Here is a 124,670-nt window from a genome sequence, read left to right as displayed (position 1 = left end):
GAATTCGATTGGATATGCATGCCATGCAGCTGGGTGGCGCTGTGATAAAACTCTGCCATGTCTACGCGCATGCGTACTGGGTCATTCCGTGTGGTTTCACCAGATGATGGTTGCCGCACCATTTTCAAATTAGTCCTAAATTTGCATGCCATTAGATAGTCACAAAAGTACTTTCTATGCAAAATTGTAGGCCTGTAGCTCAAATAGTTTCTGTGTTGTGGGGGTTTGAAATTTTCAGAATTTGGGCTATAAAAAGCCTTGCCAGCGTTTTTTTCATCTTTAAGTGGTTATTTCTCAGCCTCTAGACATACCAGAGAGCTGTGAGTTAGTAAACAAGGTCTAAGTTATACCATTACACTTTTTGAAGGTAGTCGCCTTTAACAACTAATATTTCGAAAAGAACAAAACATACATAATACTACCATTGGAATGACTACTAATACTTGTATCCCAATTTAAAGTACTGAAAAGCAAAAAACGATTTTGACATTACCCATGCCATTTTGAGTAAGAATATCTCAGTAACTACAAATATAACCCTGCTGCTTTTTTGTACAGTGATAGAAGACAGATAGAACTGTCTTGTAGAAAAATTTGGGGTCTCTGGTACCTGTCCCACACTGAGATTTTTGCCACCAAAAATAGCCAATTTAAAATTTCATCCAACTTTGGGAGCTCGTATTTCCCAAACTGAGGTACCTAGAAAGCTCCAGTTTGCTAAGTTATCACACAAGTTTGTGTAGAATGGAACCCAGGGGTGTTAGAACACTTCTGTGCAGTATTTCTAGTACTTTTAAGGTCCCAAACTTCACTCGTGAGTAGGTGTCTCTTAATTTTTTAGCATTTTTAGCAAGCCCCACAGCCTGCAGAGTGTAGGGAAACACCTGGGGATGTTTGTGGGGCACTAGCTACATGCAGAGGCCTTGTTTACCAACTCACAGCTCTCTGGTATGTCTAGAGGCTGAGAAATAACCACTTAAAGATGCAAAAAATGCTGGTGAGGCTTTTTATAGCCCAAATTCTGAAAATTTCAGATCCCCACAACTCAGAAACTATTTGAGCTACAGGCCTACAATTTTGCATAGAAAGTACTTTTGTGACTATCTAATTACATGCAAATTCAGGACTAATTTGAAGATGGTGCAGCAACACCCCCAAGGAATATCAGGTCATTTCACCTGGAATGACTCTACTATCTCCCTTTTCAGATCTCCGCCGCGGTAAATGTCCATGAATGGAATCTGTACAGATTCTGTACGTTTGTTGGTACGACTCCTGTAGTGTACATAGAGCTGCCAGAGTTGCTTGAAGGTACGAAGGATGGAAATAATCACACATCTTTGTTTACGTCCTTGTACCGGCCGGCAAACCAAAGCACCGGCGCATGTATGTGACGTAATCGCGTACGCGACGTGGTCAGATCTCGGCAAAGTTTTGCGTTTTGCTGTTTAGACGGAAACGTAACGGCGGAGCATTTTCTACTTTTCCACTCTGGAGGCCGGTTTCAAATTTTTGCGTTTTCAAGCCCCCAAAACGCCGTCCTCGTATAAACGGTAGGGCGTTTTGTTGAAATATTTTGCCGTTTTTACCTGCAAGCGTCCTCGTGTAAACGGCCCCTCAGACAGAGCATCTTGGCTTAGAAAGTTCAACAGTATCAAGAGGTGAAGCTGCACTTGTCACATAGACAAAAGGCACAGAAATCTATTGAATCATTAATGTCAAACAATAAAAGAATATATATATTTTCAGATAGAAAAACAGCTTTGGAATAATAACGCTTCAAATAATAAAATTTCCATTACATTGCGTTTATATTTTTGTTGAGTGTAAAACAACCACAAAAAGATGCAAAAAATCCACAGAAAGACATAAAACAGCTATAAAAAAGATGCAAAAGAACCACAAAAAGATGTAGAATTACCACAAAAGACACAAAACAACTGCAAAAAGATGCAAAACAAATGACCACAAAAAAATAATAAAAACTGTGGGGTTGAATCTTAAATTTCGTGACTGCATGTCTACAGCTTCTGAGATGTGTTTTTTCAGGGTGGATCATGTGTAAAATTGTTGATTTCGATCGTTGTGCGTGCGATTCAGAAATGTCACATCATCTGATTACTGAGTAACTGATGAAATAAAGAGGAAACTATTTCCAAATCGTGTCTGGTCATGAAAAATGTTGCAACAGAACTTCCACAATCTTCTTGTTTTGAAAACGAAACATGCAGACGAGTTGCATCAAAACAGAAAGATGTTATCTTTGTTTGAACGCTGAAGGGTTTGTGGCTCAATATTTTGCTTTTTTTTTAGGGAGCCGGTGCATTTTATACTAAATTTATCCATTAAAACAATAAATTACTCTGCTGACTCCTATACAAGGGAACACTGATTCTAGTTCAGGCTGTTCTGACCAAGGATTTAAAGTGTGGAGGGAAAAGGGCATCTCTACACTGGGAGATCTATTTGACAAGGGGGTAATGCTAACATTTGAACTGTTGCGCCAAAAATATGGTCTCCCCCAAACCCTTTTTTTTTAGATTCTTACAAATTTGCAGTTATGTTCAGAATCAAAGTAGTTATATTATGAGCTGCCAAAAGTCACAGATAGAAACTCTTCTTCTCCATCCATCTGAGGCCTTGTTTTTGCAAGTACCGGGTCTTCTGAATACCTGCGCGAGTTATGGAATAAGGACTTTAACCTCACAATGGATGAAATAAGATGGGCTGAAGTATGGAAGGTTGCTAAAGATATTTCCATATGTAATAGGACAAAGGAGAATCAGTTCAGAATATTCCATCGCTTACAAATCACCCCCCAGTTAAGACATAAAATGAATCCAAAACTAACAGAATTGTGCTCCAAATGTAATATAAAGGTTGGAAATTATAAACACTGTGTGTGGTCTTGCATCCATATTGAAGATTATTGGGATAAAACTGTTGCAAAACTAAATCTCATTTTTAATGTTGATCTTGACATCGAGCCCCAGACTCTGCTGCTTGGCTTACCAAGTCCTCAAATTAAAGGTTTTTACCAGAAAAGGCTTTTCGGTATTCTCACATTTGCTGCTCGAAAGAACATCTTACTTAAATGGATTGATAATACACCTCCCACGACTGCAGGATGGCACAGATTAATCTTTAACATTATTCCTATGGAATACCTAACTTACAGGATCAAATGTAAAACTGGGGATTTTTTAAATATTTGGACTCCCTTATTTAGGTATGCTGGTAAAAGACTTACAAAGGTCATCTTAAAGGGAACTATTGATTGCAACCCCCAAGAGGGGCAAAATGTCCATCCTGGGTTATGAATCTCTGAGGAGTTTGGAGTTGGAAGTTTCCGTTTTTTTCTTGTTTTTAATTTCTCTAATTGATTTTTATTTTTATTATTTATTTCAAATGTATTTCAGTTGGTTTATTTTACCAATCTAGTTTTTATTCATTTATTTTAAATTGTTTATGAATCCTTAGGTTCTCATTTTTGCCCCTTGGTATGATCTTGTTGCAGGCAGCTACTGAGGTATTGAACTGAGTGTAACCAGTACATGCACATATTTAAGATGTATAACATTGCTATGGACATTCAAGATTATATTTTGGAAAACAGAATGCATTGGTGTGACATGTATGAGGTATCTAGGTGAAGATGTTTTTGTTGTGGCCAAAGTTTACTCGTTTTTTGGTTGCATGTTGTAATGTTTGTGTTTCTTTGTTAAAAACTAAAAAGTTAATAAAAAAATACTGTACCAAAAACAATAAATTAAGTGAAATTAAAGCTTTTTCCCCACTGTTGTCTGATATATATTTCAATGACATTTCTCTGTTTTTTTCCTGTGAGGAAGAATTTCCTCCCATGTTTGTGTTTTTCTTTTAATTTTGCAATGAAAAAAGTTCTGATCCCAGATGCTGAGTAATGTTTCTACAGATTTATGTCATTGTAAATGCAGCTGTTGGTCAGTTTGAGTTGAAACCTGAGCATGTAGTTCCTACGTTTGACCACCAGAGGGCGACTATAAAGCCAGACACGATCGATCACATTCCTACTTCCGGTGAGGACTAAAATAAAAGATTCAAAACATAGCTTCCAGTCAATGTTGGTATATTCGCGTAAAAAAAAAATCACCAAGATTATCAGAAAATAACACATAAAATACAGAGGATTTTTTCTTAATGTAAGAAAAAGTTTTAATTGACAAAATCTGACTATTTTAGTGATTTATATTATTTATATGTTTCATTATGGATGTAGATTGCAGTAAATCTATCACTTGGAGGGAATTTGTTGGTAAAACACACAACAGTAACAATAAAACAGCAGATGAACCTGATGTGAAATAAATATCTTTTATTGTTTTCATCATAGTCATAATTGTTGTAATTATGAACACCGAGCTGTCGCAATACTCCGGAATTTTGCCAAAAAACAGCAACGATTCGACGGCACCGCTGCGTCTCTCAGGACCCAACCATGCATAAAATCTCCCATTTAAAAAAAAGTAAAATAAAAATATATATTAAAAAATTATGCGTACCACTGATATACAGATCTGATATAAACAGGCGTATTGGTCACAAACCAATTAGAATTATAAACATGGCTTCTTTTACAATACACAGAACAAACATGTGGGATATAAGTGTACTTTTCTTTAAAAAAAAAAAGGGTACAATTTCATTTTATACATCTGTACATGATTTTTTTAAATTCATTTTATTTTTTGTTAAATTCATTTGTTATTTTTAATGTTCTCATCCCCTACAGTCGGAACGCTCGAGGCATTTCGGGCGCAGTGAGCACAATCTGCAGTAAAATGCACATGTACAAACTCACACAATCACATACAAATATCACGATCGCACACACACGGGAGTGGCAGCAGTGGCTTCAAACACTAAAGAGAGAACTACGGGTGTATCTTGGCATTTGCAGGTGACAAATACTGGTACCGGAGAGTTAATCCACTGTGGTGAACGAGGCCACCTGATGGCAAAAATGACATTCATGTAAAGGTTGAACCGAACCGTCGACACACACTCTCACACATACACTCACCTGCTTTCACACACACACACAGCAGAAACAAAACAAACCAAAACAAAAACAGTCTTTAAAATGTGCAAAGAAAAGGTCGCTGAACCGAGCTGCACGAGCGACGAGGAGCCGTGAAGAAGCATCAGTGAATAGTGCATAATGGTATCGAGGTTCACCAGTGCTGGCGCCGTCCGGAAAGCTAATCGTCCGGACGGTGCCTCAAACTCAATACGGCCACGAAACGCTTTCATGACGACATCCAAATTACCGCTTCTTCTTCTTGTGTGAAAATGCATAATGTGAGGATTCCACCACCTGTGTGGACGTACCGGCATTTGTTTTTTTTGTTTGTTTTTACCACAGAACAAGAGTTTAAGTGCCTTCAGAGATGTGAAGGAATCCGTTTCCACCTGCCTTTAAAAGGTGCAATCAGTCGACTCTTTAGCAGCACCTAGTGGCCACCGGGGGAAATGCAACAACAACAACGGGTCGTACCGAAGTCGGCTCCTTTTAAGGCTAATTTATGGGAGCAGTCAGCGCCGAAAAACAAATTTTACGTACCATTAAAATCCTAACGTGTTTAATTTCATCCCAGCAAGAAATGGAAGAAGTGGCGTCGCTCAAGCTCGCAGCGATTTATTTGTTATATTTCAACTTCAGTGTGCATTGCATTCTTCTACCATGAAAGATTTTGGAGCAAAGAGCAAAACTAATGGGGAAAAAAAAACAGGAAAGTTTTGCCGATTGCACCTTTAAAAAGCAAAAATATTCCCATCACCTGCTCGGTCAAGATGTTCAAAGTAGATATGGTCTGTTTATTAATCTGACTTTTAATAACCATACAGCGACACTTCAATGATTTTAGATTTTTACGGACGAAACTGCTTAAAATTATAACTCCGAAACCTGAACAAGTTGCAAATGTGAGACTTGTAAAAGTTTAAGTGCCTTCAGAGACGTGAAGGAATCCGTTTCCACCTGCCTGTAAAAGGTGCAATCAGTCGACTCCTTAGCAGCCGCTAGTGGCCATCGGGGGAACTGCAACAACAATGGGTCATACCAAAGTCGGTTCATTTTAAGGGTTACTATGTGTTTCAGCATGAGCTGCCAGCACCAAAAAATTAATTTTAAGTAGCTTTAGAATCGCCGTTTAATTTCATCCTGGCAACAAATGGAAGAAGTGGCGTCGCTCAAGCAAGCAGCGATTTATTTGTTTTATTTTGACTTCAGTTTGTGTCACCTTCTTCTACCATGTAAGATTTTGGAGAAGAGTAAAACTAAAAAAAAAACAAAAGGAAAATATTGCAGATTGCACATTTAAAAAGCAGAAATATTCCCATCACCTGCTCTGCAAAGATGCTCAACGGAGATATACTCTGTTTTTTAATCTGACTTTTAATAACCGTGCATTGTTTAGCCGACAAAGTTGCTTCAAATTATTCCTCGAAAAACCATAACAAGTGGCGAATATAAGACTTAGAAGTCTAAGTGCCTTCAGAGATGTGAAGGAATCCGTTTCCACCTGCCTTTAAAAGGTGCAATCAGTCGACTCTTTAGCAGCACCTAGTGACCACCGGGGGAACTACAACAACAACGGGTCATTTTTAAGGCTAATTTATGCGTTTCGGCGCAAGCAGGGAGCGCATAACTATTATTACGTACCGTTAGAATTTCCGTTTAATTTCATCCTGGCAAGAAACAGAGCAGTAATTGGTGTCGCTCAAGCTAGCAGCAATTTATTTTAACTTCAGTTCGTGGTTTTTTGCCATGAAAGATTCTACAGAAGGGCAGAATTTTGTGGATTGCACCTTTAAAAAGCAAAACTATTCCCATCACCTGCTCTACAAAGATGTCTAACATATATACGACCTGTTTTTAATCTAGCTTTTAATAACCGTGCAGCGACATTTCAATGACTTTATATTTCGAGTTCATGTGATAAATAATGTCGCCTTCAGTGTGGGACAGTTTAGTCGACAGTTGTTTGCCGACGAAGCTGCTTCAAACTATTCCTTTAAGAACCAGAAGAACGCAAGACTGAAAAACTGAATCCTGCCGTCCGGTGTGTGCATAGAGTCGATGCTGTAGTTTGGCTAAAGTGACAAGTTAAAAATGGATGATTTGGCAAGAAGAGCGACCGCGGTGCTGACTGTTGACGGGAACGAAGCTCTGCGAGGCTGTAAACATGTTCGAGTGCGGGCGAGCCGAAAACACGACACGCCACCGCGATGGAGAACGCGAAGCAGAGACGGGCTAATGGTAGCGGCCGGCTAAACGACGAGCAGCTCTTCGTATTTGGTTTGAAATTAAACGGACAACAGAGAACAAGTCAAAGTGGTTTGTCGCGTCCGGAGACGGAAAAATTCAAGTACTTGGTCTGCTTGAGGACACATTTTCACTGTCGATCTATCAGCTGTTTAGATTACAGCAGGTCCTCGGTTTATGACGTCCTCGACCTACGGCGTTTCATGGTTGCCTCACTATCTCTGGTTCCATCATACGGCGATTGCGACATTAAAACAAATTTTGTGCGGAACTAGTTGGCGAGCGGACAAATATGCCATCATGCAGCACTATACGAGGAAGACGACTTTGTTTACATCCACTGGTTGCACGCCACATACATCACAGTATGTGAGTTCCAACATTGGGTGACAACTGAGTCACGTCACGCCGTACGAAGGGAATTCCAACATAATTCGAGGATCCCCAGTAATCGTTTAGTCTGATCGTATGTTTCATGTTTTCACCTTCAACAGTAGATGTTCGCAATAGCAAAAATGCAACTTTTACTGTTGTTATCAAGTCCTCGATCTCTTGACCAAATGTTAAACTCGTGTTTCAGGATGCGGTTGAAATGAAACGCTCTGCTGGAATCTGAGCGACATGAGGACCTACAAGCGACATTCACCTACTTTCTGACTCAATCCACCGAGACAAGAATTGAACCGAGCAAACACTGAGAAGAACAACCGATCGTCCTCCTTCACTCTGACGCCGGCAGGTCTGAGGGATATTTGGTACAGCAGGCAAACAAACCGGATGAGCGGCTCAATGTCTCGAGTCCCTGTTGCAGAAAAAAGGCAGAAAACTGACGTTACGGCTGAACTGAGATCAGCTGCTTTTGGGCTAAACGGTGCAAAGGCAGTTTGTCCGGGAGGTGAAACAACTCAAGACTCGTTCCTACACTTGCGTTTAAAAACAGAAAAGGCACACGGCAAAGAACGGAGATGGGGGTTGAAGAGGAGGGAGGGTGGACACGACAGCAGAGCTTTATCAGAAGAACCGAGCGGACAAAGACGAGGAATGAGGGCAGGCGAGTGGAAATTTTTCGGGGAGTGTTCTCTGCATCTGGGGTTTCGTTTCGTCTATAGCAGCGGGCCCAGGTCATCGCCGTCGCTCTGGGTTTTGGCAGGAGACTACATTCTGGGGTCGGGTCAGCGAGATGGGGGGGTGGGGCCACTCCAGAGTCAGGCATCACTTCCTGTAGGTCCACAACACCAACACACTCCGAGAGAGAAATCGTACAAACATAAAAAAAGGAGACGTTTCCAAAGAGTCGCTTTTTTCCAGGAGGAAGTGCTCAAAAACCTCCGTGTCCGAGAAATTAAGGTGCAACTTGCGGAGAAAAATAAAATAAAAATTAATGTCCTCTACGGCCGTCTCATACAAACAGAGACAGGAGGAGCGTCCAACCGCCTGAACGCCCCAGCATGGAGGAGGAGGGGGCGGGGCCAGAGGCAGGACCGCCACATCAGGTAAGGCCGTGTTTGGCAGTTCGGCAGGCGGTTGAACTTAATGTACAAAGATGTGCCTCAGTAGCTCATCTGCAGACGGCCGCTGCTTTTTTTCCACAAAAATCCGCTTGAGAAACTCTCGGCAGTGGTCCGACACGTGGGCGGGCAGAACCGGGTTCGTTGGCTGGGTGGCAATTTTAAAAATGGCCGCCATGGCCTCAAACTCTGCCCACGGGGGTCGCTGCGTTAGCATCTCCACAACGGTGCAGCCGACGCTCCTGTGGAGGAAAATACCAAGAGTTAAAAATCAGTACAAGCAGAGAAGGAAGATTTACGCTACACAAAGTTCTGAGAGCCCAGTTATGTACATGACTGTTCAAAAGTTTGGGGCCACCCAGGTAATTCCATGTTTCCCATGAAAACTCACACTTTCATTCATGTGCTAACATAACTTGCACAAGGGTTTTCTAATCATCAATGAGGCTTTCAGCACCATTAGCTAACACAATGTAGCATTAGAACACAGGAGTGATGGTTGCTGGAAATGTTCCTCTGTACCCCTATGGAGATATTCCATTAAAAATCAGCTGTTTCCAGTTATAATAGTCATTTACCACATTAACCATGTCTTGACCGGATTTATGATTCGTTTAATGTTATCTTGATTGGAAAGAAATGCTTTTCTGTCAAAAATGAGGACATTTCAAAGTGATCTAAGGCTGGACCGGAATATCTGAATATTCGGTCGTTACGGTAGTATCCGAATATTTATTTTGAGATCCCAATATTTGGACCTCCCCCACCACCACGATCTCACACGATCGGTATTTAACTCGTCCCTTCGTCCTTCCCGTCGGACATTACGATTTGATCCTAATATTCAGATATTCGTCATTAATCAGGGCCAAATATCCAGAGACAAGTAATTGCTATTCGGGACAGCCCTAAAGTGAACCCAAACTTTTGAACGGTTACGTATGTGCAGCTGTTCTAAGTCAGAAGTAATCATTCTTGTTTTCAGAGGCTGCGTCCTTCGAAGGCCAGCTGTGTCACAGCGGCGTTACAAAGGCCGTCCCATTGAATTAAGACTTGAAGACTCCTTCAAATGTGTCCTCCTTGGTGGCCAACATATCCCAAGAATCACTGAGTGTCGCTGACGATTCGATCAACAGCCGGAGTTTTAACTGCTCACAACTTTACTGAAAAGACGACAACGAATGAGCAGCCTTGGCGAAGTACTGCCCTCTCTGAGTGCTTTTTTTGTTTGTGCTGTGAAAAGCGGATGTTCCAGTAATAGTTTATTTCCCCCCCCCCATTCTGACATCAGTTCCACATTAACAGACTTCATTTTTAAAAAAGTCTTCTCTCATTCAGAAAATGGACCAAACTACATATGCAGGTTGTCTTGTTGAGGTTTTCAAGTGTCCTTCAAATTATGATACAAATCTATGACAAAAAAAAAGTTCAGAACCTTTAAACTGTTGAAAAGTAACTATAAAGAGATTTAAGATGGAATTCAGAAGGTTACAGATTCAAGGCAATGCTGTGCCACAACAAGTCTTTTGTTGTCCAGTGAAAGAAAAACCAGATGAATAAATACGTCATACAGTGAAACAACAGCCTTTATACTACAGTTTACAAACTGATATAATATAAAAAAGTTTAACTAGAACTAGTGTTGGAGCTGTTTGGATGCCGTCAATCTTTAGTAAAGTTCAAACTGTAAAGACAAACAGTCTATTTTCTAGCTAATCCGAGTTAATGCCACTTTTAAATTACATCTTAATACATTCATTTTCCAGACATAAATCAAGCTGAGAGGTGCGAGGTGGGATAAACGGAGACGACTGAGTGCTCTCACCAGACGTCGGCCTTCCTGCCATAACCTTCTCCGCTGATCACCTCCGGGCTCATCCAATAAGGAGTCCCGGTCACCGACTTGATGCCTGTTCCTGACAGACAGATGGTCTGCAGCCACCGACTCGCCCCAAAGTCTCCGAGCTTCACGTTCCCCACAGAGTCACGGAGGATGTTGGCCCCTGAACGAAGGACAAACACTCAATCTCCTAGACCGTTCTACACCTTCAGAAGGCGATATGCTTTCTGTATCCTAGAAAATAAGCTATTATTTCGTATTAGTTTGGAGATACATGAAGGTAAATAAAGAGTCACCTTTGATGTCCCTGTGGACGATCATGTTGCTGTGCAGGTAGGAAACCCCCTCCAGGATCTGCCTGGTGTAGCGCCGCGTCACGTTTTCCGTCAGCGCTCCGTACGACTTCAGCTGGTCCTTAATGGAGCCCTGAGCAACACGAGATTCATCGAAATATATCAATACTAGCAGCAGTGAGCCGGAGTAACTCCGAACAGAAATTTCTGTTCAACAAGAAGCTCATTTACTCTCTTAAATATCAACATGGGCTTAAAAACGCTTCAGAAACGTACATATCCACACAAAGTTTGCAATTATAAACAATGACAACAGAAATATTTAATATTAGTCTTTTGCTTTAGCAGAAGTAATAATTCAAAATTAAGATTAATCATGGTGATGATTCGGCGCTGCACAAAGAAAACAGATAAAAATCACTTTCTTTGAACTCAGATGAATCTGACACTTATTTCTCAGCCACCCAGCTAGCGTTTACGACCAGCTGATGTTCAGACAGGGAGCTGTTTTGGGTGGAGTTGTGTTTTGGCTCCAGGAAAAGAAGAAGAACGGTATTTCTGGTCTCATTCCAATGCAAAGATTTGAAGAGCAGCACTCACCCCGGGCATGTACTCCATAAAGATGGACAGCGTTCGCTCCATGGAGTCTCGCAGACAGCCGTAGTACTGGACGATCCGCTCGTGGCACAAGTTCTTCAGCAGCTGGATTTCACACTCTAACGCGCTCACCTCCTGCAGGAGTGAATAAAGGAACCGTCACTTTCACCTCTTCCTGCCGAGCTGCCGTTCTAACACACAATCATTGCATGTAAACGCTTGGGAAGCCGACACATACCTTGCTGGTCTCGGGACTCTCCGGGTCGAACTGGACCTGTTTCACTGCCAGTTCCCGTCCGGTGTCGGCGTCGTAACACAGGAAAACCCGACCGAACGCACCCTGACCCAGAAGCTTCCCCAGCCGCCAGTTGGTTGGAGCACGAGGAGCTAAACACAAACAGACATCAGAGACCAGGAGAAACATCCTGTGTAGTCTGTTGATGAACAGTTGATGCCATCTCAGTTCAGTGGAGCATTTTGTTGTCTTAAAGCTCATTGTTTTTCATCTACCCTCTTAGAATGATCAAACTGTCTTGGTAGCTCAGGTGTACTCACAGCGGCTGGGTGGGCTGATGTCCATGACTGACAGGGTGGGAGCGGTGGTTGGGTTGGGGTTCGGCTCGATGTCACTGCCCCTCCGCGGCCTCCTGGCGGGCCCCGGGGCCTCCTCCAGGTCGGGGGTGAAGACGCTGCTGCCGCTGCTGGTGCTGGGTGACTGCTCGGTCGGGCTGAAGCTGACCGGTGAGCGGAAGCCGTGAACCTGCGTCCGCCGAGCGCGAGGGAAAGTCTTCCGTCCTACAGGGGTGGCCACAAACAATCATGTCCGTGTGGATTTTCAATCATTTGCGTCATAGTAATAATTCAGGAGAAAGCAACTGAACAAAGAAAGTCAAACATCTTGAAGAACCTTAAGGCCACTACACACTGTGATTTTCGGACATCCCAGACCAAAGATAACAATCATGGGAGAATCGTGGTGATATCTTTGGTTGTGGCTCTAAATCGGTGGTTTTACAGTGGGAACGGGAAGTATTCAGACCCCTTGAAATTTTTCACTCTGTGTCATTGCAGCCATTTGCCAAAATCGAAAAAGTTCATTTTATTTCTCATTAATGTACACTCAGCACCCCATATTGACAGAAAAAAACTGATATGTAGAAATTTTTGCAAATGTATTAAAAAAGAAAAACTGAAATATCACATGGTCAGAAGTATTCAGACCCTGTGCTCAGTATTGAGTAGAAGCTCCTTTTCAGCTCGTACAGCCATGAGTCTTCTTGGGAATGACGCAACAAGTTTTTCACACCTGGATTTGGGGATCCTCTGACATTCTTCCTTGCAGATCCTCTCCAGTTCTGTCAGGTTGGATGGTGAACATTGGTGGACAGACATTTTGAGGTCTCTCCAGAGATGCTCAATTGGGTTTAGGTCAGGGCTATGGCTGGGCCAGTCAAGAACGGTCACAGAGTTGTTGTGAAGCCACTCCTTTGTTATTTTAGCTGTGTGCTTAGGGTCATTGTCCTGTTGAAAGGTGAACCTTTGGCCCAGTCTGAGGTCCTGAGCACTCTGGAAGAGGTTTTCCTCCAGGATATCTCTGTACTTTGCCGCATTCATCCTTCCTTCAATTGCAACCAGTCGTCCTGTCCCTGCAGCTGAAAAACACCCCCACAACATGATGCTCCCACCACCATGTTTCACTGTAGGGATTGTATTGGGCAGGTGATGAGCAGTGCCTGCTTTTCCCTACACATACCGTCGTCCCAAACTTCTTCCATTTGAGGATTACGGAGGCCACTTGAGTGCTGCAGAAATTCTTTTGTAACCTTGTCCAGATCTGTGCCTTGCCACAATTCTGTCTCTGAGCTCCTTGGGCAGTTCATTCGACCTCATGATTCTCATTTGCTCTGACATGCACTGTGAGCTGTAAGGTCTTATATAGACAGGTGTGTGCCTTTCCTAATCAAGTCCAATCAGTTTAATTAAACACAGCTGGACTCCAATAAAGAAGCAGAACCATCTCGAGGAGGATCAGAAGAAATGGACAGCATGTGAGTTAAATATGAATGTCGCTGCAAAGACTCTGAATACTTCTGACCATGTGATATTTCTGTTTTTATTTTTTAATAAATTTGCAAAAATTTCTACATTTCTGTTTTTTTCTGTCAAGATGGGGTGCTGAGTGTACATTAATGAGAAATAAAATGAACTTTTTTTATTTTGGCAAATGGCTGCAATGACACAGAGAGTGAAAAATTTCAAGGGGTCTGAATACTTTCTGTACCTACTGTATGTCGTACTGTGAGACAGGTTCAAGGACGGCAGTTGTCATGGTCTTGCGCCCAAAGACAAGCTGCGATAAAACTCAAACTGACAGTGTCAGAAATTTGGGGTGATCGTCTCACAGTGTGACTGCTGCTATGACCTAAGGCAACTAATTAACCAATAGAAATGCAGTATGGAATGATGCACTGATCAGCGTCACACTGGAGCTAAACCCAAATAGAGGATTTGCGGCGACAAAACGCATCAAAACAAGCATGTGGGACTTAAACAAAGAAGACAGCCTAGTAGAGTTGTGGCAGCAGAAGCCTTTTTGACGTGTCCTCCAGTTTGTACCACAACCTGACAATAAAAAGCGAAGCATGGAAGGATGTAGCGGCGGAATTGCAGCTCTCAGGTTAGTAAGCTAACATTAGCGGCTAGCAAACACACGCACACACTGCTGTAAATAGTCACCACAGCACTGAGTTTATGTTATAAAATACATAAAAATTAAATCTGTTCACGTTTCGCTAGTTTCCCTGTGACTGAAGGAGCTCCATGTATGTTTCGGTTGTTTATTTTTCATGGATGGACAGTGCACGCTTACTGCACATTCACGTCGACTCACGTTTTGTTTTTGTTTATTGTCTGTTGAAAAAAATGCAACAAAGAAAAAGTCTAAAAAACAAAACAAAACAAAAAAAAGAATAATGACTCACCATCACTATAATCTTGAAGGCCAAAGGGAATCCCGTAGCGGCGAGGATACGTCCCTCCTTTCCCCGACTTCTCGAACACTGGGATGTCGTATTCTGCAGAAAAAAGGATTGAAAAGATAAATTCAAGGTGAGACAAATAAAAAGAAGCGTGACATGAAGCAGCTGCAGGTGGGTGGCTGGAATGGGAAGAGTTTTTACTAGGGCTGGGTTAGGGTTAGGAAAATATAAGAACACATGTAACTGCACCTCCCTCAGTTCTTAAAATTCTGTAACACTGATGAACAGCCCAGTAGGTGGCGGTAATGAACCTAAAATCTGTTTTCCAGCTGTGTAGAAGAAACACAGGATGCATTGACTGATGTCAAGAAAGTTTGGTGAACAGTGAAGGAGACAAGACCGCATTGAGCGGGAGGAAAGTTTTCTTTTAAGTAGACCATGTGAGCGCTTCCCGATGTCAACGCTCACAGGGTCTAAGAATCGGACTAATTCCTGGGTAGGTTTTCTGTGGGTTGGACTAGGAAGAATCTGGGGTGCCAATCAAATCACAATGTGAGGGGAAACCTTCAACGGTTTTTATTTTAACAGTTTGGTCAATATTTGTGCAATACTTCTGTCACTGAAATAGGAAATGCTCTTTTATGATGCATTTTTACATTGAATTTTTTTTGCACAAAGTTACTTTTTTAATGTTGAATACAATCTTTTTAATTTTCCCCCTCATGGTGGTTGTATTGCACACGACCGCACTGGATAAAAGCCTGATTGTGTGCTAATAGTCCAACAAAGAGTTTTCTGATTACCGCAGCACTTCAAGCCAACGGTATTACTTCAATGTAAAACATGTTGCTGTTAGCATCAGAGCTAATGCTAGCTACGACAGTCCTGGTACCAACGGTGTAGCCATCCCATAATAATAATAACAATAATAATATTACATTGTATTTGCATAGCACTGTTCTGGGCACTCAAAGACACTTTACAGCTCAAAGGTAAATAATAAAGCATAAAATAAAGACTGTTGCCGATGCAGAAACGATAAAACCTGCAGCCCCAGTGCATCGTTTCTGCTCTAAAAATGATTAAAAATGTATTTTCTCCACCAAAATCCGTTTTTCATGAAACTCTGAATATTTCTGATCATCTTGAGTAAATTATGTTTCTTGTAGTTTGAGAATATTTCTAATCAAAATAGAAAACAGTATAAATTCTGTGATTTCAGCTCCTCAAATGTGAACATTTCCTGGTCTCCTTCCTCCTCTGTGACAGCAAACCGAAGATCCCTGGACCAAACGAGACATTTTTAAAAAAAACTACATTTACAATTAAATTTAAATAAATTTGAAAACTAACAGCAGACTGCTGGTCCAATAAGTTTGAAAGCTGATAAAAAGGAACACTTAAGTTCAGTTTTTTAATTCACAAATAATCAAAATTATGCAACCTGCAGTATAAATGATTACACAATTAGTTGTTAACTCTTTAAATTAATCGCCTCATCAGTTTGACAATACTTTTAATTAAAAAATGGTCTAAATTCTGTCTTTGAGGTAATAAAAGAGTAAAAGTTTCAGAGAAGTTGGTCCGGATCACCTTATGTAGATGAACTATGAAGGAACTAGAAGAACAGCTAACAGCAGACTGCAGGTCCAAACAATTTAAAAACTGATTAAAATTAACAATTAAATCAGTTTTTGCATTAATAAAATAATAATGGACCACTTTCCAAGATGTTGAAAGTGTTTGAGTTTACACAAAGTCTTAAAATGTTGAATATCATCACCATAATTGTACTTTGAGTTTGCAGTAATCTGTGAATGTAGCAGACAGATGAAAAATGAACACAAATATAAATGAAACAAACACTTTTGTTGTTTAACTTCACATATTTGTCTATTCATCGATTCAGTCGTCAATCATAATTTAGTTGAACTGAAAAACTTTGCTTATTGTGTCAAATATTGTGATAATTAATTACAAGGCCTCTCATTAATTACATGATTTTTTCCAGCCCACCACTAGTTTTTACATGTTGAAGCTACAGGTAGTCTGTTTAGAAACATACAAGGACTAATTAGCTACGTAGCGTTACCTGTAAAGTCCTGGTGGTTGTCTGGGTAACTCTGAGCTCTGGGCATCCTGGACTTGGGGTAGTCGCTGCAAAACATAAACACAAAATCAACACTGAGTATTCGAGTATCTTTAACAGAATATTAAATGGATGGCATGGGTCCAATTATTCTAAAAAATGGGTCTGACCTGTCCAGAGGGCTGTCTAAAGAGGGACAACTTCCAGATGCTGAGTTCTCTGGACTGCTCATAGACAGCGGATCCAGCATCTGAAGAAAAGAAAGAATTCAGAGACACGTAACTTTACAATCCTCCCTCTGGATGAATCTGATGTAAAGAGCAGTGACAGGATCAGATCTATTCTCTAAAATAACAAATGTTGCCGCCTTCCCTGACTTCTCTGTAACCTTCTTGCAATTTAGGACCTTCTAGAAGCTACTGTACATCGGCACATGGCGGTTCTTCCTCGCTGTGATAAACTACCTGGTCCATGCTCTCTGGGATGAACTCCCCCTCGCTGTTGATGCTGGTGAAGGAGCCGTTCCTCGCCACCTGCTGGAGAGCATCGGGAATGTATCCTGGAGGAGGGGAGCTGCGGTCGGTCGAATGGGATCCTGAAGTTGGTCGGAAAACGGCAACGGAAGAAGCGATTAATTTGTGATGGATGAACTTGTGTGAGGGGTTAATAGAAGATCCTAAACTCAGACGCTGTTCACCTATCAAAGCCAGCATGCTCTTCTTGTCTGCCGCTCTGAACCCCGTGTTGTCCAGCTCCTCGTGGGATGGCAAGAGGTCCATGTTGGAGGAAGAGTTCTGGAGGGAGAATGAAGCAAACACTTTAAGATGTAAAAATAAAATGTTAGCATGCTAAAAGAAACATTCCTATTACGTCATACAGTAGATCCTCGGTTTACGACGTCCTCGATCTACAGTGTTTCATGGTTATGTCATCATCGTCCATAAATTTATTAAGACAGTCTTGTTCCATCATTCTGACGTACGCCGTTTGCGACGTTAAACAAATTTCACACGGGGAACCAGTTGGCGAGCGGAGCGGACGAATACGTCGTCACGCGGCGCCATGCGAGGAAGACAGCTTTGTTTACATTCGCCAGTTGTGCCACATTTGGAAACTTTTCGCCCTTCATTATGGCTCCCAAGCATAAGTCAGACTCCTCTGATGGCAGAACCGTGGCAGTTACCACTGTGTTGGCGTAGGTAAGTGACAGTGACACTACATACTTGAGTTCTGACTTGTGGCGAAAATCACATTATGTCGCACTGTAGGAATGGAATTCCAACATAAGTCAAGTCCCCAATGTAATGATAAAAAGGTGATAAACACCACATTCTCTCAGTTTTATCATATCTAATTTCACTTATGTGGAGATGGCTTTTCTTTTCTTCGAAGCACTGCCATCAGAAGAGTCTGACTTATGCTTGGGGGCCATAATGAAGGAAAAAAGGTTTCCAATAGAACAACACAAAGGAAAGAAAGCGAATGTAGCACAATCCAATGTGGCATACAACTGGTCGTGTCGCGTGACGACACATTCGTCCGCTCAGCTCGTCAACTAGTTCCCGTGTGAAGTTAGTTGTAACATCGCAAACGCCATATGTCAGAATGATGGAACAAGACTTTCCTAATAAATCTATGAGAGATGGCGACGTAATCATGAAACGTCGTAGGTCAAGGATGTCCTAAACCGAGGACCTGCTGTATTCTGTGGCCTGTAAGTTGTAATGTGTAAATGATAAAGTGAGGCATAACACTGTTGAAACTGAACTTATATTTCTTAAGAAATTTCAGGTTGTTCATGATGTTTTATAAGAAGATCGCTCATTAAATGTGAATACTTTCAGAATGTACTTTTTTTGCACTAAAACAAAGGGAAAAATTAGTTCTTTACAGGTTATTATGGTCCGATTTTACTAGAAACTTGAACTCAAACTGAGCTGAACGGGCCCCCCTGAGGGTTTTCTAGTGTTTAGGTGCTGTTCCACTAGCACCTACTCGACTCTGCTTGGCTTGACATGGTTTAGGTCGTTTTCCATTGCAACTGAGTACCACCTCATCATGGCTGGAGTCGTCATAGCATAGCGACATTTGAGCCAGAAGTCCATTAACGTTGTGTGTGCGACAAATGCAACACAACAATCGAGGACATGGAGGCGATGGTATACCTGCGGCTCGGTCTGTGGCTTTTTGTCAGATTCTAAGTAAAAGAAGAGAGTCAGAGAAAGCTGAGGGTGGCAAGTTGAAACACTCATGAGAACAGGAGAGTTTGGGAGGCGATACAGCAGCATTGAGCCGAAGACAAGAGGATAAAACTAGAGGACGTATGAGGGTAAGCTAATGCTAGTTCGCTACAGTTATCGTTTATCAGTCCCTGTAATGGCTGCAACTAATCGCTATTAGATATTAAAACATGTATGCTGTATAGTGTCATCACTCCCTGTCCAATCAGTGGCCTGCGCTCTGTAGACTTCACATTATCGGCTCGACTCAGCTCGCTTTTAACCCCGGAGAGTAGGTGCTAAAATAGCAGCTGGTACCAGGTACTATGTCCTAATGGAAAGCCTCAAAAACCGAGTAGTCGAGCCGAGTCGGTGCTAGTGGTAAAGCGCCACGTCTTACCTGAGAAGACATCTGTAGAACCAGGAGGATCTTCAAGCTCTTCATGTGAACACTGCGATCCAGCAGCTCTACAGCCTTGTCCAGGTCGTCCTGAGTGGTCAACGGAATCACCAGCTACAAGAGGACAACAAAACCACGGTGTAGATATCAGTCTTTTCAGGATTTCATTCAATATGCGTCGTTTTTTAGGACCAGTGAGCTTCATACCTCATTGTTAGTGTAGTGAAGGTCCATAGTCTGGCCGAAAGCCACTTTAGCTTTCGTGTTCAGGTCTTCCAGCTTGACAGGTCGAGGGAACTGCAAGATCCTGCAGAGAAGAAAAGCCAGAGTTCAGGAAGCCGCCGGTCTGCACTGAAAGCTTTAACGTGATGAACCTGAACACAACCTCACCTCTTCTCCCCTTTGAACTCGAACTTCACTCTCACATCGTTCTGTCGGACAGAGAATCAAGTTCAGCAACAAAACAACAAACAAAAATGTTTAAAAAAAGCTCCCTGTTGTTCACCTCCTCAGGATTTCGAGCGGTTACCTGATTCTTGGGCGAGGAGGCTTTGGGTTTGCCCAGGTCCGACAGGAACATGGCAGGACGGCTGGAGCGGTGCAGTTCGGCCAAGTCCTGCATGATCGAGTTTAGCGCCTCCTGCTCATCTGTGAGGCAGGATTTTGTTTTTTTTTAACAGATTTTACTCTTAAAGCTGAAAAGAAGATTACTTAACGAAAACAATAAAATCCAGACAGTCAAAAAAAAAGCTTGACTTTAATCTAAAATACACTTCATACAGTTTTAACGTCAAGGTAAATAGTCTAATTTCTCAGACTGGGAGAAGCATGAGGATCTAAATTAGTGCCACTGCCTTAGAACTTGCTTTAGCACTTCTCTTGTAAATGTATAACTTTTAAAGAGCTGAACACACACGACAGAAATACTTTCATTATCTGCAGCAGCGACACATTACATGCCCAGAACACAAAGGATTACTGTGAGGCAAAGATGTCAAAGAACCATTGTTAGAGGAGAGAGGGAAAAAAAAAACATTCCTTGAGTTGTAGGTTCGACAAAAGATAAGGCTGGCCCGCTGCCAAACAGAAACACCGCCTCAAAGCACACACACATACGTACCCATCATCATGGCACGGCGATTGACCCAGGAGGCCAGGAAAGAGGACTCTCCCATCAAAGGGATTCCTTTCTCCTGCAGCAGCAGAAAGACAACGTAAATCCTGACATGCAGTTGACTGGGACACAAGTTGAAAAGGCCTGAAGTTGCCGCTGACTGATGAGCAAATAAATGGTGATCTCAGCAACCGGAGATCTTTCTTCCAACATCCTTTTAATCACAGTGACTGCAGCAAGAAGTGGTTTGATGGGTGTCATTACAGTGACCTGCAGGACTGCAGAAAGGGGAATTGTTGCTGAATTAAATGAAGTATCTATCTGCCTACCATATCTCTCTATCTACCTACCAACCCTGTCTTTCCTAATTATAAACCTACCTACCTCATCTACTTCCATATCTACCTACCTAATAACTTATATGAGTCCTCCATCAGCGAACCCTGAAAGAAAAGTGGAAGCTGCTGATGACGCCAAGGAGCTGAAGGAGAATCTTTACTCTCGAGTCTGGTTTCCGGCATCATGGAGGCTCTATCTAGCTATCTGACAAATTTGCACGGTAATAACTTTGCTAAACAAGCGTCAGAACAGACGTCTGAATTTGGTGCTGAACTTCTGAGCTGATTAGTTTACAGTAAATACAAAGGTTGTTGGAGGGTCCTTGAACTACTCATCTGTGAAGTGCTGTGGAGAACACCTATTTAGCAAAAATCATTTTATTCTAGATGTCTTATTCAAAAATTTGACGAAAAATAAACAATTCGCAATGACTAGATTGTGTAAAAAATGAAAAATTCTGCGATTTTTTTAATGCAACTGTGAAAACATTGGTGATTTATGTGCAAATAAAAGTCACATGACAAAAATTCTGAACTCTTCCATGGAAGTACAGGTTGCATTTACACAGAACAGAGAGCAGATCATTTAAAATATACATATATAGCATGTAGAGTCAGTATTTTTGTTTCCAGTGTTGGTGATACTTGTGGGCACTTGGGAAAATGTTATACATGCTGATTTTATGATACTTTGGTTAATTTTTGTCGAATAAAGAAATTAAACTTTTGATTATAATATTTATGATTATTGGTATTTTAAATTTTATTGATCCCACAGCAGGAAAATCTGAATAGCTACAAAAAAGAGCAGCGCACAGTGCACGGATATAAAGAGATGTTTTCCCCTTTAAGTGAAGTAATATAAACGTTTAGAGCTCACTGTTCTTTTGTCACTTTGTGTCCGGTTTTTGTAATATTCCGTCTTGTTTTTTTTGCCTGATTTTCATCGTTTATCTCACGTTTTTGTTGTTTTGCGCTTCCTTTTTGTCTCGCTTGTGTTTTTGTCTCATTTTTGCCATTTTGTGTTTGCTTTATTTATTGTTCTGTGTATCGTTTGTCATTTTGTTTCACGCTTTTGTCATTTTTACGTCTCGTTTGTCCATTTTTTGTCTAATTTTTGTCTCTTTTTTGTTTCGTTTCCTGTCGTTTGTCTCATTCTTTGTCATTTTGCGCCTCATCTCTTTAATATTTTGTCTCGTTTTTGTTGTTTATGTTTTATTTGTCTTTTTTAAAGTAAAATACCATACCATTCAGATACCTGTAACTAAATGTCATTTCTCTGTAGACACTCTGCAATCTGGAAGCTGTAATGTGTAAATGATAAACTGAGGCTGAATATTGCTGAAATTTAATTTATTTTTCTTAAGAAATTTCAGATTGTTCATAGTGTTTTGTAAAAAGATTATTCCTTAAATGTGAACATTTTCAGAATGTACTTTTTTGCACTAAAACAAAGGGAAAATTTGGGGTTATTTCTAGGTTATTATGCTGTGTTTTTACTGGTCACTGGAGATCAAACTGAGCTGAATGTGGAACCTGAACTAAAATGAGTTTGACACCCTGGTTTACAGTATCAGATATATAAAATAAAAATAAGATTATGGCCATGATATTACACATATCAGGTAGCAGGATGGACCTATAGATACAGAGGGTTTTATTAAGTGTGTGATGACTTGGCAGGTATTTAGTAGCAAAAAATAGCAGACATTACTTTTCTGTGTTTCATACAGTTTCGCAGCTCATTTTCCAGAAAAATACACGTATCATAAAACCTGGTGCTGCTTGAGTGTGTTATACTGCCGGGCGTTTCTCACACGTTATCTGATATCAGAATCAGAAAGTCTTTATTGTCATTGTATAAGAACAACGTAACTGAAAGTGCAGTCCCCTTAAAAAGCATAAACAAATTCAAACATGTAAGACCACCAATATAAAAACATTCATTAAAAAAGCAGTCAGAAAACCATCCAATAAAAAAGTATTAAACACTAGAATTACTTAATGTGTCCTGAGTTTAGAGCACAATATACATTTGCATAGAAACTGATTGAGTCCATTTTGTCAAGCCTGTAAATAAAAATTAGGAGCCTAAAACTCTGTCCGCTGCTATGTTTACACCTATGATGTAACATTAGATTACATACTTTTATGTATTAAATCACATTCTTTAATGGGAAAGCAGCGAACAAATCTGTAAAAAAAACACTAAGTCAGAAAAATGTCAAAAGTAAAAGATGTCAAACCAAGTCATTCAGTGTACTACTAGATTACTATTTTTTGTGCAGTAACGTGCAATCAAAATAATACTGCAGCTGAACCAAACAAACTCTTAACATGCAGAGTGATTTAAAGCTCTCAGATAAAAAGAAAAACAACCATTTTATAAACTAGGATCTGGAATTAACATATTTCATTAGATGTCTCCCAATTAAAAACAAATGGCCGCCATTTCTACAACACAATCCTGACTGGCTGTCATTATATTAGTGCTATATGTTAGTTACTAGTGCTGGTACTGAGCAGTCAATCTTGGGATTTAAGTCTGTTGATTCAGAGTCTATTGGATATTGATGATGAGAGGTATTGATAACCACTTATTGATCACTGTCTGTTGATATCACCAGACAGTGTTTAATATTTTCCTGACAGATAATCTCCCTGTCTGTGTTGTCTGGCTACACATCCACTGTTCACAACAAAGTTGACACCAACAATACTGACAGTGTTGTGGCCTCCTTTGGTCGATAATTAGCTAGCTTTAAATTAACCTGCTAGCGTTAGCGGAGTAGCCCCTGCAAGCTAACAACTGTTGCTAGCATGTTTGACATTTGAGACGGTGCCAAAATGTGCTCAATGAATGACCTTTCGTCTTGAATTGTAAACCAGAACACACTTATCGATACGTACAGGGGTGACAAGGGAAGCTAACTGGCTAGTGTTTGCCGAGAGTTGCGTTTCCAGCGAGCTGTCAGAGCAGGGAAGTTGACAAGCTAAGCTAATGCTAAGTTACCTGCTAGCAGCATAGCTATTCAAAGCTCGCCTGCTGAGCACGATCGTAAGAAAAAACAAGAAAAAATGCAATCAAACGGACAAATGCCGCGTTTGAAACCCAGCATTCCGTGTTTATCCTCCTACCTGGGGGCTGATTGGGTTCGCGGTCACTTCCTCATCCACAGGGCCGGTGACAGGAGCCCCGGGCCCCGCGGAGAGCCGCTGGAGGAAGCAGAAGTTTGGCAGTCCGCTCCCAACTTCACTCGAGTCCTGCTGGGCCACGACGACGAGGCCCGATGTGTGTCAGGTTAGCCCGCTAGAAGCTTCCGGGGAGAAAACCCACACGACAGCGACTCGTCCACCAGAGTATCTCCGTGTTTGAGCGGCGACAAAAGAGCGCATTTAATCCACGGCCCTCATTTTGTACTACTTTACGGGCAGGTTAACGGTAGCTCCGCTCGCTGTTGACCCCCCAACTGCGTCAAGCTAACAAATGTCGCATGAATCACTACCGGATGTGTTGCGATTTTGCTGACAAAATAAAAGAACCAAATGTCCCACTCTAAGAAAATGCACATCGGGCATTTTATGTCGACGGGTGTTAACCGGAAGTACTCTTTTCTATTTTGGTGGTAGCGGCAGGTCTTAACCCCCTGCCGACGGAAGAGTCCAACAAAAACACAGCCTGTGATGTCAGAGAAATGTTTCCTGGATTACGACTGTCAAATAAACAAAAATGTTACATTTTTATATTTCACATCCTAACCTTTGCTCCCAAAACTGTCGTGTTGTCATGACTGAGTTTGTCCAAGTTGATAATTTAGTGCACACTTATATGTCAAATAAACTTTACCTACCAATTACATAGCTGGAAACGTTAAATGGTGACCAGAGGACAAGGGAACAACTATAAAAAGAGGCTAAAATTAAAATTACATCAAATTATTGTTTATATGTTCTAATAAATTATCTAATGAATGTGTATTGTCACGAAATGTACAGTTTCTAAGTTTAGTTTTTTCATGAGCTAGTACTAAATAATTTGTGGAAAAAGCACCATTATATTAACATTTACACTGGATTTAATTACTGGGTACTTACTGTGCATTAAAAAGCATCTCTTATAGCTTCAAAGCATTGAAAAAAACACAGGTTTTTTTTTTTTTAACAAAAGCTACACTATACATAAATAAAATAAAAACAATTGTTGGGTATGTATTTGTGCAAGATACTTGATAAACATCTTTACAAGTGTCATAGACCAGTGAAATACAAAATAAAATGTTTATCAAATTAAAATTAATCCTTGAATTTCTTGGATTTCCATGCATATTTCCATGGGGCAAGAACTTCAGTTCTAAAATTAGTAAAGGTAAGCTTCATAATTAATAATGTGGTATGGTTTTAACCTTAATACTAGAATTATTCAGGGTAACATTCTTAACTTAGAATAATGCAGGGTGGTGGGTTTTTATCAGTAATATCGATGGTCTCAACCTAAATATTTTGACTTGTTAGGCTAATTCCAATCTAGCATCCATTTTATGAACAACAATAAATTAAACTAACTCATTCGAAAGTCAAATTTAATACTTGAAAATGACTATGTGATAAAAACATAAAATTTTTTTAAACAAAAGTTCCTCCTTACGACAATAAAACAAAACAATAGTTGGGTATATGCTGTGCAACATATTAATTAACACCCTGGCTGAGAAACATTTAAAATAAAACGTTCAAAACACAAAATAATAGGTTGAAAAAATTAAAATGAGAGCAAAGCTAGTTCACAGGGTTTCTGTGTATACTTTTTGAGCATCTCAACTTTAGTTTTAAATAAGTTAATATCCTTAATTATTTGGTTTTAATGTTAATATTTGAATTAGTTATCTAATCAGGATTCAAAGATTCAAGGATATGTATTGTCACTGTATTTCTGCAACCAATCTTTGTTGGCACTTCCCCAAAAGACAAACACAACATAGTATAACAAACATTAATACATAATACTGTTATTATGTCCTTCATATATGTCACCGTCAGGTATAGATGTATTTTATATAATTTATTGTTTACATTTGTTATGTTCATTTTTCTTATGTAAAAAAAATTAAATATGCTGTGAAAGTAACAGAAAATTCAATTTACTGATCACAAACTAACGTGATTTGGAATTTGATTTCGATTATTACTGGTTTGAAATCAGTGTATGGTATTATCTAGACAATAATTTGTGGTTAGGATCTTTTGGATTTTTATCCTCAAGATGATCGATTAAAATATTATCTGAGATAATATTACAAGTCATGATTCACTAAATATGTGTTATAAATAATTTAACTTTAATACTTTACTAAATAGCGTCTTTAGCCTTGATTGCATACTGTGAAGTTGTGGTTTTTCGAGCTTTAACGTGGTTTACAAATTTCCACGTCCGGAACACTTCTCTTGCGTCACTTCCGGCTGCTGTCGAGCCCTCATAACATCCACTGGAGCCGCGGCTGAGAGCTAAACGGTGCATCTATTGTCAGGACGTTCTCTACCGCGCACAGAAAACAGCAGCATGTCAGACACGGTAAGGACGACAGCTGCGGAGAGTCGGAGTCAATTACTATAAGCGGGAAACAGAGTTCAAACATCTGAGGGCTGCGGTGGTCGATGCCTCGTATCTGGTTATCTAACATGCTAACTGTTAGCTCGTGTTGTTAGCCTCAGGCCCACAACTCCCAGCTTATTTAGCCGCTAGCAGCTAACAGCTAACAGTTACCTTCGGTTTCTAGTTTACTTGTGACGTTCTGCCTTTGAATATCAAGCCCCGTCGGCATTTTAAAACCGGCTCAGTCAGGATTTAGTGTGAGAAATGTGTGAAGTGTAGCTTTCGGGCCTTTATTATTTAAAAACAAAATAAAGTGTGTTGCGTTCAGGTGCTGCTTCAGTGTTTTGTGTTTGTTGTTGTTTAGGAGACAAAACCATCCAGCCAAGACGGGGGGGACAAGAAGGATGGAGACTACATCAAGTTAAAAGTGATTGGTCAGGTGTGTGAGCATGCTTTGGAGTATTCACAACTGATTTTTGACGTGTTACTCATCTGTCAGACTCAAACGTTTCTGTTTCCAAAACACCTTCAGTTGACTGATCCAGTGAATACGTTAGATGTAAATGTTAAAGTTCACCTGCACTTAATGGAATAGAACATCTTTTATTGGTAAGACAAAGGGAAATCTGCAACCTGACAGTAATAAAAGCAAGAAAAGACAACCATAAATTAAAGAGGAATGATGTAAGTAAGAAAAACAGAAGAACACAAAGATACTAAGAACACAAATTGGAAGAATATTTCCAGCCGGGCTTTTAAACATGCAGCTTGATTTTGTAAAGTGTAAAAATTCCAGAGAAGACATTAACTGTAGATTGTAAATTAGTAAAACTATCAATTTAAAATAATTTCTAGACCATGACAAGTTGCTTTGATCATAAAGTAAAATACTAGATTGTTCATTTGGCATTTTGTTGTTTTGTCTGATTTTTAAAATATATTTTTGTCTGTTTTTTTGTCTGACTTTTGTACTTTGTCTCATGTTTTTGTTTTGTGTTTTTTTTGTCCCACTTGTGTTGTTTGTCTATTTTTTTATTTGTTTTTGTAATATTTTGTTTAGTTTTGTCTTTTTTTGTCTGACTTTTGTCGTTTTGTTCTCGCTTTTGTCACCTTTTTGTCTCGTTTGTCTATTTCTTTGTCGCTTTGTAACTTTTTTGTCTCTTTTTTGTTTTGTTTCGTGCCATTTGTCGCTTTGTGTCTCATTTTTGTTTTATTTTTCTTGTTTTTTGTCAGACTTTTGTCATTTGTCTAATGTTTTTGTTGTTTGGTGTTTCCTTTTTTTTGTCTCGCATATGGTTTTTTGTCTCATTTTGTGTTTTGCTTTATTCGCTGTTTTGTGCATCGTTTTGAGCTCTTGAGTGTTTTCCAGCTGATTGTCTGTTTCATGTAGTTTTGTTTCTCTGCAGTCATTTAAATGCCTCGTGCTGCTCCTTATCACTTCTTCTTTCGGCCCACAGGACAGCAGCGAAATCCACTTTAAGGTGAAAATGACGACACATCTAAAGAAGCTGAAAGAGTCTTACAGCCAGAGACAGGTACAGGAGGAAGTGACACTGAGACATTATCTCCTTTTTAAGAAGCAGGAAACACTTTCCTCACTCTGTTGTGTTTTTCTTCCAGGGCGTCCCGGCCAGCACGCTAAGGTTTCTCTTTGAAGGACAGAGAATTGCAGACAACCAAACCCCAAAAGAGGTAAACTTGTCTTTTCTGACTTTACCGACATCCGTGTTGATCCAAAGAGCCTTTTGTGTTCCTGTTCTGCTCTTCATTAACCTGATTAGACTGACTGTTGGCTAGAAGTTCTGACGATTTAGGCATTTTCAGCGTCATTACCGATTCATATCAGGGTTTGTTTTCCTGAATAATGAATCTTATCTGTGGAAAAGTAGCAGAAAATGCAGGTTAGAGCGTAAGGAGATGTTTACAGACATCTGTTTTATTGGAAAAAGTCAAAACCTAAGTAGATTCAGCTTGGAGCCAAAATGAGTGAAAGGGTTCATCAGTTATCGATCACCAGATAAATGTTCCTTCTGCAGTCATTTTCTCACTCATATGCTACTGTTTAAAGGTTTGAGATCATCCAGACAATTCCATGTTTTCCATGAAAGCTCCCACTTTTATCCATGTGCTAACATAACCGCACAAGGGTTTTCTGATCATCAGGTAGCCTTTCAACACCATTAGCTAACACAATGTAGCATTCAGTTAATTCAGAACAGTCACAGATTTGGTTGTTTTTCAGAGTGTTAAACTGGTCTCAAAAGTCTGAGCTTTTGCCGACTGATCCGAGTCATTCTTTGACAAATATGGAGATTATTAAAGGAGGATTTTAATGGAAAATGTTACTATCGACACACATCCACGTGACAGTAAATGACATCGTGAGAGCAGCTTTTGGACGCCTCTTTTTTTCTGATTAATGGAAAAGTTCCCACACATGACGACACTGCAGAGGAGTACAGAGTAGGGCTGCAGTTATTATTTTAGTAATCAAGTGTTCTATCGATTATTCTGGTGATTAATCGGGTTCCACGCTTGGTGTCGCAGCATCAAAAGAGGAAGTGAGCGCAACAGAAATAACCTTCCTGGTGCAACACGGACTGACATCTGTGTCGTCTAGTACAGGGGTATTTAACTAAGACTCAAAGCCATAGAAACCTGACATTTATATTCTTTACCGTCATACATGTTTTAATTCCTCGTTCTCCATTAAAACAACCTGTTCACCGTCGGTTCATTTTGTGCGGAAACGTGTCAAATGATGGTTTAACACTTCTGTTTGTGTGATGAGTTTGAAGCAGAAAGTCTGAGTTTTCAAAGGAAGTTGAAAACCTCCTTCATACCTGTTAACTCTGACTGTGGGTTTAGTTTTTGTCGACTCGCACAAAGAAAGTCTGACTGTACTGAATGGTCTTCGTAGCTCAGCCTCTGATCTGCTAAATGCTGTAAACACTAGAGAAGTTGTACCGGTTGAAATAGAAGTGTCCCGTCAAATGTAAATCCCCTCATGGTTTATTGGTTATAAGTCCATATACGATAAAGTCTGGGTCCAGTTAGTGACCTGGGGTCTAGTTTGTAGTGGATTAAACGAAGCCTCCATTCAGAGAATTCTGCCTTGAGGAATTTTAGTCTTCGAATAACTCTAGGACTCATTTCAGACCTAGTTCAGGGTGACTAAAATCAGGAGGAATTCTTCGAACTGCGTCACTAAAAGCATCTCTGCTGTTTTGCAGCTGGGCATGGAGGACGAGGACGTCATCGAGGTGTATCAAGAACAGACTGGCGGACTTTGGAATGATTAAGCCTCCTGCGTTTTTAAATCTTTTTTTTCTTTTATTTTGTATTTTATTTTGTATGTATGTACGTATTTTTTTCGTTTGGTTTCAAACCATCTGGATCAAAAACGGACTCAACCAGGGCTTCCATGTTGTTGTGAGGGCGGCGAGGTGAACGGGCCGAGGCCGAGGACGCTCACGGTGCCGAGCGGAGAGATGAAATTCACAGACGGGCATCTTTTTCTGTTTGTTGGTGTTTGAAAACCACGCCGTGTTGTTCCGAACTGAAGGAACAGTTCAGCCACAGCTGAAAATGTGCAGCTTGTTTCAGCTCCCCGATAAAAATCCAAGTGGCCGTGCTTTTAAGGTCCGCAGAGTTCAACTGTTGATCTTTTAGATCTTCAGCTGTGGAAGCCGTTCTTGCAGCAAACGGACGATAGTAAAAATGCGGTTTGGAAAGAGACGTCCAAAGTACTTATCGTGTGGATTCTTTACAGCAGGGATGTCAAACTTATTGTATTCAGGTTAGTTCCACATTCAGCCTGATTTGATCTCAAGTTTCCAGTTAAATCACAAAATAATAACCCAAATATAACAGCAAGTCCTAATGTTTTCTTTGGTTTACTGCAGAAATGTTCATTTAAGGAATAAACTTTTTACAAAACATTATAAACATCCTGAAATTTCTTAAGAAAAATAAATGTAATTTCAACAACATTCAGCCTCAGTTTATCATTTCCACATTACAACTTCCAGATTAGAGTGTCTATAAAAAACATTTAGTCACAGGTGTCTGGAACTGAACCACACAGGATTTTACTTTAACAATAAAAATGGTAAATGAGACAAACGACAAGAAACAAACCAAAAAAGAAAAGACAAAATGTTGGTGACCAAGAAATGGATAAAAATTAGAAAAAAATTGCATAAGTGACACAAGCAAGACCAAAAAATGAGAAAAAAATAGACAAAAAGGAAACACAAAATGACAAAAATATGAGACAATCTGAGAAAATATTACAAAAATGAAATGCAAAAAATGAGATGAACAACTAAAATGAGACAGTTACACAGATGACGAGACAAAAAAAGCAAAACGACAAAAATGATACAATGAAACAAAATGACAAAAATGAGAAGAATGACAAGTTAGACAAAAAATGGGACAAACAACATGAAACGAATCAAAAAAAGCTAAAAAATTACAAAGCGACCAAAAAAACGGACAAATGACAAAAAATGAGGAACGGAACAATAATAAAAAGACAACACAAACATCTTTGTAATGTTTACACAGGGCCAGATTGGACCCTCTGAAGGGCCGGTTTTGGTCCGCCAGCCGCGTGTTTGACACCCCTGCTGTCGAGCCTCTAAATATCAGGAAGCTGAAACGAAGCTCATCAGCTGATCTGGAGTTAACCTGCTGTCTGATCTGTGGGTCTTTATGCTTTTTTTCACTGCCGAGTTAAAGTCAAACTGTCCCGTCTCAGTGCACGGACGTCAAACCGACAAGAAACGAAAATATCTTTTATGTTTTTGTTAAACGGGATTTCATTTCCTCAAAGATGGCCGACATTTTTGATGATCAAATGCTCAAAAATGGCAGGAAGAAGCATCGATTTATGTCACGCTGATGGATGAACTGCTCCCAGACCCAGATTTCTAGATGCACTCTTCCTTCCCTCCTGGTCTTTTTCCATTATATTTCGTAAACCAAGTTAGACGTCGGAGCTGCAGTTGTTTGTGTTTTGTGTTTGGTCCGGGGCATTGAACGGCTGTGGGCTCTTTAAACAGCCGGATCGACGTCTTTGGAACCCGAAACCACGGCAGGAAAAGCAGCGCGTCCACATTCGTGTCCGTAGATTTGAATAATTAGTGTTTTCTGCGCCCTCATGAAAGTGTAAATCCTGATGATAACTGACCATCTTTGGTGACGTTTGAGGCATTTTTTTAAAGGTAATAATTGTGCTTTACTTGTATATGTTGTATTCAGTATTAGAGTGTTTGAATGATATGCCATGTATCTCTCCAGTGTCGTCTTTTATTTATACTCGAGGGTTTCATTCTGTAACGGTATATCAAAGTGTAAAACCCCTCCTCGGAACCCTTTGCTCTCTGACTCTCGCGCGGTGTTTTTAAACCCGTCTGAAGTCTTTCAGATCGCTCGTTTTTTTAAAAAACTTTTGTTTTTGGAATGAAACTCTCGATGTGTGTCCTGTACGAAGTTCCTCGAGGAGGTTGGGATCAACACGCTTTTGTCTAGAAATCGATTCCTGAAGGGGGAAATAACCGCTGAAAGGGAAAACAGGAAGCAGACGGTTATTTCTCTCTTCACAAACGTCAGGTTTAAGTGGATTGTGATCGAATCGCACCTCTGGGACTGGAAAAACAGCCCCTAAAGCAAACTTACATGGTGACAGATAACAACTGTCACTTCCCAGAGGTGCACGCCATAAAATGAGATATTGGGAGACGTCTTTTGAAACGTTGCCTCAATTGGATTTCCTCAACCCGACCTCAGTGCGTCAGCGAGCAGCTCAGGTGGACGACTGTTCATCACTGGAGGAACGTTGATACAGATGGTTTGAAATTCTGGAGATGAGCTTTTTTTGAATAAAATATTTAAGAAAAAAAATGATTGTGGTGCTTCTTATGGGAACGAATGACACCTAAATATGTTCAGATCAGACTAATGGAAGGAATATACGGTCATTTCCAAATCCGAATTTTAATTTTGAGATCCGAGTACCCGATATATTTGTTTTTATATCGATATAAATTGCTATTCGGACCAGCCTTAGATCCAACACGAGTTCACTTTGAATACTGTACAATTATTAAAATTCTAATTATTAAGTTACACATCTTAATATTTACACTAGCGATCAATAGTTTTACAACGCCCCAGTTTTTTTTTCACTTTTTTTATTGAAATTTAAGTAGTTCAAGTCCAATGAGTAGCTTGAAGTGGGACAAAGGTGAACTGTCAGAGGTTAAAAAAAAAGGTAAGGTTACTCAAAACCACTGTTCCGTCTAAGCTGCGCACTGCTTACACGGTCTCAGCGCACAGAAAAAAAAAATCCAGCCTAAATTGAAAATAAAACACATAATTAATTCTGTGCTATTTTTCAGTGTGCGTGAGTAACCGGTGACTGGCTGCTCCAGCCAATGATGTGATTCACATACGTATTTACGCAGCTAATCAACGTCATTGACAGACGTCCTTATCAGGGGCGGAAACAGAATAACCTTAGTAGGGGGGCAGAGGGGGGTACAACACATATTTTGGGGGGCCGCCGAAAAGTTGTAAGAAAAACTGAAAGCTCTGTGGGCGGCGTCACCCGCTCCACTCAGCGCTCTTTGACAGCGCATTTAATCCGTCTTAACTCTGAATATCAAACTGATTTTCACGCATTTTTTATTTTTATTTTTTTTCTGCAAACGTCATACATGTAGCCATGATACAGGACAAATGGTTCGGCGTATTTTAATATTCATAGCGGGATTAATAGTAATAGAATATTCTGATATTAAGCTCGACTGTAGACAGGTATTTTGCAAACACTGTAAACACACACACACACACTAATATATGTTAGAGGAGCAGATAATGGCAGTAAAGTCAATTATTTTAATAATTTGAAGAGACAATATATGATTACACTATATATACATAAATAAACAAAATACTGACTAATGAACACATATTTCTATATAAAACCGTATCCGTATTTCTCGCTGCGCAGCACCCCGAGCGGCGTCTACTCTTTATTATGTCTATGGTTCCTAGACCCTTGCGTCTTCAGACCTGGGTCTAGCGCGGCTAGGCTAACAAAATATGACCAAAATGAGACTCAAAAGGAACAGTGAGCAATCTAGTATTTTACTTTATGATCAAAACAACTTGTCATGCTCTAAAAATTATTTTAAAAACACTTTTACAAATGTACAATCTGCAGTTAATGTCTTCTTTACTTTTACTCGGGCCGGATTAGACCCTCTGGAGGGCCGGTTTTGGCCCTCAGGCCGCATGTTTGACACCCCTGCTTTCGACAATGATCCATACAGCTGCTGTTTAACCAGACTTAGCGAGAAGTTTAAGGTTATTCTTTTATTACTGCCGCTTCTCTGTTTATTCCAGCTGATGTTTTCCACGATCAGAAGGCTCCGGGTTTGTCTGCCGTCAGCAGATGAGTCACTCAGTGCATCCTCCCCCAGAGCAGAAAGCCAGATGAGTCACTGGAAGAAGTGAAGGAGCCACAGTAAATAGAAATCAGCGTCCAGCGCTCCTTCTCCTTGGAAAAACATCTCAATCTGCAGCTCACATCATTCAGATGTGCTTCACTCCAAATCCTACCAAGTCTGTTTGTCTTATTTTCAGTCTAAACGTCTCATCCCACTTGATTTGAGTTAAAGTCACTTAACAAGTAATATTTCAGCAAGATGGAGGGACTTGTTTGAAGACAATGCATCTTAAATATCTTGTTAAGTCAAACAATCTTGAAATTATCTTGTTTTGAGTTGAATTTAACAAGAAAACTCTGAATAAGTTTAACCCTCGTGTTGACCTGTGGGTCAAAGTTGACCTGTGGGTTTTAAAGTTTGAAAAAGTGGAAAAAAACATATTTTCACAGTGAAACTTCTGATGTCCACGAATTTCGCTGGATTTTGGTTGATTTTTATGTGAACGTTCTTAAAGGAAACATCAGAAGTTGTTCTGACATATTTATAATCACTTTAGATATTTTTAGGATTTTTTTTTGTAAGATTTTTACCGATTTCTTGAAAATATTTCCAAGAATTTTCTTGCCGAAATTTGCGGAATTTTTAAAAATAAAACATTTGAGGAATTACTGGAGTTATTGTTGGTTAAAACATCTGAAATAAGGAGGTTACATGAAAGCGGAAATCTATTTTTGAGTGGAAAACTGCTTTTTTTTAGCATGTCTGGCTTATTTTCAGACACCTACGCTTGACAATCCTGGTAAAACAGAGCTTAAAATAAGTTTTCCAGCTAATTTTAAGATTTCAATATTCTGAATATCATATCTTATTTCAAGATTTCACATTTTTCACTTTTTCTATTGGCAGATTTTTCACTTATTTCACGATAAAAGTTGCTTGAAATAAGTTTTCTTCTTGTTTTGAGAGGAGCTTTTTTTCCAGTGTGCCTCTGCTGGTGTCCAGGGATGAAAACGTCCAGACGAACCCATCACGAGTGTTCGTGGGGCTCAAACGCCAGGTTATCTGTCCCCTGGGGGCTTCTGGGTAATAATCTGCTCACTGGTAACCTGTAGGTGCAGAAGACAATCCCAGACAGCACCATCAGGACGGCGCCCGCCAGTCCCACGCTCACGCCGGCACCCACGTGTTGGGAATCAGGCGCCGCGGGCATTTTGAACTCAGGAGGGAAAAGGATCGTCTGATTGGTCACCACGGAGCTCAGATTCCAAATTAACGGCACCGACGACATCCCGGCAGCCAGGAGACAGAGCGCCCCGGTGAGGACGAAGCACAGCCGGATGGGCGGGTTCCTGTCCAGTCCAAAGTAGGCGTTCCTCATGGAGTAGACGCCCCCAGCGTTCCCACAGAGCCCCACCAGCAGCGACAGCAGCATCAGCACCTGAGCGGCCGCGATCTCCGGCGGCGTGAACTCCTCCGTCAGCCCGATGGGGCTGCAGTGCATCACGGTGAAGCTGGGACTCACCACCGTGCGGCTGTGGAAGCACGTCCTCCACACGCCCACCCAGGCCACGCCGGAGCTGACGGCCTCGCTGTGGGACACCAGCCACACCCTCCACTCAACGAGGCCCAGAGCCACGGCGGTGAGTGTCCAGCCCATGCTGGCCAGCCAGAGGGCACAGAGCTGGGCGTGGGCGGAGTGCACCAGGTAGGTCATGGCAGCAGCAGGAGGAGGAGCATGAAGGAAGTCCTGGTGAGGAGGTCAGAGCCTGGAGGGGGGCGTCATGGCGATGGAACTGCAGCTTGTTTACTTCCTCTTTGGCGTCTCTTTGGTCACCTGGAGAACACACCTGCAGCTCCTCTGAGAGGACAGAAACACACATCTGTTTGTGAGCGACAACCAAACACTTCCCTCTCACAGACAGCTCAGGTTCCTCTTGTGTGATAAAAGCACAAACACTCCCTTTTACATAACATGGCCGTAAGCAGTCGTGTAAAACTGACGCATGTTCAGTTTTACATGCTGCTGTTGCCGTGACCGAAGTTTTCGTACTGTAGCGTGTTTGTTTTGTGCAAATGATGTTATGTAATCCAGCTACAGTGCCATTTATCGTGCATTTTACTGCTGCATTTTATTACCTAGGTGTGAGAGAAACAGAACAATACCCCTCAGTACATGCAGTTTGTGCTTGAAAAAAATGAATTCACCTTAAAATATGAGCGGTAGACAATCTGAGTCGACAATTTTGTGAACGGGTTCCTGAAAAAGCATCACTGGGACTAACCAAACAGGTCATCAACGAGAACCAGAGGACCTAAAGTGACCACAGACAGATTCTACCGACTGCCAAGTGACTCAAAATGACCAAAGAGGGAAATAAAAGCTACAACAAACAGACAAACCAAGCAAAAGATGTTAAAAAAAAAGGACCCAAAATGAGCACGGAGAAACTCAAGACAACCAAAAACAATCACAAACGACAACGATGGGGACTTATACCGAACAAAAACCGAGTAATAACAAACACCAAGGGACACAATGATCAAAGAGTGATGGAAAGCAACCACAAAGAGACATAAAATGCCTGCTTTGAAACGAAAAACAAACTAAAAGTGATGAAAAACAAGAATGAAGAAAAAAATGACCACAAACAGATGCAAACATCCACAGAATGACTCGAACTGACCAAAAACCTACAAAAAGTAACCCAAAGTGAGACAAAAAGACCAAAAAGTGATGGAAAACAACGAAACTATCCATGAAGAGAACCAGTGAAACCACAGTGGTGTAAAACAACCAGAAAAAGACCAACAGTGGCTCTGATTATCTACAAACATAAGAAGGACAAAGGGAGACCAAAAAGATGGAGAGTGACCATTAAAACTTTATGAAGCACACGTCCAAAAACACATTTCTACATTAAATTATCCAAAGATGAAAACTACTAAACAAATGCAGAATATTCAGTGTAAGTTTGATAACATGGTGGAAAAATCAGTTCTGATCCTACATGATGGAAAACAGCTCGGTAGACTCCAGATGCTGTTTGATGTCATGTTTGGACAGAGTTTAGATTTATGACAACTGCTTTATATATTAATAATATTCTGGAAGAAAGTCCACATGAGTTCATTAGCTTCAGCTGTTTGACTTTCATTAAAGTGTGAAGAATTAAACAGGCTACAAAGTGTGAGCCACATCTCTTTATACATATTACATTAAACATGAATTATATATATATCTTACATTAAATTGTACATTGTATTATGTTCTATTATGTTATTTTATATATGTAATTTTACACAATTTTATATTGTTAGATGATGTATACTTCATACATCATATATATATACACACACACACACACACACATATATATATATTATACACACATATATAACATATTTTTATATTATGTGATATATATATATCTTACATTATAATATATATTATTTTACATGAATATATTATATCATATTATACATGATATCTAAAAGGTTTATTTTATACAGGAGTGCAAAATTATTTTGGTTTTTTAGCCTGAGCATAAAACACAAACGAGAACAACCCGTGTTCTTCGAAACTAAAAGATTTCAAAATAACTATTTTATAAAACACAATATTCATCATTTTTTAAATAACTTTTTAAATTAATATCTTATCATTTATCCGAAGCAGAAAACAAGATGGAGCATGACTGACATCCAAAAACAAAAAAACTCTTCTTATCATTATTTCAACCCAGTGATGACTTCAGGTGTGAAATGATCACAAAGAAAAACTGGACTAAAAACACAGGTTAGCAAAGACTTCAGATGAAAGATAATGTTCCTAAATCAGCTCCAGACTTTACCTGAGAGCGCTCCTGGTTGAGCCCCTTGTGAGTCGAGACAATGAGCAGGAAGTTGTTTTTTTATTATTATTCAGCGACACGCCTCCACATCGCTTCCTCGTGATGCCACCAGTAACCGAGACACAGTTTCCTGTCATCTGTCAATGATTGACGGGATACAACCTCGTCACATGCACTTTTTATACACATTCAGCTCACTCTTCTTCAGTTCCTGTCTTATCAAGTAACAGATGATGTTTAAATGCAAATTAAATCTCTAATTTGTGTCCAGAAATGTTTGCTTTATGCAGAAAGATTTTCTGAAATCCACTAATGTAGCTCCTAAAAAAGGGAAAACTCGATGTTTTGGTGATTCAGTACAGCTGGTCTATTGTTTATTCACTGTTGTTTACACTTGTTGTTTAGTTGACCCTTTTTTATGTAAACACTGTTCACCATTTATTTACACTTTAAATATTATTGTTTATGGTTTGATTGTGCCTTATTTACTGTTGTTTGGAGTTTGTTTGCACTTTGCAGTTACTTCATGTTGTACAACTGCTCCAATAATAAAAGAATCAATAATAACAGTTGTTTACACTTTGTTTTGTTTGCTGTGCTTTGTTTACTATCGTTTACTGTACATTTATTGTTACTACCGTCATTTCTTCACTGTTTTGTTTGCTGTTGTTTACATTTGTTTGGTTTACTATTGTTTTGTTTATGCTTGTTTGTTTACAATTGTGTACAGTTAATTTACTGTTTTTGTTTAGCAGTTTTTACAGCTGTGTTGTTTATTGTTGCATGTTTACTGTGGCCTACTGTTGTTTGTTTACTGTTGTTTTGTTTGCTGTTGTTTACATTTGTTTGGTTTACTGTTGTTTTGTTTATGCTTGTTTGTTTACAATTGTGTACAGTTAATTTACTGTTTTTGTTTAGCAGTTTTTACAGCTGTGTTGTTTATTGTTGCATGTTTACTGTGGCCTACTGTTGTTTGTTTACTGTTGTTTTGTTTGCTGTTGCCTATTGTTTTTATTTACTTACGTTTATAGTTGTTTTTTCATTGTTGTGTACTGTTTGTTTACAGTTGTCTATTGTTTTTATTTAGATGTGTCTGCAGTTGTTTTGTTTATTGTTGCCAACCATTGTTTGTTTACCATTGTTTTGTTTGCTGTTACTGTTTTTGTTTACTAGTGCTTGTGGCTGCACTGTTCATTGTTGTTTACTGTTCTTTTGTTGACTTTTGTTTACAGTTATTGGTTAACAGTTGTCTACTGTTTATATTCAGAAGTGTTTGCAGTTGTGTTGTTTATTGTTGCTTATTGTTGTATGTTTATCTTTGCCTACCATTGTTTGTTCACTGTTTTGTTTGCTGTTGCCAACTGTTTTTGTTTACTCATGTTTACAGTTGTTTTGTTCATTGTTATTGACTGTTGTTTAGTTATTTGTTTACAGTTGCCTACTGTTTATATTTAGAAATGTTTACAGTTGTTTTGTTTATTGTCATTTCATCGAGCTCAAAAACTCTAAAGTATCATATTATGAGTCAAATTTGACAATTTAACATCACTGCAGCTGTGAAAAATACTATTAGATTTGGTTTCTGTAAACCGTGGGTCAAAAATAAATGAAAAGCAGATTAAAAGACGATTTTAAGCAGAACATTTGGGCGCTACTTTGGCGAATGAATGAATGAATGAATGAATGAATGAATGAATTTACATAAATGGTTGCGTTAAGTTGGCAAGATTTCTTCTTTTAGGGGCAGATAAACTATAACATGCCAAACTAAAATAATTCAGTCTGTTGTTAAATCTGATTTTAATGATGTTTTTTGCTATTTACTGTTATTTTACAACTTCAGTCTCCATCTGTGACAGCTTAACTTTAAAATCTCGTCTCAGGAAGCAGAAGAAACTTTAAAAATGATTAAAATTCCCACTATGAATGTGGCCGAACATACCGTTAGGGTTACTGAATGTGATGCTGGAACTGGTTTGCAAGAGGAAAAACACCCCATAAACTAAATATGGGATGAAGTTCAAGGCTGTAAAATTGTTCCACTCGGAGCTGTAAAATCATTAAAAATTTAGTTTCAGGAGCTTGAGTGGGACGAAAATACGTAATCAGTTTGTTAACAGCAGGAAACTGAAGGGTGACTGATTTTACGTGATTGCGAAACACCCGTGGAAATCTCGATACTGAAACCAACAGGAATCCGCCACCAACACCGACCTCTTTCTGCTCCAGCTCAACCCAACCAAAGCAAACAACGACCACAATCGGCCATTTCAAAGGTCAAGATCAAAGATAACTCCGTTTTCCCCAACAACGGTTGTGAAGACGTCATGTGTTGATCTTCAGTGTCATTTTATGCCAATGAGTGGATGGATTTCACTGAAAATAGCACCCACATGGTGCTCTAAAACCTTTAACAGAAGCTAGAAATGCTACCTTATCAATGAAAAGAGCAATTTAATGATCTAACCAGTTTTATTAATTGGGGTTTCATCAACAAAAAGATGTTAAAAAGCAAAGATTAGCGCCTTGTTGTCCCTCTAAGATCCATTGTGAGCAGTGAAAAACTCCACAGAAGAATCTAAAACACGGTCGTTTTGCTGTTATGCCAGAAAATAGGTGAAATTTAAGACATTTCTACCTCATTAATATGTTTTACCGCAGCTACTTTAAAGTAGAAACATGTTGCAGTTATCTTGCATTGATCATTTTCATACTTTTCAGAGGTGACACCGACAGAGCATCAGTTCTCTCTGATCTTTGAGTTTATATTGTAGTTGGGAGGTCAGATTTAGATTACAGACCAGTATGGAGACAACTAGTCTGCTTAGTTACATCAGAATAAACAACATCTAATCTCCTGCAGCGCCTGCCTGTCTAAAGGCCATTATGACGTTAGAAAAGGGACAGTAATTTTTCCATCTTTTCCCCCACTGTCTCACTTGTACTCAGCGAGTGCATCAATCTTTAGTGATATTTACAGTGTACTCGCACTTCGTTAGCATTTACAAGCCGTATATAACAATAACTCTTTGGAAACAGTAATACTGAGCAAAAATATGACATAATTGTCCAACTTCCTGCTGTCTGTCAGAGCTGTACGCAGAGCAGCTCCAGCGGAAAGTGAGCTCCATTCTCCAGGACTGTACCCCCCCCCCTGCATGGAGAGTTCCTGCTTCATCGTTCAGGTCGACGCTATGTGGTTCCAAAGGGGAGAACCAAGCGGTACAGAGGCAGTTTTGTGCCTGCAGCTGTTGCACACTTGAACAAAAGGGGGATGGGGTCTGAATAGTAACCTCATCACCTTTTGAGGCCTCTGTAGGCCTCCATGTATCATGACTTTTTATGAAGACTGTAGATATCGTGCACCAGGTAGACGATGTTTGTGTTTTTATTTTTTATTCTTGTGGTTGTTTGGGATTGCTGCTTTCCCCTTTTGTAAACAAATTTACCCACGGGTACGAATAAAGAAACCTTGAACCTTGAAAAGGGGTTAAATTTAGTCAAATGTGCACAGAAAGTGCGACAGATTCTTGTCCGGTGTGTCTTTAAAGATCAGACATCGACCATGACTAAAAATGCCGCTTTGTTCAGACGACACAATACCAGAGTTTCCATTCAACTGCACCACCTTTCGTATACGAAATAATTTCTGACAACTCCGATGTCCGTCAACGTGACTCGCCCCCCCAAAAAAATTTCCACCAACGTCACAGAGTCCTTCGGAAAGACAACCTTCCACAGACAGCGCCACAGATATGCTACTCATTAGTAAGTCATTGGGATTTCTGGCCTAAGATAAGACACAACTTTATTAATCCTCTAATCAAAAGCTCACCTGCTTGTTTTATGATGTCCGTTCGGTTGTTGAGATGCCGTGTGTTGCAGCAGAAACCATTTATACCCCTATATTAAAAAATAAAAGTATAGAATTTAATAAATGATTGCATATTGCACCTTGTTTTTGTTCAGTATACATGAAAAGATGGATGGAATCATCAATTTACAATTCTTCTTGAAAAGCTAAGATATTACTATGAGCAATACATGACTGAAGCTAACGGCTACCCTTAAAGAAATGGAGTTAGCTTTAGCGTCGCTAATAAATATCACTTGGGCAAGTTACAATGAGGAGGATGTTAAAGATACAAACTCACCTTTTAAAGGAAAGTCTTCTTACAAACGAGGAAACATCGGTGTTGGACGATGCGCAAAGCCACAAAAGACAAGAATTAAATAGAAGATTGCGGCTAAAATCATCCTGAAGTGCCGTCAAAATGGCGCTAACTTTAAAAACAAGTAAATCTACATGCATAAAGCAAATATATTTATTATTTTATGCTCATTTAAGTTGTTTATGAATTTTTCAGGATTTTAAAGGGGTTTTTTCTTTGCAGAGAGATTTTTTAAATACCTTTTTAAACACCAAAAACGATGTAATTTAATACTTTTTTTATTGTTAAACTGGCAAAAGTATGAAAGCATAAAGGAAAACCAATCTACAATTATGAATTAGTCATATTTGCACAGCTGGATGCAACAATAATTTGTCATTTCTAGTGATGCATTTATCACATTTAAAAGTCACTAAATAAACCGATTAATTTTTTGCAGTATCTCGACAGACACGTGCTTCATTGACAAGCTTCTACGGCATTTTGCGAAAGAAGTTTTAGTAGTTTTCTAGTAGCCAGTGAGGCAAGATTTAAGTTTACCCAGTTCAATACTTTTAGGACTTTTAAAGAACACCCAACACCACAATGCTCAGCTTCATCCTTTTATTGCCTTCAAGTTGGCGAAAGAGCGCACTGCATTCATGAAGCGTGGGCGGCACACCGGTCCACGGAGATCACAGCGGTGGGAGGCTACAGTAGGCACGTCTTCAGATAAATATATATGCAGAGAGTCTCCTGAAAGGACCAAACCAGAGAGTAAAGTGCTAACTTTCCCATCAGCCTCCACTGAAACACCGGCTGTGTCTCAGTCTTCCACTCCAGTAGCAGAAAACGTATATTATTCAGTGTTTTTGGATCGGAGCACCACGTATGAATCATCCGTCGTGTCTTATTGTCCGTAAAAGCAACGTCTGAACTGCTGGAAGAAGTCAGCTTTGTCTTCATGACAGTAAAGTCCGGTTACTGTAAAATTTGCTTCTTATTCTAGCAAAAAAAAAAAAACTCGAAGTCGCACTCCAAAATTAGATATTTATCATATGCCAAAGTGACACCTGCTCTTGTAGAATAATTCACTACACAAAGGAAGTCTGTCGTATAAGAAGGAACCTCATGTCTAGTTTGAGAAGATCGTAACAGCATCATAACCTAAAACAGATTTATACCGTGTTCGTTTAACTTCATTAGAAAACAAAAGGTACGTCACGAGTGAGAATAAATTACTTCTTTCTCCATGTAAAGTTTCAAAAAGGCTACAATAAATTACTAGAAAATATTACTTTAAAATACACGTGTTGATGGTTGATAATTAATCACAAGCTCAGCCACATTCAGCGAGGGAGTGAGATCGTGACACAACATAAATAATAAAAGAGACTAAAAACACTGAAGTGAAGGGACGACCAAAGTCAGAATCTCCAACAGTCGATTTACTTTGTGCTGTATTCCATGAAACAGACGCAGGACGTTGTTTTTCCAGCTGTTTGAGAGTTTCTGGTGAAGCAAAATTACTGCCTTGATCCCCTCCAGTGCGGATAAAGATTAAAAAGTTCTGGGACTATTAGCTTTTTCTTATTTTTTTTTTACCAGAAACTTTGAGGATCTTCACCCGCAGATCTAAAGGATAAAAGGTTGCTCAGTTCTGTTAAGCTGCACAAAACAAAACACTCTCTTGGACACTCTGGACAAATCACATCAGTTAAATACAAATGACAACACAGCATCTGTGTTCGTGTCTAGTTATGATTAAAAAAAAAAAATCGGGCCTCAAAGACGCCATCGTTTTTTAAAATTATTGCCGGTCTAAATCCTCTGACTTAGTTCCTCGCTTCTATTTGGTTGAAAAGCCACACATTAACTGGTGACAAACGACAGCAATACCACCAGCATTACAAATACACAACTTAACAAGACGATTTAGGTTAAAAATGCTACATGTCTCGGCTCTCCTCCAGCCTTCTGGTGTCCAAAGCTTTACCCATCATGTGGATGCGTTTTCAGGTGAACTCATCAGAGCGGTGGCCTCTGCTCCAGGGGCAGACTGTCCACCAGGCACTTCAGCTGCTCCTCGCCCAGTTTGATCTTGTCCTCCAGTTTGCGCTGCTCGATGATGAGGGCCGACTTCATCTTGACGAAGTGTCTGTAGTCGTCCAGGCTCTCGGCGTCCAGGTGAGCCTCCATGACGCCGGAAACCAGATGCTCGCGGCGGTCCAGATTCTCCTTCAGCTCCTTGGCGTCTTCGTGCTGCCGCATCAGCAGCTTCCGCTTTTCTGTCAGGGTTCGCTGATGGAGGACACACATTAGTTATTAGGTAGATAGGTAGGTAGGTAGACATGGTTGGTAGGTATATGGAGGTAGGCAGAAAAGATAATTATAATTATATTAGGATAGAAAGGGTTGTTAGAGTAGGTAGGTAGATATGGTAGGTAGGTATCTATACGTATATAGATAGGTTAGGTAGGTAGGTAAATAGATAGATATGGTTGGTAAACAGAGAAGGCAAGTAGGTAAGTATATAGATAGATGTGGTTGGTAAGTAGGTAAGTAGATATAGTAGTTCGTTAAATAAGGTAGATCGATAGACTGGTAGGTAGATCACTAGGTAGGTATAGTAGGTAGGCAGATATGGAGATATGGTAGGTAGATAGATAGATAGATAGATAGATAGATAGATAGATAGATAGATAGATAGATAGATAGATAGATAGATAGATAGATAGATAGATAGATAGATAGATAGATAGATAGATAGATATGGTTGGTAGGTAGGTAAATAAATAGATAGATATGGTAGGTAGGTCACACAAACTTTCAAAAACTACAAAATTTGTTTGGCTGCTTGCAGGCAGCAGAAACAATGGCCCTCACTTCATTTATTTCCCTTTAAGTAAGAATTGTCAACATGGTTGCAAACAGATGAATCCAAGAGAAAACAGCCAATATTATTTTTCATATGGAGTCCAGTATCGACTATAGAGCTCCGGGAGATGACGTCACACAATCCCGGCATGCAACAGTCGAAATCAAAACACCGCCATATTGGCAGGAAGGCGCGTAGTTTAAACTACTGCCAGCTAACTCCTAAACGTTCTTCAGCGTCGACATCAGAGATATGGTGGACAGTTGTTGCGCCCCGGGATGCCAGAACAGCCGAGGACGAGCAAAAGGGAGAGCATTTTATCGGATTCCCAAAGATCCTGAAAGACGACAGAGGTGGATCACTGCCATAAAACGCGCAAGAAGCGAGCAGAAGAAAACGGAGCGGTGGGAACCCGCAGGCAACGGATTCCGCTTATGCAGCGACCACTTTGTATCAGGTACAGAATCCGTTTCTTAAGCTTTATATCTGATCAGATCTGAATCCCGGTGACAAAGTTAGCCTGTGTCCATTTATACCCCTCAAGGCTTTTATACGCTTTAAGAGATTCACCGGAGTAGGATGAAGGGAAATTTATCAGGTAATTGTAGATGTCAGGGTACCGCAGGTCCGGTAAAAGGTCCGCTCCGACCGCCTCAAGATTCTTAAATAAGATACCGGGGGCATGATATGGATCGGATATGTTTAGTTTATCCAGTTTGTTTGTATATTTTATAATATCGTCCGATTTAAAATGAAAAGTAAACTCAGACGGTGTAAATTTTCTACCAGCGCCATTCATTTTGAAGCGGAGTTTTCTGCCAACATGGCGGCGTAAACAAACGGAGTCACGTGACGTCCGGAGCTCTATTGGAAATATCTAGCTCTTTAGCCGCTAAATGCTGAGTCTCCAACTGAGCATTTTGACTGAAAACAGCCTCTTGTTTGTGCTAAAAATAGATATTAAAATAGTGAGATGCACAGTTTTGGTTGGGGCTGCACAGTGCCGTAGTGGTTAGCACTTTCGCCTTGCAGCAAGAAGATCCCCGGTTCAAATCCCGGGGTGGGCCTGGGATCTTTCTGCATGGAGTCTGCATGTTCTCCCTGTGCATGCGTGGGTTTTCTCCGGGTACTCCGGCTTCCTCCCACAGTCCAAAAATATGCTGAGGTTAATTGATTACTCTAAATTACCCGTAGGTGTGAATGTGAGTGTGATTGTGTGTCTGTAAATGTAGCCCTGTGACAGACTGGTGACCTGTCCAGGGTGTCCCCTGCCTTCACCCGAGTCAGCTGGGATAGACTCCAGTGACCCCAGTGAGGATAAAGCGGTGTATAGAGAATGGATGGATGGATGGACAGTTTGGTTGGTTTGTGTTAAAATAAATATCTTTTTAGTCGCCACGCACTTTGCTGTCTCCCTGTTTTTGTTGCAGACCAAAGCATTACATTTACAAATAGTACAGCTAAACAGTGAGTTAACTTTCTGTGAGTTCATCACTCGCAGAGACACCGTTTAAGAAAAAACTGATGCGTTTTTTCCTTCTCCTTAATGTGACCAGTGCTGTTACCTTCTCCTCCGGCGGTGCCTCGTCCTCCAGGCTGTTGAGGGCGTTCTCCACCCGGGCGAGCCGCCCTGACAGCGACAGCAGCAGGCTCACCACCTTGTCCAGGTCGCCCACAAACATGCGGAACTTATCGAGCTGGTTGGGCTGACAGAGTCGCTGCACGGTGGCCTCCACCTCCCGGCCCAGAGCCTCGTTGTCCTCCACGTCCTCCTGCAGGCTCTGTCTTGCCTCCCGCAGCACCTCCAGCTTCCTCGCCAGGCTGGAGATCAGCTCTTGCTGCAGACGGATGAAGAAGACATAAAAGTTGAAAAACGTGCAGAAAGGAATACCATTTTTCTTGCTTTTCAACGTATGCTTTGCACAGCACCACGTCCAATAAGCCAAGATCTTTCACGAGTTCTACCTTTTTACTGGCCAGGTCGACATCCAGCTCATCCTCGGAGTCCTGGTCCTCCAGCTGCTCCTGCATGTCCTTCATCTTGATGAGGAGCTCAGCTTTGGGAGCTGATGTGTTGTAGTAGGAGGAGCTGGGAACCAGAGAGGCAGCCGCTGATGCAGACACCTCCTCCTCCTCCCTCCTGACACAAACAAACACAAGGTCAAACCGTCCAGAACATGAGGCTGCTTATAGCGCTCTAAAGGTCTAAAATCCTGATTTAAACATGGCGTTGTTTCTCTAAAAGACTAACAAGTGATGTCTTAATCCTTACATACTGCTCATATTTTAGAAGAATTCCCTCACAGTAAGCATCTACATCTAATTTTAGACTACAGATCTATTTAGAATGTGTGAATAGCCCAATGTCACATTAATAAATATATGACCAATCCTGAATAAATGTTTCAGAGAGCAGGGAGAGTGTATTTTTTTAAGTTTGACAACACTCACAGCATCACACCCTTTTATACATAAAACCAAAAATCCATGATGATTTAAATATACTTTACTAAATTCTAAAATGGCACGAACATTTTAGAACTGTTGGAATTCATAATATAACCAGTGTTTACCCACTGCAACCATTAAACACTGTCCCCACTACTGTATCATAAGAAATCATGATTATGAATATTAATTCAACATTTACGCATTAGTACACAAAACATTAAATAATAAAATGCTTATTTCACAGTTTCAAGATTCCCTAAAACCAACATTTTTCTTGATTTGATGCACACTGTTCAAAAAACTTGGAGCACAATTTTTAATTTTTGTGTATTTTGGGTCATTTTAGGAAAAGTCATCAGATTTCAGGCTAAAAGAACGACGTTGAGGGTATTTTCACTGCTGTCTAATGTCAAAACATTGGCATGTAAGAGTTAAAGTCCTTTATTCAATAATAATTACATCGAACACCAAAACAAATGGACAGTAGGCGGACTTATTTTAGCCCGAATTCCCAAATATTCAGATCTGTTCTGAAAATCATTACGATGATAAACTAATTCAGGAGTATAACTGACAAGAAAAAAAGATTTACAATTGTTGTTCTTGACCTCAAAATATGTCAGAAATTGTGCGAAGTGTTCAAACTATTGTCTGCATCCACCAAATGAGAACGTCTGAAGAGGTAGCTGCAACATTTGTCCAGCAGAGGGCAGACTAGACTGAACTGTAAACCGACCTCAAACCTTCATTCACTCATGACTAGCTTCATAGAAAAGATAAAGCTCCCTATTTGGTTCCGAAAATCCAACCGACTGTAAAAAAACTGAAATCAGACGAAGAATTCTCAGCTGTGAGATAATGAACTGCATGATGGAGGTGAGCTGGTTGATGTCTGGCTCTAAGAAATAGCTTTATTATTTGAATTTCAGCCACCAGCAGTGAGCTTTAGATAAACCCATCAGGCATGACATTATGAACACCTGCCTAATATTGTGTTGTGTGGCCCCTATGTGGTCAGAAATGCTCTGAACCATTGGGCCTGGACCAGAGGTTCCTTCAGGGCGTCCTATGGGGTCTGGACCAGGACCTTGGTAGTGGATCCTTTGGGTGCTCTGGGTTGTGCAGTGGGGCCTCTGGGAATCAAACTGGTTCCACTGCATCCTGTTGATGCTTGATCAGAATGAAGTCCAGGAGGTTTGAAGGTCAAACCAACATCTTGGGTGATTGTCATGTTCCTCAAGATGTTCCTGATTGTTTGGTATTTTTGTGATGTGTTGGGGTGTATTTTCCTGCAGCGGTAGGGCAGTGACGTTTGGGATTGTTATTTTCATAAGGGAGTGTGTTTGTTCTGGGACAATGTTTATTTTGGTCTCTACATCTCTTCACTATAGACGCCAAAATCCAAGGTTTTCCAGCAGAACATCACATAGAACCAATATGATCGATATTATTCACTTCTCCTGCCAGTGGTCCTAATGTTGTGGCTGATTGGTGTATTTTTCTGTGGTTTCCTACCTGGGGGATGAGGTGGGCAGCCTGGAGCCAGCAGAGGCCCTCCTGCGCTGCTGGGCCCCCTCCAGGATCTGCTCCTCTGTAGGGAAGAGTCCCTCCATCAGGTCCATGGTGGTCTTCCTGCCACTCTGGTCCAGGATGTCCACCAGGGACTTGTCTTTGCCCATGATGTCCCTCGCTAGCTCCTCCCTCTTGGCGTCTTCCTCTGAGCGTTGGGCCCCTGGTGAGCCGGGTTCCTGGGCCGGTGCCGGAGCCTGGCGGGTGTAAGCGCTGAACAGGGATGAGGCCGGGCGCTCGGAGATGCTCAGGGAGGGGATTTGTGACGGAGGCTGGAAGATGCTGCCGGTGTCGCTGCTCTGAGGCAGGTAGGCCCGACCTTCCCGCTCAGAGCTGCTCTCGGCGTGGACGATCTTCACCGGGACTTTCCTCACCGGACTGCTCACCTCCATCACCGGTTCATTTTCTGACCTGGATAAGGAACAAAGCTCAGGATCGATCGTAGACATAGCAATTTTCTCTACAGATTCAGACAGTTTGGTGTCACGGTGACATTCCTAAATGCTCCAAAGTCTCATGGTATAGCACCTTGGTAGAGTTCCCTCACTTTTTAGTTAACGTCTAAAATAAACAGTTGGGTATCAACGGCAACGAAAGTGACCGTGTATGAAAAAACTGTTTTAAAACATGAACAGAGGATCCTGAAGCAGCTCTCAGACATTATAGTTCCTGACTATTACCTTTATGAAGATGCTACAGAGCAGGCAAACACAAAAAACATCACTTTAAACTCTCCTCTATTCCCACTCACTGCTTAATAAACAAACAGTTCAGTCTAAACTCTTAATATGTCCAGCCACATATTCCATCTAATAAATCTGTGGATTTCAGTTTTTCCAGCATTGTGTAGCTGTCTACACAACATGCAATACGGTGCTGCTACTAGTTAAATATATACATAGGTTTGTTTTTATCCTATTTTATCAAATTGTACTATACTATTTATGAAGCAAACACGTGCTTCATTTCTTTCTCATCTTCATAATGGTCAACATTTTCAATTCCCCACATAGTTTATTCTCTTTAAATGATGCCATTATATTCTTTTAAGTGAATAAATTTTGAAAGGCTTGTATTAAATCACTGAAACTATTAATGGAATGGATGTGAGGACACCGGGACACTACGTTTTTCAGCATCCTATACTTGTAATTTCACTTATTTTCAAAACCTGCAAAAGCAGTAGTTGTAAAATTAATGCCAAAATCTCTTCGATTATTTCCGCTTGGGACAGAAATCCTTCCAAAGACGAAAAAAACTCCCTTTAAGATGAGCTACATTCGTAAATAAAAATGCATTGCTTTAAAAAAAAAAAAAAAAAAGTCAAATTTTTCATTTTTGTGGATAAAATAGGTCAAAAAATGAAACCGCAAACTCCAACACAGGGGAAAAAAAGGTACAGGTTTGATGTTAGAAAACACATACAGCAGTCAGGAATCTAAAGGACGAATCGCAAAGTTGAACTGCAGTGGGAGTCAGAGGTTTTAACAAAATTACAGCCTCCAGTTTGAACACAAACTCATCTGGCTCATTCGTACGACTTAAATCCTCTCACAAATTTGTAATCTTTATCTTTTCTTTCTGCACTGTCACTATACTTTTTCTTTTCTCTTTCTTGAACTTGTTTACCCAAAACCATGACTCAAAGCTCCTTCCACTGGAGCAGAAGCTTTCCATAACCGGGGGCAGACTTGAAGCTCTGTGGCTAAGCTGCTTACCTGAGCGCTGACTCGTCCTGCACGGACACGGTGGGTGGTTTGTCGGTCAGCCTCAGTGGCGCGAACTGTGGCGACGGAGACCGAACTCCATCCGCCGAGGGAAGCGTCAGAGCGGCCGTGCAGGTAGGAAATGGGGATGAGGAACAGGAAGGTGGCGGCTCCTTCTCCTTCTCCTCCTCATTGCCTCCTTTACTCATGTCTGGTCCGGGCGTCCCGCTGAGGTGAGGAGAGCTGGCCGGGGTGGGGCCGGAGGAGGAGGCCCGGGCAGCACCATGGTGCTGGGCGTCGGAGGCAGAGCCGGACGGAGGCTGGAGAGCCGCCGGGTTTGCCTGGGCGCCAGCGAGGAATTCCTGGGACAAGGATGTGGTTTCTGGGCCTAAATGGGGCCTGGGTGGCGGCAGCAGGCTCTTGGTTTGCGGAGGCTGGGCCGGGAGCTCGGAGCCAGGGCTGGGGCTGAGGCTGCGAGGCCCAGAGGAGAGTGTGGGGTGGGAGGGACTGGCTGCGTCCGGTTTGGTCCTGTGGTCGGAGAGGCCTGGGACGAGGCCATCGTTTCTGGGGAGCGACGGGAGCAACTGTGGGCTGTGGTCGGGATCACACCACAGCCGGCTCTCCGCCTTCCCTCTGGAGGTCAAAAAAGACAAACCTCGTCAGTACCTGATGTCAAAAAGTCATCAAAGCAGTAAATAGGAGGAATCAGAGAATGAAAGAAACTAAGTCCTCGCTGTTTACTGATTCTAGATCATTTGACATGGACATTCACTGGATATTATTTTATAGAACACGTTAAAAAAGTCACTCCTCTTACTTTAAAATTTATGTGACTGTAACAAAAAGGCAGCTTTGTCACAAGTCTTCTGGAAATATGGCAAAATCTGTCAAAAATATACATACAGTGAGTGTTTGGTTAAATGTACCATTTTCACCTCAACTAGGTGCTTTTGGTTTCCGTCCACATTTGTCTGGTGTATCTTTGAATTGGTGAAGTTCAACTAATTTTGTTGAATTGTTTCTTCATCAGTCCACAGGTTCTTGATGGGTTTAAGTCAGGACTTTGGGGAGACCAGTCTAAAACCTTCATTATAGCCTGACTGAACCATTTCTTTACCACATCTGATGTGTGTTTGGGCTCATTGTTTTGTTGAAACATCCAGCTGCTGATGGTTTTAGGTTTTCCTGAAGAATGTGTAGGCAATCTTTCTTCTTCATTATTCCATTTACTTTTTGTAAAGATTGACAAAACACAGAATGATACTCCCACCACCATGCTTGGCAGTAAGTTCGGTGTTCTTGGGGTTAAAGGTCTGACCTTCTCTCTGAAGAACATATTTCTGGTCATTGTGGTCAAACAGCTTAATTTTTGTTTCATTTTACCACAGAATTTTCCTACAGAAGTTATAGGAGTCATTCGAAACTCAATCCATGATGTTCATGATCTTTACAAGTGGATGTAAACTTTGGCTCATGACTGGATAGATAGGTAGATAGAGTTGGTTGCTTGGTAGGTAGGTAGGTAGTTAGATTTGATAGGTGGGTAGTTATGGTAGATAGGTAGATCAATCCATGATGTACATGGTCTTTAGAAGTGGATGTAAACTTTTGTTCATGACTGGATAGATAGGTAGATAGAGTTGGTTGGTTGGTTGGTAGGTAGGCAGTTAGATTTGATAGGTAGGTAGTTATGGTAGGTAGATCAATCCATGATGTACATGGTCTTTAGAAGTGGATGTAAACTTTTGTTCATGACTGGATAGATAGGTAGATAGAGTTGGTTGGTTGATTGGTTGGTTGGTAGGTAGGTAGTTAGATTTGATAGGTGGGTAGTTATGGTAGATAGGTAGATCAATCCATGATGTACATGGTCTTTAGAAGTGGATGTAAACTTTTGTTCATGACTGGATAGATAGGTAGATAGAGTTGGTTGCTTGGTTGGTAGGTAGGTAGGTAGTTAGATTTGATAGGTGGGTAGTTATGGTAGATAGGTAGATCAATCCATGATGTACATGGTCTTTAGAAGTGGATGTAAACTTTTGTTCATGACTGGATAGATAGGTAGATAGAGTTGGTTGCTTGGTTGGTTGGTAGGTAGGCAGTTAGATTTGATAGGTAGGTAGTTATGGTAGGTAGATCAATCCATGATGTACATGGTCTTTAGAAGTGGATGTAAACTTTTGTTCATGACTGGATAGATAGGTAGATAGAGTTGGTTGGTTGATTGGTTGGTTGGTAGGTAGGTAGTTAGATTTGATAGGTGGGTAGTTATGGTAGATAGGTAGATCAATCCATGATGTACATGGTCTTTAGAAGTGGATGTAAACTTTTGTTCATGACTGGATAGATAGGTAGATAGAGTTGGTTGCTTGGTTGGTTGGTAGGTAGGTAGTTAGATTTGATAGGTGGGTAGTTATGGTAGATAGGTAGATCAATCCATGATGTACATGGTCTTTAGAAGTGGATGTAAACTTTTGTTCATGACTGGATAGATAGGTAGATAGAGTTGGTTGCTTGGTTGGTTGGTAGGTAGGTAGTTAGATTTGATAGGTGGGTAGTTATGGTAGATAGGTAGATCAATCCATGATGTACATGGTCTTTAGAAGTGGATGTAAACTTTTGTTCATGACTGGATAGATAGGTAGATAGAGTTGGTTGCTTGGTTGGTAGGTAGGTAGGTAGTTAGATTTGATAGGTGGGTAGTTATGGTAGATAGGTAGATCAATCCATGATGTACATGGTCTTTAGAAGTGGATGTAAACTTTTGTTCATGACTGGATAGATAGGTAGATAGAGTTGGTTGCTTGGTTGGTTGGTAGGTAGGCAGTTAGATTTGATAGGTAGGTAGTTATGGTAGGTAGATCAATCCATGATGTACATGGTCTTTAGAAGTGGATGTAAACTTTTGTTCATGACTGGATAGATAGGTAGATAGAGTTGGTTGGTTGATTGGTTGGTTGGTAGGTAGGTAGTTAGATTTGATAGGTGGGTAGTTATGGTAGATAGGTAGATCAATCCATGATGTACATGGTCTTTAGAAGTGGATGTAAACTTTTGTTCATGACTGGATAGATAGGTAGATAGAGTTGGTTGCTTGGTTGGTTGGTAGGTAGGTAGTTAGATTTGATAGGTGGGTAGTTATGGTAGATAGGTAGATCAATCCATGATGTACATGGTCTTTAGAAGTGGATGTAAACTTTTGTTCATGACTGGATAGATAGGTAGATAGAGTTGGTTGCTTGGTTGGTTGGTAGGTAGGTAGTTAGATTTGATAGGTGGGTAGTTATGGTAGATAGGTAGATCAATCCATGATGTACATGGTCTTTAGAAGTGGATGTAAACTTTTGTTCATGACTGGATAGATAGGTAGATAGAGTTGGTTGCTTGGTTGGTTGGTAGGTAGGTAGTTAGATTTGATAGGTAGGTAGTTATGGTAGGTAGGTAGGTAGAACAATCCATGATGTACATGGTCTTTAGAAGTGGATGTAAACTTTTGTTCATGGCTGTATGTGCTTTTTTGTAGTGATCCAGGGAAGAAATGACATGAGTCAGAGGTTATTCGGGGTTTTTTTGTGTCAAACCACATCTCTGACGAGGAAAAACAAGTCTGTAATTCTGGTGATTTTAGTACATCTAGTGCATACATTATGAAGAGAATACTGTGAAGGAAAAATTACATTCTTTCCCCTTATTGAGGTATTTCATCATAGCTGTTAGCTGAAGACATCCCAGAATATCATGCAGGTTTCATCTGTCAACTACAGTCATCTTAAATCAAATTGTAGAACCTATAAATCACCTTGAATTATCCTACAGGTCACCACCTTTGACCTCTGTTCTTATTTGTTTCTCCCAAACTGAGGCTGGGAGCACATTCAGGCCCTCTCTGTCTCTAATATGACCCTGAGAAAGGCAGATGCTGCAAAAGAAGGTACGTGAGATAGAGATAAATGCTGTAAGAACAGCATGACTTGGGTAAGATTAGATATTGTCTAGTTGACGTTTTTGAGTAGACAAGTTGTCTCTATATTGAGCCGTAATCTGAATGTAGCATTCCTCCCAACTCCTTATATACCTAAAGTTGAAGAGAATCCTCAGAATTGATGCTGCCAGCGCTCACATCACTTCTTCTGATATCAGTAAACCTTATTCTCAACATAAGCCATCTGAGTCTCCACAGTGTCTCTGAATCTGCCTCCTCGTTCGTCTCTCAACATCGCAGAATTCCCTAACAAATACATATAATGTTCTGATGGGAAACCCTGAATCCTGACATTCATGTGGTTGTTTGACATTGACCACCCACCTAAACATTGCAGGTCAACCTACCCCCCGACCCCCCATGACAACAGTAGTACTTGATGCCAGTTTCCACCTTCAGCAGGACAAATTACCCCAATACACCACAAAAAACTGCTCAGGAGTGGCCCGGGGAACACGACTGAGCTAAGGTGGTCCCAGATCCAAATCTTACTGAGCATCTGTGGGATGTGCCAGGATCAGCCTAATCTAGACAAATCCAACTCTGCAACCCACAGAATCCACTGAACATCCCCAGAGGTCCTGTATCCATGCCCTACTGGGTCAGAAGACTTTTAGCAGCATAAAGGAGACCAGCACAATATTAGGCAGGTGGTCATAATGCTATGGCTGATCAGTGTGTAGAGTATCAATACGACGATTTTTCCTCAGCTTATTTTGCAAACTAAGGATCAAGATAAACACTGACGTGCATAGAGTACAAGAGGATGTTCATCTGTAAAAGCACAGACATGTTGACTCCACAAACATGCTGACTGATGGGTTTATCTGAGCTACATTGATGGACCCTCTGCCTGTTGAGTCGTAGGTTTAGAGGATTTAGTGATGGTCAGAGCGAGCGTGATACAGTTCAGGAAACCTGAGCCATGAGTGTGAAAACCTAAACACTGAGGTTGGATTAGATGTGAGCCGAGACAGAGACAGCAGCAGACGCTTCTTATGTAAAAGATGATTTTCCAGTTAATATTGCCAGTATTTAGCCTTTTTGTAAACATCATCATTACAATTATTGCTTTTAGGTTTTGCAAAAAGGTCAAAACTTGTTCTTTTACCGTCTTCGGCAATCAGACACCACTCTCTGGTGTACGGTTTATATTTTCAGATATATTTCAACTGTCGACAATTAAAGTATGATAATGCAGAGATGACATCATCTATGTAAAATATCTTTAGCGGAAATGCTGCAGACTTTAGGCTTAGTCTCCGAGCCTTTTCATACTTGTAAGTTTTCTGTCAGTTTTGGTTCCAAATTCCAAAAACTTTCAGCATTCTCTCTGTGTGCCGAGTCTCCATGTACTTGACATTGACTGATTTGCAACTAGATGCCCAGAAGTCTATCCAGATCATCATAAAAAGGAAATTTGTCCTCCTCCGTGGTCGATGCACCACTTTTTCTAATCTTTCTGCACACTCTTGCTGTAGTTTCTTTACCTTCAAGTGGCTTTGCTCTCCCATCCCTGGAGTTTCTAACTTATTAATTTCTTAAAACATCACCAGACCATATTTTAAAGAAACAGTAAGCCTCCTCCTCTCCTGATGTGCTCATTCTTCTTGTTCCGATTCTGGAAAACCTGCTGTAGTTTTCTATAATTAATCTGAAAGTCAGAACCATCCGAAAAACGTGTTTATGCTAGAAACTAATCAAGCCATGGTTCAGTTTTATCCACCTCTTCATCGGACCGAGGTTGAGCTGTTTGGAGTGGACTGTGGTAGAAGGAGGAAAAAATTCAACTGAAAAGTCCAAACCAAACGAGTTAGATGTGAAAGAGTTCCGAAATATTTAAAAGCTTGAAATATTCCCTCAGTAACTGTTTAAAACAACTAATCATTATTACTGGCACACTGATTAACAGAAGGCACAGTACAGGTTTATATTTTGAAGTTTTAGGATTAAACTAATTTCTCAAAACCATCTTCGAGTTCAGTTTATAAAATAATATTCTGGATAATGCTGCCCATTAAAAAGGTTCATGGTGTAACACTAGAAAGAACGAATTTGAGAAGCACTTAAGCTGACGCCTCTTAGTGAAAGGTATGTGGGAAAATGAGGCTGAATTTAGTTTTTCCTGAAAGGTGTTTATGTTGCACCAACAAAAGGAGCAACTACTTCGACATTTACCAAAGACACTGATCACATATGCAGCAGATAAGTGTTCTTTGTCAACAGCGGCTTAAGGATGAACTGATACACTCCCGACCGGCCGTAAATCTCCTCAAACTGGACAGACACTTTTGTAAATCTGGGTGTTGCTGATGACTGGATTCCAGGAGATACTGTTCACCTCAACATGAGCCCCAATAGCAGAAGATAAAGTTGTAAAAGGATCTAGTGTGTTGGAAAATGATCACTTCCTTTCAGCTCAGGAAACCTGAAGGGAGAAACTGAGACCTGTTCTCTTTCTGCATGAAGATCTCACAGACCAACCACATTCCACATTTACATGAAAATTTTCTTTTTGCCGGATGTTCCAGAGAAATTGACAAGTTGGAATGAGCCAGGAGGCGTCTGGCATCTGTTTCCATCCCACATAGAAAGTGCTGTGATCCCCTGTTTGACTTTTCCTTGACCTCGGTCATTTGGGTATTTACACACGTGGACAAAATTGTTGGTACCCCTCAGTTAAAGAAGGAAAAACCCACAATTCTCACTGAAATCACTTGAAACTCACAAAAGTAACAATAAATAAAAATTTATTGAAAATTAAATAATCAAAAACAGTCATTACTTTTGAATTGTTGATTAACATAATTATTTAAAAAAACAAACTAATGAAACAGGCCTGGACAAAAATGATGGTACCTCTATAAAAGATTGAAAACTATTTGACCAGAGTGACATGATTAACTCAGGTGTGTCATTTAATTGACATCACAGGTGTTTCCAAACTCATAATCAGTCAGTCTGCCTATTTAAAGGGAGACAAGTAGTCACCCTGCTGTTTGGTGAAAAGGTGTGTACCACACTGAACATGGACAACAGAAAGCGAAGGAGAGAATTGTCCCAGGACATCCGAAAAAAAAAATTATAGACAAGCATCTTAAAGGTAAAGGCTATAAGACCATCTCTAAACAGCTTGAAGTTCCTGTGACAACAGTGGCTCATATTATTCAGAAGTTCAAGACCCACGGGACAGTAGCCAACCTCCCTGGACGTGGCCGCAAGAGGAAAATTGATGACAAATTGAAGAGACAGATCGTTGGAATTGTATCCAAAGAGCCCAGAGCAACCTCCAAAGAAATTAAAGGTGAACTCCAAGGCCAAGGTACATCAGTGTCAGATGGCACCATTCGTCGTTGTTTGAGCCAAAGTGGACTTCATGGGAGACGACCAAGGAGGACACCACTGCTGAAAAAAACTCATAAAAAAGCCAGACTGGAATTTGCAAAAATGCATGTTGACAAGCCACAAAGCTTCTTGGAGAATGTCCTTTGGACAGATGAGACCAAACTGGAGCTTTTTGGTAAGGCACATCAACTCTATGTTCATAGACTCAAAAACCAAGCGTACGAAGAAAAGAACACTGTCCCTACGGTGAAACATGGAGGAGGCTCAGTAATGTTTTGGGGCTGCTTTGCTGCATCTGGCACAGGGTGTCTTGAAAGTGTGCAAGGTACGATGAAATCTGAAGACTATCAAGGCATTCTGGAGAGAAATGTGCTGCCTAGTGTCAGAAAGCTTGGTCTCAGTCGCAGGTCATGGGTCTTCCAACAGGACAACCATCCAAAACACACAGCCAAAAACACCCAAGAATGGCTGAGAGAAAAGCGTTGGACTATTCTAAAGTGGCCTTCTATGAGCCCAGATCTGAATCCCATTGAACATATGTGGAAGGAGCTGAAACATGCCATTTGGAGAAGACACCCATCAAACCTGAGACAACTGGAGCTGTTTGCTCATGAGGAGTGGGCCAAAATACCTGTTGACAGCTGCAGAACGCTCATTGACAAATACAGAAAGCGTTTAATTGCAGTGATTGCCTCAAAAGGTTGTGCAACAAAATATTAAGTTATGGGTACCATCATTTTTGTCCAGCCCTATTTCATTAGTTTGTTTTTTTAAATAATTATGTTAATCAACAATTCAAAAGTGATGGCTGATTTTGATTATTTAATTTTCAATACATTTTTATTTATTGTTACTTTTGTGAGTTTCAAGTGATTTCAGTGAGAATTGTGGGTTTTTCCTTCTTTAACTGAGGGGTACCAACAATTTTGTCCACGTGTGTATTTCATTGAACTCTTAGGAGCAATAAACTCAATATAATCAAAGTCAGAATGAAGAAAACTCCATATTTAGTTTTTTAGTTTCATTATTTTCATGCAATTTTAAGTGCTAAATCTTAGAATCACCTGGAGGTTAAACTGCTCTGCTGGGCCTGAGGGTCCCTCCATGGAGAAGGAATATTCTGAAAGAGAAAACCAAAGTTAAGGGTTTCATTGCTAAATATAAGTGTGTCAGTGTTCAAACAACGAAACAACTAGCATTTAAACTTTGACCTTGATGTTATCTAAATGAAATGAATTCCAAATTTTACCTGAAAATAAAGAGTAAGTTTTCGTTGCCCAGACCTGTCAGAATTTCAACTAAAGGCAGCAGATTACACAACAGCCACAAACATTGTGATTTAAGTTCATGCCTTAACCCTTAGGATTATGTATAATGCAGAAACCCACATACCTGTGTACAGAAGTCAGCAGAAGGAGAAGATCTGGATCTCTCATGGATGCAGATGGCCTTCTCTTCAGCACCTGCATCTAAGATGTTCTCCGCTGAGTGATATCTCCCTTGCGTCTTGGCTTCCAATGACTTCTTCTGCTTGTTCCATGTGGCCTGATACTCAGCGAAGGTCCCGAGCCTCTGCTGCTCCAGTAACACATGTCCAGGACTGAGGTGGTTGGGGTCTGTGGATGGGTTAGTCTCCTCTGGCTCTCTGGGAGGAGAGCTCTCTTTGGGTTTGCCTGTCTCATCGAGATCTGTGTTCAAGTTCTGACCCAACTTCAGCACAGGCCTCGAGAAGGCCGGTTTGGCCTCAAACAACTTCCTTCGTTCACCAAATGAGCCTGTCTGGGACTCCCCCTCCACTCCCACTTTGTCTATCTTGTCAGGCTCTGAAAAGGAGTGCGTCCTCTTTGCCAGGTGGAACCGCTTACGTCCTCTGATGCGTCCGTTGGTTTTAAGTACCGGTGCCTCTGGTCCCAGAGGCTCCAAGTCCCGTCTCTGGAAGGAGGTGGCCTGGAGCACCCTGGCTTGTGCTTCTTTTAAGTGGTCCTTGTAGGTATTTGAGAAGGAGACACCAGAAGATGTAGATGTCTCCATTGATCTCCACTCCTCTGCTTCTTCATCTTCTGCATCACAAGTCAGGGTTGCAGCACTGCGGCTCTTTTGCAGCTGGGCTCGCTTCTGTTGGATCTCCTTGCGGAGGGTGGTGGCATAGCGGTCACTGCGGCGATTTGCTTTTCCATTGCTGGCAGCCATGGTGTCACCGGGGTCCTGGGTGGGCATCACACTTGTGGTGGAGGCTGATGGTTGCCTCTCTGACAGACCCCTACTTTCTTGGGCCAGGGAGTGAAGAAGGGGCGTCTTCAGGGGGGATATTCTGTTATCTTCTTGAGGTACCCAGGGGTCCTGGTGCCTTGAAATATTAATCTTATGATCACTACTTTGATGTGTTGAGTAGTGTCTTTTCATGTCATTAGAATGTCCTTCGCCTCTTTTTGCAGTGTCCTCTGGGCTTCGGCTTTGAACAGAACATTCAGAAGCCTGGTGGTCGTAGTATAGACCATTCCCCAAATGAGAATGACCATTGCGCTCCTTATTTTCGCAGTAAGGCATCTGGGACTGAGGTAGAGAGTACTTTCCCTTAACGTTTGTCTTCATGGAACTTGAAAAGCCTGCTTCGTTGCTGTTTACCCAAAGGGGTTTCTCTGTTTCCCCCCTCCAGCCCTCTGATTTGCCCTGCCAGGCTTTGTGCTCAGCAGTCTGAACCGAATGCTTACTTAGGCCTTGCCAGTATCTGTTGTGCCTCCCACTCTCCAGGTTTGGGTTTGCAACAAAACTCGTCATGGATGCTGTAGAGTTTCGTATCTGTTTGCGACTGAAAGCGTTTGTGGGCAGATCCTGGAGGCTGCGGTAGTAGCTTCCTACGCTTTGAGTCTTAGTGGGAGGAGCTGTTCTTGTCTGCAAGTAGAAGGGGCTTTCGTCACTGTACTGCCTCTGGTGGGCAGGAAGTTGGCTGTAATGAGACTGTCTGACGTCGTTGCTGGATAAAGAGAAGAGTTTGTTGGGGTGCAGCTGGTTATGGTTGTGGTCAGCTGCCGTGCTGGGATGGTGAAAGTCTTTGGTGGGCAAAGGGTTGAAGCTACGTCTGACCTCTGAGGGTTTATCCTGGTGAGACCTGAGGCCATTGTGGTTGTTGGTTTCTGTCAGTTTTTCACTTGATCTGCCATGGCTCTTTGCTGGACCACTGGGCCCTTCAGAGTAAGGAAACACCTTTGTGGCTGCAAAACTGTCACTGCGTAGGGGAGGAGGTGGAGGAGGAGGTGACTGGGACTTTTTCTTCTCTGGTACCTGCCACACTGGACCAATGCTTGGCCTCCCTGGAAAGGAAACCCGAGAAGCAGGCTGATCCTCTGCCCTTGACCCCTCCCAGCCTCCGTTCCCCAGTGCTGGCTGCAGGTACCTGGGACGCTCAGTCTGCTGAGGTCCTTCACTCTGAAGGCCTTTGAAGAAAATGTTCTCGGTGCTGGTTCCCTTCCGACCAGGTGTGCTGGGGTCAAGAACAGGAGGGCTGGAACCGCTGGAGAAGCAGCTGACCCCAGTGTCTCTTTTGCCTCCTGGTCCAGAGAGCGGCTCAGCACTGCTGATGTATTTAGTTGGGGAAAGACGAGCTGGTGAGTAGGGATGGGAGGGACGCTCCAGTCTCTCCATGTTTTTCACTGAGCTGAACTGACTGGTTAGCTGATGCTGGGTGTTCTGGTCCCCTTGAGCGGCTGACTCTTTGGGCCTGGAGTGGATCATCAGAGAAACTAAATTAATGCTTGAGTTTGATGACTGTTTCCCCACTCTGTTTAATGCAGAGTAAGAAGCTCACCTTGCTTCATGTTTTGGCTGCCAGACTGGTGCTGGGGCGGCCTCTCTCCCGGCCGGCTCGGAGTCCTCTTCTGTCAGCTTGGAGGAGTGCCAGGAATGGGGCCGCAAGCCTGGATCATTCTTCCTGCAAGGCAGAGAGGCAACAGAGCACTTTACACAACGAGTATTTGACATCTCTGCTTCTTTGGCATTTTCCAAATCCTTTCAGGAAAAGACAGATGACTGGATTTTGCAGAGTTTAACAGTACCAAGCACCAATATCCTGGTCCTCTAGGAGCACATTGTGCACTTTATCACTTGAGGATGTCACTTCAAATACAATAAATAGTCTCATTACATCCACAAACACTTTACCAGTAAAAAACCAAAGCCTTCATTCTTATTCATTAGTTGACTGGGTTTGTCCTGGAGGTTTCAGTCCTTCTGAAAATTCTGACTAAATATATCAAACAAGAATATTCCTGCATTTTGATGCCAATATTAATAAATAATAAGACTCCATTGATAAGTACTGTTGCAGTTATGTACACGCTGAGACCTAATAAGCATTTTTTATAGATGTTTCTTCTGGTCACATTTGATAAGAACCTTACAAAGGTACACTAATAACATTTCTGTATAATTGTGTCTGCATCAAACTTGCACATACCCCTTGAAGCGGTTCTTCCTGGACAGCGTGTTGAAAAGGAAAAGAATAACACATGTTCAACAGAATATACACCACACTGCTTCTGCACAACATATTAAGACCGGAGAAATAAATCACATATTGGGTGAACTTCACAACACGTGACACAACCAATCAACAGAACATCACAGGACTCATTACAGCAACACAAAAAGTGCAAAACACTGAAGAATATTCAGCTTGGATCACGAACACCACACACACCGCAAAATACGACAAAGAAACACAAATCACTTGGGTTTGCCATGAACTACCAGGAACGATGAGTAGACGAAGCAAACTGGCGTGACGGTACCTCATGGAGCTTCGCAAAATCTTGGTGAGAAAGCTCCTCGCCACATCGGTTTCTGACGGCATTGTACGTGGTGACACAACGTCAACCATTTTAGCTCTAATAGGCAGCGATTGAAGGATGAAAAAAAGGGAAAAGGAGCAGGAGAACAGGTTGGTATTAAATTATAACAATCAAAGAACTACACAAATCAGGTTTAGCTGTTGAATAAGAAGCAGAAACCAAAGAAGTTGGGCACTAAATAAAAACAATCAGTGTGCTTCCAGATGACGTTTGAATTTTAACTTTACAACCAGAGTGTAGGTGTTTGGTTCACTCACACCTGCTTTGTTAGGATGGCCAACCAAAACGCCTAACGGGTCAAGCAGACAGGCGTTTAGTGATGAAGGAACACATTTCACTTGCTGCTGGATGTGATGCCTCTGACTGTGAAGGGCTTTCACAACAGGACAGGGAGGCAGCTCTGTCACCACCATATGGCCCCGAGCAGAGCTGAGCTGCTTACCTGCTGGATGCCCGGAGTGAAGCAAAATCTCACCCCCAAATACCAAAACGCTGCTCGATGTCCGGCTGATTCATTTATTCTCCTCAAAGACAAAGAAGCTTTCAGTGCTGAAATTATTCCTTGAGGTTTTTCATTACTAAAATTCCGAGTCCAGACTCAGACTTCATCCTGTATGGACCCTGACCTAAAATATAATAAATTATAAGTGGATATAAAATTTGACGGGAAGCTTCTATTTAAGTTTGGAGCAGCTTTTCTAGTGTACAATACCCCTGTACTATACTATATATGTACAATGCCCATGTACTATACTATGTACAGTATGTACTATACTCATGAGTGAAAGTAAGCCAGTACGGTCAGGTACTGCGTACCGGAAAAAGACCCAGTGGTGGTACGCTGCTCTTTCACCGGTACGCCGCCAGGCTGCCTGCTATCAACCGTTCACTTAGCAGTACGTGAGTGCGCATGTGTGTCTACTTTCCATAACACACCGACTGCTATGGCCAGTTGCAGCCAAATAGCACTCCTCATCAATGGCTGTGCGAAGTTGCTGGATATTGGCGGGAACTGGTACACGCTGTTGTATACGCCGATCCAGAGCATCCCAAACATGCTCAATGGGTGACATGTCTGGTGAGTATGCTGGTCATGCAAGAACTGGGACGTTTTCAGCTTCCAAGAATTCTGTACAGATAAATGGTTGTATTTATATAGCGCTTTTATCCAAAGCGCTTTACATGATACGTCACATTCACCCATTCACACACACACTGATGGCGGGAGCTGCCATGCAAGGCACTAACCACGACTCACCAGGAGCATTTAGGGGATCGGTGTCTTGCTCAGGGACACCTCGACATGAGTTCGACGGGCCAAGGATCGAACCAGCAACCTTCCAGTTACAAGACGGCCACTCTACCCACTGAGCCATGCCGCCACAGACCAACAGATCCTTGCAACATGGGGCCGTGCATTATCCTGCTGCAACATGAGGTGATGTTCTTGGATGTATGGCACAACAATGGGCCTCAGGATCTCGTTATGGTATCTCTGTGCATTCAAAATGCCATCAATAAAATGCACCTGTGTTCTTCTTCCATAACAGACGCCTGCCTGCCCACACCATAACCCCACTACCCCCATGGACCACTCCATCCACAGTATTAACATCAGAAAACCGCTCACCCACACGACGCCACACACGCTGTCTGCCATCTGCCCTGAACAGTGTAAACCGGGATTCATCCGTGAAGAGAACACCTCTCCAACGTGCCAGACGCCATCCAATGTGAGCATTTGCCCACTCAAGTCGGTTACAACGACGAACTGCAGTCAGGGCCAGATCCCGATGAGGACGACGAGCAGCAGATGAGCTTCCCTGACACGGTTTCTAACAGTTTGTGCAGAAATTCTTTGGTTATGCAAACCGATTGTTTCAGCAGCTGTCCGAGTGGCTGGTCTCAGACGATCTTGGAGGTGAACATGCTGGTGTGGTTACAAGTGGTCTGCGGCTGTGAGGTTGGTTGGATGTACTGACAAATTCTCTGAAACGCCTTTGGAGACTGCTTATGGTAGAGAAACGAACATTCAATACACGAGCAACAGCTCTGGTTGACATTCCTGCTGTCAGCATGCCAACTGCACACTCCCTCAAATCTTGCCACATCTGTGGCATTGTGCTGTGATAAAACTGCACCTTTCAGAGTGTCCTTTTATTGTGGGCAGTCTAAGGCACACCTGTGCACTAATCATGGTGTCTAATCAGCATCTTGATATGGCACACCTGTGAGGTGGGATGGATTATCTCAGCAAAGGAGAAGTGCTCACTATCACAGATTTAGACAGATGTGTGAACAATATTGGAGAGAAATGGTGATATTGTGTATTGTGTATACTATACCATATATGTACAATGCACTTGTACTATATAATACATCACAGATGTTCATCCGTGTTCCACCACGACATATTTCTTTTACACTCACTTCCTCTTTTGATGCTGCGACAGCAAGCGCAGAATCCAATTACTGGATTAATCACCAGACTAAGTGATAGAACACTTGATTACCAAAGTAATCGATAGCTGCAGCCCCAGAAGCTTCAACGTTTGACAAACTAGACGGAAGTTGCCCAAGTTCAAATGTCAGTGAGAAGTGAAATACCTCGCCCAGATGAGAGTTCACCTGCCCTAATTGAAACTTTAACCCTGCCAGGCCACGGTGGAGACGCTGCATTCTTTCAGCCAAGGAATGCAGGGAGGTATTTCCCCTCCTTGCCGTACCCTCGCTTCAACTGGGACATCTTTATTTGGCCATCTCCCAGCAGTCTGAGCGTCTCCAGTGGCTGCGATGGAATAAAGAAAGTCTGACGCCTTCTGTCATCTGCTGTCAACGGTAGAAATACGTGGCTCCTCTTTACCAGCTGGTTTCTCATGTTAACAGAGTGTTAATCTCATTGTCTTTAACCTTTACATACTGCTCATATTTTAGAAAAATTCCCTCGTAGTAAGTGTCTACACCCAGTTTTAGACCACAGATCTATTTAGAATGTGCAAACAGCCCAATGCCACATTAATAAATATACGACTAATCCTTAATGTTTCACAAGTTGTACAATCAATCTACAATCTACTATCACGTCCTGTTTTACATAAAATCATGAAAGCCATGAAGATTTAAATATATTTTAATAAATTCAAAAATGGCATGAACATTTTGGAACTGTTGAAATTTATAATACAACCATGTTTATTTATTGCCACCATAAAACAAAACGCTGCTAAATCATAAGAAATCATAGTTATGAATACTGGGGGTCTTGACTTACGTTGGAATTCTGATCCTAAACCGAGACGTAATGCGATGTTTGCCGTAAATCAAACTCAGGTAAGTACCTGTGTCACTCACCTACGCTAACACAGCGGTAAAATCATTATCGAGGACACCAGGTCAGCTCCGCGCGTCAGCTAGTTCTCGTGCATAATTTGTTTTAACGTTGCAAACGCCGTACGTCGGAATGATGGAACAGGACTTTCTTAATGACTTTATGGGAGATGGCGACATAACCACGAAACAAGTCGAGGACGTCATAAGCCGAGGACCTGTTGTATTAATTCAACATTTACCATTTAGAACACAAAACAATAAATAAAAAACACTTACTTCACAGTTGGAAGATTCCCTAAAACCACTGTTTTCAGCCTCAAAAACTTCGTAGTTTTCAATTTTTGCATATTTTAGGTCAGCGTAGGAAAAGCCATCAGACTTCAGGCTAAAAGAACGACGTTTAGGGTGTTTTTACTGCTGTCTAACGTCAAAACTGGTCAACTGTATGTCAGGGTTAATTACGAGGACAAAGGAAGGCATGCAGCTAAGAAATAACAAAGGAAAGGAAGATATTCTAATATAAACAGTGTCTAGATGTTACAATGTTTGTTTCTGAGCTGCAGAAATAAGAAAAGAAAGCCAAGGAGCTAAAAATGTAACACATTTATTTAAGGTTTGCTCTTATTCTTTGGTGCTCTTGGGGCTTTTTGATGCTTTCTAAGTCAGCAGAGTTTAGACAAGAACTTTGGACTTGGAAATGAACCACTGGAAACCAATTAAACCTGAATTGCATGGATTGTTTTTGTTTGCCTGCACTAAAAAAAAAAAAAAAAAATCCAGATTTTGCACTATTTTACTTTAAAGTTAGTGTCAAGGCAGGCAGTGCTTTCTGGGATTTGTTTTTCCATGAACTCACAGCTCCCCATTACCTCTTCTTTTGGTCTTTAAAGGAAACTACAACCTTTCCCACTAATCCTAAATACAGCGTCAATGTCAATCCAGGATTTCCTAATAGTAAAGCATTTAACCCTCCTGGTTTGTTGTGGCCCAAACTGACCCATTTTAAAGTGAAAAAATCTTTAAAAACTGGCCAATTTTAGTTACTTTGTGGCTGTTTTTAGTCTATATATAGTCATTCTCAGTCTCTTCACAGTCATTTTTCGTCTATTTCTAGTAATTCCTCATCTTTCTATGGCTATTTTTAGTTTCTGTTGCCAATTCTAGTTACTTTGTGGACATTTTTAATTTATCTGTGGTGATTTTTGGTCTGTTCGTGGCTGTTTTTAGTCTATATATAGCCATTCTCAGTCTCTTTATAGTCATTTTTAGTCTATTTGTAGTAACGCCTCGCCTGTCTACGACAATTTTTGGTTTCTTTGGCCATTTTTAGTCTATTTGTGGTCATTTTCATACTATTTGTAGTCGTTTTCAGTCTATTTGTGATAGTTTTTAGTCTATATATATTCACTCTCAGCCTGTTTATAGTCATCTTTAACCTATTGGCAGTAATTAGTCATCTGTCTATGGTAATTTTTGGTTTCTGTAGCCAATTTTACTCTATTTGTGGTCATTTTTAGACTATTTGTCGCCATTTTCAGTCTATTTGTGGTCATTTTTAATACTACTTGAAGTCATTTTCAGTCTATTTGTGGTCATTTTTAGTCAATTTGTGGTCATTTTCAGTCTGTTTGGGGTCATTTTAGTCAAATTTTAGTCGCTTTCAGTCTGTTTGTGGTCATTTTTAGTCAAATTGTGGTCGTTTTCAGTCCGTTTGTGGTCATTTTTAGTCAAATTGTGGTCGTTTTCAGTCCGTTTGTGGTCATTTTTAGTCAATCTGTGGTTGTTTTCAGTCTGTTTGTGGCAGTTTTTAGTGTATATATATATAGTCATTCTCAGTGTCTTTATAGTAATTTCTAGTCTATTCATAGCAACGTCTCACATTTTTTTTAGTTTCTTTGGCCAGTTCTAGTTCCTTTAAAAGTTTTTTTTTTTTATGGCAAGACCTCATTTATGCATGCAGTCAAAGAGTAGTTTCAACTATTGAACTTGGAGATTCGGTTGAAGTCTCTGCTCTTTGTTTTCAGCCCACTGAGAAGCTTTCCTCAGTAGATATTCCCGTCTTTGAAGCTGAAATCCACCTTGGATTTCCCACACCATCCCTCAAATCCATCATATTTGTCCTAAATGAGCTAAAAAAGACAGCACGGCGCAGCACAAAGTGGTCGTCGGGTGTTTGTACCAACCTCCTTCCCCTCCCGCTGTTCAACCACGACACAAAAAGTGAGAGTTGCATCGCCTCAAAACACAATGGAAATGCAAATATGTGTTTTTCTAAAGCGCCGAGGGGTCTATTGTCAGGGGATACAGCTGGTCTGTCACAGATATTCCACAGGGGAGGAGACGCCACCGTTTGCTCTCAGGAAACGTGAGCCGGACGCATGAAACTGAACACACAGCTAACCCAGTTGGCGTCCGTCATGCAGTAAAACAAGAAACACACACTTATCCTAGGACTGATTACTAAATGTTACCGTGTACATGACAAAGTAAGTGCACCGGATTCACAAAATAAATGTAAACAATGATGAAATTCAACATAGTATTAATATTATAGCGTAATATAAATTAGAATTATTCTTCTTGTGGTCGTATTTGGTCTGTTTGTAGTTATTTACAATCACTTTCAATCGCTTATAGTCTATTTGTGGCTGTTTTTAGTCAATATATAGTCATTGTAGGTCTTTTTAGTCTATCTGTGGTCATTTTTGGTCAATTTGTGGTCCTTTCTAGTAAATTTATTGTCATTTCAGTCTCGTTGCAATCATTTCTAGTCTGTTTACAGTAATTTCTCATCTCTTGGCAATTTTTTACAGTTTCTTTGGCCAGTTCTAGTTCCTTTGTGGTCATTTTTGGTCTATTTTTGGTCAGTTTGTGGTCATTTCTAGTCTATTTATCGTAATTCCTCGCCTGTCCATGCCAATTTTTTGTTCCGTTGGCCAATTTTAATTATTTTGTTGCAATTATTAGTCAATTTACAGTCATTTTTGGTGAAATTGTGGTTGTTTCAAATATATTTGTTGTCATTTCTCATCCATCTGTTGTCATTTTCGTCTCTTTGCGATTATTTCTACTCACTCTGTTGTCATTTCTAGTTCATTTCTAGTGATTCTTCACCTGTCTATGACTATTTTTTGTTTCTTTGACCATTTTTATTCTATTTTTATTCTATTTTTAGTCTATATATAGTTATTGTCAGTCTCTTTGTAGTCATTTTTAGCAATTCCTTGTCTGTTGGCGGTAATTAGTTACTTTCTTTGGTCAGTTGTGGTTACTTTGTGACCATTTTTAGTTCATTTATAGTCATACTCAGTCTGTTTGTTGTCATTTCAGTCTCTTTGCAATCATTTCAACTCACTTTCTGGTTGTTTCTAATCTCTTTGTCGTCATTTTAAATCCCTTTCTGGCATTTTAAGTGTTTTAATATTTACTGCTTGCTATTTTTCCCTGATGTTTGTCAATTTATCAGCATTCTCAATCTCTTTGTGATCTTTTTTTTTTTCTATTTGTAGTCACGTCTAGTCTTTTTGTAGTTGCAACTAATCAAGAAATGCACATTTGCCAAAGAGGACTCTTTCTGAAGCTCTTACACAGCACACAAAAAAAAAAACAACCTCAACATCGTTACGTGCTTTCTAATGCAGAAACAAAGAATTAGATATAAAGAAACTCCTACTGTGCTCCATGTGGACACTATTAATAAAGAGGTAAACTTAAAGCAGCCCCTGAGGAGATTTCTGTGCCAAACACACACTCTTTACTTGACTAAAACAGAAAAAGAAATGTAGCATTTACAACAACTTAAACCTCTTTTCATTGCAAATCAACATTACTCAGTCTAGTTTTGGTTCCAGAAAGGACAGGTTGCTGCACTGGTGGATTTCGTCAAAGAAAATTCAAGGCTAAACGAGCAAAGTGTGCTAACTTACCAACTATCTGAAACAGTTTCCTGCTTCTCCCCAGCAGCCTCCTTCAAGAACAAACAAAAAGAAAAGGAAATCTGCAGTGTGACACCGGTACTCCCATCAGTCTGACAGCAGAGAAAACTCTGAGGAATCTAGTAATTCCTCCTCCTCCTCCTCGTCCACCCAGGACGAACAAACACTCCACCTTGTGCTGCAGCAGATTTCTTCAGGGATTATAAAGGGGGATTTGAATCGAGGGGGAGGAGTTATTGTCCTGTCCTTGCTGTAATCTAGAGTTTGGGCTGTAAGTGGCTGCTGCGTAAACACCGTCACGAGAGGGAAAAGAGATTAAAAGATTCAGGTCATTACATGCAACAAGAACTTTATTTTGGTTGCCAAAATATTATTTAGAATGGTTTCTAATAGCACGTTTGCAAGCTCCTATGTCCACTCTGTCCCACAACAGGACTCTTTAGAAGTTTTACTCGTGTAGATTTTAGTTTATTTTCATTTGAAATGTTTGCATCGTCATCTATGAGCTAGAAATTTCCCCACTGTGGGATTAATAAAGGCTTAACTTATAAATATATAAACACCATTTGACCAACAAGCGGTTCAAGTTTTTGACTGAGGTTCTTAGTTTGTACGTCTGACACCTGATACAAATAAAAAGATTGAAAATGACCAAAAAAACAGATAAAAACAACCAAAAGTGATTGAAAATGAAAAAAAAATTGACAAAACACAACAAAAACATTGAAAATGACAAAAAGACAAAAAATAACAAAAAAGATTGAAAATGACAAAAATAAGACAAAAAACAACAAAGAGATGAGATCGAAATTGACAAGCTGAGGCAAAACACAACAAAAAGGCAAAACACAACCAAAAATGACAAAAACATTGAGACAAAAACAACCAAAAGTGATTGAAAATGACAAAAAATTAGACAAAAAACAAAAAAGATTGAAAATCACAAAAAACTGAAAGAAAAGCAACAGACTGAATATGATAACAAAGACAAAATAACTAAAAAAAAGAGACTGAAAATGACAAAAATTTAGAAAAAATTACAAAAAGAGATTGAAAATGACAAAAATAAGACAAAAAATAACCAAAGGTGACTGAAAAAAAATCACAAAAAATGAGACAAAAAAACAACAAAAAAGATTGAAAATTACCAAAAACCCAACATGGCAACGCCACACATACAGTGTGTGATACTGTAACTACACGACTTCATCCAGTGGTTTTAGTCAGATAAAGCTCAACATGTTTACAGAAGCAATTTTTTCCTCAGCTGAGAATCTGCATCACTCAGAAATACTGGCGAGGAAACGATTCGGTTAAAGGGAGACGCTTCTTCCAGCCCATTTCCATCTGAACTGAGATCTTATCCTGCAGCACCAGTTACACACGTGGACAAAATTGTTGGTACCCCTCAGTTAAAGAAGGAAAAACCCACAATTCTCACTGAAATCACTTGAAACTCACAAAAGTAACAATAAATAAAAATTTATTGAAAATTAAATAATCAAAATCAGCCATTACTTTTGAATTGTTGATTAACATAATTATTTAAAAAAACAAACTAATGAAATAGGGCTGGACAAAAATGATGGTACCTCTATAAAAGATTGAAAACTATTTGACCAGAGTGACATGATTAACTCAGGTGTGTCATTTAATTGACATCACAGGTGTTTCCAAACTCATAATCAGTCAGTCTGCCTATTTAAAGGGAGACAAGTAGTCACCCTGCTGTTTGGTGAAAAGGTGTGTACCACACTGAACATGGACAACAGAAAGCGAAGGAGAGAATTGTCCCAGGACATCCGAAAAAAAATGATAGACAAACATCTTAAAGGTAAAGGCTATAAGACCATCTCTAAACAGCTTGAAGTTCCTGTGACAACAGTGGCTCATATTATTCAGAAGTTCAAGACCCACGGGACAGTAGCCAACCTCCCTGGACGTGGCCGCAAGAGGAAAATTGATGACAAATTGAAGAGACGGATCGTTGGAATTGTATCCAAAGAGCCCAGAGCAACCTCCAAAGAAATTAAAGGTGAACTCCAAGGCCAAGGTACATCAGTGTCAGATCGCACCATTCGTCGTTGTTTGAGCCAAAGTGGACTTCATGGGAGACGACCAAGGAGGACACCACTGCTGAAAAAAACTCATAAAAAAGCCAGACTGGAATTTGCAAAAATGCATGTTGACAAGCCACAAAGCTTCTGGGAGAATGTCCTTTGGACAGATGAGACCAAACTGGAGCTTTTTGGTAAGGCACATCAACTCTATGTTCATAGACTCAAAAACCAAGCATACGAAGAAAAGAACACTGTCCCTACGGTGAAACATGGAGGAGGCTCAGTAATGTTTTGGGGCTGCTTTGCTGCATCTGGCACAGGGTGTCTTGAAAGTGTGCAAGGTACGATGAAATCTGAAGACTATCAAGGCATTCTGGAGAGAAATGTGCTGCCTAGTGTCAGAAAGCTTGGTCTCAGTCGCAGGTCATGGGTCTTCCAACAGGACAACCATCCAAAACACACAGCCAAAAACACCCAAGAATGGCTGAGAGAAAAGCGTTGGACTATTCTAAAGTGGCCTTCTATGAGCCCAGATCTGAATCCCATTGAACATATGTGGAAGGAGCTGAAACATGCCATTAGGAGAAGACACCCATCAAACCTGAGACAACTGGAGCTGTTTGCTCATGAGGAGTGGGCCAAAATACCTGTTGACAGCTGCAGAACGCTCATTGACAAATACAGAAATTGTTTAATTGCAGTGATTGCCTCAAAAGGTTGTGCAACAAAATATTAAGTTATGGGTACCATCATTTTTGTCCAGCCCTATTTCATTAGTTTGTTTTTTTAAATAATTATGTTAATCAACAATTCAAAAGTGATGGCTGATTTTGATTATTTAATTTTCAATAAATTTTTATTTATTGTTACTTTTGTGAGTTTCAAGTGATTTCAGTGAGAATTGTGGGTTTTTCCTTCTTTAACTGAGGGGTACCAACAATTTTGTCCACGTGTGTACCATAGAGATCTAGCACCACGGCATCAGTTACCATGGAGATCTAGCACCATCAGTTACCATGGAGATCTAGCACCACGGCATCAGTTACCATGGAGATCTAGCTCCACAGCATCAGTTACCATGAGATCTAGCTGTGCAGCATCAGTTACCATGGAGATCTAGCTGTGCAGCATCAGTTACCATGGAGATCTAGCTGTGCAGCATCAGTTACCACGGAGATCTAGCACCACGGCATCAGTTACCAAGGAGATCTAGCACCACGGCATCAGTTACCATGAGATCTAGCTGTGCAGCATCAGTTACCATGGAGATCTAGCTGTGCAGCATCAGTTACCACGGAGATCTAGCACCACGGCATCAGTTACCATGGAGATCTAGCACCACGGCATCAGTTACCATGAGATCTAGCTGTGCAGCATCAGTTACCATGGAGATCTAGCTGTGCAGCATCAGTTACCACGGAGATCTAGCTGTGCAGCATCAGTTACCACGGAGATCTAGCACCACGGCATCAGTTACCAAGGAGATCTAGCACCACGGCATCAGTTACCATGAGATCTAGCTGTGCAGCATCAGTTACCATGGAGATCTAGCACCACGGCATCAGTTACCATGGAGATCTAGCACCACGGCATCAGTTACCATGAGATCTAGCTGTGCAGCATCAGTTACCATGGAGATCTAGCTGTGCAGCATCAGTTACCATGGAGATCTTCAAATTCAAATTCAAATTCAAATTCAAAAAACTTTATTTGTCCCCAAGGGGCAATTCAAAGGCACGTAGAGCAGTCAGTGCAATGGAATAATAATAAAGGCAAAATACTATGTACAGAAATAAAAACTAAAAAATTAAAATGACAATACGGTAAACAATTTACTAGTGCAAATATACAAGTGTATGTCAGTAGTACAAGTAGAATAGTTGCAATGGCAATGAGGTAGGTACAGTAATAAGTCAGTACAGATGTAAAATGCAGAGTGCAAAATGCAAATGGAAAAGTTCACGAGGTCCGTGTTAAAGTCCGTGGGAGGTGGTGGCAGTGGGTGGGGGGTGTTGTGGTTATGAGTTGAGTAGTTGGACCGCCCTGGGTACAAAGGTGGCCCTTCTCCTCTGTGTCCTACATGCGGGGCAGCGAAGCCGTCGACCAGAAGGAAGCCACTCAAATGCAGAGAAGAGAGCATGTGAGGGGTCACTGATGATCCGGTTCGCCAGTCTGCATGTTAAGTGCTCATACACTGCAGATAGAGTTCTCAGAGGAAGTCCTATGATCTTGGAACAGACAGTGACAGTCCTCTGCAGGCGGTTTCTGTTCTGGAGGCTGATAGAATAGAACCAGCAGATGATGGAGAATGTAATGGTGCTCTCTATGAAGGAGTAGTAGAATGTCTGGAGAATGTTCTTATTTACTCCAAATGAGTTGAGTTTCCTTAGGAGATACTGCCTCTGGTGACATTTCCTGATTATCTCCTCTGTGTTAGAGGAGAATTTCAGCTGGCTGTCAAAGATGGTGCCCAGATATTTGTACTCCTCCACAAGCTCAACAGGCAGTCCATGGATGGTGGTGGTGACGGCTGTAGCCAGCGCCATCTGCTTGTTGGAGAAGGTCACCACCATCTCCTTGGTTTTTTTAACATTCAGCTCCAAACAAGAGTCATCACACCAGTCCACAAACTCCTGGAGGACTGAGCTGTGAGACCAAGAAGGTCCTGACAGCAGAGACAGGAGGACTGTGTCGTCTGCATACTTGACCAGGTGGGAGTTGGGCTGTGTGGATCTGCAGTCATCAGTGTAGAGGATGAAGAGAAGCGGAGAGAGGACACAGCCCTGAGGAGAACCAGTGGAGGTGTGAAGTACATCAGAGAAGGTGTTGTTGACCCGCACCCTCTGTGATCTGTGGGTTAAAAAGTCCAGAATCCACAGGATGAGCTGATTATCCAGGTGGAAGCGGGAGGAGAGTTTATGAGCCAGGATGTGAGGCTGGAGGGTGTTAAATGCAGAGGAGAAGTCAGCAAACAGAAGTCTTGCTGAAGTGTTTGGGTGTTCCAGGTGACGGTGTACAGTGTCCAGAATGAATGTTTTGGCATCATCAACACCTCTGCTCGTACGATAAGCGAATTGGAGAGGGTCAATCTGTGAGTTAGTTACTCTGATGACATGTTGTTTCACGATTCTCTCCATTGCCTTCATCACGAGAGAGGTGAGGGCCACAGGTCTTAAGTCATTGAGTACTTTGGTTGTACTCTTCTTGGGGATGGGGATGACTGTGGAATGTTTCCACAACTGAGGAACTCTATTACTGTCCAGGGAGTTTTGGAAGACGGTTTGAAACACACCTCCCAGCTGTTCTGCACAGTGTCTGAGCACACGACCGCAGATGTTGTCCGGGCCGGGGGAGCTGGTCTCTTTAGTCCTCCTCAGGGCTCTGGTCACCTCCTCTCTGTTGAAGGTCAGTGTGCAGTCAGTGGGTTGGAGTGTGGTCCTGATCTCCTCCAGCTGTGCGGTGTTGTCTCTTTCAAACCTGGTGTAAAAAGAGTTGAGGTCGTTGGGAAGAGATGTAGGGCTGCTACCGTCCACATGGATGGTGTTTCTGCAGTTGGTGGTGGTGTTCACAGCAGCCATGTTCTTCAAGCCCTGCCAAGCTGAGCGGAGGTTCCCCTGTGTGAAGTTTTCCTCAACTTTGTTTTTATACTTCAGCTTGGCTGCTTTTATGGCACGCTTAACTTCCCTGTTGACCTCTTTTTTCTCTAATTCAGAGCCAGTGAAAAAGACCCTTTTCTTCTTGTTGATGGTTTCTTTGAGCTCCTTGGTGATCCATGGTTTATTGTTGGGAAATATTGTGACAGTTTTGGAGGGGATAATGCTATCCACACAGAAAGAGATGTAGGAAGAGATGGTGTCGACCTGTTCGCTGATGTTATTGGAGGGGATTAAAAAGTTATCCCAGTCTGTGGACTCAAAGCATCCTTGTAGGGCAAGAATGCTGTCTTTGGTCCACTGCTTGATGTTGCAGATGATTTTATTGGCTTTCCGTATAATGGGGATGTATGCTGGAATGAGTAGAACAGTACTGTGGTCAGCAGAGCCTAGAGGGGGGAGAGCAACAGACCTGTATGCATCTGGAACTGACCCATAGCATTTGTCCAACGTCTTCCCCAGGCGTGTGGTGCATGTTATATACTGCTGAAAACCTTTCAGGGCTTTCCCAGGGGAGCAGTGATTGAAATCACCGAGGATAAACTTAGGTGAGTCGGGGGAGATGCGTTCCAGGTTGTCCAGTGAGTTCATGATATGTTCTGTGGCAGTGGCGGCATTAGCTTTGGGATGGATGTAAACCAGAATAACAAAAAGCTGTGGAAACTCTCTAGGTAGGTAGTAAGGGCGCAGCGAAACAGCCAAGAGTTCAATGTCTGGAGAGCACAGTTTCTCCCTCACAACAACGGTGGAGCACCAACGTGTGTTAACGTACAGACAGACACCTCCGCCATGTTGTTTACCGGTGAGCTCTCTGTCCCTGTCCAGTCTCAGAGTGGGGGCAAAGCCATCGATATGCAGCAGGCTGTTACAGTCGTTGTTGTTTAACCACGTCTCCGTGAAAGCTAGAATCGAAGCCGTCCTGTACTCGTGCAGGTAATTGATGTTAGCCTGTAGCTCGTCTAGCTTGTTACGGAGCGAGCGCACGTTGGCTAGGATAATGGAGGGGAGCGGCCGCTGTTTACATGTCTCCCGCTTTAATCTGGCTCTTACTCCACTTTTTTTCTTGCCTCTTCGTGTTACCTTGTGCTTGTGGTGTGAACGGTGGCGGAGTAATTCCTCTGGAACTGAGTCTGTGATGGTGGCGGGTTGAGGATTGGCTCCGAGCTGCAGCAGGAGATCTAGCTGTGCAGCATCAGTTACCACGGAGATCTAGCACCACGGCATCAGTTACCAAGGAGATCTAGCACCACGGCATCAGTTACCATGAGATCTAGCTGTGCAGCATCAGTTACCATGGAGATCTAGCTGTGCAGCATCAGTTACCATGGAGATCTAGCTGTGCAGCATCAGTTACCACGGAGATCTAGCACCACGGCATCAGTTACCATGGAGATCTAGCACGACAGCATCAGTTACCATGAGATCTAGCTGTGCAGCATCAGTTACCATGGAGATCTAGCTGTGCAGCATCAGTTACCATGGAGATCTAGCTCCACAGCATCAGTTACCATGGAGATCTAGCACCACGGCATCAGTTACCATGAGATCTAGCTGTGCAGCATCAGTTACCATGGAGATCTAGCTGTGCAGCATCAGTTACCATGGAGATCTAGCTGTGCAGCATCAGTTACCATGGAGATCTAGCTCCACAGCATCAGTTACCATGAGATCTAGCTGTGCAGCATCAGTTACCATGGAGATCTAGCTGTGCAGCATCAGTTACCATGGAGATCTAGCTCCACAGCATCAGTTACCATGAGATCTAGCACCACGGCATCAGTTACCATGGAGATCTAGCTGTGCAGCATCAGTTACCATGGAGATCTAGCTCCACAGCATCAGTTACCATGAGATCTGGCTGTGCAGCATCAGTTACCATGGAGATCTAGCTGTGCAGCATCAGTTACCATGGAGATCTAGCTGCAGAGCATCAGTTACCATGGAGATCTAGCTCCACAGCATCAGTTACCATGGAGATCTAGCTCCACAGCATCAGTTACCATGAGATCTAGCTGCAGAGCATCAGTTAGCCTGGAGATCTAGCTGTGCACCATCAGTTACCATGGAGATCTAGCTGTGCAGCATCAGTTACCATGGAGATCTAGCTGTTCAGCATCAGTTACCATGGAGATCTAGCTGTGCAGCATCAGTTACCATGGAGATCTAGCTGCAGAGCATCAGTTACCATGGAGATCTAGCTCCACAGCATCAGTTACCATGGAGATCTAGCTCCACAGCATCAGTTACCATGAGATCTAGCTGCAGAGCATCAGTTACCATAGACATCTAGCTGTGCAGCATCTGTTACCATGGAGATCTAGCTGTGCAGCATCAGTTACTACAGTACTAGAAGTTTAGGCTGAACATAACTTACTAACCAACTAATCTTGCTTCGTAGTTCAGAACTCTGCTGCCTACAATCATGGATTCATCCTGGAAGCAAAAGCACATTTTACATTTATGCTGATACTGTTTCTATTTATGTTTATATTTTAGGAAATAATTTTGTACTTATACTTAGATTTTTAGGACATATTTTTCTACTTATGTTTATATTTTTAGAAGATATTTTTCTACATATATATTTATATTTATAGGACATATATTTGTACCTTTATAGTTTATATTTTTACTACATATTTGGATAATGCTTGATTTTATTCTGGTGGATGTTTAGCTGATTACACATCACTCTGTTCCACTTCCTCCGTCATGTTGCTGATTCACCAGCTTGCAGAAACCCAAACAGCAGCAGCCAGGCGGGCCGATCTCGCCCCACCGAGCTCTAAACACACAATAGAAAGTGCCAGCGTCATCACAGCTGGGCTTATCGGCATGTCACCAACAAAAAAAAGAAAGAAGAGGTGCAGAGAAATGTACAAACTAGCATGAATGTGACCCGCATCTGGAACATCTGGCTTTGCAACGCTACTTGACCACAACATTTTACTTCCTTCTATGATTTTCAACACAAAAATGAATAAAAGTCATCACAATGACAAAAATATTTCTTTCTTAATTTGGGGTTTAGTTTTTCTCAAGCACAAGCAACATTTTTGCTTCTGAAATGGTCCAAAGTCTGTGTTTATGGTCATTTTCAGTTTCTTTCAGGTCATTTTTTTTTGTTTATTTCTAGTCATTCTTTCTGTCTGTTTGTGGTAATTTTTTGTTTTTATTGGTCAGTTCTCATCTCTTCATGGTCATTTTTTGTCAATTTGTAGTTATTTTAAGTCTCTCTGTCATTGTTTCTGGTCTTATTGTGGTTATATGTACTGATTTTTTTTTAGCTCTCAGCCAAGAATAAAATAAAGGTAATTTGCAATATGGAGGATATATCTGTTGTTATTTTTGCTTATCTCTAATGACATTAATGCCAGTTAATGTGTTTATAGTGCAGATTTATGAGTTGTAAAGGATTTATCAAACTTTGTAAGGTTGTGGAAATGTTTAAAAAATAATTATCTGTGCAACCATATTTGACGAGAAGGTGCAAGTCACAATATTTCCTCTGAATATCTTCCAATTAATGTCTTAAATGTCGTTTTCAGGATTTTTGTGGTAATTTTCTCAGTTTCTCTGATATTTTTTGTCATTTCTCATCTATCTGTTGGTATTTCTCAATGTCTCTTTGTGGTCATTTTTAGTCTATTTGTAGTAATTTCTTATTGGTCTTTGGTCATTTTTTAGCTTGTCTGATAAGTTCTAGTCTCTTTGTGGTCATTTTTAGTCTATTTGTAGTAATTTCTTATTTGTCTTTGGTCATTTTTTAGCTTGTCTGATAAGTTCTAGTCTCTTTGTGGTCATTTTTAGTCTATTTGTACACAGTTTCAAACTCATTCTACATTTCTACAATGTCATTTAGCAGACATTTTTATCCAAAGCGACGTACATCTGAGAGTAGATACAACACAAGCAAGGATAGTCAGGAGAAAACAACCAGGATAAGAAACAGAAAATCTGGTCATTTCTAGTCATTTTTTTAATCTCTTTGTGGCTGTTTTTCATCAATTTATAGTCATTCTCTGTCTCTCTGTGGTCAGTTTTGTTTGATTTGTTGTGATGTTAACACTTAACACACATCAAAACACATTATATACACAGATTTAAACTTGAAGCATCAATTGACCAGCACTAATGTCAGCCACTTGAGATAGATCTTTTGGATATTAAAAACAAAACAAAACATTTAAAGTTGAGTTTGCAGCCGATTCTCTGAACATTTAAAACCCTGCCGTTATCTGAACCTCATCCACCGTTTCCTGATCTAATCCCACTTGTCAGGGGACCAAACGACTCCATCGGAGGGTGAGAGATTCAAAGAGAAACACGAGACACGGGAAAAGACGAAGTACCTGGAGGTCTTCTGTGTGAGTCCTAAAAGCCAAACATGTCCAGGGAGAGGGAAGACAAGCAGATAGCGGCGCCCACTCTGAGCTTGTTGGCCAAAGCCCCTGAAAACAATGGGCTCTGCTGATATGGCCTATCCCACTAAGCAGAGTCGACTCACCTAGGCAACATGGACTGTACCACTCCTCCTGCAAGCGGGGGAGGACGCCCGGGCTGTGGCAGCTCTGAGGGCCTCTCAAGGGGACTTTTTAAACTCTTCGTCTTGACTGAAGGCCAATGTTTGCCTCCCAAACCTCCTCAGAACGAGCGTTTTCTCAGCAGAAGCCGTTTGCCGACCGTCGGCCCACCTTTCCCTGTCGTTGACTCGACCCACTCAGCAAAGCCCTGAGCCCACGCCTGTGGCTTTGCAACTAGTAATTGGATTCAGGCCTTAAGACTCTGCTGCCAGTTAGGAGACGAGTATATAATTCTGACAGGACGTCAGTGACACATGTAGTAAAATGTTACTCGGACAGACAGGAGTGCAGAAAACTACAAGAAGAAGAAGAAGAAGAATAGCTGCAAATTTTTCATGTTGGAAGACAGCAAAAGCCTTCATGAACATGACAGCAGACACACACAAGAACCAAAATAAACAACTAATGTCTGTGGCCATTTTTTAAGTCGCTTTGGTCAGTTCTAGTCTCTTTGTCTCTTTGTTTTTCATCAATATGTATTCATTTTCAGTCTGTTTGTGGCCTGCTCTAGTCTCTTTGTGGTAGTTTTTAGTCATTTTATGGTCATTTGCAGTCTTTTTGTGGTTGTTTTTAGTATTTTGGGGGTCATTAATAGTCTTTTTGTGGTCCTTTGTATTTTTTGTGGTAGTTTTTAGTCTTTTTATGGTCATTATTAGTCTTTTTACGATAATTTGTAGTCTTTCTGTGGTTCTTTGTAGTTTTTTTGTGGTCCTTTGTTGTCTTTTTGTGGTCATTAAAAGTCTGTAGTCTTTTTGTGGTCATTTCTAGTCTTTTTTGTTGCTGTTTTTAGTCTTCTTTCCATCATTTGTAGTCATTTTGTGGTCATTTGCAGTCTTTTTGTGGTTGTTTTTAGTATTTTGGGGGTCATTAATAACCTTTTTGTGGTCAGTTGCAGTCTTTTTGAGGCCCTTTTTAGTCTTTTTGTGGTCATTTGTAGTCTTTCTGTAGTCGTTTTTAGTCTTTTTATGGCCATTAATAGTCTTTTTATGATAATTTGTAGTCTTTTTGTTGTTCTTCGTAGTTTTTTTGTGGTCATTTGTTATCTTTTTTTGTGGCTGTTTTTAGTCTTTTTGTGGTCATTTGTAGTCTTTCTGTAGTCGTTTTTAGTCTTTTTATGGCCATTAATAGTCTTTTTATGATAATTTGTAGTCTTTTTGTTGTTCTTCATAGTTTTTTTGTGGTCCTTTGTTGTCTTTTTGTCGTAATTAAACGTCTTTGTAGTCTTTTTGTGGTCATTTGTAGTCTTTTTTTGTGGCTGTTTTTAGTCTTTTTGGGGTCATTTGTAGTCTTTTTGGTCATTAATAGTCATTTTGCTGTCATTTTTAGTCTTTTTGTGGTTCTTTTTAGTATTTCTGTGGTCGTTTATGGTGTGTTTGTAGTAATGTCTACTCTCTTTGTGATCATTTTTAGTTTCTTTGTGGTCCTTTTTAGTCTACTTGCAATCCTTTTCAGTGTATTTGTAATCATTTTCAGGATTTTGTGGTAATATTTGTCCATTTCTAGCATTTTTTTTGTCCTTTCTCATCTATTTATTGTTTTTTTCAGTGTCTTTGTGATTGATTCTAGTTGCTCTGTGGCCAGTTTTAGCCTATTTATAGTCATTTGTAACACCAAATGTTGTTTTTTCCAGCAAAAATCTAAAGATACTTCGATAATGTCATAAAATAGAGGAAAACACAAAGATGTGAGAACATCCACATGCTAAAGGGTAATTGGACTAAATACATCATGTGTAAGCTCCGTCAGGATCCATAAAAGTCGTGAGGATGTGCACCTGCTGGAGGTTACTGGACTCTGCCAGTAGCTGGTCTGAGGTGGGGACTTCTCTCACTCTACTTTATGAGTCTTTATCTGCACTCTGAAATAACGGCATTGGCCTGAGTTCAGCTGCCTTCACAATAAAGCCTTTTGTTTTTGCCTCAGGAGCAAACAAGCAGCAAGAGGCCCATGAGTCAGGCTGTCAGGCTGGGTCTGCTTCAGCCGATACATCGAAGTCATGGTTGGTTCTACTCTGTCTGCTCATTTTTATTCTGTTTGTGGTCATTTTCAGTCTCTTTTTGAATTTCATTTTTGCTTATTTGTACTTTTTTTTCTTGGTTTGATTCTGGTCCATGTGTTTTATCATAGGCAAAGGCGAAAGACTCTTAAAGCTTGAATCCAATACTGACAAACAGACTAAAAATGACCACAAAAAACTAGAAACAACCACAGAGACTAGAAACAACCACACAGAGACGAAAAATGACCACGAAGAGGCTAGAACTGACCAAAGAACCTGAAAACTATCATAAACAGATAAGGAATGGCTTCAAATACATTAAAAATGACCACAAAGAGACTGAAAAGAACCAGAGAGGGATGGAGAATAATTGTAAATTCATGGAAAACAGTCACAAAGACAGACTTGAAATAACCTGTTTGAGGTTAAAATAACACAAATATCATGGATATGGTGGCAGACTCTTAAAGCTTGAATCCAATAATGACAAACGGACTCAAAATGACCACAAATAAACCAGAAATTAGCACAGAGAGACTAGAAACAACCAAAAAGAGACTAAAAATGACCACAAAGAAGTCCAAAGAAACTGAAAACAACCACAAACAGACAAGGAATGCCTTCAAATACATTAGAAAATTACCACAAAGAGACTAAAATTGACCACAAAGAGACTGAAAAAGACTGTACATTGATGGCAAACAGCCTGAAAGAGACCAAAAATGATTAGCAGATTGTAAACAAACTTGAAAAAAGCAGATTTGGACCAAAATAATGGGAAATAGACCAAAAATGATGACATAGTGACGAGAAATTATCATAAAAAGACTGAAAAAACAGCAATAGATGAGAAATGACAACAAAGAGATCAAAAACAACCACAAATAGACTCTTTGTGATCATTTTTGTTCCATACATCATCATTTTTGTTCTTTTTGTGGCTATTTTTTGGTCTATTTATAGTCATGCCTTATATGTCGCTGGTCATTTTCAGTTTCTTTGAGGTCATTTTTAGTCTACTGTTGCCAGTTTCAGTCTGACTGTGGTTGATTTTGTTTATTTGCTGTCATTTTCAGAATCTTTGGGGTGTTGTTTGATTCTTTTTGTGGTCATTTTTAGTCTATTGTTGTCATTGTCAGCCTCATTCTGGTCATGTTCACTCTATTTGTAGTGATTGGTGGAGTCGGCATCTCTCTTTTTTAGAGCACAATGCTTCTTCTCTCTGCAGCTGTTCAGGTTCCTTTCTGTCACTCGTTAGACTTAAGTTAAGAGGACGTGTTGCAGAGTTCTAGGGCTGCAGCTAACGAAGCCTCGAGTAATCGCCTGAGCACGATACGTCCTCAAAAGCAGAAGTGAGCGCGCAATGCAACAGAGATCACCATCCGACCGGAGCGCGGACACGGACGGACATCGGCGCTGCATTGTGCATGTATTATGTATGCACGATACAGCGCGGACATCCGCGATCTATGTCAGCGTTTACTATACAGCTGTATCTAAACGTGGACATCGGCGCTGCATCGTGCATACGTCCCTCCATGTTCCGCGCTCCAGTCGGATGGTGATCTCTTTTGTATTGCGCGCTCAGTTCCGCTTTTGAGGACGTATCGTGCTCTGACGATTACTCGAGGCTTCGTTAGCTGCAGCCCTACAGAGTTCATGGATTTGACCTCTGACCTCCTGACCACTGAGGAGGTTGGTATTTCCTCTGACGCCCAACAAACCATGAAAACGCTGGTTTGCTGATTTTGGACAACATCGGAGAACCGTGACCTATTTTGTGAAACAAGAAGAGAAACGCATCTTTTCTCAAACTAGAGGTATCAGACAAAGTCCAAACCTTCGGACCACCAGCGTCAGGGTCTTGTGGGAGCTCTTCACCAGGCAGATGGCCTCCTGACGAGAGCCGCTGAGGGGAACTGCATTCACGCTCACCATCTCATCACCGGCCTGGAGACGGACCGCCGCTGCCACACTGCCCTCCTCCACCTGGACAAAAGAGATCCTGTTGTTAGCATCATCTCACTAACACATTAAACATGTTAGATCCAACCAAAGAACCTGAAAATGACCATAGACAGACAAGGAATGGCTACAAAAACACAAAAAAAGGCCACAAAGGGTCTGAAAACGACCACACAGAGAGTAGACATGACTACAAATAGACTAAAATGACAACAAAGACATGGAAAATCACTGCAAATCGCCTGAAAATGGCCACAAAGACACTAGAACTGATTAAAGAAACAAAAACAACCACAGACTGATGAGAAATGACTACAGAAGGACTACAAATGGCCACAAAGACACTTAAATAACTACAAAAATAATATAAGCTACCAAAAAGACATCAAAACTTACTACGAATAGACCAAAAGTGACCACAAAGAGACTTGAATCTGACCAAAGAAACTGAAAACAACCGAGGACAGATGAGAAATACTACAAATAGACTATAAATGACAATAAAGAAACTGAAAATGACCACAAAGGGATAAGAATTGGCCACAAACAGACCAGAAACTACCACAAAGAGACTGATGATGACAACAAAGAGGGTAGAAATATCCATGACAAGATTGAAATTATGAAAAGGGAGAGTAGACATGACTACTACTACTCATTAAGAGACTATAAATAGACTATAAATGACAACAAAAAGACGAGAGAAACTAAGACATAGATAAGAAATTGCTACAAATAGACTAAAAATGACCAGAAGCTGACTAGAACTGGCCAACGAAACTGAAAATGACCAAAGACAGACGAGAAATTACTACAAATAGACGACAAATGATCACAACAGACTATAATCAACTAAATAAACTGAAAACAACCATAGACAGATGAGGAAAGACTACAAATAGACCAAAAATGACAACAAAGAAATTAAAATTGACCACAAAGAAACTAGAACTGGCCACAAAGAGACTGAAAATTGCTACAAATAGACTATAAATGACCACAAAGAAACAAGAACTGACCAAAGAAAGTAAGAATTACTGAAGACAGACAAGAAATCACTGTAAATACACTACTAATGACCACAAATAGACCAGAGCTGACCAAAGAAACTGAAGACAACCACAGACAAATGACTACAAATAGACTATAAATGGCCACAAACAGACTAAGAACCACCACAAAGAGACTGACAATGACCACAAAGAGGGTAGAAATGGCCATGACGAGATTAAAATGATCAAACTGGAGAGTAGACATGACTACCAAAAGACCAAAAACTGTCATTAAGAGACGTATAATGTCAACAAATACATTATAAATGACGATATAAGACAAGAACCGACCAAAGAAACCAAGGACTGCTGAAGACAGATGAGAAATCACCACAAATAGATCAAAAATGACCAGAAAGAGACAAGAAGAAACTGAGGACAACCAAAGACAGATGAGAAATTACTACAGAGACTAAATATGATCATATAAACTGAAAATGACAACAAAGAGACTGGAAATAGCCACTAGGCACTGATATAACACCAAATATACTAAAAACTACCACAAAGAGGCTTAAAATCACTACAAGTAGACTGAAAACGACCACAAGCAGACTAGAACCTGCTAGCATAGTTTCACAAACACATCAAACATGTTAGCTGCTATCGCTACTGTTGGTGTTGATGGTGGGTAGAGCTTAGAGCTATAGACGTGCTAAAAAGCCAACATACAGGGGATAAATGGTCATGTAAAGCGGCTGCATCTGCAATTCAAGCCAGCTGATAAAACAGGAAAGTGGTTAGAAACAAAACCAGCACAAACCACACAAAAATGTGTCATTTTTAAGGTGGAAACTCCTGACTACTGTGGTGGCTGCAACCTGAGAGCTCTGATGAATATTTAAACCACCTGTAATCTGAGGTATCTGGAGGTGCACCGCTCTGTGTAAGCCACAGTTCACACCAGCACCGACGGCAGACAGAAAAACCTCTTCAAAAAAATCACCAAGCAAAGAAACGCATCAAAACCATAAGGGTTGGTTCAATTTCTCAAAAAAAAAAATCCCCAAACGCTCATTCACCTTATCAAGTTTTATTTGGCTAAGGTGTGAAATAAAACTCTACCGCGACCACTCATTATTCCGTTAGAGCTCCAAATGTCAGCCTCAGGTGTAACGTCTCGCACTGTGCCGGTGTTTGGTTCAGAAAACATACGTTGCTGTCTGCTGCTATAATTAAAGCTCAATAATTCAAACTCAGAGAAGCTTTAAATTCTGCACTGTGAGTGTGACTGGAATTAAAATGTCTGTGTAGGTTCTCATTCATCCAGGTCATGGTTATCCAAAGTAGTTTCAATCAATCCACTGGAGTTTAAGAAAGTTCCTTGAAGACGTTTCACCTCTCATCCAAGAGGCTTCTTCAGTTCTGGTGGTGGTTGGTGTTGCCTCAGCTTTTAAACCTCTGTGAGGTTGTGTCCAGGGCTATTATTCCAACGACCAATACCAAAACTCGTCAGACTATTTAATGACCTCACAACGACCATCGTAGTAGTCAGTAGTAGTAGTCAGATGAGTTGTGGTATTGGTCGTTGGAATAATAGCCCTGGACACACCTCACAGAGGTTTAAAAGCTGAGGCAACACCAACCACCACCAGAACTGAAGAAGCCTCTTGGATGAGAGGTGAAACGTCTTCAAGGAGCTTTCTTAAAGTCCACTGGACTGATTCAAACAACTTTGGATGACTGGAATTAAACTTTGTGCTTCCCTGCAGGCTTTCCACCATTTGCATTCAGTATCTCCACTAAATGACAAGAAATGATCGCAGAGAGACTGAAATAACCACAAATCGGTGAAAAGTGACAATAATATACTGGACACAACCGCAAAGAGAGTAGAAATGATGACAAATACACCAAAAATGACCACAAAGAGACCAGAGCCAACCAAAGAATTTGAAAATTACCTTAGACATGCGAGGAATGACTACAAATAGACAAAAAAAGGCCACAAAGGGACTGAAAATGACCACAAAGAGAGTAGACATGACTACAAATAGAGTAAAATGACCAAAAAGACACAAAAAAATCACTACAAATATCCTAAAAAATGACCACAAAGAGACTAGAATTGACCAAGGACATTGAAACAACCACAAAAAGGTGGGAAATTACAACTAATAGACTAGAAATTACCACAACAGACTAGAACCAACGAAAGAAACTGGAAATGACCATGCACAGACAAGGAATGACTACAAACAGACTAAAAATGGCCACAAAGACACTAGAAATACCCACAAAGAGGCTGTCGGTCTACTAAAACCTGGCAACAGTAAATAAAAAACTGTAATCCAGTAACTTTGAAAGCATATTTTCTAATACCGAATAAGTCAGGGTCAGCTAAAACAAGATATTTAACTTTTTGCTGAACTTTTACAGGACTAAAACGACAATAATCGGCAGGTTCATCAATAGTAGGATTATGAAATGATGTTTTCTCTCCGGTGTGGGGTGTTACCTTGGTGATGACCAGGGGCTCTCGGTGCTCGGTGCCCCCCCTCAGGGTGAAGCCCCAGGGGGATTTGCCTCTCAGCAGCACCTCCACCAGCTCCTCCTCATCCTCCTGCCCTCTCCACCCGTCCACCTCCATCAACCACCTCATCCTCAGGTCATCGTCCACGGCATCCATGACGCCTCCGGGTCGGCGGGCTCCATCAACATCGGCTCCCTCTGGAAACATGGAGCGTTTCGTACAATTTCTATTCACTGCTGATGAGTTTCAGTACATTCTAGTCCGTTTGTGGACAATTCTAGTCTATTTAAGGCCATTTTTAGTCTATTAGGAGTCATTTCTCACCTGTTTGTCGTCATTTTTATTGTATTTTCCATAATTTCTCATCTGTCTTTGACAATTTTCAGTTTTTTTGGTCAGTTCAAGTCTATTAGTGGTCATTTCTAGTCTTCTTATGGTAATTTGTAGTTTATTTGAAGTAATTTCTCATCTCTCTATGGTTGCTTTCAGTTTCTTTGATCTGTTCTTGCCTCTTTGTGGTTGTTTGTTGTCTATTTGTCATAAGTTTTGTCATATAGTTTCTTTGGTCATTTTAAGACGATTAAGAGTAACTTGTCACCTCTTTGTGGTTGTTTTCTGTTTATTTGGTCAGTTCAAGTCTATTAGTGGTCATGTCTAGTCTCATTTTTGTCAAACGTTTATCTGTTTCTGCCCCTGAAATGTGCATATTTGCTTGTCAACTGTGATACTGAATGAGTAAATCTGGGTTTTAAAATGTCTGTCACACAAAACCAACATTTTCTAGAATAAAACAAGTCGTTGTATGACTGGGAAAATAACTAAGACTGATCAACAACAAAAACAATCATGGGTTGTAGCACTAGGACGAAGTATGACACCGTTGAAATACATAAAGGTAAGAAAAATAAGCTATTAATTAAATATATATATATTATTTTTTAACCAAAGATATGACAATGTGTAGCCATAACACAATAAAACAGAAGATGAAGTTAAACCTAAGCTAACTATGATTTAGAGTACCAACAACAGACCTGAATCCAGTTAACTTCTTTTCTTTGACTAATTTTAAGAAGCTTAACTTACTTTACAGGCTGTTCTTTGGACAAAAGCTCTCGACAAACCTCCCAGAAGAAAAGCGGACGTCGTCTCTGCTCCGACAGGTGAGCAGCTCTCGTCATTCCATCGCGTCACTCCGACTTCATGTTTTCATTTAATGCCAATATTAATTGGAATTTCTTGTCTTTGTGAGCAGCGTTTCACAGAACTTTCTTCCTCCTAGGACTCTCTCTGAGGACCTTCTGCCGTCCCATCACCGCAGCTCTCCGTTATCTTCCGCTGCTCTCACTTTTCTTCCGTCCTCACCTGAGCGGTTGATGATGTCACCGCGCCACCTGGCGGCGACGTGCTGCGTCACCGGCGTGATTGTTGCCTTCAGGTGCTCCCGTAAACTTCACAGTCCCTCCCTCTTTCTTTCTTTCTTTATGTTCATTTCTATCTATCTATCTATCTATCTATCTATCTATCTATCTATCTATCTTATATTTGTCTTTTTCTTTGTCTTCTATTTTCTTTTTGTCTTTCTTTCTTTCTTTCTTTCTTGCCTAAAAGGAAGTTTCATTTAGTTTCTATTGGCCTAGTACGGGCATAGAAGACAAGATCTCTTGGACCTTAGTTGACTGCATCACATTTCAGCTAAGTTACACTAGTTTACCAGTTAAATCTGACAGAAGCAAAGTCTCTTAGAAGACAAGTTTAATGTCCTACCAAAGACTTTCTGCCACAATGAATCTGAACACAAACAAAGCTGTCTGATGGAATTTAACATAAATGAAATTTCTTGAATAAAAGACGACTGCAGCTTCCAAGTTCGCTGACGCAGGAAGACAAGAATGCAGCTGTGCCAGATACAGCCTATTAATTACAGCGCATCGTCCGCACTCTGACAGAACCTGCAGCTGTTGACTGCCGCTCAGACCACGTAAGTACAACATTTTATTTTCTGACATTAGACAAACATGGGAAATAAGATTCTAAACTTTGTCACACATGGGAAATTATTTAGCAGAGTTTGAGATCTGATTAAATCAAGCAAGTTCACATGTTTTTAGGAGGGAATATATTTTACTTTAGCTGTCTGTAAGCAACCAGTTGAATAAAACTGTGAACTCAATGCAACGATTTGTCAGAATTTACATGAATGTGTTTAATTATTTCTGAAAGGCATAAAACTTGTAGTCATTGTAAAAAAAACCTGAGTTTCATATTTAACACTAAACTGAAAAACTTCATGTGATTGGAAACGTTCTGCAGGCTCTGAAACTTAAAGAAACTTAGAAATGCAAAAAGCAAACCAGCCTATTGGTTTCTAAAAGCCTGGCATTTGTGTAGTTTGGATCATGTACCAAACAACAGAGCCTTACATTTTCATTCATCTCGTCAGACTGGTTTAAGTGACAAGTAAACGGGCCCCTCCTGTTCTGCTCTTTTTCAGCACCCTATCATTAAAGATTCACAAGTCACAAAGATCAACAGCAGCAGAAATGTTTCCAGGTAAGATGGACGGCTCATGTCTACTTTTAGTGGCTAAGGTTCTTGTCAAGTCTAGGATGAGCTGTGCAAAGATAATAATTTTTACCATCTGACTGGAGCTCCTACAGACAGTGGACGCCACGCCTCAGGGTACTGCGTCGGGCCCCAGCCGGGGAAGGAGGGGCATCATGAAGGTAAAGGAAAGGATGCAGAGATAGAGAGGGCCAAGGAAAAGGATGCAGGAGGGAAGAGTAGCAGCTCTGATCGTGACCACAAGGACCAAAGGAGCTCTAACAGTGACCGATATGACAGCGGGGACCGCCGTAGCTCTGAGCGTGACCGATGTGACAGCGGGGACCACCGTAGCTCTGAGCGTGACCGATATGACAGCGGGGACCACCGTAGCTCTGAGCATGACCGATATGACAGCGGGGACCACCGTAGCTCTGAGCGTGACCGATATGACAGCAGGGACCGCCGTAGCTCTGAGCGTGACCGATATGACAGCGGGGACCACCGTAGCTCTGAGCGTGACCGATGTGACAGCAGGGACCGCCGTAGCTCTGAGCGTGACCGATGTGACAGCAGGGACCGCCGTAGCTCTGAGCGTGACCGATGTGACAGCGGGGACCACCGTAGCTCTGAGCGTGATGGAGAAAAAAAGCACAAAGGACGCCGTCACCGCCGTGGGAGTGGTGGTGGAAGCCCAGGGCACAGCGGTGGCAGTGGTGATAGCTACGGTAGCGGCGATAGCTACGGCAGTGGCGGCAGCGGAGGTAGCGGCAGTGAGGACGATGGCCACCCAGGAAAACATGGCCGCAAACACAGGCACAAGCATGGCCGCGGTCGTGGCCACGGTCGTGGGCACAAGCATGGTCATGGTCACGGCCGCTAGAAGAGCAGTGAACACAGGTTAGGCACAAAGTTCATTTAAAAATCTTTACAGTTGACACAAAGATTTTCTGCCAAAGTTACGAAAGTTTTTCAAATCAGAAGTTTCCATCAAAGTGGGAGGAGGTCAGCTGGAACAAACATGATGTCACTGACTTCTGTGCACCAATCAGCATTTCAATGCGAGGACAGTTCATAGGCTGTCAATCAAATCTGGTCAAACCACACCCACACAAGTCTGAGGAAACCTTTGAGCGTTGGACCTTTAACAAATAATTCCTAAAAGATGTGTTTCATAACTAAATAGATCAGAAGATCTGAAGTCTAGTTGAATTACTGTGACAGATACGATGACGTCAGTATTTCAGGATATACTGTACATGTATAGTTTATTGTAGTAATAAGGAAACAAAACAAACAAAATCTTAGCCAAAGCTAGTTAATCACATTTTGCATTGTGATGGCATCATGCTCACTGTTACTTCAGTTCATTTTCAGTGTTTTTATCTCCATAGGAACCACTTCAGTGACGAAAACTGGTGTGTCAACCTGCCTGCAGCTTTTGAACTTCAGCCAAAACAGTTGAGACGACGCTGCAGGGAAAATAACTACCAGAAATGAAATAATTAACCCACTGTACTGCATCAGCAATGGTGCAATAAGTACACATATGCAAAGAAAATGGTTAAATGAAATAAAATACTCTGAAGACAACCTGAAACGTTTCTCTCCTTTTTAATTTATTTCCACACTGAATACAATGTTGTATGTGTTTAGCAGCCTTACCATTTACTGTGACAGAATCTTCCAATTCATGTAAGAGCAAACGTGACTTTTAATGAATTTTCACATTTTCTCTCTCTTTTTGCCCATTAATTACCACATAAAAAAATACACAAATTTCATAAAAGTATAAGTTAATTACAGAAGATAATGATTTCACATAAATAAAATGCTAAAATCTAAAAACACCAAGACATGTCTTACACCTCTGACATATTTAAAGAGTAATTCATGTTAATTTAGAGGAGAAACATGGACAACTGTAGTGTTTTGGTTCATATTATGTGGAAGCATCTAAAAGCACATAGAGTTCTGGGTGGAACCTTCTACGCTTTGTTCCCAGGGAATAAACATAGAAGCCAGAACATCTTATTTTGCCCTCCGCCCTGAGCGTGACGCTGCAGCATACACCTCAGGGCAGAGATACAAGGTCAATTCAGGTAACAGGTGTGGTGTAGCTCCGCCTCCTGCAGGGTGGATCATCTGGTTTCCTCCCAGACTGACAGAGACAATAAGATCTACAGCTGAAGAGCATCAGATGGTGAAAAAAAAATGTAGAGAGGACACTTTTAATGTTCTGTAGATAGATTTTGGTAATCTGAGCTTATTTTTTATTTATTTTATCTAGGACCTTGGCCCCAGAGACTAATGGGTATTTAAGATAAGATTTGCATTGTTCCTGCAGACTGCAAAGATAGTGCAAACATTTAGGAAATGTACCACAAAATAACCAAAATAAACCCAAATACTAATTACAGAAATAACATTATTGTAAGAACCAGTGGTATTTGAGTTTAGGGTTAATAATAAAGATAAAATTATTTAGTGTCGCAACAATTAGCTGAACTCATCTGACAACAGAATTTACAGTTTTATTTTTGAAACATACTGAATAGGTTTGAGCAGAAAAGTTAACAGTTATCCAAAACTAATGGATAAACAGCCCAAAACAATCCATACATGGTTAATGAACAGAAGTAATTTTGTAAAAGTGAATGATTTTTTTTCAAATAGTTGTCCTGAAAGCATGGCTAACACTTGACATTGTTTGTTAACAGTATGGATAAACTGTGGAAAACTGCCTGCTATCCACAGTGATAAATAAAAATTGCTATCTAAAAGTCTGGTTAACAGTTAAAATTATGAACTAAAAAACAAATGAGCATGTTATATAATAGACAAACAGTATTACCAGTTGAAACAACTTCAAGTGTAAACAGCTACATAGCTAGCTAAAACTATGAATAAAAAGTTTTAGTTGTTAGCTCAAAATATGCATGAACAGTTAAAACTGTCAGTTGTGGATACACAAATGCAAATGTTAGCTAAACATGATGCATAAGCAGTTGAAGTAAATAGATTAAAATTGTAAATAAACTGTTAGCTAGCTTAAAATTGTTAGCTAAAAGTGACTACACAGATAAATTAGCTAGCTTAAAGTATGGATAAATAATGGGAAATCATTAGCTGAGTAAATAAACAGCAGAAATTGTTAGCTAACAGTATAGACAACTTTCTATTTGAAGGTATTTTTCTCCAAAATCACACAGAGCGGCTGACCTGGAAGCCTGATCAGGGAAACTGAACCCTTGCTCACCTCTGCTGATGTTTTTACGTCCACAGAAACCACCTGCATAGTAAACATGACGGGATACAAGGTCGTCCTGTTCAACGGGTGTCTCCCACATGTCATTTTCTCACTGACTCAGAGGCAAAATAAGCCACAGCCGTCTCCATTTGTGTTTTAATCCCCAAAATACTCCCGTCACACACACTCTTTGTGTATTTTTTGGTGGAAGGTTAGCATTTTGTCTTGCAAATCCAAAATTCCCCATCGAAGTAAAACAACAAATCAATGTTTTTTTGATTTCTTAATTGTATTAAATTGCAAAGACAATCAGTGACAGCACTATTTGAGAGCAAAAAGTATGAGGATATGCCCCCAAATAATGTGAAAAGACAGATATAGAGCGCATTTAAGCCTGATATATCTCATTCCACTTTACCAATGTAGTATCTGATCTGAGAGATGTATTCCTTAATAAGTTAGTAGAGTGGAATCTGTATTGTTTGTTCTAGTATCCGATATGAGTTGCTTATTATATGAAGTATCTGCTCTGATATGATTCCTTATAGGTGTCGTCTGACCACAGATGGAACCTGAACTACACGTGTGACTAATTCTACCCATATCATTGGAATGTGTTTTTCAGTCTTAAGAACCGGATTGCCTGTTGTTTTTGGGGCACCCATGTCCAGCTAGAAGATGGATGTGTTACTTTGGGATTGCAGAGCCAAGGGGTTCTATTCAGGGGTGGTTTTGTTTTGAGTAAGGGGTCTTCAAACATGAACCAGATGTTGTAATTCGATCCTTACCAGAAGGTATAAGAGCGACCTGACTTCTTTGTTCTGTGAGATGTTCGTATTGGCTGTGAACCTCCACAGGCAAATCATGGGTCCTGTTCAGATGCTGTCTTTTTATAATAAAATCATATTAAAAGCAACAGTGTCACCGGATGTGTTATTCAACCTCGGCACATCTAAGAGAAACCACGACACCAATAAGCGTAACTTTACCTTCAGAAATGATTGAAAACCCTTCAGTGGGCCGTGTTCATTCATCACCGCTGTACTTTATTGTGAATCAAAGACTGTGTTAAAAGTGAATTAAGCCACAGCTGAAAATAATCCACAACAAATGCATTATTTCCTTCAGTTTGAGGAAAATATCACACTGAGCAGCTTCTTTAACAAATTAGTGACATTTTAATAAATGAAACCAAACATCTGTGTGGTGTTTCACAGAAACAGTGGTTACAAACATATTAAAGAGATATTTTAAAATTGATTTGCTTACAATAAAATGCCAGTATCCATGAATCCTACAGCATGATCCATAAAATGGGACCAATTTTTAGAGATTTCTGCACTCAGTCATTAATCCTGTAAGGCCCAAATATAGAATAAAATGAGCAAAAACTTTTTTTAAAAACAAAGCCAATATATATATATATATATATATATATATATATATATATATATATATATATATATAGAAAATAAGAATTTTTATATTCTTTACAAACACAATAACAATAAAAGAAAAAATGACTTGCACACTGCTCAGCTGCAAAGTACAAGAAAAACTGGAAAAAGGTGTCCAGTTCTCACAGTAAATTACCTATACTTTGTTGGGAAAAACAAGTTGATTCCAGTTTTAAATACAAAATGTCACAATAGCACACAAACTCTGACTCACATGTGCTGTAATGTTGTGAAATGACACAGATTCCGGCCACACACAGGTTCAGTCTGAGTCCATGAGAAAACTGCTCAGATGATAAAATCACACTCGCTGTCGATAAAAGGCAGCTCCTGGTATTGACGCTCCACCTGCCAGCAGAGCAGCAGAGCCTGAGCTACGATATTCTCCGACATCCTGCTGGCGAAGTCCAGCGTCTGGATGCTGACCGGGGGAGGATCCGCTGACCTGAAGATACATTTATCCTCCTTTACATCCTTTAGACGTAAAGGAGTTTCCTTCAGAAACTCCTCTGTTTCATCTTCTCTGTGCTCAGCCTCCTTCGATTTGTCCGAACGAGACAAAGACCAGCATCTGGACTCATTACATCCTATCTCACAGACACCAGAGTTCAGTCGTTAGCCGCATTTTATGACTTCCACGTCTGCAGAAACACAAATATTCGTTACATCTCTGGTGTAGCCTCCTAAACAAGAAGCAGATATCGTCACCGGCAGCTTCTGTTTATCCAACAACAGTAAAGTCATCTGTGTCCTAACAGTCTTTAAAGCATGGAAACAAACTTACAGGGAGGTATAAACAGTAGAGTCTGAGTCTTAACTTTATATTGAACTGAATGACAGTCATTGGAAGAATATTTGAAGGATTCAAAGAACAATTCAGAATATTCTCAGTAAGTCATCTGAATATATAATATAATATAGTACAATAACATTTCAGCCTTTACCTAATGCACCATGCTGCAGCTCCTCTCTGGTTAATTTCAGGTTTCCGACCTCCAGAGCTGCTGACAAACCTGCAGATGAACCAGTTCCCCTGCTGCTGGTCGGTGGGAGGAGCTGGTCACCCAAAACCACCCCGTTAGACCACCTACATGTCCCAACTGCATTACTAGATTAAGACAAATTAGTCATTTGAATATGAGGTTCGCTTATAAATATCAGTTGATCTTGTTGACGTTTTAGTGGTGATTTCTTTAAACTTGTGGAGATTTGTGCGAGTTTTTTTGATCAATCAGATCGTGCAGGGTCATCATCTGAACTGCTTTAGGTACAAGTAAAGAGAAATAAATATATATTGGAGATAAATATCATTTCCTGAGTCCTAATTCTCTTAGGTTTTGGCCTGACTTCCTGATTTATTCATGGCTTTATGTAAAGAAAATGATCCACAGTGACTCCTGGATTATTTCTTTATACAGAGACTTTAAAGTATTTGGATGCTTCAATAAAAGCAATAGAAACTGTTTGCCAACAATATGGATTAACAGTTGAAACTGCTTTAGGTAGATAAACAGCTACATATCTGGCTTAAACTGCTGATAAAGAATTAAAACTGTGAGGAACAAATAAGTATAAACAGTTGAAATTATTAGCCGTAGATAAACAACTGAAATGTTTGCTAAACATGAGGTATAAGCAGTTGAAGGAAATAGCTTCAACGTGGAAATACATTTTTGACTAGCTTAAAATTGTTACCTAAAAGTGACTACACAGCTAAATTAGCTACCTTAAAGTATGGGTAAGTAATTTTGGGAATCGGTAGCTAAGTAAATAAACAGTAGAAATTGTTAGCTAACAGTATGGATTAACAGTTACAACAACTTTACAAAGCCGGTTTAAACTATTGACAAAGAATTTAAATTGTGAGCTACAAATATGCAAAAACAGTTCAAATTATTATCCACAGATAAACAAATGTAAGTGTTAGCTAAACATGACACACACACACACACACGTTTGTACTTCTATCTTAGTGAGGACATCCATAAGCGTAATGCATTTCCTAAAGCCTTACCCTAACCTTAACTATCACAACTAATTGCCTAAACTTAATCCTTACCCTAACCCTAACCAAACCTCAATTCATACCTGTTCTCTAAAAACAAGTCTTCACCCTCAAACATGGCTGTTTCAAAGTGAGGACCGGCCAAAATGTCCTCACTTGGTAAAAATGTCCTCACTTTGATAGTTAAATGCAGAAAATGGTCCTCACCATGTAGCAAGTACAAGAACACACGCACACACACACACACACACACGTTTGCACTTCTATCTTAGTGAGGACATCCATAAGCGTAATGCATTTCCTAGAGCCTTACCCTAACCTTAACTATCACAACTGATTGCCTAAACTTAATCCTAACCCTAACCAAACCTCAATTCATACCTGTTCTCTAAAAACAAGTCTTCACCCTCAAACATGGCTGTTTCAAAGTGAGGACCGGCCAAAATGTCCTCACTTTGTAAAAATGTCCTCACTTTGATAGTTAAATGCAGAAAATGGTCCTCACAATGTAGCAAGTACAAGAACACACACACACACACACACACACACACACACACTCTCTCTCTCTCTATCTAATCTGATTATGCGGATTATGATTTATCTGAGTGAGAAAAGGTCATCCCAGTAAAGAATATTCCAAAAACACAAGCAGATTTAAGGTCTGAACAACCAAGATCATTATTTATTAGGAGGCACAACCTTCTACTCTTTACAAACACTGGATAACAATGAAAGAAAAAATGACTTGCACACTGCTCAGCTGCAAAGTACAAGAAAAACTGGAAAAAGGTGTCCAGTCTCACAGTAAGTTACCTGTACTTTGTTGGGAGAAAAAAGTTGATTCCAGTTTTTAAGACAAAATGTCACAATAGCACACAAACACTGACTCACATGTGCTGTAATGTTGTGAAATGACAGATTCCGGCCACATTTTCACCAGGTTCAGTCTGAGTCCATGAGAAAACTGTTCAGATGATAAAATCACACTTGCTGTTGATAAAAGGCAGCTCCTGGTATTGACGCTCCACCTCCCGGCAGAGCAGCAGAGCCTGAGCTACGATATCTGCCCCTTGAGGCAATACTAAATAACTACTAGAGCTGGCCTGCTGCCGGTATTTTATAGCGCATGTACCACCACTACAACAAATCCCAGAATGCTCTGCTGGTGTTTTGGCCCGTCAATCGGGACAAGACCCATAAACACCGGCCGTCAACACGTCAAGTGTGAGTTCAATATTGATTCTTCCATTACATAATTTGTTTTTGCATTTGGGTGAACTGAACTTTCTTGATAATTATTACTATACTTTACTGATAAGAAATGATAAATATGTATTTACAAGAGCACATTAGGTAGATTTTTCTGATTGATCATTTATTTTTCTAACCTCTTCTGCTGTTCCAAGCAGGCACCAGTTAAGATTTGCAGACTGTTTGATACAGATGTGATAATATGGAAATTATTAAGCTTTGCAAAGTCACATAGTGTAAAGATAAGGATTATTAATCTTATTCATATTATTAAGTGATACTAACTTTTCTTTTTATAGCACTACTACTACTCTTTCCAGTTAGATATTTTTTTAAAGTGTGACTCCATCTCATCGAACTTTTAACCTCCAGTATCGTGTTTTTATGTCATCACCCCCACATCAGGTCCTGGTTGTGCATTTATACTAAACAACAGTATGTATTAACCTCCTCCTGTGTACAGTTGACTGGTTCACCTTCGACTCAGCCTCCGTTCACCCTAGGGCATTGCCTGGGCTGACGTGCTGAAGGACGTGATGTCGAGGAAGGACGACAAAGCCTGGGCCATATACGTGGACAACAACCACTCCTGGTTCATGCACAACAACTTGCGCACCAACAGGTAACGAAGAAAAAGACCAATGACTGTCTGTGTTTTAATGCTGATGTTGTTTTTGATTTATTCATTTTTAGATATGTTTGGAAAAGACACACCAACGCACAGTGATGGAAGAAGTAGTCTGATCCTTGTATTGAAGTGAAAGCAGTAGTAAAAACGTAAATTACACTGAAGTAAAAGTACAGGGGTTATAAGCAAAATGTAGTTGTAGGATCAAAAAAATAAATAAACAGCCCCTGGTTGTGGCATATTACTGTATATGTCAGTTTTGTCATTGCAGGTGGTTGAGAGAGTGACTTAACGATTTCACTACATTTCTTCCAAGATGAATCTGAAGGGTTCAGAGTTGGGTATCACGAATTTGTATTAATTTAACAAATTAAGAGTTGTTTGTTTGTTTAGCTTGTTCTTTGTTTTGTTGGTTGCTTGATCTGTTGTTTGGTTGTTTGTTTGGTCGGTTGCTTGATGTGTTGGTTGGTCTGTTGCAGTGTTGTTTTGGCAGCCAATTTAGATTTAGTCTTAGTTTTAGTCTTTTGGACGAAATTCTCATTCTATTTAGTCACAATTTAGTCATTTCTATAAGTGATAGTTTTAGTCCAGTTTTAGTCGACGAAAACTCAAAAGGTTTTAGTCTAGTTTTAGTCTGGACGTATTAGCCTTTTAACAAATTACGTATTATTAACCTCACTGACAAAATGACAGTGGATTCAATGTTCATTACTACAAAAAAGCCAACAAAGATATTCCTTCTTCAGGACTTGCGGGTTTATTTTTTTTTGTCATTTTAGAGAAGTATGTTAAGGTTAAGGTTTTGTAGAATAAATATCTTCGTCTCTATTATTGTTCTACGTCTTTAGAAATAAAAAAAATACCTTTAATTCTGTGTTCTGTAAAGTCAGTGCATGTAATTTACAATGCATTGATTCTATAGAATACAATGTTGATTAACTTGCAATGCCCCAGTAAAATAAATAAATCCTGAATAACGGGGGGAAAATTAGATGATGCATATCGCCGTTCTGAAGGCTGGAATGTGAAATCTCTGGTTAGAATGTGGTCAGATGGTTTATATGATGTCATTGTTTTATTTAAAGTCTGTTTAAAAGTAGAACAACTCAGGTCCAACTGGTTTATCGCAGTAAGCTTTGAAAACGGTATTAGAACTTCTCTTGCCGTTTCTGTCTGACCGTCGGACTGAGGCCACAGACTGTCACCAGTTAATCTGATCGTCACACTCTACCGCAGTGAAGCGATATTTCCACTCCGTTAGGTGGAAGTCCTCATTAAACCGAGAATTTTACTGGTAGACTGAACAGCGGTGAGTCCAAACAGAGCAATAACGACAATGTTAAAGCTGACAACAAGAACATTTCGGAACAGTTTATTGATGTCTGTGTGTTTTGAACAGGCATCGGTACAGTCACCTATGCTATGCATTGCCGTTGTAACAGCTGCCTCGCTCACTGAATATCACCAGTTGATCGAAACCATCCATTAACGTTTTCGTCCAGTCTCGTCTCTTGAACGAAAACTAGCACACGTCTCGTCATGTTTTGGTCATCAGAGAGCCGCATTTATTTCGTCATCGTTTCGTTTTCATCATGAAAAAATGGGGCGTCAACGAAATAATTTCGTCATCGTCATCGTTAATGAAAACAACACTGGTCTGTTGTTTGGTTGGTTGCTTAATCTGTTTGTTTGCTTGGTCTGGTTGTTTTTTTTGGTTGGTTGGTCTGTCGGTTGGTCGGTCAGTCAGTTACTTAATTGGTTGGTCTTTTGTTTGTTTAGTTGGTCTTTTCTGTTTGGTTAGCTGGTTGTTTCCTTGATCTGTTTGTTCTGTTTGGTTGGTTGGTTGGTAGGTCAGTCAGTTGGTTGACTGGTTGGTTGGTCTGTTGTTTGCTTGGTCTGTTGGCTTGCTTTTGTTGGATGGTTGTTTCCTTGCGCTGTTTGTTTTGTTCAGTTGGTTGGTCAGTCGGCTGGTTGGTCAGTTGGTCTGTTGTTTGGTTAGTTGGTTGTTTCCTTAATCTGTTTGGTTTATGTTGGGTTGGTCAGTCAGTTGGTTGACTGGTTGGTCTGGTCTGTTGTTTGCTTGACGTGTTTGTTTTGTTTTGTTTGGTTGGTTGGTCGGTCAGTTGGTTGATTGGTTGGTTTGTCTGTTGGCTTGTTTTAGTTAGTTGATTGTTTGCTTTATTTGTTTGGTTGGTCGATTGGTCTGTTGTTTGCTAGACCATTTGATATACTGTACTAAAACTTTGTGCTAAAGAACCAGTGGATGTGGATTTAAATGAAGCAATCAAAGGAAAATGTAATTAATTAGCCTTAATGACCAAGACAACACTTAACAGTGCGTAAGCTTACAACAAAGTAAGTTCATACCACGATTTTCAGCCTGCTCCCTACAGCAGTGCACTGAAGTATAAAGAGAAAGTCAAACCAAAGAACCTTCTTCACTGGACTTCAGAGTCTCCACGTGTCTTCTGCTGAACTTTAGTCCAGATATAATAAGAACTTTTCTCGACAGAGTCTTTCGCTTTGTCTCCCATGAAGCTTTGGCTGGTGAAAAACAGACAAGAGTTGTATCAACAGTCTCTCCCATCTCAGCTGCTAAAACTTGGAGATCCTTCAGAGGAGTATTAGGTGTCTTGGTGACCTCTCTCACTTCTATCGTCCTTGGTCACTCATTCTTTACTGGATTAAAAGCAATAACAGGGGGAAAACTCCTAAGTGGGGCGAATACTCTTTACAGGCACTGCACTTGCTGACCCTTTATTTTTACTTTGTAGTAGAAATTTGTAGTAGGAATTAAGGAAACCTCATCAGAAAATAGAAATAGAGAGATGATTAGACACTAAACAAGAGATTACACCTGAATTCTGTGGAGCCTGATCTCAAGGACTTTAAGTTTGTGGACGACTTCAGGAACTTGGACTGAACCCGGCATAGGGCAATCTTCTTGGCAGGCGTTCAGTTTGTGGCCAGTGTGCATATCTGTGCTGCTCTCCTTGGAAAAAAAACAACAGAAAAACACAGTGTAAGTCAAGGTTTCCTGCAGCATTGAAGAACTGATGCCTTGCCTGAAATACAGAGCACCACTACTGACATCTGAAGACACTTTGACCTGTTGTAATTTAACATTCAGTTGTCTGAGCTTTCAGAAAGATTAACAATCATATAGAAAGAAAATGGCTGAGGGGTTTAAACTGGGGATGCCTCCACAAAGCATTTTTGGCTCACGATCCAAGGTGAGTCATGAAATACTTAGCATCTGCTGTTAACGTATCCCTTCATAATACACACATCAGCTATTGTAGATGAGCTGCAGTACCTTGTTGCACCACAGGGTGGAGGTTCTTGCTAGACCCTCAAGACTGTTCCGTGTGTGGACAGCACAAAGCATTGTGGAACCTTAGCGAATAAAGGAGCGCTTTGACAAAGATTTATATGAGGGTAATTGACATGAGGCCAGCAGGCAACTGATGAGTTAAGCTGGGTTTATATTCGTTAAATATCCAACACCCTAGTAGAATATTTAACACTGATGTGATGGCTTTTCAACATTATGTGGTGAGAACGAGTTTGTGTTGGTGCTGATGCTGATCACATCAGAATTACCAATCTTACGTACATCCCCAGATTAACCTGGACAAAATTTCTGTGTCTACATTGGCCACAGTTGTTCAAAACAGCATCACACTAAATTTCACAATATCCAAAATATCCAATGCAGAATAGTGTGTACACTGTTGCTGAGCCAACCTTTACATACCTTACTGTGATGTTGACTGAATGCTTTCTTTCTGGTGTGGATCAGCTGGTGTTGTTTTAGGGAACCCAAAGTTCTAAAAGTCTTAATACACTCGTCACATCTGTAGGGTCTGTCCCCAGCGTGGTCACGTTGGTGAGCGACTCCAGTGTTGTTGAAGCCTTTCCCCTTCTGGTCACGGCGGTACGGTTTAACCCTGGTGTGGGTAACTGTATGAGCTTTTAAATCTGAGAACCTTCCAAATCGTTTGCCACAGTGATCACATATGCACACGTCATGTCCAGTGTGGATGCGTTGGTGATATTTTAGGCTCTCTTGGCGCTTGAAAGTTTTTTCACAGTAGTCACAGTGGTACAGCTGTCTACCAGAATGGGGGCATTGATGGATCAATGACTGTTCATGTTGAGTAACGGTTTTCACACTCTGATCACAGTTGAATGGTTCACCTCCGCTGTGGACGACTTGGTGTCTTGTTAACTGAGCCTTGGTAGTAAATGTCTTCCCACACTGATCACAGCTGAATGCTCTAACTCCACTGTGAATGAGTTGATGGATTCTTAGGTTGGCCAAGTGAGTAAAACTCTTCCCACACTGATCACAGCTGAATGCTCTAATTCCACTGTGAATGAGTTGATGGCTTGTTAAATGAGCCTTGGTAGTAAATGTCTTCCCACACTGATCACAGCTGAATGCTCTAACTTCACTGTGAATGAGTTGATGTCTTGTTAAATGACCCTTGGTAGTAAATGTCTTCTCACACTGATCACAGCTGAATGCTCTAACTCCACTGTGAATGAGTTGATGGCTTCTTAGGCTGGTCATCTGAGTAAAACTCGTCCCACACTGATCACAGCTGAATGCTCTAACTCCACTGTGAATGAGTTGATGGCTTTTTAAATGACCCTTTGTAGTAAATGTCTTCTCACACTGATCACAGCTGAATGTTCTAACTTCACTATGAATGAGCTGATGTCTTGTTCGACTACTCTTCAAAGTAAAAGTCTTCTCACACTGATCACAGCTGAATGGTCTAACTCCACTGTGAATGAGTTGATGGCTTGTTAAATGAGCCTTGGTCTTAAATGTCTTCTCACACTGATCACAGCTGAATGGTTTAACTCCACTGTGAATGAGTTGATGTCTTGTTAGACTAATCTTGAAAGTAAAAGTCTTCTCACACTGATCACAGCTGAATGGTCTAACTCCACTGTGAATGAGTTGATGTCTTGTTAGACTAATCTTGAAAGTGAAAGTCTTCTCACACTGATCACAGCTGAACAGTTTGTCTACAGTATGAATACATTTGTGAATTCTTAGCTTTGTTGCTGTGATAAAAGTCTTGCCGCATTGCTCACAACTGAGTGATTCATCTCTGTTTGTTGTTGGGGAACTGTTGTTTTCCTCTGCAGATTTCTGATGTCTCACTCCATTGCTGCTTTCATGTTTCTGTAGCAACAGACAAAGACACAAACAGAGGCAGTGATTTAAATGCAACTGTGAAACAAGAAAAGCACTCAGAGAGCGCAGTACTTGGCCAAGACTGCTCAGTTGTCGCATCATTTCCCACAGATGAAATTTTTAATAAAAATTTACTTTGGGCTGAACACAGGCATGTGTTGTGCATGTGCACATCGTGTACAGATACTGAATCGCATAACGGAAATGTAAATGTGGTGAGCAGCAGGAATTGATGGGACTTGGGCACCCTCACAATTTAATCAACTGCAAAGTAAATATTCACATTTCCTCTCATTTTCACTTGATTACTGATAAATGCACAATAAATTCATTACCTATGTTTTCAATTCACATTTCATTGTTCAGCAGTTGACACAACAACAAGAAAGGCTCTCAGAGAGCACAGTACTCCACCAGGGATGCTGAGTTGACGTATACTTTCAAGACGGATGAAATCTTTAATAAAAATGACCTTGTGCTGAGCACAGGCATGTGTCTGTTGGGTTAGCTCAGGGGTCGGCAACCCGCAGCTCCGGAGCCCTCTGTTGTGGGTCCCTGTTACTTTGGAAAATAAATTGTTCTGCCTTTCAGGCGTGTTTCAATGCATTTTAAAATAGAGTTTTATTGTGAAATTACCGCTCTTATTTTGATGGGTCACTCCACCGGATGTGCTGCTGGGGTTTTCCCCTGGGACACGAGAGTGCAAAGTTGATGCAGAGAGACAACATGGAGCTTCCGATTCCCACACGTTTCATGCGTTTTTTTTTGTTTTACTCCTGGAGAAGCAATATGGTGCCATAATTGGGTCAAAAGTCACGCGCACGTAAGTCTCTCTCTCGCGAGAGAGTGTTATGTGCACGCGAAACACGTACCCCGCGCGAGCGGATATAAGTCTCCACGGGTGCAAAAAAACACTCTGCGCGCGGGTAGCAATGTCTCCGCGCAAAAAACACTCTGCGCGTGCGTAGCAATATCTCCGCGTGCGCGACTTTGAGTCAAAAGTACTCATGTGTACTAAGGTAAACTACGGATAATTGTCTTGCTCAGTATCTACTCCTTGATAGGGTAATATGACGTTACTCACGAGAGCATGGCTCGATGTCACGCCCAGCATCCAGGCAGCAGGTTAGAGAGTCAGAGGAGTGTCGTCTTGGAAAATAGGGCAGCGACTTACCAGAGAAAAGTTATTAGCTTAAGATAAATAGATTTTACAAGTTAACTAGACATTCACAAATTATTGATTTCCAGCTAACATTACGTAACATATGAGGTCCAACAGCAAAAATGACATTAACCAAGTAAGATAAATATTAGTGGTAGGACACGATTAAAAAAATGAATCTATCTAATTAGAGGCTTTGTAATTAATTAATCACGACTGATTAACAAGGGTATAGAGGTAAAAAAGTGATATATGCAGTGTTGTCTTCATTTTAAATGCCAAAAGGTTTTTGCGGCTCCCGGTGTTTTCTTTTTTGTGGGAAACGGGTCGAAATGGCTCTTTGAGTGTTAAAGGTTGCCAACCCCTGGGTTAGCTGGTTTTTTCCTTGATCTGTTTGTTTTGTTTGTTTGTTTGGTTGGTCGGTCAGTTGGTTAATTGGTTGGTTGGTCTGTTGTTTGCTTGGTCTGTTCACTTGTTTTGGTTGGATGGTTGTTTCATTGATCTGTTTGTTTGTTTGGTCGGTCTGATGGTCTGTCAGTTGGTCTGTTGTTTGGTTACTTGGGTGTTTCTTCAATTTGTTAGTTTTGTTTGTTTGGTCGGTCTGATGGTCGGTCAATTGGTCAGTTGTTTGGTTGGTCTGGTGTGTTGCTTGGTAAGTTGGTTGTTTGCTTGATCTGTTTGTTTTTTGGTTTTTGTCAGTCATTTGACTGGTTGGTTGGTCTGTTGTTTGGTTGGTTGGTTGGTTTGTCTGTTTGGTTGGTTGTTTGTCAGACCATTTGATATACTGCGCTAAAACTTTGTGCTAAAGAACCAGTGGATGTGGATTTAAATGAAGCAATCAAAGGAAAATGTAATTAATGAGCATTAACGAGCAAGACAACACTTAGCTCATTCGCTGCCAATGACGTCTATAGATGTCAGTCATGTTTTTTGACTGGGGGGTCTGCAGGATAGTCTGTCGGAGCTTGTCGGTGAAAATCGTGGAGTTTTGGAACGTGAGAGTGTTGCGGTGGGCCAAAAGAATGACAAAAACAGTGACCATGGTGGGGCGACAGCAAAAAGTGCCGTTGCCAACAGCCGCTGGCGATCAAAGCCGCGCTAGGTTTCGGTTTCGCCACCACCGCTCTCTTGAGCTCATCTGACGAAGTCGAGTCAGATGAGTTTAGAGCGAGCACACATACACACACAGACACACACAGACACACACACCTAAAAATAGATTGTTTATATTTAGTAAGATGTATTGTTCTGAACCAAAATGTTGACTTGTGTTGTTTGTTTGTAAATAAATGATTTAGCTAACAAAAGGTTAAAAAGTTGACCTCAAAATGCTTTTTCCGAGTTGTTTTTGTTGTTTCATATAAGTAAACAACTGTTCAGTTGTGTGGGATGTTACTAAAGCAAAAAATATTGGCATCAAAGTGACTGCTCTGATTGATGTGCCTCTCTGCACAAAAAGCTCGTTATCTTTGTTTTTTGGTCAAAAACAGGTGTTTTTGCTGAAACTACCCTATGTTCTGCTGCCGATAACTTTAGAACCGAAAATGCTAGAAACAAACTTTTTTCCTGATGAAAGAAGAGAATCTACCCTTTCTTTCGATAGTTTCAATGTTTATGTAGTCTTAAAACTCGATATTCTGTAGATCTTGAAAAATCTGTCAAAATTCTGAAAAACTCTGGCAGTTGGGGGCTCTTTGCTCTGAATAAAACTGGCAGCCAATGAGGTAACAGTGCGTAAGCTACAATTTCATTTTTGAAAAAACAAAGTAAGTTCATACCAGGATTTTCGGCCTGCTCCATACAGCAGTGCACCAAAGTATAAAGAGAAAGTGAAACCAAAGAACCTTCTTCACTGGACTTCAGAGTCTCCACATGTCTTCTGCTGAGCTCTAGTCCAGATATAACAAGAACCTTTCTCGACAGAGTCTTTCGCTTTGTCTCCATTGAAGCTTTGAATGGTGAAAAACAGACAACAGTTGTTGTATCAACAGTCTCTCCCATCTCAGCTGCTAAAACCTGGAGATCCTTCAGAGGAGTATTAGGTGTCTTGGTGACCTCTCTCACTTCTATCGTCCTTGGTCACTCATTCTTTACTGGATTAAAAGCAATAACAGGGAAAAACTTCTAAGTGGGGTGAATACTCTTTATAGGCACTGCACTTGCGGACCCTTTGTTTTAATTTGTAGTAGAAATTAAGGAAACCTCATCAGAAAATAGAAATGGAGAGATGATTAAAACGTGATCAATCAAGTGCAACATTAACGAAGACACTAAACAAGAGATTACACCTGAATTCTGTGGAGCCTGATCTCAAGGACTTTAAGTTTGTGGACGACTTCAGGAACTTGGACTGAACCCGGCATAGGGCAATCTTCTTGGCTGGCATTCAGTTTGTGGCCAGTGTGCATATCTGTGCTGCTCTGCTTGGAAAAAAAACAAACAGAAAAACACAGTGTAAGTTAAAGTTTCCTGCAGCATTGAAGAACTGATGCCTTGCCTGAAATACAGAGCACCACTACTGACATCTGAAGACACTTTGACCTGTTGTCGTTTAATATTCAGTTGTCTGAGCTTCCAGAAAGATTAACAATCATATAGAAAGAAAATGGCTGAGGGGTTTAAACTGGGGATGCCTCCAGAAAGCACTTTTGGCTCATGATCCAAGGTGAGTCATGAAATACTTAGCATCTGCAGACAACGTATCTCTCCATAATACACACATCAGCTATTGTAGATGAGCTGCAGTACCTTGTTGCACCACAAGGTTGAACTTCTTGCCAGACCCTCAAGACTGTTCTGTGTGTGGACAGCACAAAGCATTGTGGAACCTTAGCTAATAAAGGAGTGCTTTGACAAAGACTTATATGAGGTTAACTGACATGAGGCCAACAAGCAACTGATGAGTTAAGCTGGGTTTATATTCGTTAAATATCCAACCTCCCAGTAGAATATTTAACACTGATGTGATGTCTCTTTAACATTATGTGGTGAGAACGAGTTTGTGTTGGTGCTGATGCTGATAATATCAGAATTACCAATCTTACGTACATCCCCAGATTAACCTGGACAAAATTTCTGTGTCTACATTGGCCACAGTCGTTCAAAACAGCATCACACTAAATTTCATGATATCCAAAATATCCAATGCAGAATAGTGTGTACACTGTTGCTGAGACAACCTTTACATACCTTACTGTGGCGTTGATTGAATGCTTTCTTTCTGGTGTGGATCTGCTGGTGTTGTTCTAGGGAACCCAAAGTTCTAAAAGTCTTAATACACTCGTCACATCTGTAGGGTCTGTCCCCAGTGTGGTCACGTTGGTGAGCGACTCCAGTGTTGTTGAAGCCTTTCCCCTTCTGGTCACGGCGGTACGGTTTAACACTGGTGTGGGTAACTGTATGAGCTTTTAAATCTGAGAACCTTCCAAATCGTTTGCCACAGTGATCACACATCCACACATCATGTCCAGTGTGGATGCGTTGGTGACGCTTTAGGCTCTCTTGGCGCTTGAATGTTTTTTCACAGTAGTCACAGTGGTACAGCTGTCTACCAGAATGGGGGCATTGATGGATCAATGACTGTTCATGTTGAGTAACGGTTTTCACACTCTGATCACAGCTGAATGGTTCACCGCCGCTGTGGACGACTTGGTGTGCTGTTAAATTACTCTTGGTAGTAAAAGCCTTCCCACACGAATCACAGCTGAATGTTCCAACTCCACTGTGAATGAGTTGATGTCTTGTGAGACTACTCTTGAAAGTAAAAGCCTTCCCACACTGATCACAGCTGAATGCTTTAACTTCACTGTGAATGAGTTGATGGCTTGTTAAATGACCCTTGGTAGTAAATGTCTTCCCACACTGATCACAGCTGAATGCTCTAACTCCACTGTGAATGAGTCGATGTCTTGTTAGATTATTCTTGAAAGTGAAAGTCTTCTCACACTGATCACATCTGAACTGTCTGTCTGCAGTATGAATACGTTTGTGAATTCTTAGCTTTGTTGCTGTGATAAAAGTCTTGCCGCATTGCTCACAACTGAGCGATTCATCTCTGTTTGTTGTTGGGGAACCGTTGTTTTCTGCTGCAGATTTCTGATGTCTCACTTCATTGCTGCTTTCATGTTTCTGTAGCAACAAACAAAGACATAAACAGAGGCAGTGATTTAAATGCAACTGTGGAACAAGAAAAGCACTCAGAGAGCGCAGTACTTGGCCAAGACTGCTCAGTTGTCGCATCATTTCCGACAGATGAAATTTTTAATAAAAATTTACCTTTGGCTGAACACAGGGGTGTGTTGTGCATGTGTACAGATACCGAATCGCATGACGTAAATGTAAATGTAGCGAGCAGAATATCCCCTTTGGGGATTAATAAGGAGAATAAAATTTTTTTTTTTTAAAAAACAGGAGAAGTGTCGTTTGATTTGATGTCAGACATTGCTAAAAAAACAAACAATGTTTTCGTGTCATTTTATACAGTGTAAGTAAACTTCTGGTTTCAACTGTCTGAATTTCTGGAGAAGGAAAAAGGCCTGCAAACTTACATTGCCCAGAAGTATTATTCTCTACCAAAGAAAACACTGATCCTTTCCTTCCTGAACACCTGGCTTGAAAAACAAGACTTTTCCTGAGTTACTTATTGTTATGACGGATTCTTGAGATGTTATTGAGGAAACACACAGGAAACAATGAAGACTCATATCTCAAAAAATATTCACTTAAGAATATTTAGTGAGCACTGGATAATCAACAATGCATGCATGCAGATTCTCCTTTGATCTAGCTCACAACAGTTATCTAAGTAAAGTCCTGCATGCAGCTCTTCACAAAGATGAGAATGCCTGTCGTAACACTATACAGAAGTTTTTAAACGGAGATCTGCGAATATCTGATTGGCCTAAGTTAAGGAAGTTCTGCCAGATGTCTTCTGTCTTCATCCAATCCGAGCCGTCTTCATCCTGTAATCAGAGTACTTGTGTGTGTGTGTGTGTGTGATTTTTAGGTTACAAGGTAACTTAGGTGTGGTTTCTTGTGAAAGGATGAGCTTCTCTTTGTCTGTCTGTGCTCAGACTTTAACTTTTTATCTGTCAGTTCGTTTAACCTAGTTTTAAGTGATAAAATATAACTTATTTAATAATTATTCAACCACTGATAGGGCAGACTTATTAGTTTATCTTTATTATCAATGCACAGTTCTCTTTCTTTATCTTCTTTTAACTGTTTGTTATTGATAATATTGCTGGAGTTGGTTTCTGTAAAGTGTTACATGTTATTTATTCTTCAAATATTATATTTTGTTGCAATGTTTTAACAGTTTCCTTTTAAGAAATCTCACAATTTGATTCTTTAAGCGTTGCCCTTTGTGCATGATTCTTTTCTTGACCTCTCATTACCTCTTATGCATACATGTGCTTCTGCAGGTACACCGAGCCAATTTTTCTCTGAAATAAAGCAACTTCAATCTTTAATGAATCGAACCGTTTGTTCCATGTCCATTTCTGTAAGCGACTCCTCACAGGTGTGTTTGTTATCTTGAGATCTTCACTGCAGAGGAATGCTATTTTTGTGGTTAATGTGGTGTTTTAAATGTCTGAGCTGTCTCCTCTGTTTTTTGGGTGTGAGAGGTCAAAGCTGTGGTAACACATCATGAGCACACAAGTAACAAAGTTTATAATATATAATAATCATTATATAATATATAGTGATTATATGAATAAGAACCAGCTTAGTAATATAGTTTGATTATATGATAAGATGAGTTGTGATTAAAGGTGATTACACACGTGGACAAAATTGTTGGTACCCCTCAGTTAAAGAAGGAAAAACCCACAATTCTCACTGAAATCACTTGAAACTCACAAAAGTAACAATAAATAAAAATGTATTGAAAATTAAATAATCAAAAACAGCCATCACTTTTGAATTGTTGATTAACATAATTATTTAAAAAAACAAACTAATGAAACAGGCCTGGACAAAAATGATGGTACCTCTATAAAAGATTGAAAACTATTTGACCAGAGTGACATGATTAACTCAGGTGTGTCATTTAATTGACATCACAGGTGTTTCCAAACTCATAATCAGTCAGTCTGCCTATTTAAAGGGAGACAAGTAGTCACCCTGCTGTTTGGTGAAAAGGTGTGTACCACACTGAACATGGACAACAGAAAGCGAAGGAGAGAATTGTCCCAGGACATCCGAAAAAAAATGATAGACAAACATCTTAAAGGTAAAGGCTATAAGACCATCTCTAAACAGCTTGAAGTTCCTGTGACAACAGTGGCTCATATTATTCAGAAGTTCAAGACCCACGGGACAGTAGCCAACCTCCCTGGACGTGGCCGCAAGAGGAAAATTGATGACAAATTGAAGAGACGGATCGTTGGAATTGTATCCAAAGAGCCCAGAGCAACCTCCAAAGAAATTAAAGGTGAACTCCAAGGCCAAGGTACATCAGTGTCAGATCGCACCATTCGTCGTTGTTTGAGCCAAAGTGGACTTCATGGGAGACGACCAAGGAGGACACCACTGCTGAAAAAAACTCATAAAAAAGCCAGACTGGAATTTGCAAAAATGCATGTTGACAAGCCACAAAGCTTCTGGGAGAATGTCCTTTGGACAGATGAGACCAAACTGGAGCTTTTTGGTAAGGCACATCAACTCTATGTTCATAGACTCAAAAAACAAGCATACGAAGAAAAGAACACTGTCCCTACGGTGAAACATGGAGGAGGCTCAGTAATGTTTTGGGGCTGCTTTGCTGCATCTGGCACAGGGTGTCTTGAAAGTGTGCAAGGTACGATGAAATCTGAAGACTATCAAGGCATTCTGGAGAGAAATGTGCTGCCTAGTGTCAGAAAGCTTGGTCTCAGTCGCAGGTCATGGGTCTTCCAACAGGACAACGATCCAAAACACACAGCCAAAAACACCCAAGAATGGCTGAGAGAAAAGCGTTGGACTATTCTAAAGTGGCCTTCTATGAGCCCAGATCTGAATCCCATTGAACATATGTGGAAGGAGCTGAAACATGCCATTTGGAGAAGACACCCATCAAACCTGAGACAACTGGAGCTGTTTGCTCATGAGGAGTGGGCGAAAATACCTGTTGACAGCTGCAGAACGCTCATTGACAAATACAGAAATCGTTTAATTGCAGTGATTGCCTCAAAAGGTTGTGCAACAAAATATTAAGTTATGGGTACCATCATTTTTGTCCAGCCCTATTTCATTAGTTTGTTTTTTAAATAATTATGTTAATCAACAATTCAAAAGTGATGGCTGATTTTGATTATTTAATTTTCAATAAATTTTTATTTATTGTTACTTTTGTGAGTTTCAAGTGATTTCAGTGAGAATTGTGGGTTTTTCCTTCTTTAACTGAGGGGTACCAACAATTTTGTCCACGTGTGTATATGGTGATGAATTGGGTTATGATCGATCGAAATAACTAAATAGAACATAATAGAATATTGATTAAATGTGAAATAAGAGAATATTTCCCACATTATCTACATCACCATGAAACACATTCACGTAATGTTTTAATAGCAGTTAGTTGGGCATTAAACAAAAAAATGAACAGCTTCCTCGCTGTCCACCATTTTATCCTCTGTTGCAGAGTTTTCCCAAGAAGTATTAGTAGCCTGCACTAGAAATAAAGTAGCCTGCACCACTGTTGTGTCACAGAGGCATGCACAATCTAGGGAGGGTTGGGGGCATGCCCCCCCAAGAAAATGTTGATGTTTTAGTGCTATTTGGTGGCCTCTGGTGCATTTTATTTGTGTAATTTAACATTTTTCTAGCACTTGGTTTTGTCATGTGATTTGTATATTTAAGTACATTTCATCAAAATGTGAGTTTTAAGTACACAATTTTCATGCAAACTGCACTTTCACCAGTAGTATGTGTGTCTGGTCTCTTTGTAAACCTCTGTAGTATGCTGTCTGGCTTGTAACATAACTGCATGTTTAGCGTAGATGTTGTGCGTCTTTCTGTATGTTTGGTTTTGGGAAAATATTAATTAACCTAATTTAATGACTGTGTGAGACCTTAGCTACGAGATCATAGACTTATGGGAACCTCGGCACTCCAGGCAGCTCTGGGAATGAAACAAACTAACATCAATATATGGTAAGTAAATCATGTTTTGTTTATTCACTCAGACTGCTGGTGGCTGAGTGACTGCTAGCTCTGAAAACAAAAAGTCATTGATTATTATACAGCAGATCAGAACAGAAATTAAAAAGTCAAAATGCCCAGAATAGTTTTCTAAGTCCAGATGTGAAAAAAAATTGGCCAGGACTTCCCCTGTATTTTATCATTTCACTCATCTTACAAAATATTTATAATCATTTAGAGCATTAATGAAAAAGGCTAAATTAGATCTATATGGGTAGCACCCAGAATATTTTCCAAGTTCAGACATGCAAAAAAATTGGGCAGCATTTCTCCTGTATTCTGTCATTTCATTCATTCATAAAAGGTAATTGAACAAATCTATGAAATGTTTACATTCATGGGATTTGTTTCAGTAAATTTTAGTAATGTCAAATCATAGTTTGCAAGCAAAAAAAGTGGTAAACATCTGTTCTCTGTTTTTTTAGGAAGCCCAACATGGTCTGCTGGCCCTTGCCAATCTCCTGCTTCCTCTCTGAGGACATTCTCATTCATGAATCAAACAATCCCCAAACAATTCCCTCCAGAAATGTTGCGCTCATGCAAAATCAACCAATCTCCGCGAATTTTGCGTGGCCTTGCAATTTTGTCCAATCACTGCAACTTTCCCGCAATTTTGGCCCGCCTCCCGTGAGTTCCACCAATCATAGCAGCTCCCAGCGAACACGTAATGCACGTACGTCACCGAATTCACTTCCTGTTTATGGTTTGAAGATGCAGACGTGCGATACTAATGTCTCTCATTTACCAATAAAAATTACTGCTGAAGACCGTGATAATTAATTCACTGATGTTCTTCACCAAAGCGGAGCTAAACTGTTTTACAACCGTGCAATATTGTGGTGGAATACAAAAAAGAAAAAGAAAATCATCGATTGATACACAATTTAAAAAAAAAAAAAAGAATCACGAAACATATTAGAACGGCTGAAATGAGCAGACAACAGACCAGACAAATCACCATGATGGGAACTGTTGCATCCAGATCCGTTAGAGCAGTGGTTCTCAACCCTGTTCCTCAGGACCCCATGTCTTGCATGTTTTAGATGCTTCCCTGCTCCAACACACCTGATTCAAATGATCAGCTCGTCATCAGGCTTCTGCAGAGGCTTGATAACGAGCTGATCATTTGAATCAGGTGTGTTGGAGCAGGGAAGCATCTAAAACATGCAGGACATGGGCTGTGTCCGAAATCACATACTAACGTACTACTCATACTAAATGTGATGTCAAAATAAGTATGTAGTGCGTTCACATTGGATAGTATGAATAGATTGAGTACGCGAGAAATACCCGGATGTATACTATATCCGGAAAAATTTTAAGTATGCGCGGTGACCACACTAGTCATACTCAACCGCCCCATAATGCTTTGCGAGCTATCCACCGAAATGCAAGCCTCCGCGGGATATGTGGCCGGACCGCGGCGATTTTCATTTTATTTTATGTGGTTAAGTGGTCATCCTAATCACCCCACAGATTTGAGAAATAGGCGTTTTCTGACCAACGTTTTAAATTTGTCAGACGCCTCACAACGTGCTACTGAATGCTAGCAGCTAGTTGCAACAGCTTGCTTTTGCGCTCCGTGGTTGGACAACTGGGGCAGACGGGGCTTGTCGGTCTCGCCGCTGAGAGCCACGGCGGAGTAATGTGACGATCAGTGTGTGTGAATCATTTCCTTGTTACCCACATCATTCAAAACGGACTCAGGGATTTGAATTAAGTTTTCAGGGTCGGTCAGAAATGACACAAGGACCAAGTGATTAGACTTCGGCAGCAACCCGCGGACAGATGAGCGGTAATCTGCGATTCCGCGGGCCGCGGTCGCTCTCGGAAAACACTGCTGTTGAGCTGCCTCTGCAGAGCTACATCTCTCCAGCCAACGTTACCTGGCTTTGCTTGGATCATCTATCCAACTGGAGCAACTTTAGACATTCCAAATCATAAATCAATAATGATCATACTACAGTGGTATGTTTCTCACTTTTTGTGAAGAATCCATTTTTCCTCCGTTGCTGAGCTCAGACAAAATGGGTGACAACGTTCCTCTGCTCCTCCGTCAGACTCTCCTCCTCCTGCCAATCACCTGTGACGTCAAACACATCTTCATTAGGATACCACCATAGACTGTATATAAAGATGGACGTAGCGTCTGGCTCCCACACAAAGAAAGACACCAAACCATAAACTGGTTGAAGACAGTACACGAAGCTGTGGGGGAAAATGTAGAGAGGTTGTGAGCGTGAACCTACCAGAAGATGTGTGAGAAGTTCTTTTTTTTATTAACACAAAGGTTTTACAACTGAAAATGATCGTAGATTATAACACAAAATGGAAACAACAACTTATTCATATTACATTGTAAATACAAAGAGTCATATAAAGGGAGTATTACAACCATATGTAAGCAGAAGAGGATGAAATTAACTAATAATTAATAATATAATTATTAGTTATTAGTTATAATCTATTAAGTCCAATATTAATCTTACACTATTAATTATACTTCTACCTGTCATAAACCCAGATTGTTCCTCATCAATAATTTCTCCCAATCCCACCTTCAGTCTCTGCGCAAAGATGGAGGCAAATATTTTAGCATCATTGTTTAATAAGGTTATTGGCCTCCAGTTTTCTATATTCAATTTGTCTTTATTTGGTTTGGGGATTAATTTTATAAGTCCTTGCTGCATGGAATGTGGGAGTTTGCCTTTGGTGATTGATTCTTCAAAAGTACATGCAAGAAATGGAGTAAGGGCATCCTTATAGCTTTTGTAGAATTCGCCAGTAATGCCGTCATTTCCGGGAGATTTATTATCTTTTAATGAATCTATAGCTTTAAGTACTTCATAATTAAAGATTTTTTGGTCACACAAGTCCTTTAGTTTATTGTCATTTTTTTTTAATATTGTGATTTATATTTTGACAAAACACATTCATTTGACTTTCATCAAGAGAAGAATTTTCTTCTGGATCTAATGAAGGCACCTCTAGCGTTTTCTTCATAAATTAAATCCAAAGCAAATTGAAGTGAAGCAAGTTCTCTGGCTTCATCCTGAGACGCATTTTCTTTTTCAGTTAAGTTCATAATTTTTGTAACAATTTGGAGTTCTTTTTCTCTTGTTCTTTGACATTTTTTTGCCCAATGCTATAGCCAATCTTCTGATTTCGTATTTTAATAATTCCCAGGACTCTCCAAACAGGTTGGTAATCATTGCTTGTCTCCAGTACTTCTCAATGAGCTTTTTTATTTGGTTTTGAAAGTCATAGTTCTGAATTAGTGTTTTATTTAATTTCCAGTAGTCTGTGTTAATTTTTGGACTTTCAGACAGGTTTATCCTAATTGAAATTGCTTTATGGTCTTTGAAAATAGTGGGTTCAATATCAGTTCTGTCTACATTATCAGTTATGCTGGCTGAGACCAGCCAGAAGTCAATACGAGAGTGTAAGGATTTATCTTTATTACTCCATTTATACCTTTTATCATTTGGATTTTTATGCCTCCATATGTCAATGAAGTTTAACCTATTACATATATTATCTAGCTCATTCATTGCTCCTTTATTTTTGATAGGGAGTCTATCAATTTCATCATTCATAACTATTAAAATCTCCACCCCAGATAATCTTAGCTAAAGGAAATGTTGACAACCATCCATTAACTGCATCTTCGAAAGCCAAAAATAAGTTAACATTTTCGTTTCTATTATTGGTTGCATAGATGTTTCCCAAAATAAACTGTGAGTTATCTGTGCTTAGTAACAACATAATCCATCGTCCCTTATCATCTGAAAGGTGTTGAATAATTTGGCCTTCGAAGTTTACTTTTAGGACAGCGACCCCTGGTGACTTGTTTGTACCAAATGAAAACCAGATGTCTTTCCCCCACTGATTTTTCCAGAATAAACTGTCTGGCTTTTCGGCATGCGTTTCTTGGATGAAGTAAAAATCTGCTGGTTTCCTCTGAAAAAACAAAAATACCCCTTTCCTTGATAAATCATTTCGAATCCCCCTCGAATTTATGGACAAAACAGAAATAGACATGACTGGACTAAGGACTTAAAAACACAAACAGAACGAACAACAGTTCACGAAGCTGTGGGGGAAATTGTAGAGAGGTTGTGAGCGTGAACCTACCAGAAGATGTGTGAGAAGTTCTTGTCCCTCCAGATGCCAAAGAAGACCTCGAAGCGGACAGACTGTGTTTGCTGGAAGCGGCTCAGCAGCAGCAGCTCACAGTCCGTCTTCACCCGTTTCCGGCACAAATCCACGTCCACGTGGGTCAGTCAGGACAGACCCATAAACCATAGACTGTATATAAAGATGGACGTAGCGCCCGTGACGTCCCCGTTAGTTTCTGCACTGAGAAAATGAAGCCTCTTGTTTTGTTCTATTCAATGTTCAATAAAGAAGGGGAAAAAATGAAGCCTCTTCCTGGTCTTGAATTTCTGGAGCCAGTGACAACCAATGACGTATATTATTGGCGACAACAGCAAGGGCGGAGCCGGAGAGCAGTGATTGGTCAGACTGGCTGACAGCCGAGGACTTCCTGTCCCGCCCTCATTTACGGACTTCTGCTGTTTACCGAGGCTGCTGCTGCTAACACCGTTAGCTTCCAAAAGTCGAGCTAAACTCCACAGGAAAGTCATTTTTGTAGCTAGTTGTAGTCTTCTCCACATCTGGACAACATCACACATAAAGCAGTGAAGTTACTGTAAGTTAACATCAGACTGTGTGGTTATGAAACGAACATACAGTGCTGGAGACACAAAGCAGACATGGTCACTGGAGAGAGAGCTGCCTGAATATAAACATGTTCTAACATCGTGTTTTAAAATTGTTCTGTAAATCTGAAGCTAGGTTTTCTGACTGAGTATTAACGCTGATGCGAAATCAGGTTAGTCAGTGTCATAAACTAGTTAACTGTTAGCTGTAGCTAAGTGTCCTGCAGGTCACAGCTGATCAATCATAATGGATCAATAACTGCAGTTTGAATCAACAGATATAAATAAATCTACGTTTCTGTTCCTCACAGAACTGTTACTGATGAATGTTAATCTCTCAGTTCAGTTCTGAGTTCATATCTCTGTTCTTTGCTTCAGTTTTTTTCTCTCTAACAGTGTACGATCAGATAACTGTGGAGCTCACGTTAATGCTAATGATACATTAGAATCAAACAGAATAACCTTTATTGTCCATCTAAGGCAGTAAAATGTTCTTTGGCCTCAACCAGGAAAACAAACATTTCCATAAGATTAAAAGATAGGACAAAACGCAACACTCTATTGTGATCCATTCATATCCTGGCGTGTTCACTCTGATATTTAATGTTCCATCAGTTGGAATGAAAGAACCTTGGAGATCTTTTTCTCACTGTTCGTGTCTTTTCCTTCCAGTCTTGTTTTGGATCATTGGGAACATCTGGTCTGATGGACTGAGAGCTCCAGAGAACATGAACATCCAGCTGTGGTTGTCTGAAGAGTCTTCTCTCCTTCATCACTGATGTCCTCCTCATCCTTCCATTAATAACAATAATGCTGCAGATTCAGCTCCTCTCTTCAGAATACAACTGGTCTTGTGACTGTTCAGTTTTTATACATCAATGTCAGCAACACATGATTTATTTCATGTGTTTAAACATCTTTACAGTTCAAAATTGTTAAAGAATGTAGTTTTTAAATGTATAATAAAGGAAATAATGAAGCTGTTGACCTGAATGTGTTCTTTTAATGCTGCATATCTGATATGAATAATAGCAACATGTACTCTGTGTTGGGGAAAAATGATTCACTTTCTCACGACTGAGGTGTCCCCTCAGCTGTTAGTTTATGACATCCCAAATGCCGGTGCATGAAGTTAAAGGTGATAAATGGAACCTGTGAATACTAAGAACAGAGAATAATAAACTGCTTAAACAGTTGGTCTGTCCTTCTGTAAGTGAAAGCTGAACAGGAAGTGGTTCACTGAGGATGTCGTCCATTCAGTCTCCTTCACAACCAGATGAGGTTTTCCTTCTGTTGGCTTCACTCAGAAGATCCTCACAGTGAACATGAGACACCTGAGATGAAGAGAGACATCACAGCATAGCATCAACAGAACTGAGAATAACATTAAGGGTCACCTCCGGTCCTAAAAAAAAAAAAATTGTTATTGGTATTTTAAAGTAAATCCGTTGTTATGAATAAAAGAGTGTACATGAATGAACACTGGACCTCTGACTTCACCACGCTGTATGTGAACTTTAACATTGTGTGAGGAACAGATGACTGAAGAGGGGAATTCGGTTTTTCCTTTCAGCTGAATATGGAACTTAGGACGATTAGAATTTTGATTTTCATACTGAATTACTGAAATATATGATTGTTTCTGTCATTGTTTTGGTGTTTGTTGAGCAAAAGCATTGTGCAGAAATTCTCTTTCCAGCTGAAAAATAGGAGTGTTGTTCAGTAAAATATGGGAGTTACACACTCATTGATGATGTCATACGGATATCTAGGAGTTGTTTGGGTTAGGTGTTCATCTCCATTCTCTCTTCCATGTTTTGGCTTATGCCGCATGCGGTCCAACTCGTGTTGGAAAAGGAGGGATAGATGAGATCAATCAACAAAATCACAATGGTTCTACCAGGATTTACAGCTTAGCAGAAACATTAAGATCTCCACAGATATGAATTCATTATACTATCAAAGAAGGATAGTTAGGAAGATTTAAATCCTACTATCAAAGAAAAATGTGAAAACATGTTAAAACAGGGTTAAAATGGCACGATGCTCTCCTAATTATGCCAATTGTGCTGCATCCAATCCTCAGCACTGCAAATTTGACCACAGGACTGAGCCTCCATGAGGTTCTCATGGGTCAGCCTATGTTCACAGTAGCTAATGCAACTTTGACCACACACAGTCACTCTGCTATGGACCGAGGAATGAATGGCTGAGTATGTGAAACGTCTAACTGAGATACTAAGACAATTTCATTTGCAGGTCCCTGAACCATCGGAGGAGCCCATTCATTGTTTTAAGTGTAATGATTGTGTACTAATCAAGTCTTTGGAAAGAATCTCTTTCTCTTAGGGGAATCCATATAAGGTGATGTTGGGGATCTGAGCAGCCGTGGAGATCAAGGGCCAAGCAGAGTGGGTCCCTGAGATGCGATGCCGGTTAGCAACGGTCAACAAGGAGGGGCCTGGACAGGAGTGATGTGGATGCTGATCTTACTCCTGACAGCCACTTCCTGAACGGCAGAGAGATGAGAAATCCACCTGGAGCATCTCCTACAGGAGAAGGCCTCTCGCCCCCTGGGTTTGCTATGCTGTTTCCCCTGATCATCCGAAACCCAACACACTCACCGGTGCAGCCCCAGCACTGTACTCATACACTGATACACCAAGTCTGGAGCAAAACAAGAAGACAATAGACTGTTTGGACTGCTCGTCTCATACAAACACTGATAACCTACAGAGAGACGAGAAAGGAGAAATTGACTCTGTGGACTCAGACTCTGGTTATCACCCTATGAAGAACGGCTCGACAGACTTCCTTCGACTGTTTGAACAACAGGTGCAAGGCTAATGATTGTTATATTGTTCAACCTGGTTATGATTCTGAAGGTAACTGGCTCTGGAAGATCCTCAACCTTGATCTGGTAGTGTCCAGGGTGTCGTTCCTTGAGCTACATAAAGTTTCTTGGCAAAAGGTTGAGATAACCAATCTTTACCCACTTTCAGAAATTCCTGACTTTTGGTGTTTCACATCACATCAGTTGGACAATGATCCTGTGTGTGGTAATTATGCAACTAATCTTAAACTCTTTCCTTTTAGGGGTTTATATGTCAACTGAAGAAGAAAACCACCTGTTCAGCTAAAGATAAAGTAATGCATTTTGTGTCAGAGTCTAAACAGACACGCACCAGAAGTAATAAGAACATAATCAAAGTAAGTGTTGGTTGTCTTAGTTAGAGGGTTTTTTTGTTTTGTTTTGTTTTGTTTTGTTTGTTTGTTTGTTTTTTTGGGGGGGGTTGGGTCTTTGTTTGGTCTTTGTAGTGTGTGTTTGTAGATATGATAGTTTGAACTAGGTCGGGTAAAGTCTGTAAGTCTACTGTCTGGTCCACACTCCGGAACAGAAGGTGGCGGTAATGTACCAAGAAGCTGGATGCCAACCGCCGTAAAACAAGAAGAAGAAGAAGAAGAAGTGTTGGACGTCTCAACATATGCCTAACTCCATGTATTCTGCCATGTTGTTGTTTGCATTATTTGTTTGGTTGGTCGATAGGTCTGTTGTTTGCTAGACCATTTGTTATACTGTGCTAGAACTTTGTGCTAAAGAACCAGTGGATGTGGATTTAAATGAAGCAACCAAAGGAAAATGTAATAACCCGTTTAATCCCACTGGCAACAGTTGTTGCCGCTAATTTTTCTTTTAATTATTATTCTCTAAAAGTGTTGTTTTGGCTTTGGACAGCTAATGCAAGTTTTAAAATCAAAGAATAGGTTGTCTCCTCTGAATTGCATCAATTGCATCATGTAACTAGTGTGAATGGTCACATGACTAGGCCTCTTTACTTCTTGCCTGCTCCGATGGAAGGAGATGTCTGCCTCAAACTTGTACAAGAAGAATTTATTTCAATACCTTAACAGATATAATTGAGATATTTTGTACATACATTTTTTTAAAGGGTCTCCTACTGATATATAATAAGAATTTTATGCCTGCATGCATCTTTTGATCATAAGAAGAGTAAATGTAAGCATGGCAGCATCTGTTGCCGCTAGCATAATACATAGTCTAATACATACATACATAGTCAATACATAGTCCATGCAATCAACCAGATTTTGTGACATATGGAGGAACTTCAGCAGACAGCATGAAACAAACTAAAGCAGACCCTGTTGATTTGTTCCTGCTGATGTATCCTCTAACTCTAAGGGTGTTCACAAGATGATGCCATACACAAAACAGCTATCAATTGCATGAAAGCATTATGTACACTCATTGCCTGGCCATGATGTTAGAGTTCAGTAAATAGTCAATCGAAGCTACTGTCACAATGTAAATCTATTTTATTTTTGTAAACTATGGTCACTTCTTATTTTGTAAGATCAAACATTCTTAGCTCTATGGTTATTAAACATGCACTTATTTTGCAGGGAAAAATTTGGGATTGAATGGGTTAATGTGCATTGATGAGCAAGACAACACTTAACAGTGCGTAAGCTACAATTTTATTTTTTAAAAAACAAAGTAAGTTCATACCAGATTTTCGGCCTGCTCCCTACAGCAGTGCACCAAAGTATAAAGAGAAAGTCAAACCAAAGAACCTTCTTCACTGGACTTCAGAGTCTCCACATGTCTTCTGCTGAACTCTAGTCCAGATATAAGAAGAACTTTTCTCGACAGAGTCTTTCACTTTGTCTCCCATGAAGCTTTGACTGGTGAAAAACAGACAACAGTTGTGTCAACTGTCTCTCCCATTTCAGCTGCTAAAACTTGGAGATCCTTCAGAGGAGTATTAGGTGTCTTGGTGACCTCTCTCACTTCTATCGCCCTTGATCACTCATTCTTTACTGGATTAAAAGCAATAACAAGGGAAAAACTTCTAAGTGGGGTGAATACTCTTTACAGGCACTGCACTTGCTGACCCTTTATTTTTACTTTGTAGTAGAAATTATGGAAACCTCGTCAGAAAATAGAAATTGAGAGGTGATTAAAACATGATCAATCAAGTGCGACATTAACGAAGACACTAAACAAGAGATTACACCTGAATTCTGTGGAGCCTGATCTCAAGGACTTTAAGTTTGTGGACGACTTCAGGAACTTGGACTGAACCCGGCATAGGGCAATCTTCTTGGCAGGCGTTCATTTTGTGTCAGTGTGCACATATGTGCTGCTCTCCTTGGAAAATAAACAAACAGAAAAACACAGTGTAAGTTAAAGTTTCCTGCAGCATTGAAGAACTGATGCCTTGCCTGAAATACAGAGCACCACTACTGACATCTGAAGACACTTTGACCTGTTGTAATCCAACATTCAGTTGTCTGAGCTTCCAGAAAGATTAACAATCATATAGAAAGAAAATGGTTGCAGGGGTTTAAACTAAGGACGCCTCCATAAAGTACTTTTGGCTCACGATCCAAGGTGAGTCATGAAATACTTAGCATCTGCTGATAACATATCCCTCCATAATACACACATCAGCTATTGCAGATGAGCTGCAGTACCTAGTTGCACCACAGGGTGGAGCTTCTTGCCAGACCCTCAGACTGTTCTGTGTGTGGACAGCACAAAGCATTGTGGAACCTTAGCTAATAAAGGAGCGCTTTGACAGAGACTTATATGAGGCTAACTGACATGAGGCCAACAAGCAACTGATGAGTTAAGCTGGGTTTATATTCGTTAAATATCCAACATCCCAGTAGAATATTTAACACTGATGTGATGTCTCTTTAACATTATGTGGTGAGAACGAGTTTGTGTTGGTGCTGATGCTCATCATATCAGAATTACCAATCTTACCTACATCCCCAGATTAACCTGGACAAAATTTCTGTGTCTACACTGGCCACAGTCGTTCAAAACAGCATCACACTAAATTTCACGATATCCAAAATATCCAATGCAGAATAGTGTGTACACTGTTGCTGAGACAACCTTTACATACCTTACTGTGATGTTGACTGAATGCTTTCTTTCTGGTGTGGATCAGCTGGTGTTGTTCTAGGGAACCCAAAGTTCTAAAAGTCTTAATACACTCGTCACATCTGTAGGGTCTGTCCCCAGCGTGGTCATGTTGGTGAGCGACTCCAGTGTTGTTGAAGCCTTTCCCCTTCTGGTCACAGCGGTACGGTTTAACCCTGGTGTGGGTAACTGTATGAGCTTTTAAATCTGAGAACCTTCCAAATAGTTTGCCACAGTGATCACATATGCACACGTCATGTCCAGTGTGAATGCGTTGGTGATATTTTAGGCTCTCTTGGCGCTTGAAAGTTTTTTCACAGTAGTCACAGTGGTACAGCTGTCTACCAGAATGGGGGCATTGATGGATCAATAACTGTTCATGTTGAGTAACGGTTTTCACACTCTGATCACAGTGGAATGGTTCACCTCCACTGTGGATGACTTGGTGTACTATTAAATTCCTCTTGAAAGTAAAACTCTTCCCACATTGATCACAGCTGAATGGTCTAACTCCACTGTGAATAAGTTGATGGCCTGTTAAATGACCTTTGGTAGTAAAAGTCTTCTCACACTGATCACAGCTGAATGCTCTAACTCCACTGTGAATGAGTTGATGTTTTGTTAGACTACTCTTGGTTGTAAATGTCTTCCCACACTGATCACAGCTGAATGGTCCAACTCCACTGTGAATTAGTTGATGGCTTGTTAATTGAGCCTTGGTCTTAAATGTCTTCTCAC

General features: G+C 40.5%; 6 protein-coding genes and 2 long non-coding RNA genes across 49 annotated transcripts in view; 4 read left to right on the top strand and 4 right to left on the bottom strand.

Annotated features, from left to right (window-relative positions):
- Positions 1 to 4,339: 4,339 nt before the first annotated feature.
- Positions 4,340 to 24,188, bottom strand: map3k2 (mitogen-activated protein kinase kinase kinase 2). The gene is made up of 17 exons (XM_022221272.2): positions 23,821 to 24,188; positions 20,351 to 20,423; positions 19,760 to 19,878; positions 19,621 to 19,661; positions 19,438 to 19,537; positions 19,231 to 19,344; positions 17,309 to 17,405; positions 17,076 to 17,206; positions 16,782 to 16,861; positions 16,615 to 16,679; positions 14,526 to 14,618; positions 12,100 to 12,339; positions 11,783 to 11,931; positions 11,548 to 11,679; positions 10,951 to 11,080; positions 10,640 to 10,817; positions 4,340 to 9,056 (listed from the first exon to the last, which is right to left on the bottom strand). Exons 2-17 carry the CDS (start codon positions 20,403 to 20,405, stop codon positions 8,837 to 8,839), a joined length of 1,944 nt encoding a protein of 647 aa, XP_022076964.1. The 5' UTR covers positions 20,406 to 20,423; positions 23,821 to 24,188; the 3' UTR covers positions 4,340 to 8,836.
- Positions 24,189 to 26,124: 1,936 nt separating this feature from the next.
- Positions 26,125 to 30,264, top strand: sumo1 (small ubiquitin like modifier 1). The gene is made up of 5 exons (XM_022221270.2): positions 26,125 to 26,251; positions 26,637 to 26,711; positions 27,730 to 27,807; positions 27,893 to 27,964; positions 29,506 to 30,264. The coding sequence occupies exons 1-5, from the start codon at positions 26,240 to 26,242 to the stop codon at positions 29,572 to 29,574; spliced, it is 306 nt and encodes a 101-aa protein (XP_022076962.1). The 5' UTR covers positions 26,125 to 26,239; the 3' UTR covers positions 29,575 to 30,264.
- A 4,000-nt stretch (positions 30,265 to 34,264) lies between these two features.
- Positions 34,265 to 36,048, bottom strand: LOC110969942 (claudin-34-like). Its single transcript, XM_022220129.2, has one exon. It carries the CDS (start codon positions 35,444 to 35,446, stop codon positions 34,760 to 34,762), a length of 687 nt encoding a protein of 228 aa, XP_022075821.2. The 5' UTR covers positions 35,447 to 36,048; the 3' UTR covers positions 34,265 to 34,759.
- A 6,296-nt stretch (positions 36,049 to 42,344) lies between these two features.
- On the bottom strand, positions 42,345 to 88,629 carry LOC110969941 (protein Shroom2-like). Its single transcript, XM_051942338.1, has 12 exons — positions 87,548 to 88,629; positions 83,913 to 84,061; positions 62,453 to 62,548; positions 62,119 to 62,136; positions 61,471 to 61,593; positions 59,058 to 61,383; positions 58,743 to 58,785; positions 50,351 to 50,993; positions 48,579 to 49,043; positions 46,578 to 46,752; positions 46,178 to 46,450; positions 42,345 to 44,035 (listed from the first exon to the last, which is right to left on the bottom strand). Exons 1-12 carry the CDS (start codon positions 87,767 to 87,769, stop codon positions 43,763 to 43,765), a joined length of 4,806 nt encoding a protein of 1,601 aa, XP_051798298.1. The 5' UTR covers positions 87,770 to 88,629; the 3' UTR covers positions 42,345 to 43,762.
- Positions 88,630 to 88,710: 81 nt separating this feature from the next.
- On the top strand, positions 88,711 to 91,699 carry LOC110969940 (uncharacterized). 3 transcript variants are annotated; one of them, XR_007939399.1, is made up of 5 exons: positions 88,711 to 88,725; positions 88,845 to 89,543; positions 90,057 to 90,115; positions 90,214 to 91,006; positions 91,501 to 91,699. XR_007939399.1 is itself a non-coding variant. In XM_022220125.2 (4 exons), the coding sequence occupies exons 3-4, from the start codon at positions 90,331 to 90,333 to the stop codon at positions 91,569 to 91,571; spliced, it is 747 nt and encodes a 248-aa protein (XP_022075817.2). In that variant the 5' UTR covers positions 89,434 to 89,543; positions 90,057 to 90,115; positions 90,214 to 90,330; the 3' UTR covers positions 91,572 to 91,699. The 3 variants fall into 3 exon arrangements, 2 of the variants coding, with proteins under 2 accessions (XP_022075817.2, XP_051799103.1); XM_022220125.2 differs by lacking the exon at positions 88,711 to 88,725 and having other exon boundaries at positions 89,434 to 89,543; XM_051943143.1 differs by lacking the exons at positions 88,711 to 88,725; positions 88,845 to 89,543 and having other exon boundaries at positions 90,110 to 91,006.
- Positions 91,700 to 101,044: 9,345 nt separating this feature from the next.
- LOC127532133 (zinc finger protein 665-like) overlaps positions 101,045 to 124,670 on the bottom strand; it is a 123,124-nt gene continuing 99,498 nt past the window's right edge. For 23 of the 40 annotated variants that reach the window (XM_051943100.1, XM_051943114.1, XM_051943108.1 and 20 more), the window contains 5 exons: positions 123,916 to 124,670; positions 107,360 to 107,494; positions 102,455 to 103,897; positions 101,555 to 101,689; positions 101,045 to 101,241 (listed from right to left, as the gene is read on the bottom strand). The exon at positions 123,916 to 124,670 is cut by the window's right edge and continues 1,276 nt beyond it. In XM_051943100.1, coding sequence (XP_051799060.1) covers positions 101,176 to 101,241; positions 101,555 to 101,689; positions 102,455 to 103,897; positions 107,360 to 107,494; positions 123,916 to 124,670 — 2,534 coding nt within the window. In that variant the 3' untranslated portion in view covers positions 101,045 to 101,175. Of the gene's footprint in view, positions 101,690 to 102,454; positions 103,898 to 107,037; positions 107,165 to 107,359; positions 107,495 to 108,260; positions 108,493 to 118,424; positions 119,311 to 122,453; positions 122,573 to 123,015; positions 123,150 to 123,915 lie in introns of those variants that run through there. The other 17 variants (XM_051943102.1, XM_051943101.1, XM_051943103.1 and 14 more) reach the window with 17 other exon arrangements.
- LOC127532139 (uncharacterized) lies at positions 117,751 to 118,961 on the top strand. The gene is made up of 2 exons (XR_007939404.1): positions 117,751 to 117,966; positions 118,649 to 118,961. It is a non-coding gene; the product is annotated as an uncharacterized LOC127532139 (long non-coding RNA).
- LOC127532141 (uncharacterized) overlaps positions 120,254 to 124,670 on the top strand; it is a 40,733-nt gene continuing 36,316 nt past the window's right edge. The window contains exon 1 of the long non-coding RNA XR_007939406.1: positions 120,254 to 121,741. This is a non-coding gene — a long non-coding RNA (uncharacterized LOC127532141). The remainder of the gene's footprint in view (positions 121,742 to 124,670) is intronic.

This window comes from Acanthochromis polyacanthus, chromosome 22 (assembly GCF_021347895.1).
Source record: "Acanthochromis polyacanthus isolate Apoly-LR-REF ecotype Palm Island chromosome 22, KAUST_Apoly_ChrSc, whole genome shotgun sequence".
Classification (NCBI taxonomy): Eukaryota; Metazoa; Chordata; class Actinopteri; family Pomacentridae; genus Acanthochromis; species Acanthochromis polyacanthus.
Note: the sequence above shows the minus strand (reverse complement) of the source record. Positions and strands in the feature narration are given on the sequence as shown.

Coding starts and splice junctions, on each gene's coding strand:
- map3k2 (XM_022221272.2), bottom strand. CDS start 20,405: ATGGGAGAGTCCTCTTTCCTGGCCTCCTGGGTCAATCGCCGTGCCATG. Junction 19,879..20,350: donor TCGCCGTGCCATGATGATGG/GTACGTATGTGT, acceptor CCTGCCTCACAG/ATGAGCAGGAGGCGCTAAAC. Junction 19,345..19,437: donor TTCACTACACTAACAATGAG/GTATGAAGCTCA, acceptor GTCCTCTTGTAG/CTGGTGATTCCGTTGACCAC.
- LOC110969942 (XM_022220129.2), bottom strand. CDS start 35,446: ATGACCTACCTGGTGCACTCCGCCCACGCCCAGCTCTGTGCCCTCTGG.
- sumo1 (XM_022221270.2), top strand. Junction 26,712..27,729: donor AGTTAAAAGTGATTGGTCAG/GTGTGTGAGCAT, acceptor TTCGGCCCACAG/GACAGCAGCGAAATCCACTT. Junction 27,965..29,505: donor ACAACCAAACCCCAAAAGAG/GTAAACTTGTCT, acceptor GCTGTTTTGCAG/CTGGGCATGGAGGACGAGGA.
- LOC110969941 (XM_051942338.1), bottom strand. CDS start 87,769: ATGTTTCCAGAGGGAGCCGATGTTGATGGAGCCCGCCGACCCGGAGGC. Junction 46,753..48,578: donor CTGCCCACCTCATCCCCCAG/GTAGGAAACCAC, acceptor TGTTTGTGTCAG/GAGGGAGGAGGAGGAGGTGT. Junction 46,451..46,577: donor TCGACCTGGCCAGTAAAAAG/GTAGAACTCGTG, acceptor ATCCGTCTGCAG/CAAGAGCTGATCTCCAGCCT.
- LOC110969940 (XM_022220125.2), top strand. CDS start 90,331: ATGCAGGAGGGAAGAGTAGCAGCTCTGATCGTGACCACAAGGACCAAA. Junction 91,007..91,500: donor TAGAAGAGCAGTGAACACAG/GTTAGGCACAAA, acceptor TTATCTCCATAG/GAACCACTTCAGTGACGAAA.